This window comes from Rhipicephalus microplus, chromosome X (assembly GCF_043290135.1).
Source record: "Rhipicephalus microplus isolate Deutch F79 chromosome X, USDA_Rmic, whole genome shotgun sequence".
NCBI classification, from domain to species: Eukaryota; Metazoa; Arthropoda; class Arachnida; order Ixodida; family Ixodidae; genus Rhipicephalus; species Rhipicephalus microplus.
The window spans coordinates 37794847-37939025 of record NC_134710.1 but is presented as its reverse complement, the minus strand read 5'-3'; the positions used below and the strand labels follow the sequence as shown (position 1 = coordinate 37939025).

The window sequence follows — 144179 nt, the reverse complement described above, 5'->3', positions numbered from 1 at the left end:
GCGTGCTTACAGGAGGTTTTCAGAAGCCTAGAATGGAAACAGTTAGGGATAAGAGTTAATGGAGAGTACCTTAGTAACCTGCGCTTCACCGATGACATTGCATTGCTGAGTAACTCAGGGGACGAATTGCAACTCATGATTACGGAGTTAGACAAGGAGAGCAGAAAGGTGGGTCTTAAAATCAATCTGCAGTAAACGAAAGTAATGTACAACAACCTCGAAAAAGAGCAGCACTTCGAGATAGGTAATCGTGCACTTCAAGTTGTAAAAGACTATGTCTACTTAGGGCAGGTAATAACCGCGGAGCCGAACCACGAGATTGAAGTAACTAGAAGAATAAGAATGGGGTGGAGCACATTTGGCAAGCACTCTCAAATTATGACAGGTAGATTGACACTATCCCTCAAGAGGAAGGTATACAACAGCTGTATCTTGCCGGTACTTAGCTACGGAGCAGAAACCTGGAGACTTACAGAGAGGGTTCAGCTTAAATTAAGGACGACGCAGCGAGCAATGGAAAGAAAAATGGTAGGTGTAACATTAATAGACAAGAAGAGAGCAGAGTGGATTAGGGAACAAACGGGGGTTAAGGATATCATAGCTGATATCAAGAAGAAAAAATGTATATGGGCCGGGCATGTAGCGTGTAGACAGGATAACCGCTGGTCGTTAAGGGTAACTAACTGGATTCCCAGTGAAGGCAAGCGGGTTAGGGGAAGACAGAAGGTTAGGTGGGCAGATGAGATAAAGAAGTTCGCTGGTATAAATTGGCAGCAGCAATCACAGGACCAGGTTAACTGGCGGAACATGGGAGAGGCCTTTGTCCTGCAGTGGATGTAGTCAGGCTGATGATGATGATGATGATTCCTATCTCTCTGTATGCACCGCTCTCTCAATCATTAGAGTGATTCCACTGTACGCCGTACAAATTGGTGCACGTGTTGTGGGAGCAAAGCACAAGATGAAAAGGAGGTAGAAGAGAGATCGCGGTGATGATGGGTCATGCCACGCGGCATCACGGCGGCGCTCCGCCGTGAAACGTGAGGATTTACTTAGCGTAGGTGGCTCGTATCGATACTAGGAAATTGATTAAACTCGCATCGAAGTGCCATCGCCGACGTTTCAATGAGCATAGCCGGAACCCTGCACAAGTTTGCAGTGATGATAAATGTGTGGAATGCCTGGTATGATTGTGTTCTAGTAACAGCGCGACAACGGCAGGAAGAGACCGAAAAGGGAGACAGGAAATAACGTCGACTGTCAACTGAACTTATTGAAGGTGCTACGATTGCTTTTATACAGAGCGCAAAAACAGTGCTCATGTGCGACGACACATGTGTGACCATGAAGAAATACTCTTAACTGTAAAACGAATACTCTCTCTTTCTCAGAAAGGAGAAGTGATGGTGTACTGATGCATTGATGCTTGGCTTTCCTGATACAAAATGCTTCTATGATCTCTCTTTCATTCTTCGTTCTTGCTTTTTTTAGAAAACCATGTTTTATGGAACATAGGACTGCACTTACATTTTTTGCAGTGTACGGCCATAGCCATTTTTAACATTTAAAGCATGCTGTCCTGCTCGGTCATTGAAGCATTGCCCAGTTTGTCCTATGTTTACTTTTTCACATGAGAACGGTATCTTATAAACAACATTAGATTGGCATTCAGTAAACCTATTCTCCTGATGAATGGTGCAAGATTCATTACTGCTATTGCTGTTTAGTACACACACTTTTGAAAGCTTCCAAGGGGCTGAAAACAACAAGTTAATCAACTATTTGCTCGCTATTTTCTTTAAATTGTCAGATACCTTATGTAGGTACGGTATAGCATGCAAAGATCTTTGGTCAAGCTGTTTTTAATTTGGTCCTGTTTTGTTTAACTTTGCTTTCTGCAGGAGGGTTTCGCACACGGGCGTGATGATGCTGTTGGGATATCCAGCATCTCTTAATCTGGTTTGTTAGACTGACCTCACCCTTGTGCTGACAAGACTTCTGAAGGGCGGCCTGAATACACGTAGTGGCAATTCCTCTTTTTACTAATTTTCAATGCCCACTGTCAAAAGGAAGGACATTGTTAGCACTCCTGGGCTGATAGCACCAGCAAATATGAGCATTATCAGGAAAGAAAGGCGAACACCTAAAAACTCAATGCCTTTGTCTTTAGGCAATTCAAACGTGCATTTGAGCCCCCAGGAGTGCTCCTTGAAGACGTTCAGCACAGGTTCAGCTTGTCATTAAAACGAATTTGTCCAGTTTTTTCAACAAGCACAAGATAATCGTCAACATAACGATATACTCTGCGTACAGGTGCACATGCAAGGCTAGCAGAAATGCGTTTGTCAATAACAGATAAAAAGATGTGACAAAAAAGTGGGGCCAATGATGAACCTATACATATGCCGATGCATTGGATTAAGAAAGGTTACCCATTGTATTTGATAATAGTCGAATTCAGATAAAATTCTAAAGCGTAATAAGACTGTCAGAGTCTATACCTATAATGTTCTGAAAGTGCACCTCCTGTTTTTCAAAACATTTACTCACAGCAAAAATAAGCCCATCACATGAAACAGAGTAATAAAGATCCACAGTGTCTATTGAAAATCCCGCCACCGGGCAGATAATCCTTCATGTAGTTCCTGGACCGAATCAGAGGAGCTTCTTATGAGGAACGAATCTTAAAAAGTCATTTTTTCCAAGTGTCTTGAAGAAATTTTCCTACATGTTTTTGCCATATTTCTCTCCGAAACGATTACCCTGAAAGAATGCTCTGGCTTGTGCGTCTTGCAGGTGAAAAGGGGCTCTAAGTAACCTCTTTCGGGCTTGCTTACTAACTTTTTTTAGGTTGTCAAGGTTCAGGTCCTTCATTAGCTTCAATGCCTTCTTTTTATGCTGTTTAGAGTCAAAGTTGACGAGCTTGAAGTGTTTCTGAATAGCCATGGTCGCTTCTGATTCTAATAAAACTTGCGGAAGTACCACAAATTCGCCTTCTTTATTGACCTGTATCACTTTAAAATTGTTCTCTTTCATGTACATGGCTATCTTTTTCACGTGGAAAAGTAAACATAAGACAAACTAGGCAGTGCTTCAATGACCGAGACGAACAGCATGCTTTAAACGTTAAGAATGGCTATATGGTAGTCTCATGACCATACACTGCAAAGAATGTAAGTGCAGTGCTATGTTCCATAAAACGCGGTTTTTGAAAAAAAACTAAGAACGAAGATTGCAAGAAAGATCACATACAAGCATTTTTTTATCAGGAAGGCCACCGATCAATGCATCAGTGCACCATCACTTCTCCTTCCCGTGAGAGAGGGGGTATTCGTTTTATAGTTAAGAATATTTCTTCATGGTCACACATGGGTCGTCACGTGTGAGCACTGTTTCAGCACTCTATATAAAAGCAATCGTAGCACCTTCAATAAAATTCAGTACACAGTCAGCGCTCCTTCCTGCTTTTTTTTTTCTTTTCCTACAGTTGTTGCATGGTTACTACAATACAACCACGATGAACCAACTCGCCCGAATCAAGCTCTTGTTGCCGGGTAGGAGCACGGTCAAAACTAGTTTTGAAAGAACTGCGAAAGTAATGTTTCATACTCTTGTGTTCTATTACTGGCCTTCATGAAATATTTAAACTTGATAATACCACCAAAACATAGCTCACGCGTGCATTGCAGTCTGCTCATGAGGTGGGGGCATTCATTACCACGAAAGGCCTTAAAGGAGCCTTACAGCGAAATGTCAAACTCGACTTCTTTATGCTCTTTGACTGTGTGTGCTCTCTGGCCGATGATTAGTGGTGAGCGCTGCCTTTAAGATATTTTTTTCATTTGGTTTTAACGTAAGCCTGGGTGCTCATCTGATTTTGAAGCACTTCGAGACATCCTCGCTACTGCGACGTGGATAGGTGTCCCTCAGTAATCTTAAGCGAGTAAAGCGAATATTGTCGACGTCACCGACCAATTTGCAGGCCTCCCTCGATCTTTTGTCGGGCTGGTCTCAGGGTGGCTGCTGGCGCCAGCGGCGTTGTAAGTACCACCGCAATTTTTTGGGGGGAGGAGGGGGGAGCAACTGTTGTCAGTCTAGTGAATGCTTGGTAAGCGGGCGGGTCACGCGTCGTCTTATTGTAGACAACAGAAAAATTGGCAGGAAAACGTGCTTCCTGGGTCCCACTCTGATACCGCAGAACCCGTGCCATGTCAGTGTTTCTTGCGCGACGAGCCCCGATTCAAAAAGGGCGCTCTCAACGTCACCACGGACTGAGTGCGTGGAATTTCGTGCTCCACCGCGGTGGGGCGCTAGTTTTCTATAACTTAAGGCGCGCATTTTGATGAGAAGCTAAACTTCGCAATAAATAACGACGCTAGCGTTAATTATACAAGCCTAATGAAAGCGAACAGATAATGAAGCCGAGTTAGGTATAGGGGGCGTTAATTGAACTGTTTTAGGAGTATTGTAGTAAATACGATAGAGATGTGAAGAAATTAATGTGGATGAAAAGACCACATGCCTCCGGCAGGGACCAAGCCGGCAACTTTCGGGTCACTCATCCGAAGCTCTGCCAATTGAGCTGCGGCGGTGGTCGAGTTACACACTCATTGTCATGGCTACGAGTGGCACTGACTTACACTCCCAAGTTTGCATGCACATAAAGTATTAAGGGTAACTAACTGGATTGCCAGAGAAGGCAAGCGGGTTAGGGGGAGACAGAAGGTTAGGTGGGCAGATGAGATTAAGAAGTTTGCGGGTATAAATTGGCAGCAGCAGGCACAGGACCGGGTTAACTGGCGGAACATGGGAGAGGCCTTTGTCCTGCAGTGGACGTAGTCAGGCTGACGATGATGATGATGACGACGACGACGATGACGATGAAAGTATTCATTCATTTAGCATCGAGGTTTCTGACATTGAAAAGGGGTGGTTATAGAGAAGTGGTCCTTTCTATTTATACAATAATACCTTAAAATAAAATTGATGATTGATTTGTGGGGTTTAACGTCCCAAAACCACCATATGATTATGAGAGACGCCGTAGTGGAGGGGTCCGGAAATTTCGACCACCTGGGGTTCTTTAACGTGCGCCCAAATCTGAGCACACGGGCCTACAGCATTTCCGCCTCCATCGGAAATGCAGCCGCCGCAGCCCCTTAAAATAAAATTGCACAATATACACACATTATATTTACAATAGAACACAATACGCAAACCCATAATATGACAATGACGTTTAAAGAAAAGGAAAAAAACGAATCATAATAAATTAAGAAAATTAAGCAGTAAACAGTGGAATAACGCTATACACAATGTAAAAATAAACATAAATGTTACAACGTGGAAATGAAGAGTTATAACGCCACCATTAAAACAACCATGAGCAATTCGCTCTTCAATTTCAGCCGTTAGGGCGGAAGGGCACTTTCAATCGTAATGTAAATAAATTAAGCAATGCGTGAGCTCTACGTATTCCTTAATTCTTTAAAATGATACAGCCATCACGTCGGGTTAACTAAATAGTCGTTAGGCACCGTCCACTGAAGTCAATTTATGTAGCACTGTCCAGCACTATCATCCTCGCGAGCACAAGCGCTACATATTCAGCTTACGGCTTCTGGTGTTGCTGATACCCATGTTGCTGTTGGCATCATACGCAACTTTAAAATACTGGTTATGTAAAAAAGTATGTCACTGTTCAACGTATGTCTGCGTGTACAAACTTGTACATATCTCTAGCGTCATTTCTCAAGGTTTCGTTCAATAAAAAAACTACAACACAGTCACCTTCCCTCCCCATTCTTCACATAACATTGATTCCTTAAGTACGTGTGGTCTGCCGAATGTTTTCATTGAACCACTGAGTTCTTTTTATTTTTCTTAGTATACGACATCCATTCAACTGTTTAACTTCACGGTTATGTAGTCTTTAGCCCCCTTCAACGTTTCAGCAGTATATTGCAATCAATTCGTTTCCCGTATTTTTCAATGTAGTCATCGCGCATGTTCAAACCACGACACCGACTAAGATAGTAAAAAAAAAGCAACGTTATGATGCCTCTCGTTACGTTGCCTCTTGCTCTCGCTTATGGTACATCGCCTTTTATAGCTTCCACGATGTGCTCCTTTGCAACTCCTCATCAACACATGGTTTATGCGAAAAGCTTCTGTCTTCCTTCCCAATGTCACAAAGCAGACCTCGCCGGTGAGCACCTCACTACACCTGCTGATTTCCCAATGACCAACGCTGCTGTGGGAAAGAAATAAGAAATACTGAATGTCTTCCGCATTGATCCACGTCATCGCCATTGTACAGTGTAAGCATCGCCGAAAGGCTCCTCCAAGGAGGTCAAAGTAATATTTGCTGGAGTGGAGGAGGCGGCCCTCAGGTGAAGCCGCGCCCCGTCATCTTGCCATAGGCAGAAAGCGCGCCTTCTGCAACCCAAGCGGCTGTGGCCGCACAGATGTTCTACATGTTCGCTGGTGCTGTATAGCGTCCGGACGTTTATTGTAATAGATACATCGTGCCTTTCTTAAGGCTACATAGGTCAAGCGAAAAGGTTTGCTGCAATAATGTTTCAGTTGTAAGCATCATACTTTGAGCTTGATGAACACTGTGTGCCAGAACGCATGCATGTTGATAGCTGTAAACCTGTTTTCACATATCTCACGGTCATCCTTTTTTCCTAACGCGTTTCTTATGGACCCAAACGTTCGAAGCACTTCGGGGCGTGCTGTTGAACACTTATGTCATTAGATGGCGGGATGAGTGGTAGAGAAAATGCAGCGACCACATATGTTATAGACACTTGTAGAATTGTTACAACTGCAGACTGGACTGTTACCCGTAAAGGGTCCGGCTGAGCTAAACGCGTTTCTTGATTTGTGGGGTTTAACGTCCCAAAACCACCATATGATTAGGAGAGACGCCGTAGTGGAGGGCTCCGGAAATTTTGACCACCTGGGGTTCTTTAACGTGCACCCAAATCTGAGCACACGGGCCTCGACATTTCCGCCTCCATCGGAAATGCAGCCGCCGCAGCCAGGATTTGAACCCGCGACCTGCGGGTCAGCAGCCGAGTACCTTAGCCACTAGACCACCGCGGCGGGGCTAAACGCGTTTCTAAAACACCTGCAATGTCCACTGATACACATTGTTAGGCTTTCTTATACCACTGGAGTGGTAAGCGAGTGGGAAAATAACACACCGTTAACTATTCGTTGAAATTAAATACCCGTCTCCATCATTTAGTTTTTCATTACTGGCAGTGGTGTAGCCAAAACTTGCGTAGCCAAAATTTTTTTTTGGAAGGGAGGGAGCATTTTGTTGTGTTCTGGAGGGGCACCCCCTTGAAATTACCATTTTTTACTCTCTATACCATGGCAAAAACGATTCGGGGGGGGGGGGGGGACGGGGACGGTGGCTCGAGGGGAGGGGGTGGCGCATGGGCCCGATGTGCTAATCCCTGGCTACACCCCTGCTTTTTAGTTGTGGTAATTAGAAGCTTAACTCACTACCACGAGGGGAGCTAACATTGTTTGGGCAACAAACAAAAACCTTTCTTTTTTTACATTAGTGTCTTTTGTTATTTGAAGTGCAGCGAAAAAAAAAACAGCGTCTGAACTGTGCAATGTTTGTGTTGCAACTAACTGCAAAAAATATCTAATAAACGACCATAACCAAGGGATACTCGTGCCGTTCAACTTGAATATGTGAGAGTTGCATCGGCTACACAGCAGCTCTTACAAAAAAAACTTGATCTTTTTAAGGGGAGCTAAAACAGCCTCAGAAGAAAATTCTACAGCAGAGAAATCGTTGTGGACCAAAAGAGCAAGGCTTTACGTTCAAGCTAAATGGAAAGGAATCAAAAATAAAAAGCCCACTTCTGAGAGTAGGAGGGGGGGGGGGGGACTCACGGTAGCTTTCCCTCATACAAACATCTTCTTTTTCGATTAGTATATCCTTTTGAACGTGGGAAGCTTGGGACATCTACTTTTATATTTCACGCAAAGTGGTCGAAATCTACTTATGCATAAGATTCCGTCACATGAAGAATAAAATAAACAAGGAAATGAATGCCGAGAAAGTTTCGTCGGTGAGCACGACTGCAAGGAACACGCCTAAAGAAACAGAATAAGGTCGACTGTAATGTTGTTTGCCGTTTGACTTCTTATTCTTGGCAATTTACCACTTAATTATCTCCATAATTGTTTAAAAAACACGGCGGAAAAAAGCAGCGGGCGTGCTTTGGCTACCGTATCTTGCCTATGGAAAGATGGCCGCCACGGCTTCACTGCATCCCATTGGTATATAGGCAGCCTTCACTCCAGCAAGATTTATTTAAACCTCAATGGGCTCCACCTTCCAGCTGCTTTCTGGGTGGAGCGACCTGGCTGACCTAGCGGGCTAACGGGGTTTAACTCACTCACTCACTCTTTCACTCACTTGAGCTGAGGTGGGCCACTTCCGTCCACATTAGAAAATAGTGTGGTCATTTATGCGGAATTCATCTTCCTCATCTATGCAAAACCACCGTCGCTTTTGCTTCTTTTTCGGCACCACCTGGTAGCCTTGCAATGAAGCATTGACTCAACCATTGTATTTTAATATTATAAACCACATGAATGCTTTGTACCCGGGAAGAAAAAAAGCAGTTTAAAAGGGAGACCACTCCTTGTATGTTCAGGGAGAGCGGCATTAAAGCCCTCTTTAGGGCAACATGTAAAGCCGATTTGGAGCTGCGTGGTCACGAGGAGAATTCAGACATCGTGAAACTGTAATGCCAAACACGTGTTCCGGATATCACAGAATAAGCCTTTCCTTAGGCTGCTCGAGACGCTGACGAATGACAGCAGCAAGAACAAGAACAAAAGAAATGTTTGAAAGAAGGCTGTGAGCACGGAGTTTCTTGCGATGAAAACTTGTGCTTACGCGTCGCTTACACAACTCGCCAAGATGGGTATGCGAGGATACCTAGTTCTAAAAGAAATGTAATTTCTTAGTGCGCAGAACGTTTCGGAAAAGAAGTCAGATAGGACAGAGCCACTCTCTTCCATACTTAGTTCAATGTCCGTTGCCAATGCATTCTGCTCTGCATGCCCGTCATACGTACAGCGGTGGACACTGTTAGGGTGAACACGCGAGCGCGTGGCCGACGGCACTGTCAGCGCCCCGTTACGGTCATCACTGGAAACATTGCGCATGCGCAACACGCCTTCCGCAAAATAATTGTTCCACCGCACGCATGACGTCATGAATGCACTTGGTCATCGTCTGCTAGCCGCTTTTTTGTTCTCTAAGCCCATGAATTTTGCATTTTAAGATTTCTTTAAACATCTGTGCTTGAACAGAACAAGACAACAAAAACTTGTATATCTATGGGAGCGTGTCTATTCGTTCCCTTCAAAGTTCTTGTGCATGCAACGCCATATATTAAACAGCCAAACATCTTTTGCAGCCGCTCATTCTGTCACCAGATCATATTATGGCTAGGGTTTCTGATGATGAATGGCGCTCAATTGTCGATCTTTCCCTGGAAGGTTATTACCAGTGGTATATTGGCGCTTTAGTTAACAGGCCCCTGAAGACTGTGAACAGGATAATTCAAGCCTACAAGTATGAAGGTCGCATTCAGGATGCACCCCGCGCGCCCCGCCCTAAAGCTACCACAGACGATGAAGGCACCCTCATAGTTGCAGCTGCTGTTCGTAACGCTTTCTTGCCAGCCCCAGCAATACGCGAGGACTTGGATTTGGACGTTTCGGACACCACTGTTCGACGTCGCCTGCGTACTGCGGGCTGTCGCAGTCGCGTCGCAACGCAGAAGCAACTACTAACGGCGGCACACAAGGACGCACGATGGCAGTTCGCTGAGTTGCACGAGGCATGGACATCAGAAGAGTGGGGTCGCGTCATCTTTTCGGATGATTCGACGTTTTCGACGCAACAAGACGAAAGATTGCGTGTTTGGAGACTACCAGGCACACGGTGAGGCAAACTTCCTGCTTTGAAAAGCAATTGTTGGAGGCGGAAATGTTGTAGGCCCGTGTGCTGTTGCGAAGCGCGCCTCCGACGACGTTACGAAGGGCGCCTCGAAATCTCACCGCTGCAACCACTGTTTCGAAAGACGGCGACGCCAACACGGTCCCGAAGGCGTCACTGCTTCGAACTCCGCAGGGAAGGTCACCAGCCGTTTGGTAGCATAGGTTTCTCAGCTCGCGACTGCTTCTGCGCAGAGCTGATAGACGAGCGGACGAGACGACGGTGAGTTAAACAAGGTTTATGTACAGCATATATACAGAGGCGTTACAAATTCGGCACTGGGGCCGACAGAGACTCGAAGAGCCGAGCTCTCCTCTCTTACACATAGGTCTGCGCTCAAACGGGTCTGCTGCGACACACATGTCGGCTCTCCAACAGGTCTCCCCCTTGCGACGCGCCGCAGGGCACCGGGTCCAACCCAAATGTCCAACCAGAAGCGCCGCTGGTCGTCAGGTCAGACTCCTCCAATGGGGGTCGCCGCTGGGCCGCGTCATTCTTTCTCATCGAATCTGGAGAGGCTGCGCTGCAGGTGGCTGCACCCAAGGACGAGTCAGACCCCCAGACAGGAAGACGCCGGTTGTTTACTTGACGGCTCGCTTGCCGAGGTGATTCACTGCACGTGGGCGACAGAAAGGCGCCGTCGCCTGTTGACGCCATTGAGTTGTTTGCGTCAGGCGGACTTGCGGGCTGGCCTTGACACAGATTGCCTTTTTCAGAGGCACGGACGTTCGCTGTCGACTCGCAGGCATAACAGTGCTCAGAGTTGGGCGCACGTTAAAGAACCCCAGGTGGTTGAAATTTCCGGAGCCCTCCACTACGACGTCTCTCACATACATATGGTGGTTTTGGGACGTTAAACCCCACATATCAATCAATCAATCAATCAATCAATCAAAAGCGTTGTTTTAGTTAACGTCAAAATGCCACGCAGGAACGACCCAGACAACGTGCAAGGTGTTTCTGCCAGTGGGAGATCGAGTGTGAGCGTGTGGGGTGCTGTTTCAAGATATGGTTCAGGGCCCCTGCAACGTATACGTGGACACTTATCGTCGGAACAATACTGCAACATTTTGAACAATGTGCTGTTGCCATATGCGAGCAGTTCATTCCTAGACGGTGATTACCTGTTCCAACAGGACCGGTCGCCGTTACACACAGCGCGGGCGGTCAAGGAGTTCCAGGCGGAGCAGCACATGCAGCTACTGGAATGGCCTCCGAAAGGAGCGGACCTGAATGTGATAGAAAACGTGTGGGGCCGTCTGAAAGCTTCTTTGGCAAGGAAGCCCCTTTATTCCGCGACTTCGGACCAGTTGTGGGCGCAAGTCAGCAACGAGTGGGAAAGGCTAAAAGCCGATCAGGAATATATTCGATCACTTTACGACTCGTTACCGTCAAGAATAGCTGCAGTCGTTGCTGTAAGTGGTCACATAACTCGCTATTAGATTTGCTCATGTTTTTATATTTGTTCTCATGGTCTTGTTTAACTCGAATTGCAAACGTGCAATTTTCTTGAATAAAAATTTTAATAACTATCCCTCTTACACTCACTTTTTTTCGTCACGCGCCAATCTTCAATCCAGATGGACCTTGAAATGCAGAACGTATCAGCCCAGCGAACAAAAAATGCGGCTAGCAGACGACGAACAAGCGTATCCACGACGTGATGCACGCGGTGGAAAGAGTGTTTCGCTAAGGACATGCTGCGCATGTGCAATGTTTCCAACGATGGCTGTTACGTGGCGCTGATAGTGCCGTCGGCCACGCGCTCGCGTGTTCACCCTAACAGTGCTCACCACTGTACGTACATGAACCTACAGCAACAAATCTGAGAAGTTTTTGTACTGGCGCTTATGAATTGAGTAAACAGCAGATGCGTAAACAGGCAAGAAAAAAAAGCTTTCTTTTTAGACGTCTCGCGAGGCCAGCAGTCTTTTTCCCTGTATTAGTTTTATACGGGTAACTTACAAAATACCATGTTTATTTCGATTCAAATGACTTTAGTTTTCTTTCGTTCGATTTTTTAATATTGGATAATACCTCGCGTGTCATACCTGTTTTTTTTTCAAGTCTACGGCTACTTGTAACAACGTGACCAGCGACCGCCCGGCATAAACAGCTTAATCATAAAAATAAGGTTTGTTTCTCTCAAGTTCTTAGAGCATCGCCCACTCCCTGTCATTAGAACTATTCACTCGGTGATACAAAATTAGTAAGAGAAGTAAAATAAAACAGGCGTGAAGGTAGGGCGGGGGAAGCAGGTGCACACACAGCCGTATTTAAAAAAAAAGGCAGTTTTGTTTTTGTGCTTTTTCTGGAGTAAAAAAAACAACAACAATTGGGACGCTGTAATGGCTGTGCCCGTTGGATGCAAGTACAGCATATCTCGGTTGTTGTTATCTGCCCGAAGAAAATTGGATAAAATATGCTCCAAGTAGCAGCCCGGCGCTTTTTAGCTACAGTTCCCGGCCATTAAGGAGCGATGAAATGAAAACATTAGGCAGTAGCTGTATTCTCATTACGCATGCGCAAAGCTTTTATTGGTCATAATATTACCTTACTGTTAGCCGACCGAGAGTCTGTCCAAAAATTACAATAGGTAAAATGTACAGGCAGAGTCACACTTATCAATAGCGCCCTGCTGGCCATTTCAGCTATCGTTTTCGGCAGGAATATGCAAAGCCCGACGCAGCATTGATGCCTAACATAGTCATACTTCATGCTAGGTCATTCAAAGAAAGTGTATATTTAAGGGCTTGTTTTATTTCTTAGGCGGAGCAATAATAAAAACCAACAGACAGTTTCTAGCTCCTTGTGTTATATTTCAAGCATAAACGGAAGTGTGTAGCTATTCTGATGTAGCAGCTGCAGACAACAACAGTGTCCACAACCACGTACTTGCACCACCATGGACGTGAGGGATTCTGTCACCACATATTAAGTTTGTTCTTAATAACCGGATATAACATCTGCATTTTGTTTGGGTACTATCACTAGCTCGGCACTGTTAAACAAAAATGCGGAGAGAAATTGATTTCCAGAGGCAGGTTGGAGTAAACTTAAAAGGAAACTGGAGAAGATTTAGAATTTCACAAAACTTCAAGTTGAAAAAGGACCGACTTTATTGTCGATGCTGTCACCATTTTTTTTTCACGTTTATTACAGCAGGAGCTTTAGAATATGTGAAATGAAAGTTTGTCTTTCTCCTCCCCGTGAGCGAGCCGAAAGTGCGGGTGTTGGAAACGGACGTCGTCTTCGACTTCTCCGGCGGAGCCGTTCTGTACTCGGAGAAAGGTTCCGCCACTCACGAGGCACTTTTAGCTGAGCGTACCTTACGCTCAGCCGCGCACAGATGTAGCATCCCGAGACAGTGCGAGAAACAGTATTGATTTCGCGTTTCTTGACAAGCACGTCCTGTCGAGACGCGGTCAGCTTGGCTGCAAAACGACGGCAATACCAATGGAAGACGCTTAATTCACTCTTCGCTCAATCGACTTCGTAAGTGGAGCCAGAAATGCGTTCTACGTTCTGAGAGCTACGTGATCAACAGTCTTTCTTATCCTCAACTACAGCCTTCATGACAGACTCTTGACGTGCAGTTGGCAGAGCTAATCGAGGAGGTTATGCTTCAGCATTGCCGCTGTTGCAGATAACGCGGCATGCTAGGAGTGACGTCACTGATATCGCTCAGCGTCTCAAGAATCCCTGCAGCCACAGCCTCTGTTTTCTGCCAAAAACTGCTATTTGAAATCACTTCTGAGAACTCTCACATCACTTTTCGAATTCACCACGGCTTGCAAACATTTCTTACAAGCTACAAAGTCCTTTTTTGAAGTGTTTCAGCTTCTCTTTCAACGTAAATGATGCATGCCTCAAGGAACGATAAAGCAGAAAAAAAATTACAGCATATTCACGGGGTGAATTATGATGAGTGGGCGAAGCTCTTGAGAGGAAATCATCGGTAAAACCGTGACTGTTCAGTGAAAGTTTGCCCACTACATCTTTAAGAAAGACGTGAGAAACACTGTGTGTGTATATGTACGGCAGGGTCCTCGCGCCGTTGCCGTGACGCTTGGGCCTCTCGTTATCGAACGCTGGGATCTTGGCGGCGGCGTCGCGCAGCTTCACGGAGCGCTTCTGCCTCGCGGTCTTTCACATCGGGATTCTGTCTGCGAGCACGCGCTGCCGCCGCTCTGCGTCCTTATCCATCGGGCAACTCCGAGCGCGTGCCAACAGCGAACGGATTTTATTACAACGCTCCCCGCCATCTAGTAAACAATCGAAGAACTAAACTAGGGGTAGCCACGCCATCTAGTAAGCAATGCAAGAACTAAACTAGAGTTGGCTACATACATACGCCGAGGATGGACAGACCCACGCCTTAAGGAGCTTCGCCGCTAAAAAATAACCAACGGTATTGTTTTAGCCTCGCTGTAATGGGCTTCCGGTGGTACTGAAACCATACAATGCTTGTACTTGGTCTTCTATTGCGATAGTGATTATATGAACACTCTCAGTTGGATTTTGTCGCTGGCGTCCACGGCAGTGCCACTCACCGTATTTGTATACGTATCTATATATGTGAAAGACTCCGGCACGCAGAATCAAACGAGGGACCTTCGCGTCGTGAATGTGAGGCGTTAACTAGTGAGCCACCGAGGGGTATCTCCTTAGACATTCAAACGGCTAGTTATTTATATCTACCACTTACCGCTGTTGGTGGGCATCTCGGGGGGGGGGGGGGCTATTGTGTTTCCAGCATTATCAGCAAGATGGTGCAGTGAGTGCGTGGCGGCTCTCATCTCTTACGCGTACTTTGCAACGCGGAGAAGAGGGGAGTGGACGATCTCTCGCAAGCCCTTATCTCCCGGTGGGGAGGATCATACGTCTTGGCTGGCGTTGGGCTTGCACTGGAACGATTCTGTTGTAGTTGCGGGGCGCACAAAGGTCACTGCAATCGTTGCACAGCATTCGTTTGCGAAAAGGACACACTTTTCAGACACAGCGAAGTAACAACTGAGACGCTTATTCGTGTTCATCTGTATCTGTGAGTACGTTTCGTGCGTTATTTGTGCGTGAGAAACGTGGGGCACGTTTCGATCTGCTTGACATCCAGCACGTGACCTTCCAATTTGTTGCTATCGCGTTCATTGCTGGGCTTTCGCGGCAAAGCTGTGACTTTCATCTTACACTTGCCTCTGTTGAGGCAAGTGTAAGATGAAATTCACATAGATTACTTCAACGTACGTTGATTCACTTTATTGTTCACTGATTCATATTTCAGTCTCTTGGTTCACCGTACAAGGTGTCCCAGCTATCACGCAGCACAATTAAAAAAGAAGAGGAATTCCCCGGAACGAACCTTGTGCATAGTGTTCCATGTGCACAGGAGTGGCCACTACTAATTTTGTGTTAGTGAGATTTCCTTGATTAGTCATAATTATACTTGCTACTGCAAAAGTGATCATGTAATAGTAAAAGTGTGAATGAGGCATATGCAGGCATGATCAAATGACATCTAAGAGTACTGTTACCAACAACCTACTAATTGCGTGCTCTTTTTTTTTCGGCTTATAAAGAAGGCCACTAAATGTGAAAAATGACACGAGAATAGATAAAAGTAAGCGTCAGAAAGAAATACCCTTGAACAGGCTCATTTTGAGGAATACGGCATCAAGGAAAAACGCAGAAGGTAGAAAATAAATTTAAATATCAGCCACTTCCTAGCCGAATAAACGTGTGCCTTGGTTCTTTCAGAGCACAGTGCTGCAGCCGCATTATCAATTAGAAAAGTCGACTGTGAGTTATGGGTAATGATACTTGCGTACAATACAGTGGAGGCAGTCATTGCGAAAGTGTGACGTATGTCGTGAGCGCTCTTCCTGTACCCTTGTCAGAATCGCTGTCTTTGGCATTGGACACGAGGCAGCATGGCTACTTTGCAGTTAGCGTACTCGTGGGCTCTGCTTTGTTTAACGCGTGAGACAGCAGTCGCGTGTTATATTTCTCAGTTCGCGGGCTTTCTCTGTTAACCCGAAGAAATGAGCACGCAAACAGTACGTGTTTGAAATTAATACAGTTAAATAACATTTGAACACTCGGCTCATTGGCACAAGCTCGGCTCATTGACACAACCTTGTTCCTCCAATCCGACGACGTATCTAATCTTAGTATACTATAGCTCACGACGCGCTAGAAAAGCTACAAAAATGGAGTGAAGTGAATTCTCTTGTTATCAATGCTGCTAAAACAAAGGGCTGTTCCATTCAAACCAACTAATAAAAAATATATTCTAGCTTAGACTTACACCTCGTTGACAAAGAGATTGGGATTGTACAAGACGTTTAAATATTGGGGGTCACTTTCAGTGAAGACTTAAACTGGGATTCGCATGTGTATGATGTTGCCAAAAAGCTTGCCAAGGCATGTGGAGTGCTTTCGAAATTCCGAGATATAGTTAACTCCAAAAGTTAAACTCCTGATTTATAATGCTTTATTTCACTCGCACATCAATAACTGTACCCTCGTCTGGAGAAACACCACGCAAAAGAACAAATTAAAATTGATCAGGCTACAGAAGAAAGCAACACGACATAATGCAGGTGTTCCATACGATGCTCATACATCAATATTATTTACTACATATAACTTGCTCCAAGTAGAACAACTGTAGAATTTCAATCTCTTTGCTAAATACAAACATGGTTTGAAAAGTAAAACCAATTTTCTAACACTGTGTCAGCTCAAAGAGTCACCCGCAACACCTTACAACATAAGGAAAACAGACACCTGGCAAATACCGTTTTCGCGAACGAATTACGGTTTTAAAAGTCTTAAGTGTATCATGCCAAACTTTTTGAATCACCTAAACAACAAAGGCATTACGCCTGATACGCTGACAAACAAGCAGTGGAAAGAATAATTAATTAGCAACCCCAGAGAGTCTGGGAATTCGATCAATTAGTCTCGAGTTCATTTTCACTATGCATTACTTTGTAGTATCATATTCAATTTGATAATTCGTTTGAATAGAAGTGCATTTTTGCCTTTTCATATGCACATGTGCAAAAATGAACTGTTTCATGTATTTGTGTTTTCATTATGCATACTGTTTCAAGGTAGTGTTTCTTATATATATAAATTATGTTCGTTTGCATTCCTTCTCACTTTGTTCTCCCATATTATGCCGCATTCTTTCAGTGTTTGCGATTTTACATTATGTCTGCAGTTGAAGTTTGCTGCTAAATTTTATAACATTTTATTTGCTTGTGTTATGCATTCTTGTACTTTTTCTGTGTTACTTGCTTGTATTTTATTTCTTTTTACATCACCACGAGTCTGCGGCCAATCTGCTTAGGGTCAAGAATCCCGTCAAGCTGCTTTTTAGCAGCTTTTAATTCCTGTCCTGGCATCTTTTTCACTTTTTAATCTGATTTACATTTTGTTTTGTGTTGACCATTGCCATCGTATGAAAACATTGAATCACAGTACTTTAACATGATTGCTGAAAAGATTGCTAAGTAAACTGAAACTGAAACTAGTATTTTGATAATTAAGGGAGTAGTTGTCAACTTACAAATCTAGTTATGACTAATTAGTTAAACCCAACTAAAAATTAGTAGTAGTTCTTCCAGTGTACTGCGAACAGTATGCACTTAGCCTGTTTCGCGTAATGTCGTTCCTCATTTAAAAATCATGCTGCGTGATAGTTGTGACAACCTGTGTATTCAACGACAGAAAATAGCGCGAAGAAACGGGGCACAAGACGAGGACACACGGCACAGGCGCCTGTGCCGTGTGTCCTCGTCTTGTGTCCCCGTTTCTTTGCGCTATTTTCTGTCGTCACAATGCACCAACAAGCCCAAATTTCAACAGTGCTGTGTATTCACACCTCAGTCACTAGATTCACTTGACTCACACTCGTTCCTTGACTGATTCTTGATTTGCATTTGATGCCCTCTCAATTACGTCGGCTGAATTCTGATGTACATTGACTGTTTTGAGGAGGAGGAGGAGGAGGAGGGGGAGGAGGAGGAGGAGGAGGAGGAGGAGGAGGAGGAGGAGGAGGAGGAGGAGGAGGAGGAGGAGGAGGAGGAGGAGGAGGGGAGAAATGAAAGGCAGGGAGGTCAACCAGACGCACGTCCGGTTTGCTACCATGCACTGGGGGAAGGGGTGAGGGGATTAAAGGAGAAGATAGAGAGAGGTTTTGATGTATATGGATTAACTTTAAGTTCACTTTGGATTCACTTGATTTGTACTCCTGATAATTTGACATCATTGCAGCTGCAGTTTACGTCACAAGGATTTTGGTACCATACTTGTTCATGACAGTGCTGGAAGTCATATTAAAGACGATAGTTTTTCTTGGGGACCTTCGAGCAAACATTTTGGTCTGTCTGTCGGTCTGCACATTTGTCTCTTTGTCCAATCTTAACGACACCGGGTACTTGAAACAGCCGACCATATCCGCAGCGCCCACCAATGTTGCTCAAGAGTTAGTGTTCATACTTGTGCAATTGTCAATTAATAGGCAATTATTGCGCAAGTTTGGGCCACTATAACAACACGTATATATTCTTCATGTACATATTTTACTAGAAAAGGCATAGGTAAGTAATATTAAGGACCGTAGCGTTTATCATGCTGCTCTGACCATGCAACGCTTGCACAAAAAGGTGAGTGTTTCCAACGCTTTGCTAAGACGCGATGGTGGTGGCACCTACCCGTCGCCTTGCGTTTCTCACCTTATCACCTCTGAGACGAGCGCGCACACCCGTCTCAGAGCCACGCGCTTCGTTTTGCAAGAAGACTGCCAGGTGGCGCTCATGTCTCACGTGTGACGTGACTTGATACGCTCGTTTGCCTCTGCTGCACGCTCGAGGCACTCTAACACAGCGCCCTCAAAATACCAATCACCGATTTTCTTTCGTAGAATGTCAAATTAATTGTTCACTCTCTCCACACACAAGACTATCGTCTTTCGATGACATTTGCAGATTACATGCAGATACGAGGCCAATTTTTTTTAACTTATTAGACGTATAAGGCCTTTCCTTTCTAAATACAAACTAAGAAATCACATACGAGAGAGGAACAGCTAGCTTAGGGAAAAGCAACTGTTATAGTTGGCCGAATAAAGCAGCAGTACATCAAGGGCAACAGCTATCAGGCATAGCTGATTAAGCACCAGCGTGACATATCACCCACCACCTTTCCTGTCATATACATGATACAAGTGGGTTTCAGTGCCAAAAAAAGTCACAGTTTTGTCTCAAAGGCGAAGTAGTGAATGCGTTAGCATTAAGTTGGAATGTCACGTGAAGAATGGCAAGCAATTCAAAACGCGCCCCGCGTTTATCGCCCACAATTGACGCACGAAACGTTCTCTCGGGTTACAAATGAACGCGAATAAGTGTATCAGTTGCTTCTTCACTTTGTCTGAAAAGCGCGCCCTTTTCGCAAACAGAGGCTGTGCAGCGAGCGCAGTGACCTTTGTGTGCCCGGTAACTACAACGGAATAGTTCTGGTGAAAGCCCAAGGTGTACGACTTTCCCCACCGCGAGATAAGCACGCGCACACGTGAGCGTCTACCCCCCACCTCCACGGGGTAAAGTACGCATGGAAGATTAATGCATCTGCGTGCCTCGCCGCATCGGGACGAACGGTTGATGCACGCTCATCTCGCTGGTAATGCTGAAAACACGACAGTTCCACCGAGATTGCCATCGGCAGCGGTAAGTGGTAAATATAAATAGCTTGCCGTTTCAACATTTATGGAGGTGCTCTTTCGTGTCTCAGTGGCTAACGCCTCACATTCACAACAAAGAGATCGAACGTTCGACTCCCCGCGCCAGAGTGTTTTTCTGGTTTATTTTTCTTTCTTGCACTTACATATATATATATATATATATATATATATATATATATATATATATATATATGTGGTGACAGATCATGGTGTCCGGGTGAGCAGAGGGACAAACACCTCGATATGTATATATCAGCAGTTCAAAAAGATATCATCAGAGCGTATGGAAAAAATCGGCCATTTCGAAACAACATATCAAAGTCAGAACGAAGGGCACTCGATGAACTACGAAAAAACACTGGAATTACTATCAAACCGGCTGATAAAGGAGGCTGCATAGTAATTCTAAATACGTCGGACTACTTAAAGGAAGGGGAACGACAGCTATCAGACACAAAATTTTACAAAGAACTTCCAACGGACCCGACTCCCGAATTTGAAAGGGAGATAAAAGTAACCCTAAACAATCTCCGCCGGGACGAGAAAATTACCGGCAAAATGTTAAAAGCAATGTTACCGGCCCACTCTATTCCCGGTCGATTCTATTTGCTCCCCAAAATACACAAGGCAGGTAATCCGGGACGTCCGATAGTATCCAGTAACAGCACATCAACAGAAAATATATCAGAATTCATCAATTCCTTAATAAAAAACATCCCCCCAAATTTTCCCTATTACCTAAAGGACACAAACCACTTCATCTGCGAAACTTCAAGTCTCGACATCCCAGGCGGCAGTTTTCTGGTGACCATGGACGTCTGCTCACTGTACACCAACATACCCCACCATGACGGAATAGCAGCTATGGTTTCTGAATATGTAAAATCTGACTCATCAACTAGTGTAAATGGCGAGGTACTGTTTACACTTCTTGAACTTCTACTAAATTATAACCATTTTGAGTTCAACGGCAAGCATTTCCTTCAGGTCAGTGGCACTGCAATGGGCACGAAAATGGCCCCAAACTTCGCGAGCACCTTTATGGCTTCACTTGAAATTCCATTCATTGAGGGACGCACCTTGAAACCTTTCTACTACAGAAGATACTTAGACGATATTTTTATGATATGGAACCATGATGAGGGAAGTCTTTTCCGCTTCATAGAGGATTTTAACAAATGCCACCCGTCAATAAAATTCACGCACAAAATTTCCAAAACTAGCATTAACTTTTTCGACGTTACTGTCACGGTCGAAAATGACCGCTTGTCAACAAACCTTTACAAAAAGCCCACAGACCGTCAAATGTACCTACATTTCAACAGCAGCCACCCAAAGCATTGCAAAACGGGTATTCCATATTCTCAGGCCTACCGGTACCGAAGAATATGCACCGATATGCGGGAATTTGACAGACACGCGGAACATCTAAAGCATTCCTTATTGAAACAAAATTATCCGGAAGACATTATTGACGATGCCATACTACGTGCTCGCAACGTGAACAGGAATGATATAATTAAGGGACCAAACAAAGTACCTAAAACGACTTCCCAAACGAACCTTGTACTAACTTACTCCTCATCAGCGCCACGAATCAACAACATACTTTCCCGCCATTTCAACATAATCAGGCAAAGCAAACGACTAACTTCTATCTTCGCGAAGCCACCTCACGTGGTGTACCGCCGGGATAAAAATCTGAAGGACATTCTTGTCAGGGCAAAAACAAACACCCCCAAAATTCAATCAGGGTGCCATCCCTGCGGAAAATCTCGATGCAAGGTATGCCCACAGATGCTCACAACACGTGAATCCAAAGCGAACTTCTCGGATTTCAAATTCTGCATAACTGAAAGCCTTAATTGTGACTCCAGTAACGTAATATACATGCTACATTGCAACATCTGCGGACAAGAATATATCGGCCAAACAGACACGCCATTTCGGCTGCGGTTCAATAATCACCGGTACCACGCCACTTCACTGCCGAAGCTACCTTTATCTAGACATCTGCGCCTGCCAAACCACAGTTTTAAAAATATTAGCGTAACTCTTTTGCAGTCCGGTTTTTTAAACAGACGCGAGCGCGAACAGCGTGAGGCATATTTTATTTTCAAATTTCGTACATTAGTAGCCGGTATCAACGAGGACCCCGGAAAACTCAACTGCCTTCGAGAAGTAAGCCAGGAGAAAATTGGTGACAAAGATTGATAGATTGATAGCTGGAGACCATGCTTTTTTCTGACTGACTCGTACGTGTACACTGTCTTTTTTTTTCACATGCACATACAAAGTGTTTACGTTCACCTACCACTTCATGACCGTTGAAGGGAAACGGACGAAGATTAAAGGTAAATAGCCGACCGACCCATTAACGAGAAACCTTTCCTCTACACACACCGCCCGCCGCCCGCCGAACGACCAATTACGGGGAAACCCCTTTCTTTAGGCACGCCGTCCCGGACCCTCCCGGCACCGCGGCGACAATCTTGGGTGGCCCGACACACGCCAAGAACTGAACAGCACGTGATATGAACCGTAGGTGGATGTAGACGGACAGTTGGCTTCGTTCTCAGTGTTGACAGTGGTTCTTCCTCTTTTTTACTTTCTTTCTTTTCTTTCTTTTTTCGTCTTTTTTCTACTTTTTTTTTCCTTCTTCCAGTTCCCTCTCACTCTCGCAAACGTCTTTCAAGGCGAGAGGGACGCGGCAGCAAGGAAGTTTGGAAGCTCATGTCAGTATAACTCATCCCCTGATGAAGGGAGGTCCCCTCCCGAAACTGTTGGGAAATAAATATATTTATCCTTGTTGACAACGCTCCCGTTGTGCCATATAAAAATACCTTCACGAAGACTAACTGGCCCATTGAATTATTACTCCCACTATATATATATATATATATATATATATATATATATATATATATATATATATATATATATATATATATATATATATATATATATATATATATATATATATATATACACCAGATTCTTTGAACGTCATACGTCATTCACGCTGGACCCGACATATTGTATGCAAGAAGGAGACGGCGAAACTTTCACGGAAGCGTCTTTACTTAACGTTTTCAGCTGGTGGACCAGCCTTCGTCAGAGTAATGTGACGCAGGCTGGTACACCAGCTATATATATATATATATATATATATATATATATATATATATATATATATATATATATTATGAAGTCTTGGTAGTCTTGGCTGCGACAGCGTTTATTTGAGGAAAGACCTCGCAAAACGAACGGGCAGAGCCAGCACACAGACGATGACGATGATGATGACCCAGAGTGGCAATGAGGGCAAAGAGACAAGCGGATGATGGTGATTGTGATTATGCAGGGATGAGGACGATGTAAGTTACAAATGCCCACACTAATTCCCCCCCACTTGAAAGCGGACACCCTGGCCGCCGTAAGTCAAAGTGATGGGGAACGTCGCGTGAAAGGTTTCATGCGACAAACGTGGACAATCTCTGTGCTGCGGTAGCGGCGGTCTGTTGGGGCGACGAGTGGTGTCACACGATAATTAACCGGCGAAGTCTGTTCTAAAACAATGTATGGCCCGATGAAGCGTGGTTGGAATTTGTCACAGAGACCAGGAGTGCGAATAGGTGTCAAAAGCAGTACCTCGTCCCCAGGTTGAAAAGACACAACGCGGTGGGATTCGTCATAGATGATCTTCCGCTCGTGCTGTCTCGCTTCAGTATTGATGCGAGCCTGATGGCGAGACTGGGCCAGGCGGGAAATGTATTCTTCGCTAGAAGACTGACATGAATTCCCATGGCTGCTAAAGAAGGAGACGTCGAGAAAGGTAGTCGGGGTGCGTCCGTACACGAGGTAAAACGGTGAGTAGCAAGTTGTTCGCTGAACGGCGGTGTTGTAAGCGAATGTCAGGAATGGTAAAAGAGTGTCCCAGTTTTTGTGGTCGGGTTGGACGTAAACGGCTATCATGTCTGCAAGGGTTCGGTGAAATCTTTCTGTGAGACCATTTGTCTGAGGGTGGTAGCTTGAAGCTGTCTTGTGAGTAGTTCCAGATGCGCGCAGTACTTCATTTACAACTTGTGACAAGAACACTTTGCCGTGGTCACTAAGTAGTACACGAGGAGCCCCATGACGCAGTATTATTGCGTGAAGAATAAAGTCTGCAACTTCTACAGCTGAGCCTGTAATAACAGAGGAAGTCTCAGCGTAGCGTGTCAGGTGGTCCACGGCAGTCACTATCCATCGTTTGCCAGCAGATGTGACGGGGAGAGGCCCGTAAAGGTCAACACCTACAACCTCGAACGGCATTGAAGGGCACGGAAGTGGCTGTAGAGGTCCAGCAGGTGCCGACGTGGGGAGTTTACGACGCTGGCATGGGTAGCAGGAACCGACGTACCGAGCTACACTAGAAGAAAGGCCAGGCCAGTAATAACGACATCGAATGCGGTCAAGAGTTTTTTTAAAACCAAGATGACCAGCAGTCAAGTCGTCGTGGAAGGCTTCGAGCGCCTGAAGTCGAAGAGAGCGTGGCAGTACAGGAACCCAGCGCTGACCGTCAGGGTGGTAGACGTGGCGGTGGAGAACCCCATTGTCCAGCTTAAAGTGCAGGAGTTGACGACAGAGTCGCGCGTTTCGTGGATGAGAAACTCCCGAAAGGTGGTCCATGATGCGTCTGCAGTATGAATCGGACCGCTGGCGGGAGATAAATGTTGGCTCGTCGTCCGAAAAGGGTTGCGTTATTGATGCGAGCGTATGAACTTTGGTAGATGTGGCGGTTGAGTTCTCACCAACGCTCATATGGGTAGTTGGAAGCGGGCAACGAGATAAAGCATCGGCGTCTTGATGTTTTCTGCCTGACTTGTAAGTTATATCAAAGTCGTACTCCTGCAAGCGTAGTATCCACCGACCCAAGCGTCCGGACAAGTTCTTCAGTGTAGAAAGCCAGCATAAGGCATAGTGGTCCGTAACGATTGTTAAGTGACGCACGTGGAGATAGGGACGGAACTTCTATATATATATATATATATATATATATATATATATATATATATATATATATATATATATATATATATATATATATATATATATATATATATATATATATATATATATATATAACGCGTTCGAGCATCGAACGCGTTATTCGAAGGTCGTAGGTTCGATTCCTGCTCACGGCTGGTTATTTTTTCACCCACTTTTCTTTCTTCTTATTTACATCCCATTGAAAAACGAGCCCTTAGGTATACACTTTTTTCATATATATATATATATATATATATATATATATATATATATATATATATATATATATATATATATATATATATATATATATATATATATATATATATATATATTGTGATATATATTGTGACCGTTCTCCATCTCCTCCTGCATCGACTGCACCACGAAACATGCCCTCCGAGGAGAACAAGGAACGCGGTGACAGCAAGCACGAAGAAAGTGAGAATGAGGGCGGTGAAGGAAACTCGGCGGGAGAGAACACAGACGGCGAAGAGAGGAAGGAGTCCAGCGAGGGGAACCAGGAAGGTGATAAGGACGATGCAAGTAACAAATGCCCACAATAAATATATATATATATATATATATATATATATGGTGGGGTGATATTCAATGGATCCGGTGGAAAATGCAGTATAAAAAGAGGTCGACAAACGTGCGAAAAAACACTAGTTTTACTAACGTTTCGGCAGGTGGGCCTGCCTTCGTCGGAGTGAATGGAACGCGGTGAAGAAATATATATATATATATATATATATATATTGTGGGCATTATATATATATATATATATATATATATGTATATATATATATATATATAAGGTATGGGATATGGCACAACGGGAGCGTTGTCAACAAGGATAAATATATTTATTTCCCAACAGTTTCGGGAGGGGTCCTCCCTTCATCAGGGGATGAGTTGGCCCCTCCCTTCATCAGAGAGGGGTCCTCCCTGATGAAGGGAGGACCCCTCCCGAAACTGTTAGGAAATAAATATATTTATCCTTGTTGACAACGCTCCCGTTGTGCCATATCCCATACTTTCACAAAGACTAACTGGCCCATTGAATTATTACTCCCACTATATATATATATATATATATATATATATATATATATATATATATATATATATATATATATATATATATGCGGTGAGCTATGGTGGTCACCTACGTCGACACCGACGACGGCGACGAAATCCAGCCGAGAGTGTCCACATAATTGCTGACGCAATAAAATAAACGCGTGGGCAAACTACCCTTAAAAGCTTTTCGAAATTGTCTACACAAGATGGCTTCACCATTGTTTGTGTATTATTGTGGCAAAGTAGCCTTTCGGATGCGGTACCAGTGGCAGTGTGGGATGGAGAGTGGCCAAAACGGCAGATGATATCTTCTGCATCACCATTGCGCAGGCGATCTATCTATCTATCTATCTATCTATCTATCTATCTATCTATCTATCTATCTATCTATCTATCTATCTATCTATTTATCGACTGATCTATTTAGCCGGCTACTTCTGGGTGCTCTCGTGATCACCCCTCCAAACTTGAGGAGAACGAAAGTAGTATGGCAGCGTAAGATGGTTCAATGAATATGACTCACGCGTCATAACATGAATAATGTCACAGTTCTGTCGCGTAAGTCATCAAACCATTTCAGCCGGACGTGTGGCACATACCTGCGGGCTGGCATGGACCACAGGTGATGAACAGCTTATATCGACCATGAAATGGTGATAACAGCGATAACAATTTTTACTGCGTGAGCGTTAAGAAAAACTGACATCGGCAGTGATGACTTGACAACAATGCAAAGAATAAGTGTCAGAGGCCCATCAGGAATAAAACCACAATATTCTGCATGGCAATCAAGTGTTCTACCAAAGAGCCACACCAGTCTAGGAACGACTTTTCAAATAGAGCCTTATGCTCATGAAACGTCAATTGTGGTTCCACTGCTGGTCATTCAATTTTATAAACAATACATATGCACTCCTATGATACAGCCGTCTCATTGGGTTAACGTCAATTTCAGCTAGGCGGCATCCGCTGAAGTTCATTTATGTAGCAGTGTCGAGGGCTATCATACTCGCTAGCACCGGCACTTCATATCAACTGACCGCTTCTGGTATTGCCAGTATTCATGTTGTCATTGGCATTGTTACGCTACTGTAAAGAACTAGTTAAATGAAACATATGCGTCTGTTTAACGTAAGTCTGTGTGTGCATCTGCACTTATCTTTAGTCCCATTTCATTACGTTTCGCTATATAAAAAATTACAACACAGTCGCTCATAATCCACATTCTTCGCATAACATCGATTCCCAAGAAACGTGGGGTCTCCCGAATTTTCGCCCTTTGCTGAGCAAACGTAAGTGCTTTAATATGGGCACACTACAAGAAACACCGGCCACCTACAACATCCTGATAAATAATCCAGCCATGACTACTGGGCGAAAGGGAGAATGACAGTTTCTCAAAGCATAGAAGAAACCCTTGAGAAAAACAATGCCTCGATTTTGCTGCGTTGCATTGTATGCAGACGCAACACATGCCGCATTGTCCAATGCAAAAGCACAAATCACTTTTTTTTAATCCAGGGCATTTCTATGCTGACTCTATAATCTGTCCGTCCATCCATGGTCCCTTGGTGTCTTCACAGTCGCACCACTATAAAGAAATAAATGTACAAAACGGAATAAATTTTGTCGGTGGCACTGGGTTCCGAACCTAGGGAACTGAGCTCTGAAGGTGAATGTTTTACCTACTGGGCTCAACGAACACAATTTCAGAATGTACATATATCTGTACCACATAGATATTTTCTACCAGTGCTACAAAAATAAATAAATAAACAAATAAATAAATAAATAATAAATGTGAAGAGCGAGAACACCTCATACAAAGGCCTGGAAATATCTTGTTGGGGTCAAATACAAGATCTCCATAGGAAAATATGTAACTTCAACGCGGGAGACTGCACACTTAAGAAAAATTATGGTTTCGTGACAATTTTACGCTAAACGCACGTTTTAAGAGTCGAGGGATGCGCCTTCTACTCCAGATGCCGATTAACTCTACAGAAGGGAAAAATGTCGGGCCGATGTCGCCCTACTATAGCGTTCATGGGAAAGCCCCAATCATGAAGTTTAAACGCACAGGCCACCGTAACACAGGGAAGTTGTTAGTCAAGCAATACACTGGTTCATATATTACCAACAAAGAAGAGGATATTAGTGGGAAAATCCTGTTATTAAAGCATGCAGCGCAGGGCATCCTTCCGAGAGAGAGAGAAAAAAAAACCCATAAATGTGTCTTTCTCCTTCAGCTGTGGGAGCTTGAAAAGTGAAGAACAACGACGCTCTCTCAACTATGCAACACGGGAGTAAGAGAGCACGTGGATATAAGCAAGCAAAATATTAAATACCTGTGCTTCATCTCTCTTGACAAGCAGTTAGGCGACGAGAAGTAGCGCGTGTCGCGACGTGAACTTTTCAAATTGGCTTCTCCGCGTTGCACCAAAGAGCATGCGAAGCGCGCCTCTCTGGGCAGCTTGTAATCAATACTCAGGTGCCGCGACTGCTCTGCTTTTCCTGTGACATAGTTGACTCGTGCCTACAGCTTGACAGGTCTTAACGAAGCTTGTGAGTGCTTCGTACGGGCGCCCAGAATCTACAACATGCCACCCCGTATTGGTTGAGAATCCTGTTTTGAATTAATCACGAGATGTGGGTTTTTTTGTTAGTTTCATAACACATTCTCACACATTGCAGTTTACGTAACATGAACAAATTACACCTAGTGACACTGCATGAGAAGTAGCTCGTAACGAATATACCCAACTAATGTAACGCCAGGCTTTGGTGATTCCACATCGCCTCCTCTAAATAATAACACAAGAGCTAGTAAAAAGCCCACTTTCAGAACTACTCAATAAGAGAGTGCAGAAAAGCTCGCGCAATCGAGGCTGCGGTAATTAGGCATACTTGCATTGAAACTTGACAATATGCTCATTTCTACGCATCAGATAATGTGCAGTTTTAATGTTGTTTGCTATATATATTAACGGGCAAATATTCAGTGCTTATCACAGTAGATTGCGTGGAATAAATGTGCTCCTCCTTTCATTAAAAATTAATGGGCATCTTGTTCACGAAGAAGTTGCGGTCACTGGCCAAGTAACGAAAAAAACACACAGAGTGGAGACGTTTTGTAAACTTACGTGTTCATTGATCAAACTTAACCTGGCAAGAGCCACAAGTCACTTTTTGAGTGAAAGTATGGCGTATACAGAGCGGGTGTAGTTAGTAAGTAAAGATACACAAGCCCTACTGATTGTGTCATAAGTAGCTTGAATAAATCAATATTCCGGTAGTGGCATTTTCGTCGGATTCTTCTGCTTGGCTCTTACGCCAGCGTTTTACCAATCGCTGCGGTTGGTGGCTGTGCGAATTGGCGGGATCGGCGTTTGACGCATTCGAATTGTTGGGGGCGTATCTTTGGTTCTTATTTATTCATCTTGTAAACTTGCCGCTTTCATCAGTGTAACCGTAGCTGAAGTCTGCGCCCTGTATCACCAGGGTGTTTCTTGCTGTTCAGTCAATCTTTCACATTCACAGCCAATAAGGGCACTTGTTTGGGCAAGTTGGCGGTTATTCATTGTTACCTCATCCCAAGTGTTCGTCTTTTAAGCAGTGCGCAATAGGGTAACAACCGTAGCCAAAATCGGGCAACACGTGATTGCACCTCGAACTCAGAAATGCCATTTCGGATCGAAAGTGAGCCAAATATTGCACAAGTTTGAATCTAACTGAGCCAGATATATTAAACGAACGCTGCGTCATCAATCATGGCCAACACAACCAACATTGCCACATCTGCCTGTATCATATGTGTCCACGTTGCTTTGCTATCGTTCTCTCGTTCGACGGTTATTTTCCTCGGGCGAGTTGGCCCTTACTGAAGTCCATGGTGCTGTAAATCGCAAACATAACGAGTAAGAGGCCCGACTTTGCTACTTTTTTTGCCTATTCGTGCTTGTTTTCGATTTCTGCATTACAGCGTGACGTTTATCTTTCGCCGTATGACGGCATATTTGAAATAGAAGACAACTGAATTCAAGATGTTGGGCACCATCATCCCTTTATGAAGAGGTGATCTGAAATTGTGTGGCCTAAAACGAGCCTAGATAGTAGGAAGCATTTTTCAAGGCCTTCAATAGAAGCCAAAATCAAGCAAACGACACCTAGAGTCCAGAGTAGTGAAGCTTTCACGTGAAAGGGTCACTCGCTCTACAACTCTAGTCATGGCCATTACGCCCACGCGACCAAGTGCGGTGCCAACGGAAGCTCAAGTATGGAGTTGATTTTGTCACAAACTTTTGCTGTACTGTTTAGTTGCGGTGATTTCGACTTCTTTTACGAGTCAACTTAAGCCCAAACAAAACTTTCAAATCTATATAGGTCGTTTAATTTTTGCTCCATAAACTGTTTATAGTGGGCTATATAGGTTTTAACCCCAATATAGATTTGAGGTATTTCGGTGACTTTAGATTACAGGCCCGAAAGTGTTAGAGGAGGCTCGAACATATTGTCAGTAGAAAAACGTGTAGTTTTTCTCAGTTTCAGTTAAAATGGACTAGCTTAAGATGGAGTACACAAGCTGCGATTTTGTTGAATTTCTTGGGGTACCTGTTACTGAATATTTCGTGACCTAGAATCGTAATATTTAGCTCGTGACCTTTGGCTCGTGATCTTTAGTGCCTTCATCATTACGTTGTCATATTAGCAGATGCGTGTTGCCCGCGTCACGAAGTATGTGACAGTGGATGACTTGTGGCGAGCGGGGGGCACGAAATAGAATTTAGGTAACCACCGATCGCCCTTTCTTTTTGTATGTGTGCGCGCGCAGCAAACGAGAGTTTAATTCCGATTCACGATTGTTTCTTTTTTTTATATCCTGCCGATTTTGGCTTCCGTCTCTCGATTACTTACATATTGGTGAATGGGGGCAAGCATATTGCGTGAAGCAACAAGGTGGTCGAAAACCACGAGAGGAAATTATGAACGACAGCTAGAAAAGAGAGAAACACCAGTCTCAGCGCCTAGTATGCCTAAATATGAATTTCTCCTAAGGATTTCGAGAGATCGAAACACGTCCATAAAAAAATGCAAGCGTGCAAAAAAAATGCATAAAAAAATGCAAGCGTGAATTTTTGTGGTTCTTGTACAGATACGCCGTATTCGGGGGGAAAAGTTTCGCAAGTAAGGCAGAAAGTATTGGTGGCGCCACCTCGTTTGTCTTTGGCGAATCACCATGTCTTGGGGGACCGCTTGTCGGACGTCCGAAGAGCGATCAATAGAGGGGATCGTGTTTAAATGAGGAACGTCCGATTTCATTTAAATTGATGTCCCTGCGCTGAGATATTAACTGTTTGCTTCTATTTTGTTCAGCATCATTACTTCTTTATTGTAGAGAGCAAGAGTGTTATAAAATTACAGCTCTTCGCTGCCATGATGTATAAAGCTACCAGCCGTTTCATCCTCAACAGCACCTGAACATCACGAACTTATTTAAGAATTATTCAGGTGCTTTGTAAATGTCATTCGAAGAGAGCTACAATTTTACTTTCTTGTTAACTTGCTATTTTTATAATTCACTAGACATTTTCCGGAGCCGCATCATGGTCGATAAGCTTTGCCATAATACAAGACATTCGTTTTTTTCATTTGCCTAGAAATTGCAAATTGGAAAAAATTAGGAAGCGTGAAAAAAAACAGGAAAAGTTTGTAGAAAAGCCTCAGGCGCAGTCCGATTTCAAAGACAACGGCAGCTCCAGGAGAAGACGACGGGCAATAACGGCGCACGGTGCGCCGTCCGCGCAAGTAGCAACAGGTCCCCAATTTCGTCCGGGCAACGGCGCTCGCTCAGATATGTCTCCGAAAGTCAAAAGAAGACGTGAAAGGGAGCGTGGAGGAGGATACTGCGCCCAGGAGCGTCCGCGCGGCGCCCTTATGTCGACCACCGGTGCGCGCACTCTAGAAGCGCACGCGCAGACGGGAACATTAAAAGGGCAGATGAAAAAAGAGAAGGGCGAACAAGCAGAAAGGTGGCCGCCAACAGAAAGAAGAAAGGCAGCCGGGGAGAGGAGGGATGCGCACGGGGATGCCCGTCAGCGGCGGCGGCGCTGTGTCTGTCACACCGAGCGCGTGCCGCGGACGCCAGTCGGGCACGATGCGCGGCTGGGCTCTCGTGGCCGCAGTGCTGCTATCGGCCGCGGCGCTGCCCGAGGAAGATAGCCCGGCTACGCCGGACTACGTCGAGCTCGAGCTTGGCGGCGAGCCGGCCCGCAACCGGACCCGCTGGGACTCGCGCTTCGTGGACGCCGAGGGACGCTTCCTGGCCAAGATCATGGCCACCTTCATTCTGAGCAAAGACCTCACGCGCAGCTTCGACTACCGCATCGCCAAACCAGCGCTTGACATTGCCATCGCCAAGGTACACAGAGCACTCGGGGCCTCTATACCCTCAGACGGTGAAGCCCCTTCGGTCAGTCTTGACACCAACACCCCGTCTCTGGAGTTTGTCCAGATATCTTGTCCTGGTTTAGCAGAGGAAAAAAATTAACAGTGCTTGTTCATGTATAACTTATCTGCGAGTGCAATCTTTGTTTGTTAGTGCAATATAATAGTGCGTGAAGGCACCGTTTATTGCACTAACATACAAGGAGCTGTTCTGCCTGGGAACTGCTGAAATATGTTTCAGATGACAGAGGTTACGCTCTCAACAATATCAGCATTTATGTTAGCTGCATCGATGTTTTTATCCTTAACACTTATTGAGTTATATTTCATCCCAAAAGTGTGTTACAAGTCAGTATCGTCCTCACGTACTTGGGCACTGTACTTTTTCAATCCGTAGCCCCGACACTTCATCATTTGTTATGGCCTCGTGACATTGTCGCCAGACTTTATATCGGCTTTCGCTGCTGGCATCTCGTATTTTTCTTGTAACTGATTTATAGCTGTCTTGATGCTGGTAAAAACTTCTTTGGCATTCAGTAATACACATGATGTTGCCGGTAACTTTTTTTCAGCCCTTCAGAGCCATCACGAGATGTTTTAACTCAAGACGTTCTTCCACGAATCGGGTAGTACTGAGACACTGCTTATGTAACTGTGGTGCGGATAATGTTCGAAGGAGTTGTCACAGGAGAAAAGCTCTGTGTCAGTTTTACGTAGTTATGCAATTTTCGTTTACGTAATACACCTTACGTTTCATTCAAGTTCTAACATCACTTATTGCTGTGTTTCTGAACCTTTCCTACCTTCGCATGGCTTTGTTTTCGTTTTCCCTCTCTGGGGAAAAAAACTTGCACGCGATACCGACACCCAGTCACCAGCACATATGCATTATGTATGCACTATGTGACTGACTTATACTTCAGCCACATAATGCATACTGTTTATTGTATGAAGTTACTCGGGAACTTTAAATTGTGCATTACTACAATGCATTCGATAAAGTTGACAGTGGCTTGTGTAAGTGAAACTTGCGCATACCACTGCGTTCTGTGTAATGGGTGGCATCCTTCAAACCACGAGCACTTATGCGCGTGAAATGTTTTTGCGCCCACTACGTGATCTTGGTGGTATACACGCAGCAACGTGCGTGCCTTTTTCAATGGGTGGTCGTCTTCAAACCACGAAGTCAGTATGATAGTCCCTTGTTCAGGCGCCCTGTATAAATTTATGCTTGTACCAAGCAACATTACAGCGATATTGCCTGTTTTATTGTAAGCCCTGTATACAGCATGTATGTGTTTGTAAAGTATGAACGTTATTATTACTGCACTCTCACGGAGAGGAAGGTATTTTGTAAATATTTCAAAGCAGAGGCGGGTGGGAAAACACCTGCTTGATACGGAAACGGTCTGGGTTCGATCCTCGTTCAGACCGAGAAAGTTTTATTATTGATTTCATTTGCATCTTTCTCGGTTTTCCGGTCACGCACAAGATGATGATTTTTCGCTCACAACCAAAGACGCCGGAATTTCTGCAAAAAGGGCTCTTCAACGCTATCGCATTCAAAATTCCAGACTCCCTGTTACGCATTCACCTCGGGGGAGAAAGCTATACAGTGTTTCTATTTCAACACGCCCTTTCTATCACGTGAACACCGCTTCTTTCTTATTTTCTAGTCACGCGAACGCTGAAAAGACGAAAGGCACGTGATGCTCCAGGTGGCCGAGTAATGACCTGAGTTTTGTAGGAAGTGCCTCTTTTGAATGCGGAGCATTTCTTCTTAGTCGCACGATGTCCTGCTTCGGCGTCGGTGGAGGTGGCGTCCACACCCCCACTGTGCACGATCGTGTCTCGCGTGTCGTGCCGCATCCTAGCGTGTTGTGCAGAGACGCACATGCCCGAGTTTCGTGCTGGGCCAGGAAGGCACCTGAAAAACTCTCGCTCCCCTTCCCCCTCTCGTTTCGCAAGACGAACGCAGGCAGCGTCTGGTAGAAAAAAAAAATAATAAAAACACGACTGCTCGCGCTCCACAACCTTTGACTGGCCACCCTGTATATGTAGGCACTGGATCGAGAATTCAGTCAAGGGCGTCTTTGCTTGGCTAAGCTTGACGTTGAAGGCGACGCTTCTCCTTCATTCAATAAATAATAATAATAAAGACCAAATAACAATTAAGAATTCCCAAATCATACCCAATTATACAACACTCACACGATACCCCCCCCCCCCCACTCTGCGACGCTTTTACTCGAGTTCTCACCGTGAGAAGATGCTGGTGGATTTATGTGTTTTTTTTTTTTGCTCAACGTCACATTCGCAGAAGACATATATGTCTTTCACCTTCGAAAATGCAGGAACCACAAAACCTAAATGCTCGCAGAGAAGGTGTGGTAAGCGCGATCCACAGGTGTGTTGGCCGTGGCAGTGTTGTCACAATTATTTTGAAGTTGAACCAAGCTTTTAGTTAGAAGCTGCTAAAATGTGCAGCCGGCATTTAGCCATGTTTTGTTAGTTACATTAGATAGTAAAATTCGATGAGCTTTTACGTCTCAAAAGCACGATATCATTCTGAGAGACGCCGTAGTGGAAGGCACCGGACATTTTGGACCACCAGGGGTTCTTCAACATGCAAATTAATTCAAGTGCGTGGGCCTCAAGCATTTTTGCTTCCGTTGAAAATGCGGCTGTCACGGCAGGGGTTCCATTCCGCGACCTTCGAGCACCATTACCAGTGGTGGGTAGGACCGTAACAAGGACGAGGAGACGAGAACAAACGTTTCTTCCAAGCAAACGCCGTGGTGAGGGCTCTATAGGTGGGTGGCTTGATTCAACCTCAGTCTATGGCTACCTATCACAACCGTTCGATCAGGCTGCGCTGATTCTTAACTCGGATGCGGGTCTGACAGTCTGGCCTCCCACTGCCTTCGTATATTGCCGAATAACGTATATACGGTGCCAGGCTTACTTACGCGTCCTTATAGCATATGGCATGGAGTGTCACGTACATCACAGTACAGTACCTTGGAGCAATTAAGGAAGACATTTATTGTAAAATATTCAGGCTTTCTTGAACAATACATCAGTAAAACTTTGCTATAGTGGCTAGAAAAAAAATGTTGTATACTCCTGTCTCTAACGTCAAACATAATAGCAGCACACAATGGACCCACCACGGCGCAATTTTACACGCGTTTGCTCTGCCCGCTTATTACTGTGCTCTCACGTGAACTCCTTCGCGCGACTACTATTTCATAAATGGCCACTTTTTGGAAGCAAGTGTCACTGCGTTCCCTGTTCCACTCAGGAGTCGGCACGTGTAAAAGTAAAAAAAAAACCATTCGCGTTGTGAGTGCTTTAACAAGGCAACACCATTAGCGGGACGTACATGCCTAAAGGGAGATAAATTAGGCCTTGGATGGGACACCGGAAATAAATCCACAGGTTATGCACTCCCCTTATGAAAACAATATCTTCGGTTGCTATTTCTTCACCGACGAACCTAACCTAAACGCGTAAAGCATAAACTGTGGGTGTGGGATCTCATTATGTTCACACAATTTCGCAGTTTTCCAGTGGGTAAAAGGGATCATTATCTTGCATATTTAATTATTGTGCAAAATACACTTCTGACGCTTCATTTAGAATTTTATCAACCATACGCAGGGTTAAATGACTTCTTATTATCGTTGCTTAACAAAACGATCATGCAACGATGTTCGACATTAGTTGGCTGCATATCGTCTCTGGAAAACCTTCGACCTAGATGAAACCAACTGTATGCTCTTAGCACCCTCCTAAAAATTACATCAGAGTTTTTAATATTAATAATTATACTAGTTGTTGGTTGTGCTTCTTTTTCAAACCCAGTAATTATCAACTTTACAGTCATCATGTAAACCGAACGTTCGTCGAACACATCTTGAAACGCCTGCAATTATACACGGCGTGTTGCCTTTCGCGTAGCTCTTTATTGCGATAGCAATTATATGGACAGTCTTGAGCGAACATCACCTTTCCGGCCACGGTCATCTGCGTGCGCGCTTATCTCGTGAGCGAACAAGGGGGCGGGGAGGGGCAGCAGCGCTTATGGTTGCCGCGCTATCGCGGCAGCGATCAGCGCGCTCCTTGTGCCCCCACAGCAGGCGGGAGCTTGTACGGGCTGCGCTCTCAACACGAAAAAAACGATGCCAAGGGTGTACGTATGCCTGGAGCAACCGTGTACTCTTACACCAACGTTTTGTAGAGTTACGTGAGATCGGATCTGAATGAGTTGTCTGCCAGCCTCAATTTGTATAACATAGCAATTTGTCGCTATCGCAATCATCGCTTTGCCTTTTCAGGAAAACTGATTTTGTGCAGTCATTCCTGCCACAGTCGCGAACTGCGCTTCACAACATGCGCACGAGTATACATACATGGACACCGAGAAAGCTTCTTGAGACACAGCTAGGTATCCAGCGGCAATGCACATTTTGTGGGTTCTGTGCCGTTTGTCAAAAGTTTTTCGAGCCCCGCCGCGGTGGTCTAGTGGCTAAGGTACTCGGCTGCTGACCCGCTGGTCGCGGGATCGCATCCCGGCTGCGGCGGCTGCATTTCCGACGGAGGCGAAGATGTTGTAGGCCCGTGTGCTCAGATTTGGGTCCACGTTAAAGAACCCCAGGTGGTCGAAATTCCCGGAGCCCTCCACTATGGCGTCTCTCATAATCATATGGTGATTTTGGGACGTTCAACCTTACATATCAAATCATAAGTTTTTCACGTTCATCTGTACCTGTAAGTACGTTGCGTACTTCATTTATGCGTGAGAAACGCGGGGAGCGTTTCGATCTGCTTTCCATTCTTCGCGTAACCTTCCAATTTGTTGCTATCGCGTTTATTGCTTCGCCTTTGTGGCAAAGCTGTAACTTTATTTTTATTCTTTTCTACGCCTATAGAGGCAGTGCAAGTGGCTGGCCGCCTTTTTCGATTTGCAACTTGTTTTCTTTTACAACAGAAAATAACACCAAAAATATAGGTGGTGCATCTCAAATAGTTAGTGGTAATCATTGAAAATGCACCCCGGAAACCTCATATTAAGAGTATGGTACTGAAGTTAATTACTGAATGGAGTGTTGCTTAATCAATACTGATTGTTTGTACTTAGTGAGAATACAAGAAACTTGCGGCTCATTAAAAAGATTACAAACCACATACAATTGATATTATCCCAAAATGGCTGTCTTGTTTTATTTGTTTTCGCTTCTCATTTTCTTTTTCTTACCATAATTAAACAGCCGGTATCTTGACCTGGAACAAAAAAAAGCGCATTTGTGTGAAATGGTCTGCAGATCAGCGAAGTGCGTTTATTCATCGGTTGAAATTCTCAAAGAACTACAAGCCCCGCGCCGCGGTGGTCTAGTGGCTAAGGTACTCGGCTGCTGATCCGCAGGTCGCGGGATCGGATCCCGGCTGCAGCGGCTGCATTTTCGATGGAGGCGAAAATGTTGTAGGCCGGTGTGCTCAGATTTGGGTGCACGAAAAAGAAGCCCAGGTGGTCGAAATTTCCGGAGCCCTCCTCTACGTCGTATCTCATATTCATATGGTGGTTTTGGGACTCTAAACTCCACATATCTATTACAAATATATTTGTTTGACTGGTGTGTGGTGCATAAGCTTCACAATAACATCCCAAACTTTACAAAAACGTCACTTTAAGTTGAGGCCTTAGGTGGTCCAAGAAAGAATCGGGAGACAAGTACATACGAATGACAATCATAGCGACTTTGTTCACAGAAACTTCAATTGAAGTCATTTTTGAAGTGGAGAAAACATTTTTGAAGTTTAGTCCCTCAATTGCATTGTTTTGCTAAGGGGCCAATACAAACTAACTGAATTTGCTGCATTAGAAAGAGTGGCAGCTCATTAAGAACACATAACAATTCTAATGAAATATATGTCAATATATGCACCCAATAATGACTCGCGTTACACACACACACCCATATATATATATATATATATATATATATATATATATATATATATATATATATATATATATATATATATATATATATATATATATATATATATATATATATATATATATATATATATGAGATCTAACAGACAGTAATGCCAAGGAATGCACAGGGGAAGTTATTAGGACCAATGGAATGTAAATAAGAAGAAAGAAAAGTGGATGAAAAAATAACCAGCCCACGGCTGGTTATTTTTTCCCTTATATATATATATTGTGGCAAAGTGCATGTGGGTCAGGCAGCCCGATGTGTTAGTGAGCGCACTAAAGAACATGAGCGTTCCCTGCCGACTTATTGGCTACGATTTAGTTCAACAATGCAAGAAGTGCCATTGTCAAGCCTTTCTTAGACTGACCACTGTTTTAAAAAGGAACCGTGACACCACCATCCGGAAAATATGAGAACGTTTTTTTTCATTCAGTTGTTGGGTTAGGAGGGCATTAGTGTTCCTTCCTCACCCTTGTTTGGCACTGAATGTTTTCTTCTTAATGCGCTATCATGAGTGCACAGGTCTTTTTTAAGTTATGGTTAGTGGTTACTGCACATTGTGTATTCTACGCGTGTCTTTCCGGTTCTGCTTCATATAAAAAAAGTGGAGACACGCAATAAATGATGTCAGTTAAAAGTCGCGCTTTGTCCTGTCGTTCATTCTTGTGGTGTCGTCTCGCGCTAAAACAATAATCACCATAGATTCCCACCAATAAGTCCGCTAACACACTGTTTTTATGAAGTGAAAAATGCAAAAACGGTCACGCAACTCTCCTTCATCAAGAGCGAAGCACAACACTCTACTATAGTGTGTCCCAAGGCCCTATGGTCACTTCTGTTCAGCGACCTAATTGATGAAGCATTCAGTCAGCTTGCAACAACGCCGCCAGAGAACAGGAACAAAACAGAGAAGCGAAGATGATTGCGCGGCGCCACCTGACTGTCACCGTCTCTCTTTACCGTCTGTTTTGCTCCCTCAAGCCATCTTCTGCTATTTATTACAAATCAAACAGTCCAACAATCACTCATCAATACACTGCAGTAGTGTTGTATAGTGATTACGGTGTTGTGCTCTAAAGATTCCAGCCTAGATTCCTTCGTTACGGTGAGCGCATTAAACAAGACAGGGTGCAAAAGAAAAAAAAAGAGTACATGCACTTCGATTTAGGTTCAGGCTGGAAAAATTTTTAAGTGATCAAGAGTAATCCAACGCTCAGCATTTTGCCACGCTGTTCCGCTTTGCGACGTAAAACAACGAACAGATTATAAAATTTCTTCTTATACTATGAGCGCTGTTAAGAGGCTTTTCTCGATCCTTCAGCTAAGCTAGCTAATGGAAACAGTGCGGTATCTGTTCGCGGAGTTTGAATTGCGTTGATGTTGCGTACAAGAAACATATGACGCGCTCCATTCCCCGTTTCTGCCTGCGCTGTTCAAAAAAAAGAAGAAAAAGAAACCTCTAAAAGCGACCTAGTCACTGCACAGAGCAGTGAAAATTGGAGGCTCTAATTGAATACGAAGCGAAAACAATTAGGCTATCGAGAACAAGTGAGCTTGAAGCTTTTGTAAAGCAGCAGCCCAGTCATGTCCTCGACGGCTTCTACTGGGCAGAGCCACCTGACCAACCCTTCGATAGAAGAAGACGCTCGCCGTGATCATGATTATATACTGATGAATAGAAAAAAAAAATTGGCCACGTATCTGCATGTTTCACTGCAAATGTCGTCGAAAGACAAAAGTCTTGCGTGTGCAGAGAGTGAACAAAAACGTTTATCTGATGTTCTGTGCGAGAAAATCAGTGAATGGTATTCTGGAAGCGCTGCGTTAGACTGATTGATTGATTGATTGATTGATTGATTGATTGATTGATTGATTGATTGATTGATTGATTGATTGATTGATTGATACGTGCGGTTTACCGTCCCAAAACCACCATATGATTATGAGAGACGCCGTAGTGGAGGGCTCCGGAAATTTCGACCACCTGGGGTTCTTTAACGTGCACCCATATCTGAGCACATGGTCCTACAGCATTTCCGCCTCCATCGAAAATGCAGCCGCCGCAGCTGCGATTTGGTCCTGCGACCTGCGGGTCAGCAGCCGAGTACCTTAGCCACTAGTCCAACACGACGGGGCAGCGCTGCGTTAGAGAGTCTTGATCCGTGCCGCGAAGGCGAACGAGCGCATCCAGGCACGTTAGAGACGAGCGCCATCTGTCAGTTATCTTCGAAAAGGAAGGAAGGCGTAAGCACCCATGGAGAAAGATGCGCGCCTGTCTCGGAGGCGATAAGTTGTAGAACGCAAAGCGACGGGCAGGTGCCACCTCCGTGTCGTCTTAGCAAAGCTTTGGAAATACTTGCCTTTTTGAGCATCGCGTTGCACTGTCAGCGCAGCGTGATAAACGCTATGATCCTTAGAATTACTTATGTGTGCCTTTTCTAGTATAAAGTTACACATATAAAACATCGACGCGTTGCTATGGTACCTCAGATATGCACAATAATTGTTTTTATTTGACTATCGCATATTGGTGGGTGCTGCGGATGGGATTGGCCAATTGAGGAATCGTTTGATGCCGTTAGGAGTATTGTTACTGCAGACAAACAGACAAATGTACAGACAAAAAGACAGGCAGACAGACTAAAAATCTGGCGTCGAAGGTCCCCAAGAAAGACTATCGTCTTGAAGAAAGTGAGGTTGTGTCGTTCATTGGAGCGCCTTTATCATTTCACATCTATTACATGAAAGTTTACTGCTCATTTGATTTTGAGAGCTCGGAGGTATTCACTTCGTATTCGGGGCCATGTATTGATGGCATCAAAATGCAGAGATTTATGCACACGTTAAAGATTCTGCCTATGGATTTAGGCACACGTTAAAGAATCTCAGGGGATTGAAATTGTCCAGGTCTTCGCCACTGCGGTGAGCCTCCTAATCGCATTGTCGTCTTGGCACTCAAAACGCCAGCATTAGTTGATAACTATACATTTTTTTTTGAAAAGCAGCGCTTTACAAACAATGGCGACGAACATTACCACATAGGAGTAACTTAACGTTTTTTTTTTTTTTTAGCTATAGTTGGTATGATTCATCCTTCTAGGTAGCTCGAAACTTTACCAAGGGCAAAGACATAAAAGCGCGTGTGCCTTTTACAGCGAAAGCTGTCATTAGATCACAACGAGGGTTGCATACGCTGTAGTTGTCCGCCGCCGCCGGTGTCCGTAACCACTATCACACGAAATAAAAAAAACCTAGCAAATAAGAACATTTATTAATACAGCGAGATTCGAACCCAAGTCCCCTGTGTGCCAGCCCCGTATTCTACTGCAGAGCCATGCCGCTGCTTGAAACTCCGTTGCAAACTTCCCTTAGGCAGGCTTGATGCCAGCAAAGGAATCTCGTTCAGATGAGTAATAAAGCGTTTCAGAAAAGAGCAAATGAACAACGAGGTGTCACGAAATGCGAGTTGCGTAACGTGCGGGTCGTCCAATGCTCCAACTTATTACTAAGGCTTGTTCTTTCTTTTTCACCTATTCAAAAAATTTGCACTAAATTCCTTGCAAGTGTGTAGCAGATATCACGCTTCTCCGAAGAATGACGAAGGATAGCATAATGAATTTTGGCTTACTACACAAAACATATTATTTTTTATGGTGTAGTGGGTACCCTGCAAGTGCGCTTCTACCATTTGCCCAAACAGTGTTTAGAAAGGGCTCCGAAGGGCCACTCTTCCAGCTTTTGCTGTGTCTGTTCTGCGCGTTTCGCGCTGTCCTAGCGGTTTTATTTTCCTTCTTTTCTCATTTTCCCTCCTTCTTGATCTGTCCCCAGTAAAGTTTTTCGCTATTCAGAATAACGTGGAAGTAGATTGATCGGTCGATTCAGCCGGGATAATGCCTGACACGAAGCATTGCAGGAGAACAAAGGGCGTAGAAAAAAAAACACAGCAAGTGAGGAACCAAATTTATCTCGCATAATATATATTTCTGGTCGTAAAAAGGTGCCGCGCTATACGTTAAGCCGACTGGCTAGTTCTATAAAAGGTGTTGAAGAAGCAAGAAACAACAAAAACAATTAATAAAAACCAAGATGAAGACAATGAAGGCACTATTAGTGTGGTGTATTGCTTGTATTCGTGCTCGTGCTTGTCACGTTTTTTTTTTTTTTGTTTTCACTGCGCGCCTGATTTCTCGATCGGCTCCATGGCATTCGGACAGCCAACAGTCATAATGCTGATCTGAGTGACGAAAAGGCACTCTCTGAGGCGAAAGAATTGCCGATGATACATGGATAATAAAGTAGAGTTTTTTAATCAATATTATATTACACTTTCATTAGTGATCGTCCCAACGAAACAACTAAGCGTCCTGTTTACTCTCATCGACGGGAGCCCTTGTCTGTACGTCGTCATGCTACCTCGTTGTAATGATTTTGCCATATGAGCTTCAGAAGTATTACGATTATACGATTTCATGAGCCCTGCAGGTGAACTTCGGCACTTGTCGTACATTTTATTCCTCGTTAATTATGGTGCTTCGCTGGCATTCTGATGCGTTCCCACATGGCACTCAGGTTTGTTTCGTGGAGCACGGCCGCTTCACCGCGTAGCAACGGCGTGTAGCAAAGTGTTCGTAAGAACAAACCCATGGGTGAGTTCTTAGGGATGCATAACAGAAAACTTATTAGTTGAAGGCGCACAAAAGGAACAAAACATGGGCGAGCACGAAAGCTGTCCAATTTATATTTTTATTGAAAAACCACTTCTTATCTGGGCGCACAGTACCATGGTACAAGAATCCTAAATCACGCAAACCATTACACATTCTTCCTTAATTTTTTGCACATACACACGCATCCTTTGCAAATACGTACAATGAATGCGTTTTTGTGGTCTAGTGGCTAAGGTACTCGGCTGCTGACGCGCAGGTCGCGCGATCGAATCCTGGCAGCGGGGGCTGAGCACAGGGGCCTACAGCATTTTCGATAGAGGCGAAAATTCTGTAAGCCCATGTGCTCAAATTTGGGTCGCATATTAAAGAGCCCCGGGTGGCCAAAATTTCCGGAGCCCTCTACTGCGGCGTCCCTCATAATCATATCGAGTTTTTGGGTCGGTAAACACCCCACAAATATTTTAACATGTATGTGCAATGAAAGGTAGCTTAACGTACAAACAACGAATAATTACCAATATTCCCGTCATTTCAATTTTTTTTTGCCATAGTGATGTGCGCCTATATATGTTGCGGTCTTTTATAACAAAATGAAATTGAAAAACAGCTTTTGTATTTGGCAATGATTTGTTCATTTTCCCTGCATTAAATTTTGCACCATCCACTACGGTGAAGTAGTGGCTACGATGCTCGGCTGCTGCCCCAAGGGTTGCGTGTTCGATCCAGGTCGCGAGGCTTACATTTCGATAGAGGCGAAATGGTAGAGGACCGTGTACCAGGACCCTGGCCAGGGGGGGGGGCGCTTCGAAACAATGCTCCCCCCCCTCTGAATTTTTTTCGTGATGTATACACGACGCGAAATGACCATTTGCCTCCCCTCCCACAGCAAAAAACTTTCTGCATACAATTCTGCCGTGGACTACGCGATGTCAGTGCAAGTTAAAAAGCACGAGATGGTCACAATTTTCGCAGCCATTTACCACGGCATTCCTCGTAAATGTATCTTGTTTTGAGACGTAAAAGCCCGGCTAATATTACTATTAGCATCGGTGGAAATTCTATACCGCTTCCGCGATGATCTGTGATAATGTCAAAAGAAAAGCTCATCTTACAATGCCAAACAGCTTCTCTCGTCATCGCTGCAATGCCATAGGAGACACATGTGCACTATTGTAAAACATTCAACACAGACTGCTCAGTGGCACACAATGTATAGACGCTGCATGCTTGTGTCGTCATGGACAATGACTACGAACAAGTTGGGGTTCACCTTCTTGCTTCCGGCAGCTTGCTTACCGTCAGCATGGCTCCGGCTTGCATTCCCAATTTGACACTTTAACTACCTTCGGCAAGGACATAATTATCGGTCCGACATAGTGCTTTCAATTTATCACTAGCGACACCTAATTTGCTGTTTGATTTTTCCGCGACTGCATGCACCCCGGCCAATTAAAGTAAGGACAGGGGTGGCTGTTCTTGCAAGGCCCCTCGAAACATCATAGAAGGGAGGCAGTTTGGGCTAGTTGGTATGACATGACGATAGTTATAGCGCGAGAACTGAACTATGACAAAGTAGCGCTCGTGTCCTTCTTGTCTCTTTGTCGCCGTTCTGTTTTCACGCTATAACTATCGTCGAAACATCAACAGCGATAAGGCGACAGCCATGCATGGACCGACACTTGTCTCCGCACGAAGCACGTGGGCGTCGACGGAAAGGGTTGTCGTTCTCGCCGTCCACGTGGCCTCCTCCCAGGAGCGCTCAGAAGCTGAGCGGGAGTTTCGTCGTGCTCCCCGCGTGGAGCGCGAGTGGGGATCGGCTGCCCGCTTTTACGGCTGCCCGCTTTTACGGCATCTATCACGAGACGGGAGGTAAACGCTAAAACCATGCAGCCGAAATACCCCGTTAGCACTCCTGATCTTTGTAATCATTTATTTCCTTCCTGGCTTATCGGCTGAACTGTCACTCAAATGACGGCCCCTAGCATGATTCGAGGCAGACGCACCTTACGTATATTTTATATTATCGAGTCCGCCACGAAAAGACTTAGTGAATGTGGTGAGCGAATTCTTAACATAAATCAGGCTTGTGCAAGAGCCGGTCCGGAGCCTTTGGCAATGATCGGGTCCGCATGCATGGGCAAGGTACGCGACCGATCCTCGAACAAGTCACCGAGGCTCATGCAAGCAGAATGAGCGACCTCCTAAAAATAACGGGGCCCGAGCACGGTGGATCAGGAGAAATATGGCCGCCTTAAGCCGGGTCCCAGCGCTGCGCGCGGCCGCCCCCCGGCATCGGGATGAGCCAATATCCGTGGCGGCGACGGCAATCCTCGTGAGCCCCATTGCCGCTGTGCGGCTGATTTACGGTCGAGGTAATTGCTGGGGCCCTGAGGGGCCACCGTTTGATGCCCCCCGCGCAGGATCCGCGCAAGACGCTACACGACGGGACAATGGAGCTTGACCTAGAAGTTGCGATTACCGTGAAAGACTAACCCGCAGGGGCACTATATACAACTTTTCAATGACTGCGCATCCGCTCCGCGAGAGGTGAAACCCAATAAAACAACGAGTGTTCGTGTAAAAAAGTAACCGAAGCCCAATGTACAGAATCTTTCACTTCGCGTCCGACGAAATAGCACTACTATGCCGCGCGACTCATATCGAAGTAGAAGGTTTGTTTCTCAACCTCAGGGATGCGGGAGCAAGGCCAAAGACAGCAGCCTTGCACTTTTGAGCCCAATCAATCGCTTGCATTTGGACGCTACTTTAATCATTTAAAACTTCCCTCAGGCGTGGCGCTTAATTTTGTTGCCTGTTGAACTAAGATTAAAGTTGACGTTGAGCTCTAATGTTATCAGAACTTATGCTTGGCTTATCACAGGCGAAATTCACAAGCGCCTGTGTGTACTGCGCACTGATGGACTCACTGAAGATGCATATAAAATAACGGCGTTATTCTCACAAGTCCGCTTTGACATCGACGCGGATGCATAAAATAGTATTGTTTGCTTTATTATTCACCTGTGTGGTGTAAGTGTGGATATTGTGTAACTTGAAGATTTCGGAAAGATTGATATATTTTCAAACGACTCCCAACTGGCATTGCCACAAGCTATCTGGTATTCGGAAAAGTCTATAGTTTTTTATGTTTGATCATAATGTTTTTTTCACGTAAGCGTCAACAGGAATATATAATGTAGACAATATTAGACAAGGGCCTGGCTCCCTGGTCTTGCTCTGGCTGCCTTCGCGTCGCGTTTGCTTGAGTGAAAAACTCCTGCCGCGCTACGTCGGGCCTCACCGAGTTCTTCGCCGAGTTACCGAAGTCACAAGATCTCGCCGCTAACTCCCAAACTTAGTCCACCTCACCAGCTACTGAGACTGTGCGTGTTTCCCGCCTGAAGCCCTACGTCACGTTCACCGATCCGATGCAACGAGACGGTGCTTTTGCCGCCGGGAGTTATTGTTACGTACATTTTGGTACCAGTGTCGACTAGAGGACGCTTCTAGCCATAGAAGAGGTTGAAGTGTGTCGGGCTCAGAAACGATTGTGACGCACTTGCCTTAGGGCGTCTGCAACTTCATTATGCAACCCTACGCGTGTCAATATTAATGAGAACTAACACACAATCATGTCAACAAATATATAGGAGATGTTATTATAAGGGTAATGTGAAGAAATAAAAGTGGACAAAAGAGAATTTGCCACCAGCAGGAACCAAACCAGCGCGACCTTCAAATATAAGAACTTGTCATAACATCCCATACCACGGGATGCCAACAGGCAAGAAAGAGGGCTCCATACTTATAGTGGCAACAAGTGGAGCAGGTTCAAGCTCCCACGTTTGAACACACATATGCACCCTATATATTGGATGGTGGGATGACCGCCACCCTAGCTCAGAGGTACAGCATCGGACTAAAACTAGAAGGTGGCAGGTTTTCTTTTCGCCCACTTTTCTTTTTTTTTTCAACTTTAAATAACAGTTACTTCTAATAACATCCCCTATACTTTCCTTGGCATCACTGTCTGTTAGTTCTCAATAATAATGTGTCTAACAAAGAAAACAAGCCCTTAAAATTACACATCTTTCCTTCACTATGTAAGCAAGTGTCAGCGAAGTCTCCTGAAAACAATGTACAAAATCTGCTTGAATTATACGATGTTGTTCATGTCCACGCATCTAGATATTCATTCAGTCTAGATCGCGGTACAGAGCAACGGTTACAAGTGTCATGTGTTTATCGTGCTAGTATTAAGAAGAGCTCCTTTTCACGCGTATTGTGTGGCGTAGGATCCTAAGCAAGGGTTGCGACTTTGTGGCTGATCTGAGCCTGTATCATTGACGAACGAGTCGATGAAAATTAGTGCATCCCTTTGTAGTAGCTAAGGGTGTCAGCGTATGTTATACTTCTTCAAACGAAACGAAACTTTCGCTTAATCGGTTGTGACTCGGCACAACGTGGTCTTGCTGCATTGATGGCATCGGTAATTGCCAGCAATAAGTTCAGCGTTGAGGTGATAGTAGCAAGCTAAACATTCGAACTGTTGTGAAAAAAATAAAGTCAAGATTCATTAATTACATATTACAGTAATTAATGAAACCTGCGTGAGCACAAAGTGAAAAAATCAATTGTTCTCGGGCAAGAAAACCATCTCATTAACGTATCTTAACCTCAGCTGGATCATGGTCACTCTATTAGAAACACCCAATGTGAAAATGATTGATGCGAAGCACGTTATGAGTCACAGGTTTTGGTGGGGAGGGAGTTGGTGGCGAAAAAAAAAAAACTGGTGCGGGTGAAACCTCGAAGGTTCGCCGGTCACGTGCACGCTCTTTTTTTTTTTAAATAAGTGGTGCCCTCTCTCGGTTGTGGGCTCGTCAGCCATCGGCCATTTCTGATATGGAAATTATATATCTTTTCGAGGTGACTTGTCATTTCACGTTGCTACATTTTAGTTTTGGTGGTATACGAACGCATGACCGTCGCGGTTGCCTGTTGCATCTGAATTATTGCGCTGTTAAGCACTTATGCGGAGGCGGGAAAAAAGTAAGGAGGGGGCATCGTGCAATAAACAAAAAGAAGTAAAGAAAAAAAAGAAAGGAAAAGAAGGCAAGAAAGGAAGGAAGAAAAAAAGAAAGAAAGCAAGAAAAAGAAAGAAAGAAAGAAAGAAAGAAAGAAAGAAAGAAAGAAAGAAAGAAAGAAAGAAAGAAAGAAAGAAAGAAAGAAAGAAAGAAAGAAAGAAAGAAAGAAAGAAAGAAGAGCAGGGCAGGAACGCAGCGCCCGTCAAGCGTCGCTTCTCCCCCATTTTCCCGGAAACGAATGGGCTCCTGTATTTTTATTCTCACCAAATCCTTGATGTGTGATTTATCACTGGAACCTATAGTTCAGCATACTCACTCATGAGTACACTCCCTCACTCTCATTCATGCTCACTTAAAAATCAGGTGTGTGAGCGTGAGCGAGTACTCACGGGTGTGAGCAGGCGTGAGTATTAAAATTAGTGAATACTCATCAGTGGGAATAGCCGTGAGTATGAACGGGTGTGAGTGCCAATTAATGTGAGTATGCATCAGCACGAACACTAGTAAGTGCTAAGAGGTGCGAGTAGGCATGAATATGAACGTGAGTGAGGATCGATGAGTGTTATTAGGCGTGAGTACGAACGCCAGTGGGCCCTAATGAGCGTGGGAAAGCATGGGTAGGAACGCGATGGGGTACCAGCGAGCGTAAATAGGCGTCAGTGCGAATGTGAGTGAGTACTTACGAGTATGATTAGCCATGAGTACGAAAGTGAGTGAGTACTCATGAATATGAGCGGGCTTGAGTATATGAACGTGTTTTAGTATGTGAATGGACATGGGTGTGGGTGTTAGTGCGTAGCCATGAGTGTGACGGCGTAGTCAAGAGTGTAAATAGAGGCATGAACGTTAGCACCTGTGAATGTGAGAAGCGAATGCACACGGGAGTGAATATCTATTAGTACGAGTGAGCGTATGAACGTGAATGAGGTCTCTACGCGTGAGTATGACCATGGGTGCTTGTAAATGAAGTGTAAATGTGAGTGAATGCCCATGATTGATCGATATGTGAGGGTTAACGTCCCAAAACCACCATATGATTATGAGAGACGCCGTAGTGGAGGGCACCGGAAATTCCTACCACCTGGGGTTCTTTAGCGTGCACCCAAATCTGAGCACACGGGCCTACAACATTTTCGCCTCCATCGAAAATGCAGCCGCCACAGCCGGGATTCGATCCCGCGACCTGCGGGCCAGCAGCTATAGACCACCATGGTGGGGCAGTGAGTGCCCATTAATGTGAGTAGGCGTAAGTGTAAACGTGAATGAAGTGAGTACACGTGAGTATGACCATGGCTGCCTATGAGTTAAAATTGAGTAACTGAGGGTGATAATGAGTGACTGTCCATCAGTGGGAGTACACGCATTAACGTCGATGAGTTCCTGATGTGAATATGAACATAAGTACTTATGAGTGTACGTAGGGTGAGTACGAACCTTAGTGTCACCGCTAGGATGAGCAATCGCACATTTGGCGAGTGTTCCCCCTACCGGCGCCTTCGTCCTAACATCTGAAGGGGGAACCAGCCTGACGGACTTCACTGCAAACTACACGTATCTCACCTGCCGTAACAAGCAGGGAGTCGACAAAGCGTAGCGAAAAGGAGCACGCATGCCGCACACCGAGTTTGGGAATCTTCCCTAACAAGACTATTCGGGCCGGGGAAACCACACATGCTTACCTCAGATAGTTATTTCACCGACAGTTCGATAAACGGGAATCGCTGGGTGCCCGTGCCAGGCTCGCAGTCAAAGGAAGTGCCCTAGCACCTCCCTCCCCCCCCCTGTAAGTGGTGTTTTACCAAAAATAAGTGATGAAATAGTTTTTTTTTTAGAGAAGTCAAGGTATTGAGCACGTGTGCTCCTACCGATAATTCTAGGCTACGCCTGGTCCGTGCTACGCACTTCCTCAGTTTTACCTATTGGAGAGTCGAATTTCGGAGTCCAGTCGGACGTGACTGACATCCAGCGTGGGTGAGTGGTCGTGACCAAGCATGAGTGAAGGCCTGCGAGTGCGAATAAAAATGGGTACAGAGGAGATTGGGAATCGTTGAAGTTGAGTGGGCTGAGTGTGAGTGTGTGATTGAAGGAATTGAGTGGACTTTTGAACGCGAGTATCTGTGGACAGCTGTAACCTTTACTGATAACATTAGTGCATCTGAGTGTGAGGTGAACGCGAGTGAGTATGAGCGTCATTGAGTACCGGAGAGTGAGTAGTCGTGAGTTTGAACACGTGTCAGTAACTGTGAGGATGATTGACGCGAGTGGGTTCCGGCCGATGGTCAGTGTGAGTGGCGTAATTAAATTAAACAAGGGCCGGAAAACATGTGCTGAACGTGAGTGATTACCATGAGCGTGAAAAGATATGACAATGAACGTATGTAAAGTGCATGAGTTTGAAGTAGAGTGAGTGCCTGTGAGATGAATAGACTTCATAAAAAAGTGAGTGAGTAGACATGAGTGTGAACGTGAGTGTGCCCCTATGATTGTGAGTTGATGTATGAGCATGAGTGAATACCATCATGTGTGAGCACACGTGAGTATACAAACGCGAGTGAGCTCCTATGAGCGTGAGTAGATATGCTATTGGAAGTGAGTGAGTAGGTGCCAGTGCGAGTGAACGTGAGTGAGTACGTATGTGTGTGAGTACATATGAGTGTGAACGTGAGTGCAGCACGTATGTATCTGAGTAAACGTGAGTATGAGCGTGAGTACTAATGAGTGTTAGTAGGTGCGAGATTGAACGTGAGTGAGTATTAATGAGTGTAAGTAAATGAGAGTGAGTACTAATGAGCGTGAGTTACCGTGAGTGAGTGTGAGTATATGAGAGCATGAACGTGAGCGAGAACGTAAGGGTATGAGTACACGTGAGTAAGAGCGCGAGTGAGTAGCTCGGAGTGCGCGTACAGTGCATATGAGTATGAGCTTAAGTAAGTTCTTACGAATGTGAGTGCCGTGTCGAGAGTATGAACGAGAGTATGACCAAGCGTGAGTTCGAAGCCTAAAAAAAATTGGGGTGAGTGTGTATGAACGAGAATTCTCTCGCAGTACCGACCTATGCTATAACGGGCCTCATTAAGCCAGGTTTCAAAACAAACTCTGATATCCCGCTGAGAAAACAAAAAAACAAAGGCACTTTTTCTTGACGTTTCAACAGGCATCCTGGCCTTCAGCCAAATTTAGGCCAGCAGCTGGCCTCGTTCTTGATGGCGGCGCTTTCGCTGCAGGTCCGCAAGTTGTACCCGCACATTGCGTTCGAACTGATCGGCCGACGCGGCTACACATCGTGCATAAACAACTACGCGGGCAACTATGCGGCCGAAGAATACCTGGGCGGTGGTGTGGCGGCCTTCGTGGGTCCCGGCTGCTCAATGGCCGTGGACTCTGTGGGACGACTGGCCTCGCACTGGAACGTGCCGGTGTGCACGGCTGCCGGGGTTGGAGCGCAGTTCGAGGACCGAACCATTTACGGCACGCTGGTGCGCCTCGCGCTCACCATCAACGCGCTGCGGGACGCCTTCCTCCAGGTACGCTCAAGGCACGCTCAGCTATTTGACCATTTCAGCTTTATTATTTTTTTTTTTGTAGAGATAAGCTGCGAAAAGCAACCATAGCTTCGCGGCTTCGGCACGCAGCCTCAAAATGAGGTGCTTTGAGCGAGTTGCCGAGTACACTAGCATGTTCCTGCTTGCATGCTTCACGGCCTTGCAGCTGCAGTAAAATACCTCTTGAAAGAACGTCTGTCAAACGAAGCATTCGGTTATAGGAACTCTGTTTGAATCCCCCGCCGAAGCCCCATTGGACCCAATATTAACGCATTTAAGTTTTATGAAATACGTGCAGGACGCATTACACTTGAACGAACATATTACACCATTCAATGTTTTTTTACGTAATATTGATCAGACATTGTCTGAAAGGCTGGATACAGACAGCGCTTTGCGTTTTGTACACTGTCACCTGTGACCCTCGTGTTGAAGGCATGCGCCATTCTTTCTGCAGAATACATTGTAGCGACAGTCCTACCTCACGAAGAAGAATGGGAGGAGTAAAAAGATAGCCATTGTAGAGAAAGCACCGAGAATTTCCGCTATATGTGCACTGATGTGCATACAAAAAGAGAAGTCGTTAACTGCCCAGCAGAGTGCTGTGACGGAGAAGGCGTATGAGATCTATAGAAAACAGTGAGTCAATTCTTGACCGCTGCAGTCCTTATTACTCAAGTGAACCAAAAGATTAATACATTCTCCCAAGCATTCTAAATAAGCGGAAATTCACATTCAAATAGGCGGCACTGCGAATAGAAGGATTCCAGTTTAATTTCAACAACTAATGTTTCATTTTACTCCTGATAACATGTTGCACCATTGCTATTCCAGTTCAGCGAACTTTTTTCAGGTGTTCCTCGAGGTTCGCTCAAGTGAAGTTTCCATGTGTTATGTTCTGTACTTTGCGTGTAGATAAACGCAGAGAGAATAGTCTCTTTACGAACAGCCTGGAAACTCTATCGGTTATCTGCTCTTCATTAACTTTAACAATCAAACGTAGCATCTATCTGAGAGAGATGAGTGTACTGTATACAACAGAAGCAAATTGTTCCGCATAAAACTGTTGTGAATGAAATGACCTGACAGAATACTGTATAGATGGGCAGATGGATTATGAAGCTAACCTGCCCAGACCCTGGACAAACCGCGATAAAGTTGACGCTTACCGCGTGCGTGCAGGTGTTGCGCCATTTCGGCTGGCGGCATCTAGTGGTGCTATCGGACAGTTCACAGTCCTTCTTCCGGCAGCTGCGACGTGCTCTCGAAGGCCTGTTCGCCGACCCTGACACGGGAGTGCGTGCCGTCTTCCGTGACTTCGATTCTAGCCGCTCGTCCGTCAACTACACCTCGCTGCTGGTCGAAGGCCGCTCGTATGCGAGGGTCTTCCTGTTGGCTGGCGATGGAGAGGTACTTAGTACTCAATACTGTTCTGAACGCATAGTTCAAAAGGGAGCTCGCAGAAGCAAAAAATTAGACCATCTTAAAACAATTCACTGCGGCTGTAATGACTTAACATCGCTTTTGATAATAATCCTTCCACACTTATTTGATCAAGAGGTCTCCGTCAAATAAGCAGATGTCTCAGCCAAGCTTATAACGCCCGTACTCTCCAACTGCTGTTTTTTTTTTTTCAACCTTATTCATCATGATCAACTCTTTCCAGTTGAAACAGAATGATGACGGAAGGAACGCATGCCACTACGCCAACAGCGTTCGAATGTATAGCGCTGATCCTGCCTTAGTGTTTGTTCCTTCTTTTGTATTCTAAGTATTTGTTTCTGACAAACCAACAGACTATGCCACGGTTCTCCTGCATCAAGCAAGTTTCTCTGCAAACAAATCTAAGCCAGTTAAATAAACGGACGGAAATATGTCAGGTAGGCAAAGGGCGATATGTACGCACAAATTTGCCAAGCCTCCAAGCTTGCTCCGGTTACTAAAAGCCATAGAGTTCCCCAAAATTAACTAGAGGTCACTCTGGCGCTGCGATCGTTCAGCGACCATGGGAATGATGGGTAGTACACACATTTGCCTAGTATTCGTACTTGCGGGCGGCGAATCGTACTTACGGCTTCGTTTACTGCTGTGTTTCGGTTTTGTTTTGAAAGAAAAATGAAACCCTTTTGAACTTCGTGACCCAATTTGGAAAGGTAATTCGAGAAAATAGGGTGGTGAAGCGCAATCGCTGAACATTTGCTGAATTTTGTTTCGGGAGAAAACAACTTCAAGCCACACGAACACACACGGAGCCAGAAGTAGGCCACAAATACGAAGATTAGACAAATACGTGTACTACCCAATATTCCCATGCTCGCTGAAGCGCCGTGCGTTGCAGCTCCCATAGACACTAGCGCCAGAGTACCCTCTAGTAAGTATTGTGGGAAACTCTATGCTAAAAGCAACTAGGTCATATGACCATCGGTAAACGTATGGAAAGCATTCAAAGAGATTTACCTGAGACATCTGCACTGTCGCATGCATTGTTCGTGTTTTCTTTGAGTTTTCCCGTAAATGGTGTTCCTGCTGTCGCAATGTCAACAGGTAATTCGGCAGCTGCTGCTTGACGCACACGACCTGGGCATGCACGATGGTCACTTCGCCTTCCTCACGGCCGAACCGTACAAGAACGAGCGTTACTTTGGAGAGTTCTCTTGGTACAAGGAAGGGGACTCCAGGAACATGGTCAGTACTTCTACAATACTGTCAGTATGCTACGGTTGTTCATCATAACAAGGAATGCGTTTGATTCCATCGTCTATTGGTGGGAAGTTGAGAAAATTTTCTGCCGATACCTGATACCTTTTTTTTTAGATGCGAAGCGTCTTATGATCTAGCTCAATGCAGTGTGCGGCGAGACCACCCTACAGTGCATTTGCACCCCTCTCCCTCTTTCCTTGTCCCCCTCTCTCGCCTCGTAACGCCGACGCAGCCAGCATCTGCTCGTCTACGTTTGCTCCCCCTCTCTCTCCTCTAGGCATCCCTCCCAGTTGCGTCTACACCTCCATTGCGCATGTGCGTCCACTTCTCCTCTCCTACGCTCCCCCCACCCTCTTCTATTACCTCGCAACGCCGACGCAGGCAGCGTCTGCTAGTCAAGGCTCACTCGCCGCTTTCTGCCCTTTAGGTATCCCTCCACATGGCGCTTACACACCCATTGCGCATGCACGCCCACTCCTTTCCTACTCTCCGTCCTCTCTCATCTCGCAACACCTACACAGGCTGCGTCTTACAGCAACTTTCTCGATTAAAGAAAAACTGATTGCTCACGCTGCACAACCAGTCACTGGACACCCCGTATATATACCGGCACTGGATCTTGACCTCCAAGGTAGTGCCGGTGGGAGATTTCTTCTGTGCGTCGTTGAACAATAAAAATTCGCAGCCTGCGCGTTAACTAAGAGCAGAATGAGGGTCTCTGTGTCCAATCAGTCTCCTGTCTCCAATTGCCCATCAGTAGCGATTGGCATGCTCAAGCAGGGAAGACCGGTTCACCACTGCATGCTTAGCGCCTCCCCAGGTTACTCTCCTGCGAAACGCCACGATGAGCGCCAGCGTCAACACCACCGCCAGTGTAAGCGTTAGCGCCCGCTGCTTCGCATCTATACACATGGTACCCTTTTGGGGGAGATGGAGTAATGTTTTCCTTTTTTTGCCATAAATGGACGCAGGCGTGGCAGGACATGACCCCGCGTCTTTTCTTGTATTCGTATATTTTCCCTTTCATTGCCTTTACCGGCGACATCTTTCATAATTACACCCAGACTGGACTACTTTCAGCGGTTGAACTGATCTGTATGTGTCCGAAATGATGTGCACCTGAAAGACACGTGAGAGAAATTGAGTCGCTGTGAAGGTTCGCTGTGGTTCAGCTACTGAACGTTTAAGGCAAAGTGCATCGGTTCTTACGCCAACCACTGAACACTGAGCTATGTATATAGACGCCTAATAACCCTTGGTTCTTGGCACCGGTCCTTGTTGCGTACGCAGGAAGTCCGCAGGATGTACGAAGCTCTGATGATTTTGTCACTGAAGATCCCAACCAGTCCAGAGTACAAGCAATTTGTGCGACAGGTGGTGCGTAACTCGAGGAAAGAGTTCAACACCACAATAGAGGACTCCATCGTGAGTGAAACCATCGCAAGAGAGTGGGATGGTCCACCAGTTCAACGACATTCCCCGACACGAGTCGTGTTTTGCAGGTGAACGTGCTTATCGCGGGATTTTACGACTGTATCCAGCTGTATGCATGGGCGCTGAATGAGACGCTCGCCAACGGGGGAGACCCTATGGACGGCCGCGCACTTATCGACCTCATCATGAACAGCACGCGATACGGTAAGGAACAACTAGTACCTGAAAGGCCCGACGCTCTTCGACCGATAGAGAAGTGACAATCTCGAGTTTTCTGTAAAGACGCAGTGCGAAGGCCTCGCCCAAAGCGTCGGCTAATGCACTCGGTTTTATAATTCATTCGGACACTTGAGGTAACCTAAACAAGCAGCTGAGCCTCTTAAATGGATAAGAATTATGTCTTTCCTATTAGTCCTGGACCTTTCAAATTGGGCATATGGATCACAGGGCCAGGAGACATTATTAAATTCAAGTCCTTATGAGCTGAAAAACTTTCTCTAGTGACAGAAAAATAAATCATGTTAATACGACATTCTAGCATGTAGTTATTTGTCACATCGAGATAACACCGTCTCAATGTCCCACAATTTCGAGGAAGCTATGCCGTGGTTTTATGCAAAAGTTCTTTCCCAGATACTTAGCACTACTTTTGCTTCGAGCATGAAAAAAGCTAGATATTCAACACGCTGTGTATTTTATATTCACCACTTTCTTTCAAACCACTTGCATTTCCATTCAATCCGCGATAAGAAAGCCGTATGATAGGATACCTTCGCTCTTCCGTCAGCATTGCATGATTCTGTTTTGTGTTTGTGTTCCTGTGTGCGTGTGTTTGTGTGTTTGTGCGTGTTTCACTTATTAGTAAGTTTGCCGAGTATGGACAAAGTTATGGACAAAGTTAACTACTTACCGTTGCATTATGATGCAGGACTGACGGGCAAAATTCACTTCAATGCCAACGGAGACCGCATCGCTGAATACGCGCTGAAGGCTCTCGACCCTACCACACTCGAAATGCGGGTATGATGCGTTACGTTTTGAATGCACTAGCGTGCGCGAAGGGAACTCAGGATCAGTTTTTACTTTTTAAATGGTTTGCAGAAAAACAACAACATAGTACTGAGAAAAAACGTACTGCTCTGTATTCTGTAAAAAAAGCTGTAAAATGGCCTCTGGCAACTTCTCATTCTTCGTGCAATGTTATTGGGATAAAAAAACTGTTTTTCAAGACACAGAACTATACAGCAATTCAGCCCTAGAAAACCAGGGTACTGAGTTGCTCTATGGACAAGCACTCGCGTAGTAAAAAAAAAAAACATGTAGGAGTAGTTGTACAGGTTTCCCATATAAATCAGCACGATAAATACAAAAAAACGTAACAGCTTTGCCACAAAGGCATAGCAATGAACGCGATAGCAACAAATTAGAAGGTCATGTGAAGCATGGCAAGCAGATCGAAGCGTACCCCACATTTTGTACGCACAAATGACGCACGAAACGTACTCAGAGTTACAGATGAACACGAATAAGCGTCTCAGTTGTATTTTGAAAAAAATATACTTTCTTAGTGCGCAGGAAACGTTTCAGAAGGAAGATAGTGCAGAGAGATAGAACAGAGCGCGCACTTAAAACCAATTTTATTGTACAAATGGCGGGAATATATTTACGGTCAAAAGAGCGAATACATCACGCACAGAAGAAAGGGCAAACGATGGCGCATATATTCCCGTCATCTGTGCAATGAAATTGGTTGTAAGTTTGCTCTCTGTCCTATCTCTCTGCTCTATCTTCCTTCTGAAACGTTTCCTGCGCACTAAAGAAGCATATTTCTTTCAAAAATTCAAGACCAACCAGCCCAAGTAGCCATTTCTTTTTGTCGCAGTTGTTACTTCGCTGTGTCTGAAAAGCGCGCCCTTTCGCAAACCGAGACTGTGCAGCGAGTGCAGCGACCTTTGTAGGCCCGGTAACTACAACAGAATCGTTCCGGGGAAAGCCCAAGGTGTGCGATTCTCTCCACCACAAGATAAGCGTGCGCACGCGTGAGCGTCCACCCTCCCCCTCTCCACGGGGCAAAGTACGCGTTAGAGATGAGAGCGCGCCGCCACGTCGTGATGAACTGGTGACGCGCTCTCATTGCGCCATCTCGCTGGTAATGCTGAAAACACGATAGTTCCCCTGAGATGCCTATCACCAGCGGTAAGTGGCAGATATAAATAACTTGCGGTTTCAACGTTGAAGGAGGTGCTTCTTTATGGCTCGGTGGCTAACGCTTCACACTCACAAGCAAGAGGGCGGGCGTTAGATTTCGCGGACCGGAATTTTTTTCTAGATTATTTTTCTTTCTTGTGTTTTCATATATATAGATACGTGTACATATATGGTTAAGGACGCCGACGTCAACGCCGAAGCCATTGGCGAAATCCAGCCGAGAGTGTCCATACAGTTGCTATCGCAATAAATAAAACGTTGTTACGTGAAGCATACCTAGTGCATATTGTTTCCAGTATACTGTAGTAGTCACTGCTATTTTGTTCGTTAATGTGGCTTGGTTCATTGGTCCTAATTATGTTTTAACGTGACAAATACTAACCTAATTATTAAATTGTTCATAAAGCATATGTAGGCATATGTTCAAATGACATCTAACTGTGCTATTTTCTACAACGTACTGACTGCGTGCTCACTATTTTTTCGCTAATAAAGGAAACCCAAGAAATCTAAAAAATGACACATGGTTTGGCTGTAGAGTGCATCAGGAAGCAGCGCCTTCAAGCAGGATTGATCTCTGTGAAGTAGCAAATCAAGACTGCGCTCCCACATTTTGGGTGTGGTCAGGCGTTATTTTTCATACTTGGTGTGCCTTATCGGCCTTTAAAAATAAGGACGCAACTGGTACGTAAATGAAGATAGCCCAGTTAGATGCCACTTCAGCATGCCTACATATGCCTCACCAAGATTTTAATGATCACGGGATTGATTGATATGTGGGGTTTAACGTCCCAAAACCACTATATGATTATGAGAGACGCCGTTGTGGAGGGCTCCGGAAATTTAGATTAATGATCAGGGGAGTACTTGTTGCGTTGAAAGCATAAGTAGGGTTAATGACCTAAATCTCCTTAATGACAAAATAAGTAGGGGTTGGAAACAATATGCACCTGGTGTGCTGCGTATAGCGGGGTTCTTTTGTTAAATCGTGATGTGTGATATTTGGGACACCCTGCGTATGTCTGAAAGAAATTCTACTCTTCGATACCTGCAGATGACGAGCTAATATTATTTCAAACTTAACCGACTCCTACAGCTCTGATCAAACAAAATTTAAATAGCAGAAGCGAACTTGCCAGAATCCACTCTCAGATTCTTTGATTTTCGTCCAGTAAATTTATTCTGAAATATCAGTGTTGCCGGGATACAGCACAAAAGCTTCTACGCAAAAAAAGTAATCGTAAGTTTTAACATAAAACTTCTTATAAAAGTTCTCGATGTACCCCAATAATTCTTTGCATGATTGTTTGATTTGTGGGGTTTAACGTCCCAAAACCACCATTTGATTATGAGATACGCCGTAGTGGAGGGCTCCGGAAATTTTGACCACCTGGGGTTCTTTAACGTGCACCCAAATCTGAGTACACCGGCCTACAACATTTCCGCCTCCATCGGAAATGCAGCCGCCGCAGCCGGGAATCGAACCCGCGACCTGCGGGTCAATAATTGTTTGCATGTGAGCTTTATCTTAAAGTAATGAACTCATATTTAATTCTACATAGATGTCGTGCTCATCGGAACTAGGTTTCCGAGAATGTAACCATATCAAGTGAACTTTTCATGTCTTAATCAACGTTTTACAATACCATGGTAAATCTGTGCGCCTATTCCCCGAATTCCAGGATTAATTAAATTGATGTTTTCTTGCTGTTGTCAGAGTGCCATACTGTGCTTCATCAGTGACCTTGTGTGGCACTTTATTTATTTATTTATTATTTATTTATTTATTTATTCTTTTATTTATGTGGTTGTTATTAATCGAAGTGAATACGAACGAAGGTAGGTAGTTACCCGAAGTACTTATGCATGTAATATAATTCGCAATGTCTTAGGAACATTCAACATTGTTCATTGCTCTCGTTAATGTCGGATCCCGGCTGCGGCGGCTGTATTTCCGATGGAGGCGGAAATGTTGTAGGCCCGTGTGCTCAGATTTGGGTGCACGTTAAAGAACCCCAGGTGGTCGAAATTTCCGGAGCCCTCCACTACGGCGTCTCTCATAACCATATGGTGGTTTTGGGACGTTAAACCCCGCATATCAATCAATGCTCTTGTTAATGCTTCGTTTTCAATTCAAACATTCAGTTTGCACACGCTGAGGTTGTGTGTGTGTTGCCGATATTAATGAGCCAATGCCATGGTCGCAGCCCGTGGCTGTTTACCACGGGGCACGACAGGTGCTGGTGCCGGTAGAGAACGTGACCATCTACTGGCCGGGTCGGCGCACCGATGCACCGCAGGACGTGCCCGAGTGCGGTTTTCTTGGGGACGCCCCTCACTGCCAGAGAAAAGGTGCCACTTCTCTTCCTCCTAAGCACGCAGAATTAGTTGTCGTTAGCAGTGCTTATCGCTTCAATTTAACAATATACGTAGCGTAGAGTAGTAGAATGGAATAGAATACGTCGAATAGACTTGATCTAGCTAGATTCGTCCTCCCTTATTTTCCTCCCTGTGTGTAGGGCATGCGAACTGAACGTAGTGCAGTTAGCCTCCCTGCCGTCCCTGCGTCCCCTCATTGTCTTCTTGCTCGCAAGCCAGAAAAATTCATCTTGCGCTCTCTGAGGACTACTAACCTATGTAGACGTCTTTCACTTTTGCATCGTACCACCGCTGCATACGCGTCAGCGCATGTACCGACATTTTTCTCCTCCCTTTTCCTTCTATTTCTTCCCCCTATCTGATATTTATACTCCCCTTTCCCATTCCGAGCGTCGGGTAGCAAGCTGGGCATGTGCCCGGTTAACCTCCCTGCCTTCTCTCTTGTTGTTTTCGTTCCTTTCTCTTCTCCGTTTCATGAACTCCAAAGCCACGCAAACGCATATTCCATGCTGCATTCACTGTGCACAACGATGACTAGCATTAAAGGGAACACGTATTATGCCATCATTTATTATTATTATAAACCATAAAGGCTCGTACATTCATTCTGGTTGGTGAAGCAGTATACTTACAGGCAAAGAAGAACTCTCAGTGCACAAAACGCTGAAGGTCGTTGAGGAGGCGGCAGGTCATCTCGCCTCCTTCATTACCCTCAACGGTTCTATGTCAGCCACACATTTCTTATAAAGGTAAAAGGATGTTGAGAGTATTTGTTTTAATACTGGTTATCTTCAACAATAGACCATACTGAACTACGACCGAAGGAAGTGAATCGAATGGGACGAGTTGGATGGGGAAGGTAGCAATAGAGCGGAGCTGGTCTGACAAGAAAGGCCAGATGAGTCATAGACACGGTTGTAGTCATGTGAGGCTGTCGACCGACACTGAAGCGTGGCGCCACTTGTGGGTATTTGGATGGCGTGCGCAGAGTCGCCCACGCTGCTGATCGTGGTGACGCTGGTGACGCTGTTGAGTTTCTTTGGCATGGCCATAGTCGCCCTCCTGTTCTACCGGAGGGTGCAGCTGGAGACGCAACTAGCAAACTTCTGGTGGAGCATCAAGTGGGAGGACATCGCTTTTCCGGAGAGAAGCCGGAAGTCTGCTAGTAGCCTCGCCACCAACGACGAAGCCCTGTCCAAAGGCTCACCCGTGAGTTTCCATACTCATGACTGTGTTACGCGCATAAATCAGTGTCTTGCGTTCGTCGTCTTCTTTTGTGAAAAGAACGCATTGATGGAAGAAGACGTGACTGCCAAGAGCGTGACCTGGGTGTTGCTTTACGGGGTACGGGGGGGGGGGGGGGGTCTTTCAAACTTTTCTCTCCCAACGAATTTATATATTTTCTATGTGTATACATACGTAAATATTTATAAAAACAAGCACGAACATTCATAACTAAGAGTCACACCCCTCCCAGAAAAAAAAATCACTATGCCCTTGGTGTCGTTCCATGTCGTTCACATTTCTGAGCACCATACCACGAACAGTTTAGGACATGGGAGGTATGTGACATTCGCCACAAATGTGATTTAATTAGTTGGGATCAAACAGAACGCCACGAAGTGGACAAGAACAAAGTGAAGCATGCAGGACATATGCGGACGACAGGTTTAATTAAGTTCGAATAATTATTTACACCATGCCTCTAAACATTTCTCAGGTCATAGTGTAATACCGCGGACGGCGCCCACTTTGGCGTAAGTGAATGATTCCATTAAGGTTTAATCTATCTATCTATCTATCTATCTATCTATCTATCTATCTATCTATCTATCTATCTATCTATCTATCTATCTATCTATCTATCTATCTATCTATCTATCTATCTATTTATCTATCTATATATCTATATATCTATCTCTACTAAAAGTGACAAAGCGTACCAAAACCGAAGTGCAGAACGTCTCGTTGTTGCAATGTAAAATAGTCCTATCTATTTTATGTTCCAACCTTGGCGCAGAGATTTGGAGGTGCCTGTTCTAACCAAGGTTACTACGGTGATGTCCACGTTGGGATCTACAAGGTAAGGTCGTTTGCTTTACAGTCGTCGAACATCCCCAACTGAAGGGGCAACACAAAGGCTTCTATTCCAAGCACGGTGTAAGAAAAATTATTTTTCTTACACCGCGATTACAAGCTAGCTATGCTTCGGCAAGCAGCATTCAAACTAGAATATAAGAAACAAGAATCTGTGTCAGTTAAAAAAGCAACAAAAGATTTCTTATCGTGAGTACAAAAAACTATACAGAGGAAACTGCCTCGCTGGATGTTTTTACATTATTGTTTTTAGTCCACAACAGAAAGGGTAAATGAAGTGCGGCGTTGTTACTGCTCACTGTGCCCGAGCAGCATTCAGTATTTAAAAGAGAAAGATGTTCTCGGCAGAGAGCGCTTTAGGTTCTCTAAAGCGGCTCCCGTATTTTCGCAAGCTTTGAGTATTGTTTCTCCCACCGATAGCCGCCAGTTTGACAATGCGAAACTGTAATATTCGCCTTGGGCGGTGGCCGTGCAAAGTTAAATCCTATTCCTGCCTGCTTTTTTGCTCTCTTTCGCACTTTTTTTGTTTTCTTCTTCTTCGCCACGCATCTTTTAACGTATTATTGGCTGAAGGAGGAATGAGCAGCAAATGAAGAAAAAAAAACTACTCTGATTTTTGTTATTTTTCCCCGTGGCTTTTTGTTGAATCTTTTCATAGTCGACAAGCCGGAGAAAAGCAACAACATTACTCCCGAAAGCACGAAAGCGAAAATGTTAAGGGCACTCGCGTCAAACTGATAGCGTTTCTGCAAGGCCCATATGCTTTTGCGCGGCTGCAACATTTTAAAGAGCGGCTGTGTAAATGCACGCGTCAAGCGAATCTCGGAAAGCGAAGCCGGCTTTCAATGCGCTTCTACTTCTTTGTGACCTTCCAACGGAAGCGGCGAGCAGTGCACGCTTCCGCTTGCAGCTAAGCCTCGACTGGATGATCCGCTTGCTCGGTGCAGACCTTCTATGAACTAGACGGCGCTCGTTATTCGGGCCGGTGCATAGCGATCGAAGGACGCTTGTACGGGCGCCCCATTAGGCGCGTCTTCATTCACCGCTAATGTGCGCAGGCCATGTCGTTCGCTTTGCCGAAACGAGGACAGTCATCTCTGGGGTTAGGCATGCTTTTACGTCGCCTATTAAATCGCTTTCCGTTGAAAAGCACGAGTTTGAACAGCCCCAATGTTTCTTTTTCTTTTTTCTTATTTGAGGGGAGGGGGTTAAGAGGGGAACAGCCTGCAGCGGCTGTTTACGGACGCAAGCCAAGAACAAGAAACGATAACGATAGTCTTACCGGCAGGCGGCTCGCAGCAACTTGATACCAGCTGTCATATACGTCATCAGAAAAAAGCTGTGATCCAGCGTTAAGTGTAACTTGCTGTATAGCTGGCTCTTTAATGACAAAGTAAACGAGGTTAAGAAATGAGACTATTAAAGCTTGTTGTTGGAATAATTCGTAACGCGTCGTATTGTGAGTAATTTAGCGCAGCTTGGAAATCTCTTGAAACACTCCCACATTGGCACACGCTTCCACTCAACAAACTGCTGCGTGTCTTGTGTGTTTCTTGAGTGAAAGCGTGCGTGCATGTGTGAGTGATTTCCAAGCTGCGCTAAATTCACTTAGATTGTAATAAATGAGAGATTGTTTGGTTCCGCCAGATGTCGTAACACTGTGTGAAAGCACATTCGAGCAGCGCGCACAATGCCGAGCGTGATTCGGACCTCGAAGAAAGTACAACCGCGATAAGAACGCTGCCGAAATAGACGTGCACGAAACGTTGATCCCCATTGACCAAAGTGAACCCGTATGCACGGCCCGCAGAGCCAAGGAACACCTGGCATAAGCATCGGCCGCGACCAATATTCCCACTGAGTGCAGCTGAAGCCTCGCGTTCTTTCGTGATTGATTGATTGATATGTGGGGTTTAACGTCCCAAAACCACCATATTATTATGAGAGACGCCGTGTTGGAGGGCTTCGGAAACTGCGACCACCTGGGGTTCAATAACTTGCACCCAAATATGAGCACTTGAGCCTACAGCATTTTCGCCTCCATCAAAAATACAGCTGCCGCCACAGCCGGGACTCCATTCCGTGACCCGCGGGTCAGCAGCCGAGCATCTCAGTCACTAGACCACCACGGCGGGGCTCGCGTTCTTTCCTGACACCCGAGAAATATCGATATAGGTATAGGCTATGAGTGGTTTAATAATCCCCAAATTAACGTAAATTGGAGTAAAAAATGCACTGTCATATTTATCAGTCTGGTGCCTTTTGATGATAGGGGTGAAATGTTTCTCGATGATTGCCTAAGGCAAGACATTTGTACGTTATTTTTACATACATAAGTTCCTTGTTGTTGGCAAAGTTCAAAGTGCCCTCACAGCTCCACATATTATTATTATTATTATTATTATTATTATTATTATTATTATTAGTAGTAGTAGTAGTAGTAGTAGTAGTTGTTGTTGTTGTTGTTGTTGTTGTTGTAGTCTTGCGAAAAAATGTGCTTGAACAAGGAATTCCGAATTTAAGCATGACTATATTTAGCGGGTGGGAGAGAGAGAGGGGGGAAGCAAGAAGAGGAAAGGCAGGGGCGGGTGGGAGGTGATTGAAAAACGACTTGACTCACATAAGCGGGAATGACTCTCCTACAGGTTAGCGCGTATTGCATCTAATCTTTTGCGCAGGGCATGACCGTGGCAGTGAAGACCATTCGCATCACCAAGTTCGCGGCCAATCGAACCATCCTCCTGGAACTGAAACAGGTGACGTCAATTTTCAACGATGAAAAACACGTGTGGCCTTTTTTTTAGCACCACTTTCTTTCAACCACTCAAGTTGTTGCTTTTTTTTGTTAGTCTGTACTAGCCAGTGAAGCGTTCAGCTTGCAGCACGGAAAGGTAAACGCGTTTACTGCATCAGCGTTCTCACAACATGGAGTGAAATGCAATTGCCCATCTTCACCCGGTGCTGCACTTTTTGGGGGGCCGTCACCGCACAACAGGCGCCAGATGTTGCTTTGCCTCAGCTTGCTTATTTCTTAAGTGGTTCACGAAACAGGCTTCTACAAGTATACGGCGGGAGATTCTTCCCATGTGGGGGCCACCCAAGCACGCGTGTACGCAGATGAGGGACGTGACCCACGAGAACCTGGTTCGGCTGGTGGGCCTCACCACCGAGGACCCGAACGTGGGGCTCGTCATGGAGTACTGCCCCCGAGGGAGCCTCAGGGTGAGAGCCCTTTTGGCACGCTCGCCTTACGCACGAATTCACGCGCAGCCAATGAACGAAGGCTCCGAAAAATTCGAGGTGAATGACCCGAGTTCGCCGCGAAATATGACGCCGTGGCTATTGCACGGTGCCGCAGTAGATTCTGTGCGAAATTCACATGTCTGTATGACATCATAGTGTATAAAGCAGTGCCAAAAGATGAAGACACGAGATGGAGAAGTACATAGGCACGGCGCTCAACTATAACAACTGTCGAGTTTATAGTGCACAGAGGAATAAACACATATAGTCCGACTGCGCACGCATAATCACATGGAATATACTGGCCACTTTTTTGGGGCAGGCTAAATTAAAAATCATCAAGGTAGATAGATGGGGCGAAAATTCAGAGAATATGGTTGTTCCTAATGTGAAAAGCTTCAATAATTTCACGTGATCTTCAATTATTCATGAAGATATATGTGTTTATCATTGCGAATTAAGCCTTCTCCAAAAAAAATGACACGTATCTGTAATGTGATGATACGTGCGCAGGCGGCCTACATGTGTTTATTCCTTTCTGCACAATAAACTCGACATTTCTTAGTTGAGCGCCGTGACTGTGTACTCACCGATCTCGTGTGTTCGTCTTTTTCGCGCTGCTTTATACTATGAAGGTAAACCAGCTAGCCCAGTTTTGCACGCTATTGATGGCACTTAATGCACTTCTCGCGCATGACATTTACGTGCATCCAGAGCAGTAATATCGGGTAACAGTGCCACGACGGCGAAGGTTGCCAAATTATCACAAATGTCTCGACCTTTCCTCGAGCTCGAATGAAGTTCGATATCTTCACTCAGCTTCATCCACTGATGTTGAGGGACTATCGATGCCCAGCGTGACCTGTTCTCTGCTTCATTATTGAGGCTGAGGTGGCAAGATATGTACACGTCTTTGGGATTATTAAGGCGAAAGTCTCCGATGCGTCAAGGAGCGGGGAATCGGACCGTCGGCGGCGGCCGTCCCGCGGCGTCGGGTACGATTGACGCAAAGAATCATCACGTGATGACGCCATGACCGTATGACGTCATTGTGTCGTCTCACATTGCACTATTTTTCGGCGTCGTCAAGACGTCACAGATTTTGATGCTACGTCGTGTGACGTGGAGCCGACACGATGCCGTTGTAGCGCCCTCTTCTGGGCGGCAACACCAGAGAACACACGACCTCAAGAGAATAATGTAGAGACGGCGCTTGGCAGTGGCACGTGAACCCATGGTTCGCATTCCCTGCTCCTTTTTAATACATCGATGACTGTGAAGAAAAAGAAGAAGAAGGCTTTCGAGCCATCTTACGTGAATGCATGTACGAGAGGCCCTTTGAGTTCTTTGAGGCCACGTCGTAAATTTCAGTCTCAATCTACTCGTGCGCCACATCTGTTCATGAAGACCAGCGCCAGCATGACGCGTGAATAGAAGAATGCACAAGATACAACCGCTGTCTAACGACTTGATGAGTGCTTAATGAAAAGCATAAAATATTTAAATAGAAGGGGAGACAGTTAGGTTGAACAAGCCAAAAAAAAGAGTCAAGAAAAAAAGTTCTTATATGCCATGAAAGATTACAATCCCGCATATTGCAAAAACAACGCTTCGGTGTCGGTAAGAGCAATCGATGGATAGCTCGTGCCATCAATTGATTGTTCGTTATTTCAAGCGCTTCTGCTTTTCGTTTTGCGTTGTTTCAAACGATTCCACGATTCCTCGGGTGCACTGGTACGCCTCAAGCGCGCAGCCACACTGCCGGCAATGGCGCGAAAGTTGGGATGAAGGCGTATGTTTTAGACAGTTAGCATGCTCTCTTAAAGCGGTCTTTCAGACACCACTCTGTTTTATCACTATATGCCCCACCGCACGATAAAAGGATGGGGTATACACCACCTCGCTGGTTGTGAACTCCATCTCTGAAAGGTATACGCCTTTGTCGCACCTTTCCCTTCACTGCCACTACGGTGGTCGCGCACCTGTGCAAAACAAAATACTCCTACATCGTGATGAGGTACAGAGACCAGCGCACCCGAGAAATCGTATACACGTGTTTGAAGCAACTGAAATCAAAGACGAGTGAGCGAGCCATCCATTCATTGTTCGCACCGTCGCGGAAGTGTTGTTCTTGCTACCTATACAAGATTTTATGATTTCATGACAGACAATCACCTTTTCTTTTTTTCGAAGAGGGATTTCTTTAGCTGTGTTTCTTCTCTTTTCGTTTAAATATTTCATGCTTTTCCTTAATACTTTCAGTTGTTACACAGCGCTTGCGTCGCACACATTCTCCCCGTCCTTTGTCTTGTTTTCACTGGCCGTAATGAGTAGGCGTATATTCCTACTCGCCCAGTTGGCCACCTTGCTACAAGTATCGCTACTTATTTGTGTTTCTAGCACAATAAAATACCGATTTTAACTGAGTTATTGTTATAAATAAATCTTGTTCGAGAGTTGAACGCGCACACAAGAAGTAAATCCCACAAAAGAGCTCACTGAACGACTGCAAAACATGGTATGCGGGATTTAACGGCCCGAATCCACCATATGATTATCAGAGACGTCGTAGTGGAGGGTTCTAGAAATTTCGACCACCTGGGGTTCTTTAACGTGCACCCAAATCTGAGCACACGGGCCTGCAGCATTTTCGCCTCTTTCGAAAATGCAGCCACCGCAGACGAGATTCGATCCCGCGACCTGCGTGTCAGCAGCCGAGTACATTAGCCACTAGACCACTGCGGCAGGGGCGACTGCGAAACAGCGTGAAAAAAAGGAGGCACGAAAAGAAATGAACCTGACCAAGCGCTCCTTTTTTTTTCTGTGTCATCATTTTTCGTGCTGTTTAGCAGTCACGAAGCCGTATACCAACAATCTCAGTACCATATTGTTTTAATAGCAGTTCACTACTTGAGCCTTGTGACATGAAACTGGGCGTTGTGCTGTTATAAAAATATTTTTGTCATTTTACGTTTTCATAGTTTCGCATTTGTGGTTTCTCAGCTTTTCATGAGAAAGGAGGTGGGATAGATGCGCGTGCTTTCACTTTATGTATATTGAAGGAACGCAGAGCAAAATAAACTGTTGAAGTAGCGCTCGTCTTCGTCCGTCTTGTTTGTTTGTCTGCCTGTCGTCTGTCTGTTTGTTTGTTTGTTTGGTTTGGTTTGGTTTGGTTGCTTCGCTATGGCACATACCTACTCTGGAGGATTGACCAAGACTGCGCATCGCAACATTCCGACGTTAACTTGAAAAATACTCACTTACCAATTATTAAAATCATTAGATAACGAAAATAGCTTATATATAAACGAATTTCTATGTGAAGGAGACCGGCGAGTTGTAGAATTCTGACCCGAACCTTCAAAAATCGATTAAAAAGGTAAAAGAAGAAGTTAAAACTAAGTTGACTTCGTCTTGCTTGTGGGGTTCTATTATGTTTTCGCTCTGAATTCATTAATAACGATCGCCGACAAACTATCTCAATATACTGTTCTTCTGGTGAACACAGTCTGTCGCGATTTAGTTTATACGCAAGGCGTTGGAAAGTGTCTGGCATTCAAAACCCACGCCCAACCGTAAACGCTTATCAACAGATAAAGTTTTGCAATGTGAGAACAAAAAGCATGTTCGTTTCCATGTTTGCCAGTACCATTGATGGTCGATTGATATGTGGGGTTTAACGTCCCAAAACCACCATATCATTCATTATGAGAGACGCCGTAGTGGAGGGCTCCGGAAATTTCGACCACCTGGGGTTCATTAACGGGCACCCAAATCTGAGCACACGGGCCTACAACATTTCTGCCTTCATCGGAAATGCAGCGGCCGCAGCCGAGATTTGATCCCGCAAACTGCGGGTCAGCAGCCGAGTTCCTTAGCCACTAAACCACCGTGGCGGGGCATTTTTTGTCAGTACCTGCTTTTACTTGTTGTAGTGTATACAAGGAGGCGACAGAAAACTTCAAGCACGCTTAAGCTTGAGCACGATAGTGTAATCGAGCCCCGTTCATATCGCCTCACTAATATGTGATTAAAGCAGTTGAAAGTTTGTCGTCGTCGCTTTTTTTTTTGGTGTACTGTATTTTCCACGCAATCCTTCCTTTTTGATCATATCGCCTTCTCACTTGCTGGCGTTGGCTTTTTTTTTTCGGTGGCAACCAACCCTGCAGCGAAGAAAAAGTCACAGCTTCACCGCAAAGGCGAAGCAATGAACGCGATAGCGAAAAATTGGAAGGTCACGCGCAGAATGGCAAGTAGATCGAAACATGTTAGTGACGCACAAATGACGCACGAAACGTACTTATCGTTACAGATGAATGCGAATAAGCATCTCAGTTGTTATTTCGCTGTGTCTGAAAAGCACGCCCTTTTCGCAAACGGAGACTGTGCAACAATTGCTGTGACCTCGGTGCGCCCGGTAACTACAACATAATGGTACCAGTGAAAGCCCAAGGCCAGCCAAGACTTACGATTGTCTAACACCGCGAGATGAGCGCACGCGTGAACGTCCACCCTGCCCCCTCACCATGGGGCAAAGTACGCGTGGGAGAAGAGAGCGTGCGCCGACGCGTCGTGACGATGTGGTGACGCACGCCCATTGCGCCATCTTGCTGGTAATGCTGAAAACGCAATAGCTCCCTCCCGAGATGCCCGTCACCAGCGGTAAGTGGTAGATATAAATAGCTTACCGTTGAACGTTGAAGGAGGTGCTCCTTCGTGGCTCAGTCGCTAAGGCGTCGCACTCACAATTCAGGGGTCTCACGTTCGATTCCGCGCACCTGAGTCCTTCATGGGTTATTTTAATTTTTTGCGTTTTCATATATATATATATATACATATATATATATATATATATACATATATATATATATATATATATATATATATATATATATATATATATATATATATATATATATATATATATATATATATATATATATATATGCGTATGCATATACGATGCGTGACGGCGACGTCGACACCAGAGACAAATTCCAGCTGGGAGTGTCCATATAATTGGTATCGCAATAAAAGCTCAATGATCTCTCCCGTGCAAGTACAGTTGCAAAGTGCCCAGTGCGCCATAATTCATCATTTCGCGTGACAACGGAGTACCCACCACAATTATTTGCCCCACCGCGGTGGTCTAGTGGCTAAGGTACTCGGCTGCTGATCCGCAGGTCGCGGGATCGAATCCCGGCTGCATTTCAGATGGGGGCGAAAATGCTGTAGCGCCGTGTGCTCAGACTCGGGCGCACATTAAAGAACCCCAGGTGGTTGAAATTTCCGGAGCCCTCCACTACGGCATCTCTCATAACCATATGATAGTTTTGGGACGTTAAACCCCACATATCAATCAACCACTACAAGGTTTTAAAAGCAGCAGAAAAAGACGATGCACAAGACGAAATTTGACCCAGGTCAAGCGCTGAACCAGCAACAAGTCGCTAGTTCAGCGCTTGTCCTGTGTGTTGCTATAGTTCAGCGCTTGTCCTGTGTTTTCCTTCGCGCTGCGTTTTAAATTGTGAAGTTCACCCAACTCGCCCAGTATTGTAAGCTGTTCAGAAACCTCGTGAAGGCAACAACGTTTGCGCAGAGGTAGCAGACTATAGTGCAGACATTACCGATGGCACTAAATATGCGTGGGCTCGAAGGCATTTGATACGTGGCCACGCCGGCCTCAGTTTGTGAGGGTCGAAGTGAAAGAACACTCCTGTGCTTAGATTTAGGTGCGGCTCAGAGATCCCCATGTTGCCGAAATCAGTCCGGAGCCCCACACTTTAGTGTTCCTCAAAATCATATATGATTGTTTTCGTACGTAGAACCCCCACAGTAATTATTTATATACCTGTTTATGGGGCTGGGGAGCGAATGAAGTGGATGAGCGTAAAGATACAGAAACAATATCTAATATACAGGGTGTTCCACATAACTTGAGCCAAGAATTTGAAAATAAAAGATACTTCAGTGGCGAATTGAACCAAACTACTTGCACTAGCCTTTAGGTACTCAGGCTATTTTTTATTTCTCCCCATACTAATAAGTTATTAATTATTAACTGCCAATATTTCAATAATTGGCTGGAAACCCAAAATATGAACACTGAGATGTAGAGCTCTTTCAGAAACCACTGACTAAGTTGTTTCCTGTACAATACGTGTAGCGCTGTTATTTTTTCCGGCTTATTTTCACATTTCGCGGGCTTTCTTTACAACGCGGAAAAAATAACAGTGCTAAACGTATCGTACAGAAAACAATTTAGTCGGTGGTTTCTGAAAGTGCTCTACATCTCAGTGTTGATATTTGAAGTTTCCAGTCCATAATTAAAAAATAGGTATTTAAGAATTAGTAATTAATTTGTATGAGAAGAAATAAAAAAATAGCTTGAGTAGCTACAGGCTAGTGCAAGTATAGTATGCGTTTGGTTCAATTCGCCTCCTAAGTGCCTTTCACTTTCAAATTCTTGGCTCAAATTATGTGAGACACCCTGTAATCGTATTATATATGAAACATTCGCCCTTTACGGTACACTAACGGGACATCGCATAAAGTTGAATAAAGCTTGGAAAGGAATTTCGTACGCCGTTTCAGTTGAATTCCTCGGAGTTTTACTGCCTTTTTTTTTCTTCCATACGAGCACGCTTCAGATCTTGGACAATCCTACTCTTTTTGTTCATTGTGTTTTCATCAAGGCACGAAAACCTTCGGAGCACTAATTGTGCTAGCGCGTGCGCAAATAAGCGCTCACTTAACGCATGGCACGACGCACAATCTTTCTCTTCGACCTACTGACGAGACACGTGTGCCGCTCAAGTCGACGACTTGGGCCTGTGCAGGTGATGCACTTTCTCCAAGCAAGCTTTCTCTTGACACACAAAACGACACTGTGTGAATAAGCGCACCGTGCAAGCTGAAAACGTCATTTAAAATTTAATTGTAAAATCTAATTTCACAAAGCGAACCCGGGTGCCATTCAACGGGCTGGCCCAGTTTGCCCATCGCAAAGAGGACGAACTGTTCCCGTTTCCTTTCTTCTATTCTCTCTCTTTATGCTTTTTAGTAGTCTTATTACCGGCGTTTTAAAGTGTTCTTTGTTCATGTCGGAGTGCCATCGTAAGACAGTGCCTGTTTCAGGGTCAATTAAGCTGATTGCTCTTAGAACAAAAAACATTTGAGCGCATTCAAGACAGAATGCGGGTGCCCTAAGAGAATGCGGGAAAGGGAAACAAATGTTGGAGTCGCGCATGGCAAGGACACTGTACAAGGCTTTATCGTGCACGTATAGTTAATAGGATAAGAAAAGAAGCCGTCCGGAGGACTCATGTGAAGTCCTCTTTTCTCTCGACTGCTCTGAGTGGTTCGCGGCTGCGCTACATACGAAAAACTGCCCTCTTATATACGTATAAAGATTATGTATATGATCAGGACGGTGAATGAGATACCTACAGATCAGCCGAAAGGTGACTTCATTACTCATACCGAGATAGAGACGTCATCTACTCAAGCCGGGAGCTCTGTTCACGCCTCTGCTTTGCTGAGAGCGTCTTCGTCAAGCGTCGTGGTGAAATAGGAAAGGGCGGAAGCCATAAAATTTGCAGTTCCTTCGCTCAAACACGAGCCCCTTGAGCATAGAGGCCTATTTTACGCACTGTTTCGCGTATTGCCCTTCTCCAGCGTCTGTGCTCAATACAAACAATTTATCTAAGAGTGCAACAGCCTCCTTTATGAGGGACGGAGTAAACTTGGCGTTTCCGCAACATCAAGCGCTTCTTTATTTTTAACTAGTTTAGGCCAGTGGCAACTCACTACAGCTGCTGTAGGCGTAACTATTACGAAAGCCTCCACAATGTGACTCGTGTCATGCTTGTTTCAGAAACAGCGTCCTTGAATTTGTTATCCTTTCAATGGCGGCACAGCACCACGACCATACAGGATATAGAGAGAGCTCAGAAGCGATAAATTGCCTATGTATGGTTGCGTTTGCTTGTAGCAACATAACGTATTGCCAAAGTACAGCATTGTACTTTGTAGCTTCAGCGCATCGCTCACGGAAGTGTAATAATTTGCCTTTTGTAGTCATCTCTGTTTACGTCAATAATGGTCGTCATAACACTTTCTAAATAAACTATTTGTATCAAAGTGGCACAAATTTACGCTAATAGCGAATACAGACGCGAGAGAGAAGTGGAAGGACGCAGAGAAGTCAGGCAATGAAAGGAAAGGTCGAGCGCCCGACCTTTCTGCTTTTCCTTAGCTCTTTCTCGTGTCTTTTTTCTCTAGTTTGCGCTAATATGCATTGCATCTCTTTGGTGTCGACCAACTAGCTCAGTAACCAGCCTCAATTTATTCGAGCTGCGATCTCTTTAACACCTGTATATTTTCGTCATTGAGGGCATTCGGCACTTGTTTTTTTTTTCTGCAAAGTATCCGTAGGCTACATGCGCAAGTGTATTGCACCAACTGTTCCTCATTTAGCAGCAAGCGGAAACTTTGAATGCTAATGAAGAGGCACATTTTTGATGACAGACAATTTTGTTTCTACAAATGATCTAAGCACGGCAAGAAACTGTAGACTGCAAATATTTGCCCACAGATGGGGCCTCATCTGAGATGTACACTCGACATTCTTCGTACCACTATTAATCTGTTTGTGGCAATATGTAAGAAACTGACGGAAACTCTTCTCAGATTTTTCCACGTTCTTACATTTATTTCGCACGCGCCGGTGCAGGATCTCCTGGAAAACGAGTCACTCAAGCTGGACTGGACATTCAGGTACTCCATCATCAACGACATTGTCGAGGTGAGTTGAATGAACGGAAAGGCGTGAACTGTGAAGCGATTGCAAGTGCCTCCGAGTACGGTGGGACCATCTGTTTTTCTTGAACCTTTATCCAATCGCGCTCCATCGCATACATTATTCGTCCGTAATCAATTGTCGTGACAAAATGTGAAGCATTTTGCATTTGCCGCTTAGCTAGAACATTATCTCGCGTGTTTTTGCTCAATGGAGTGTGTACTTGTACCACACTAATTCCCTTGAAATCGAGTCCGTATCTTTTGAGCCAATTTATCTGATGCTATACGGGTCAGCCTGCCACCTACTCTACTCTCTTCTTGTTTTCAGCATAATTTGCCGGTTTTATTGCGCATAGTAATTGTTATTTCATAATTTTGAAGTTTACTTTGGCGCACATGTGTGTCTGCTTTCTTTAAATATGCCATAGCTACCAGTGCCTAAAAATAATTTTTTTGCGCCCCCAGCCCTTCACAGCATCAGTTTAGTTTCAATTTTGCGCACTATTTCAATAAACAGTGCAATAAAAAAATCCTGCGATAATCTTAGTTGATCACGTGATCAGGATAACACTCAAGCACGATGTGATTTACATGTGGACAGACGATCACTTGTAGCCATTGCTTTTTATGGTATGTTTACGTAAAACTGGGAATTAAAGCTATCTCTTGACGAGCTATACTTTTCCTCAGAAGGAAAGCAGCTGCCCTATATTTATATAGGCATTCTAAAGAATCATTAAACGAAATGCTCGGAAAACTAAACGATAATCCACCGACACGTTCGAACAATCGAATCGGAGAAAAGCAGGGGCCTCGACTGATTGCTGCATCGTGATGGTGGCAGCCGGCTCTAAGACAGACCGTCAATAGGCACAGTTTGGCGATGATGCGCGGCGGTAACTTGACGAGAGCCGCGATTCGTGGCGCGCAGGGCATGAGCTTCCTGCACGGTGGCTTCATCGGCTTCCACGGCCGCCTGAAGTCCACCGCCTGCCTCATCGACGCCCGATTTGTGGTGAAAATCTCAAACTTTGGCCTGCGAGAGCTTCGGAAGCAGGTGACGCCGCCCGAAATCGAGAACCCTCGTACGTATGCATGTCGACCATCTGGTCTTTTTTTTTTTTCATCCCGTGAACGCTGGTCGCCCCTCTGGCTCTCTGCATATTGTTGACGTTTCTTTTAAAAATATATATACTGAAGTTTTAAACGTCCCAGATCTGAATTAGTATACGTTACTAATTCAGATTGACATAAATTAATTTGTCAAACTTAGAGGATACTTGAGTTTCGTTTTCAAGGTGGAATGCGATAGCATCATTGGGCCCTTTGCGCATTGCCTTCCACCATGCCGCAAGGAAAGGAATATTTGTGCCCGCCAGATTGACCGCTTCAAACTATCTTAGAATGTCTACGGGATCTACAGTTGCTAAGTGCCCGCTATGTTATCATTCTTCCTTTTGCTCCTTCTCTCCTTTTCTATAACTTTCCTTCCCTCCTCCTTTTCACCACTGCATGGTAGCCTACCGGGGCTCAGCCCTGGTTAACCTACCCGCCTTTCTCCTTATTCTTTCTTTCTTTGTCTCTTCTTTTTGCTAATTGACAAAGTACCAACTACTCGTCCGTAAGAATCCCTGTGCACTTGCGTAGGTGCACGTTTTGTAACGGGTGGACAGTTTCATACCACCCACTCGTTGCGCAATTCACTTGTTTATACGCCTGGTGTGTGGTGTGATTCTAGGATTCTGTCACGCAATATGACATGAGCCGAGACTCCTTCTACTGAAGACACTCATGTGGTGTTGTTGTTTTCTTCTTTACAAAAGAAGGTTCAAGCGATGACGTGCCGTTCACGTGGCAAACGGGTGGTGAATATCTCCTTGCCTCGCCAATAGCCAGGGTTTGATTCTCACTTTATTTTATTTGCATCTTTTTTTTTATTTTGCGGTCACGGAAACGGTGATGATTTTTCGCTCACTACCAATCACGCCGATGGCGACGTCTGCGAAACAAGCTCCTTAACGTTGTCACGTTAGTATAAATCACTTCTGCATTTAAGCTAAGTTCCGTGCGCCTGTGCCCACGCAAAGCCAATTTTTGAGATGCATTTGTTTGTGAAGCTGCGTGATGAGAGGAGCAAACAGTACAATCGTGCACCGCACGAGACAACGACGTAAACTGAGTCACAATTACGTACCAACGAAGCATACTGACGAGTAATTCACACAATTACCTCACAATTACCCGTGATATAGTTGAGCATGTGCGGTCGCCAGACACACGAGCCTGGCGGCCTCTGGAAAGTTGTCTCTCGAACACTTTTCAATGAAATGTCACGAGCAATATTAACTGTATTATCTGCAGGCGTGGCGATACGCTGAAGGCATTCGCAATGGCCTACAGTATATGAAGGCTTGTGCGAACGAACAACCAAGGTGATTAATCTCACATGACATCAGAAGTTTGTGTGCCTATCAGGCGGATGTCTCGTGCCGAGAGTTACTGCAGGCGGATTTTACTCGAAACGCAGACAGTCGCTTATCCGTACACTAGATACAAAATCAGTCTCATTCGTCCTGAGATGTTTCCCAGGGTTTGCGACAGGTAAGCGTTCTGTTGGTAAGCGTTAACTTAACGATATTTTGCATCCTTAACAAGACCAGATCCAAACAAGTATACTGAATCTCTCTTAGACGCATCAACATGCCTAAGTGGGCAGTTTTCCATTTGTATCCTAAATTTCTGTGTCATCATCATAGCAGTTTTACAAACTGTAGAAAAGTTTCACAGCCGCAGGTGGCGTGATTTTTGTTTTCATGTGCAAAGGCGTTTTTATGTTGACCTTTCATTTGCCCAAAACAGTTCATTGCGAAAAGTTTCAAATTACGCATGTGTTGGTATTCGTTGTGTTCATTTTGCTTCATCAAACTTCAGTAGTTAGACAGCAGTTATATTGTGTCCTTCTGTTCATGTGCTCCGTCTTGCTCGCACTGGTTCTTTTTTTTTTTACAAGATGCATCAGTTGCGACTCACTTACCTCTCTATCTTATTGCAAAAATTATCAAAATTTTGGTACACGCGCTTGCTCTGGGGATGTGCTGTCAAGTTAGCGCATTACAGATGCCAAAAACCGAACGTCCTGACATTTCAGTCTCTTTACATCTTTTTTTTTTACGCACTTAGAGGGCCGCATTTTTTTCTTTTAAACGCAGTTAGGTTTCGACACACTTTATGAACGACGGTCTTTGCCCAGTGCGCCTCCAGGCAAGGGAGTGTTAATGGTAAGACTAAAGCTTCCTGTCAACTGTTTTCCTTGATCAGGAAGAGCGTGACCACCTCCTTGCGAAAGATCTTTACGCTCTAAAGCACTCAATCCTCCGCCCCCCTTCGCTATCACATTTTCTTTCCTGTATTAGCCTTTGCGTAGTTCAGCTCCTCTGGGCTTTGAATCCTTCTGTTCTTTCTGTACTTTTTCCCCCCTATAGATACGAGGCCCGTTAATGGATCCGCGGTGTCTTTATTCTGCCGTCGTTGCCACGTGGACCTTGGTATATGTTTACTAAGCGGCTGAAGAAATGGTTTGTGAAAAGCAGAGCAACGCATGCCTTTCAAAACATCGCCCATCGGAGTCGCGGCTACGGCAGATTTGTCTCTGTCCATTTGGGCGACGTGGATTTGCCGTTCAGTTCCTGTTAGACCGGCTTAGTGTAATGGACGGGAGCTATTTCTCAATAACCTTGGAAACTGCTTCGAGGGTGGCCCACATGAAAGTGGGAAAACCGGGAAAAGCGGAAGTTGGCTGAAGAGTGGCCCGAGCGGCGGCGTGTAGTATAGCATTGGTTTAAGCCGTTAATGACAGGTGGTAACTTCATTTGGCTCCCCCTCACCTACCTGCACTGGCGCTCCTTCGCCCCATCCAGACCACGGCATTTGGTGACTTTCTCACCAGGGATAGGGAACATCGTTTCAGAAGCATCGTGCGCTATTACTCATGTTGAACACTATAATAACCAATCTCGTTAAGATCGGATTCAATGGTATTTTTGTCATTATAAGATTGAAATATGCGATACATTACCCAGCTGTCTGCGAAAATCCTGATGGAAAATCAAATGTAAATTATTAATGTAGTGCAAGAAATGTGATGGACCTGGAATAATAGGGGCTGGTACTTTATGCGCCAAAACCCCGATATTACTAACAGACTACGCCGCATATAGTGGGGGACTGCGGAATAATTTTGGCCACTCGGGTTTCCTCTACGTGCCCTTAAATCTATGTATCTAAGCCCAGGGGCTTCTTTGTATTGATATGTGGCCGCCGTGTGCGGGAATCGAACCCACGCCCTCGAGGTTATCAACGCATTGCCTTACGCGCTAAACTACCTCGTCGTGTGGGGCCGAGAACACGGGACTGCGGTCGGGTAATTGACCGACTTAGTCGATGTTGTTCCGTCTATGTCATATAACGTCATACTAGAGAAAGGAAGGGGAAATCGAGGGTTTGGAACAGATGCGACAGCTGACTTTCTTGTTGTTGTTGTTCTAATTTCTGAGTGAGTGCACATGTACAGGTGAGAAGGTGCGTTATTTCACGAGAACCTAAGGTAATTAAAACGGTACATGGCAAATACAAGGCAACAAAACTAGGTTGAATTACGGCTACACCCCTGCCCGCGAAGCCATTGCCGCGCATCCTGCAGTTAAAGGTAGCACTGTATACACTAATTTACGGACGGGTTTCAGTGCCACCATATTGGATGGTTAACCTTTGTTTTTTGTGACTTTAACAACTAAACAAACAGTGTTAAGGGTAGACTCATACACGTGAAAATAGTTGGGTCAGCGCATACTATGTTTCATGGTCTATAAGACCATGAAAGTTCATGTAACAATATACCAAAGCATGAAAACCAGCCCAAGAATAGTCAATCCGTCATATAGCTGCAGAAGGCTTACAAGCTGCGTTTTCATCCAATCCCAGCGTATCCGAGCTGTTCTGAACTGATTTGACTGCATGATTTGCTTGTGGCGTGCCGAAAACACGGCTTTCTGGTGGCCCTATTTACTGCGAAGTGATTGGAAGGCCAAAATTGACTTTTTTTCGCCCGCAGACTATATTACCAACATACTCAAATGGCTGGGAGCGTTGTTTGGATCTAAGAACCGGACAGAGCCATATACCGGAAGCTCGTGCTTGAGCGTTAACGAATGGAGACTTTTCATTAAAAGTAGTTAGTGTTTGCTGAACAAGAGTCAAAGAGGGATCCACCATGCAGACTCTTGTAGAATAATTAAATCGTTAAGCACATTTGAACGGTGAAAATTCACGAACCTCGGAGCACAGTATTGAATGATTTGTATCTAATATGCCGTGACAAAATAGTGTAGTCTGTGCTTCAACGTTCGGGAATGTTTTAACGTTTTCTTAAATGTTTTGACAATTTTCTTGGTTTTACTAGACAGTGACGATGTGTTATTGGACCCTTGCGTTCAACAAACACTATTCTTCGCAAAAAAAAAAAAGGCTTCATTCAATAATGCTGCCACAAGAGCTTCCGGAGTAACGCTCGATCCGGTTTCTAGCTAACGCTCTCAGATATCATGCCCGCTGGCAATATGTCCCATACGGACAGGCGTAAAGAGCTCTGATGCTTTGCAAGGGTTGATGCTTGGGCAAGTTGGGGGGGGGGGGGGGGGGGATACATTTTCAGAAAGTATGAACAACGCATAGAACGATTAGGAAAGAATGACACAACGGAGGCAAATATCGCCGACTTTCAACTAGTTTTTTTTTTTATTTCGACAGGTACTGCCTATATACAGTGCAAGAAAAAAGGTGCGAGACCAAAAAAAAAAATAAGAAAAGGAAACAGGAAAGGTTGTACGTACATGTGGGGCAAGAGTCGCTTGATCATTTCACTTACTTCGAGCGTATCACCACATGTGCCCCAAACCTCAGCTATGTAATCAATTTCTTGATTTAAAAGCGCAATATATGGTGTGCTAACAGACTTATCACCCAGATTATGTAACATATCTGCTTCGGTAACTTAAGAAGTCAGTGCTGTTAACGTTTTTTTTAAACGAAGCTTTGCATTAAACCATGTTGCTGTCGGAAAAAAAAAAGTTACTTTTATCAGAGACATGGAACGATTGGTTACCTTATTAAACGTTGTTTTATCAAACTTTGTTCATTTATATTCAATGGTGCTCAATTTGCTGGGTTTCCGAAAAATAATTAGAAAATTTTGATGCATAAAGGGATCTTTAAAAACTAAGTTTTTCTGGTTTTATTATTGAATGCACTTGCGATGCACAGACAGTTTTTTTTTTTTTTTGAAAATGGCAATCTCCTCTTTCAGCAAACCGTCATCAGGGAGTACATCTTGGTGAGCTACATCGAAGCACTAGTCGCATTTATAGGTAATCACTAGGTGTAAACAATTAGCGTGCATCCCCCCTTCTATAACAAATAAAAATAAAACAGACAAATCTGGCAAGCGCGCCTTCTCGGAAAGCATCCTTTTCATTGAAACTGTGAGAAACACTTGATTATCTGTTTACCTCGGATGCCGATAGCGACAAATTAATTTACTCGCTTGGTCAGTAACAATGGTGCGGAATACAATCGGCTTGTTACCCATGTTTTATGACAAGAACCGAGATTAAAGTGCACCGGCATCCGTCGCTTTGCGTCGTCAGTGACGTGGTGGCAGCCAAATGCACTCGCTGTACAGCATCGTGCAGTGTGCGTGACAGAGGTGATCGACGTGGTGCGCAGGGAGCCTTCTGTGGACAGCCCCCGAGCACTTGCGCGAGGAGATTCCTGGCGGCTCGGTCAAGGGAGACGTCTACAGCTTCGCCATCATTCTTCAGGAGATCCTCACCCGCTCGGGGCCCTTCGAGAACTTGGAGAAGTATTCAAAGCACTTCCTACCTCCGGAAGGTATCTGCGCCGCAGTCTCGCGTTTATACGAATACACATTGTGAGTAGAAGTATAATGCATGCAAGTATGGACACAGAATTCTTGCTGTCTATGTAGTTGCGCCCTCCTATGTCCATGCCTTACTTTAGTCCACGACGAATCCGTACCCACTGCGTCAACTTTCTGTCGTTCTGTGCACGATGCGCCGTAAGGCGGATTCATGCCGCCCCTGCTGTCGTATGCTATGTGAAAGAGTTCAAATTCTGTTGTCATGCTCGAAGCGAGAGACAAAAAACCCGGCCGAGTATATAAAAAAAGTAAGAAACAACTAATCTTATATAACGTCTCCGTTTAGCCTGCGGTGCGATTACAACGCAATCAGCTTCACTTTCACTGTATATCGTTTCCGTAACAAGGAATCGACGCATGATGAAGTAATGAAGAAAGCAGTCTTCTGGTATTATAGTTATTGTAAGCATGGTTTACACAACCTACAAAAGATAGTTGCTGTTACAAACAAATCGAGTTCGCCACGGCGCAAGCGTTGAGCCGTACAAGCTAGGCGTGATGTTCCGGATGAGGCAGGGGCTTACGAGAAGGTGGACCGCTCTCTTGCACGGGAAATGAATGTACAGCGTCTGCGTCTCCAGAAATCAGCTTTTGGCGACAGAGTGGGCCGAGAAATTTTATAAGGTGGCATGTTGACCGCGAGAATGCAAGTCGCAGATTGAAGATGGAGAGACCGAACCTATCTTGTGTACAGAGTCGGCGTGGAGGCACAGCCGACATGCCGGCTGAGAAATAGGTTCAATTCTTCAGCTCTCTCGGAGATTCTCGTGCAAGCGATCGTCTGCCAAAGTAAAATATTGGAATATGGAGCGCAGTGGTTCAGCATGTGTGTGGAACCTCTCAGCGGGGATAACACGTCATCTGCCGTTCAGAGCTTGTGTATTACTTATCGGAGCGATACATCGGTAGAATAAGAGTAAATATATACGAAACAGCGTAACTGAATTGATAAAATAGTAATCGTGGAAGGAGCACCTTGTCATTGATCTGTCTACCCGTGCTCTGCAACCGCCTATACGGATATGTCGACAACTATACACACGCGCTGACTTGACAAACACAAAATGTGCCCATATTACCCGTTCTCAAAACGGGACAAAATGCCCACGCCTTTTTCTAGAGCAGTCTGCAGCTGTCGTGAGCATGAGCACCATGAGCCCAGTAGGGCGCCAATTTGGTGTATACACGAATTTGTACTTTTTGTACTTTACAGATACACACTATATAGCACCCCTCTTTCTTTCCCCCCCTCTCTCTCTCTAATACCGCTTCGAGATCCTGCAGTTTAAACACGGTGTTATTGGACAGCCAGCGACACGGACGAGTTTCAGAGCAAAGAAAACGGCGAAAGTGCAGATGTATTACATCCGGTGACGCGACTCTCAAGTCCCTGCTGCTGCTTGATCTCTCCAAGCTTGCTACTCGGATGCTCGGACTTCCGGTAGATCGACGCCCTTCCGTTCTGCTATGCCGGAAAATAGCATTGAAAGTGCTCGGGATTTGATCCCACGTTGCGTTACTTCAGGCCGGTCTTCTATGGACACTTTCGTTGCGTTCTGACTTACACAAGCAAAATGAATGTGCGAAAGGCATTGCCGATGACCATCCCAGTTTTTACTCCAAACGATGCCGTTCCTCGTGTGCGTCTTTAAATCTTGCACTGAATTTGCATCAATCTTATGAATGAAACCTAAGACGTTGCTATGTATAAGATAACGCATCATAGGTGCCTGCCCCTGACATAAGCCTACGTTTTTTTACACAAGCACAAGGGGCAACCAAAGTTACTTACAGCAGTACAATTAATATTATTAGATATCGACAATCTTTGTCACCATACTGAGTTGCCGCTAAGAAAATCTTCGTGTGCATGGTTGCGTAAGACGCACCATTTGCTTTCGTTGTATGGTGTCTATGATGTCGCCATTGCGTGATGAAATACATGTTCAGGGCCTCGCTGATCAGAAAGTTGACACAGTGCCTATAACTTTTGGTAGTTAATGAAAAAATTGAAATAAAACGAAGGTACCGTGTTGTGAGCGATCAGTGCCCAATCCGCAATAATACTGCAGCTCTTTATTGGAAAAGAAACTTGACTGTGCGAAATACCCGTAGAAGTACGATTAGCGTGTTCTTAATGTGCGTCTAATTACAATGTATACTTATAAAATAAGGCCATCCGTTTTATTTTCTGCAATTACGACTGGCCTTTCCGCCCCTCCTTCTATCTTGACGCTAGGTCTACAACACCTGTCTGAGCGATGTTGCTGTGTATTCTTGTAAATACTCCACGCTACTGAGCAACTCATTGCATCGCTGAGTAACTCAGGGGACGAATTGTGATTCATGATTACTGAATTAGACAAGGAGAGCAGAGAGGTAGATCTTAAGATTAATCTGCTGGAAACGAAAGGAATGTACAACAACCTCGGAAAAGAATAGTGCTTCGAGATTATTAGCAGCGCACTTGAAGTTGTAACAGAGTACGTCTATATATATACTAAAGACAGCTAGTAACCGCGGAGCCGAACCATCAGATTGAAGTACCTAGAAGAATAAGAATAGAATGGAGCACATTCGGCACGCATTCTCAAATCATGAATGATAGATTGCCACTATCCCTCAATGAAGAAGGTACATAACCGCTGCATCTTACCTGTACTTACCTACAGAGTGGAAACCTAGATCATTACAAAGATGGTTCAGCTTAAATTGAGGACGACGCAGCGAGCAATGAAAAAAAAAGATAGGTGTAACCATAAGGAACAAGAAGAGAGCACAGTGGATCAGAAAACAAACCGGGGTAAAGGATATCATAGTTGAAATCAAGAAGATGAAATGGACATAGGGTGGGCGAGTAGCACGTAGACAGGATAACCACTGGTCAATAAGGGTAACTGACTGGATTCCCAGAGAAGGCAAGCGGTTTAGGGAGAGGCAGAAGGTTAGATGGGCAGATAAGATCAAGAAGTTTGCTGGTATAAATTGGCAGCAGCAAGCACAAGACCGGGTTGACTCGCGGCACACGGGAGTGTCCTTTGTACTGCAGCAGTAGTAGTCAGGCTGATGATGATAACCATGAACTCTCTTCCAATCTACTGAAACTTACTAGCAATAGCCTTAAACTCCACCTCACACCATTCTAATCACGTATACTAAACTATTTATTTAAATTCAGCGTATTTGAAACATAAGCCTTCTCTTCCTAGCCATGACTTCCAAGACTTGGTTTCTTGGTTTATCTAATCTACGTCAAATAAATCACGAGGTTTTGTGGTTTTGTAAAGCAAAACACGGGCTGTGAGGGACGCTCACCGTTTCTTTTTTCAATTGATGAATAGGAGAGGTTGCGCCTTTATGGTGGCACCCGACTACTCCTTCTCGCTGCAAACGAAATATACAATACTAAATAATGAATAAAAAGGACGCAAAATCTCTCACATGTGTAACACAAAGGAGGAGAGGAAGGACAGGGAGGTTAGCCAGTTCTCAGACCGGCTGGCTGCCCTGTGCTGGGGAAGAGGATAAGGGTAGTAAAAGATAACAGAGACGTGTATTTTGCTTGCCTGTACTTGTTCTCAAATATTTGTTACTCATAGGCTGTTGATTTGTATTGTGTCAGCGCCACAGTCAAATCCAACAGCAAACGTGTCAGAAATATTCGAGCACAAGTTAGGGCAAGCAAGATAAGTTCACAAGTACACGTACAAATCGAGGTGTTCTGTATGGCTTGACGTACACAAAAAACACAAAAGACAAATAATTACGCATAGCGTGACACACGGGGGCGTCAATAAGGGAGGGAGGGAGGTTCAAACCACTCCCCCTGCAGTTTTTCAGTTTTGCTGGCGTATATACACACGCACACATACAAACGCAACGACGAACATACATAAAGAATAATTGAACCCCCCACTCCCCCACCCGCTCCTGAAAAAAAAAATCTGCGACAACATCACAACAATATATTATTCTTAATATAGCTTTATAATAAGAATAATGATGCGCATATTGTTTCTAGAAAAAATTGTACTTTAACATTTGTATAACATACTTGTTTCCTGGAGAAGCTTTTTTTAAGGCGACGAGCCCCCTTTTTTGGAGGCCCGCTGTTGGCCATGGACCAAGTATTTTCTTGACAGTGAATGCTCTTTCTCCTGAAAACAGCAAATTTGCCCGTAAGGCGTTTCGTGGTGAGTCGTATGTCGGACACTAGAAGTACACGCTGCACATTGTCGTTATGAGCGACAAGATCATCGAAGTGCACGCTTTATCCTGTCTAAAAAGTGTCGTGGCAACACTGTGTCAAGTCTAAGGTGGCGCACTCACGTTTCGATCTTTTTTTTTTTTCATTTTGCCTCACATATGAAGGAATTCATAGCTTTATAAAACGGTGTACTTAATGTAAATATAAAGTTTTAGATAATAAATCAAACCATTTATTTTTGGCGAGACGTCATGATACCTGTCTCAGGAGCACAGATTGCATTGCGTGAAAGTGTAATTGCCCATTTCCTTAGTCATTCTACACTAATTGTATACCCTATTCGCTGCCGCGTCCACTGTTGCAGCGTTACCAAGAGTGTTGCAGGGACCCGGTATACCCCACGTGGTTCATCACACATTCTTTTGCTTCTTCTGTCAGTGCCATAGAATCATATAGAGTTTAGATAATTATTTTCATTGCTCTGTAGTCACAGTGACTCACGAATAGCACAAAAAGATTACCCGCATTTGTGTATCTCTTACTCATGCATATATACTGCAAGCAGTTGTGCCGCAGTGGAAGGTGTCATTTGAGAAATTTCCAATCTTTGCTCGATCGCCAAGTCTAGTACGACAAAAGCTGAGGAAAATGAATTCGCATAACCCGAACCTACAGGTAGGTTAACCGGGTAGAAGAAACAATTCGCTATCCTGCACACGGACAGGGAAAGAAGGGTTGAAAAGAGGATATAGAGACTAGAGATAAAACAAATAAAAAAAGAATACACGTACCGGTGTGTAGTACGTGAGCAGAATGTTGGGCTTTGGATACACCAACGTCATTTGCTTTCCCAAAATATGCAAAAATCTAAAACTCCCTTTCATCTCGCTCGCTATCTAACATAGAGCTGCACACGAGTGGCGTTTACTTATACAAAAGGTACACATCCGTGAGTGCAGATGGCTGTTGGCGCTACGGCGTTTTTCGTCGCGGGTGCAACAGATTCATCTCACATACGTACTCCGGCGCGTCACAGTGTAGAAGAATGACGAGTCTCTCTCTCTTTCTAATCTTTCTATTCTTTCTAGTCAGTCCCGTATCATGACAGCTCTTAGAAAACTCCGAAACGTCGGAGGGAGATTTTCGCGGTAAAATTGGTTGTAGTGAGCGAGCCTGTAGTAAGGAGGCGCTTGTTGGTGGAAATGCGTGTTCTAACGTGTGCAGAGATCCTGTTTCGAGTGAAGCTGGGCTCGCGGCCACCGTTCCGACCTGACGTCACTCCCGCCGACTGCCCGCGCGAGCTGCTGTCACTCATGAAACTCTGCTGGAATGAGAGCCCCGCGCTGCGTCCTTCGTTTGCCATACTCAAGCAGCTGATGCGCAAGTATACCAGGCGAGTGCCCCTTTATTCACCAGCTGTGTGCCTCCACAGCAACTCGATGATCTTCACCTTAGATGACCGCCATATTTTTTGTGCGAACTCAAGCAGCCACTTCCTCAATGTTCTTTGTCATATTAATATCATCATCATCATCATCATCATCGTCATCATCATCAGCCTGACTACGTCCACTGCAGGACAAAGGCCTCTCCCACGTTCCGCGTAGTTAACTCGGTCCTGTGCTTGCTGCTGCCAATTTATACCCGCAAACTTCTTGATCTCATCTGCCCCCCTAACCTTGTGTCTCCCCCTAACCAACTTGCCTTCTCTGGGAATCCAGTTGGTTCCCCTAATGACCAGCGGTTATCCTGTCTACGCGCTACATGCCCGGCCCATGTCCATTTCTTCATCTTGATTTCAACTATGATGTCCTTAACCCCCGGTTGTTCCCTAATCCACTCTTCTCTCTTCTTATCTCTTAAGGTTACGCCTACCATTTTTCTTTCCATTGCTCGCTGCATCGTCCTCAATTTAAGCTGAACCCTCTTTGTAAGTCTCCAGGTTTCTGCTTCGTAGCTAAGTACCGGCAAGATACAGCTGTTATATACCTTCCTCTTGAGGGATAGTGGCAATCTACCTGTCATAATTTGAGAGTGCTTGCCAAATGTGTTCCACTCCATTCTTATTCTTCTAGTTACTTTAATCTCGTGGTTCTGCTCCGTGGTTATTACCTGCCCTAAGTAGACAAGCCTTTTACAATTTGAAGTGTAGTATTACCGATCTTGAAGCGCAGCTCTCTTCCGAGGTTGTTGTGCATTACTTTCGTTTTCTGTAGATTAATTTTCAGACCCACCTTTCTGCTCTCCTTGTCTAACTCCGTAATCATGAGTTGCAATTCGTCCCCTGAGTTACTCAGAAATGCAATGTCATCGGCGAAGCGCAGGTTACTAAGGTACTCTCCATTAACTCTTACCCCTAACTGTTCCCATTCTAGGCCTCTGAAAACCTCCTGTAAGCACGCGGTAAATAGCATTGGGGAGATATAATGAGTTGGTGTATATGTCTAACTTAAGGAAGCACATAGAGTAACTCAATTTCGATAGGGATGACGGTGCCATCTCAGAGCTGTACGGCGTTTTGCGCGTCACGAATGTCGATGAGTGCAGGCATTGAGTGCTGCTCCAATCAGACTTCTGTAAAACTGTGGCTTCCATGGTATTCTCAGTGGTAGCAGACTGTTGATCTGGAAGGTACCACTGTGAAGATCGGACATCGCTTTGTGCGCATCTGAGCGTCGTGTGAAAGGCGGAGGTGCGAATGAGATTAACTATGTGTTGATTCCAACAGGACCCATATTATCTGCTGCATTTATTTACCTTATCGTGAGCTTCCGGGTTTCTGTACATGTGTTTAGCGTAGTGTTCACTGCAACTAAGCTCATTTACCCAGTCTTTGTCACAATCACCGCCTGCCACCTCTTTCTTGAAGGTGGCAAAGTGGAATGTCGCCTGCAGAGACAATGCTATAAGATCCCCCCGTCTATACTGCGTCGAGGATCGCATTTTCTCCGTTACTTCCTTTTTGACCTCCCGTGTAAAGCATCTCAAAAAACGATACAAATCCAGCTTATACATCTCTCCTAAAACAAATACTGCCACGCAAATTCTTCGCTTCTTCGCCTGCGCTTAACTTGTCTCGCAACCTGGGTCCATATCACGGTTTCATTTCCAGCTGGCATCCCGTCTCAAAATCACTGCTCTAAATAAAGTCCGCCGTCTCTTCCAATAATAATAATAATAATAATAATAATAATAATAATAATAATAATAATAATAATAATAATAATAATAATAATAATAATAATAATACGTTAAAAATTATGAAAATAATGTTTTAGACCACAACCGTAATATGGAATCGATTTCATTCGCCATAAGTTTTCATTTTCTTGTATTCTGTTTTACTTATCATTTCTGGGTGGTGATGCTGTTGTTTTTTTAAATAAATTATAAAATTTCACTTTTGTGTGTAATCAATCTCTGCGCAGTAGTGAGTTGTCCTGAGCAATATTATTGGTGCATAGCAGCAGAAACTATGCCGAAGAAAGCAATTATCTTGCTAACACCGTATTCAAGCTCGGGTTCAGACATCCTTTGACGTTCGTCCTACAGCGGGGCTGATATATGTTTCCTTGCCAAGACTTGCCGGACCGTAAACAGCTTTACCCGCACACGATGTCAAAATGAATCCGCAGGGACTATGTCCTATCAGAGACCACGGCAACACAATCCTACGTCTTCGCTGGTTTTTTGACTTCCACCTGTTTTTCTTTAATTTTAAATGACGCCTCAAGGTTCTTTTTTTCTGATAACTCAATCACTTATTCTTATTTCTCTCGCTTTCATTAAAACGTTGGAACGTTACTCTCCTCGGTCTACTCTACTTTGTGACGCTCCAAAAACACTTCGCTATACTTTGCTTGGTTTAAACCGTAAACCATAACCTGTATCATATTAACTAAAGATGAGACACAAAAGTCAATGTGTTCTTATTCTTAGTGTACATGCACGAGAAAACAAAGCCACCATTTTGAACCTGCGTGTTCGCCGATTCAAAATGTTCGCACTGGGGGGAAAAGAGCCCTAATAAGAAAGCGCGTTTAAGTAAAAAGAAGGGCTGTGCCTTGAATTCAGCGAAATGAAGAGCAGCACTAATACTGACACGTAAAACGGGATATGTGGTTCGTGTGATTTATCAGGCCGCTAGCCAATATCGTCTTTCGCCGATATTGCAATTTCTTTCAATGTTGTGCAAGCGAGTGTAAGACAAAGTTTAATGGAAAGAATCTGGGCAGTGGGCTTTCTCTCTCTTTGTTTTGCGCAGACGACGTAGTTGCCTACGCTGTGAACGCCCTTCATTCAATCGCACGCCACCCACACGTACCTCTTTAAGAAACTAACTTGCACGATCCGTGGATGGCCGTCTTTGTTTCAGGTGTTTGTCATGCTCTTTAAATGAAAGTTGACTGACGGGTCTCTGTTGTAGCTTGGCCTTGTATACAGCATTCAGTCCAACACTTGTTTGAATAAAAGATAGAGCGACGAACTTAATGAAAACGAAGATGGCTGACGTGAGAAGAGCTGTACCGTTTATTATTCTATATGTGGACTTCACGGCGAATGACGAAAACCGGATTTGAAGACGAAGAAATTTGCCAGAAAGACGAGGAGGAAACAAGCCCGCATATGTTTACGCTCTACAACGTTCCCGTCATACAGGACTGGTGTCGGGGCTTAAAATTTCACGCCATTTATACAAGACCTACAACAAAAAAGAAAGAAATAGGCAGAGGTACAAGTCCTTCCACTAGTTTTTTTTTTTTTTTTTGCTATCCCGTCGAACGTCGAATTTAGGTAAAGAGCCCCAGGTGGTCGAAATTTCCAGCGTCCTCCACTACGGCGTCTCTGGTGGTTTTGGGACGTTAAATTCCACACATAAATCAATCAACGTCTAATTTAGGCAAACTGGCATCTTTCGATTAGCCCATTTCCAACTCCTATATTGACAACATCGCTTACACATTGATACGCATCGCAATATTACTGCTCCAAGTAGCAGATTTTTTGTGACGTTTGCTTCCTCTTACTAACGTTACGCTTGCAAAGAAGCCAGCTTTACAATAAACATTGATTGTGTACATTGAGGAAAAATTTATTGAAGTACTGCTCCTATTGGCCTCGAGATCTTGTAGCGGCGCTCACTGGCGTGTGACGTCAGTTTGTGGACTCCGCTCTGAACCGAGCTGCAGCAGTCGCTGCTCCTGTGCACGGATCGTCTGCTACGGGTGGGAACTTTGTCGAACGAACAGTTTCGCGAGGGTCAACTAACGCCTATGACAATTATTTTCGAGTGGAATTTATGAATTTGCTTCAGTTTCAGCCTGATTGACAGGGCCAAGAAACCTCCCATATGGCCGATAAGCACGACGATGCCACTGACCGCATTGCTGGTCAGAAGGTGAAATTATGTGTGAGTGTTCTCGTTCTTAGTCTGTAGTTTCCACCGTGCGATACTAACTAGTTCGGGTGTTTTGAAATTTCAATGAGCGCGCCTTTCTCCAGCATCTACAAGCATGTAGATACAGCAAGCGAAGCGTCGCGGTGTCTCATTGATGGCGCGGTGGTGTATACGACGCAGGCCACGTTGTTGAATGTGCGCAGCCGGTGCCGTCAATGGAGATCACATCACTGTCGCGGCTCTATAGTGAACGCAGATATACACTGATGGGTCCGTCTCGTCCAGCAGCTCATCAGGTGCCGCTGTAATTCCGGCTGCAGCAATGACAATCAAGTTTAAGTTGTCGCATATGACTACATCTACGGCATCAGAGCTTGCTGCTATAAGGGCTGCTTTACAATATCTCGTTCAAGAACGTCCAGGAAAATGGGTCATATTCTGTGATTCGAAGGCAGTGCTTCAGAGTTTGCAGTCTGCCATGCGTAGGAGGAGTCGTGACCAATTGGTACAAGAAATAAGACATTGCCATCATGAAGCTCTAGCACGAGGGCATGATATTATATATCAATGGCTGCCTGGACATATCGGTATTACCGGAAATCAATTAGCCGACGATGCAGCCCGCTCAGCCCATGAAGGAACCCGTGTAGTCCCGATTCCTCTATCAAGGAATTATGCAGCAAGACAACTTTACCTGCTGGCTCGAGATCTCACACGCACGTTCTGGTCGTCTACCAGCTTCCAAAGGTGTCAATTTTATGAACTGGATCATTCGCTCAAGCTAAAGCTACCATCACAACTTTCCCGCTCCGATGCGACACTGTTATGCCGCCTTTGGTTGGGTGTTGCATTTACAAAGGTGTACTCCTTTCGCATTGATATGGCAGACACTCCTACATGCGACTACTGTGGAGCTGAAGAGACCATCGAACACGTCCTGTGCAGCTGCGCTTGCTACGACACACAGCGATGCCAGCTCCGGATGGTTTTGAATCAACTTGACCCCGGACCATTTTGTGTGCAGAAGATACTAGGACCTTGGGCATCTGCCTCAGTTGCGCAGAAAGCAACTAAAGCACTGCTAATTTACCTAAAGTCAACAAACCTGAGCGACCGCCTGTAGACTGTGTGTGCTCCCCGAGTGTGCTCATGATTGTGTGTACCTTCTCATCTCTCCGCAACCTCTTTTCTCCCCTTTATTCCTTCCCCAATGCAGGGTAGCAAACCGGATGTGCGTCTGGTTAACCTCCCTGCCTTTCCTTGCATCTTTATCTCTCTCTCTCTATCTCTATAGTGCTGAAAACACGGGGACTTGCGAACCGGCCACACAACGTCCTCGCGGCGATTGAGTGCTGTGCAATGGTGAAGTACTGCTCTGTGCCTCAGTGAGCTTCGTCCGCCCGTTAAAAGGACGTTAACTTTCACAACAATCCTGAAAAAGAAGGGCACACCTGCCCTTTTCCTTTGGATATTTTTTTTCTGCAGTGCAATGATAGTGAAAGTGAACATGATGGTATGTGGGATAATCGCTGATTTCTGCCACTCTAGCATTCGCAACCAACTCATGAGATAATTACAGCAGAGTAGCTTGTTGCTTCGGCAGTCAATCGACCGTTCATGACATCTACCAGAAACGCAAAGTAGCATCAAATTACCAAACTTGAGTTAATCATGCTTAGATTACAGTTATGGACGTCGGCAGGACGCAAGCCCGTCTTGAATCGCAGTAAGAAAAATCTTCAGGGGTAGGTGCTGGTGTGACTCAGGAAGGGGGAAAGTTCCACCTTAATACACCCCCTGGCCGATGCAAATGATTGCAGTTTGCCCAATAAAGTTTGTTCAATGAGAGTGACATCATGAATTATCTTATGTTATACCGCATAAGTCCGTCGCTCAGGTATCAGATTATAACAAATAGTTATGGCTGATTTTATATGCCACGCACAGGGCCACAAAGATTGAGTGACAGCCTTTAGTGAATGTGCACTAAGCAGCGGCAGCAGGTTTTGCGTATGAAGTTATGGTACGCAGTGTGCTAGGCACACGCTTGTCTTCATCAGAAAGTTACTTATAAATATACATGCTGTACGTACACCAAATATACAAAGCTGAAGGCTCAGATGTTCGACGCCACTCAGCTGCGCTCACGAGGCGCGCTTACTCGAGGTGATTCGGAGGCCGCGTCGTCGGCTCCCTGTCTAGGGACCTTCGACCTTCGTCTAGGGACCTTCGTATTTCGGGACGGCTCCTCACCTGGTGTAAGCCACCTAGGCCTGTAGCTTGCGTGTAATGACTGGCTGAAGTACTGGCGAGGCGCTGAAACACGGTTGAAAGCTTACTGAAAAGTGGGGGGGGGGGGGGGGGCAGGGCAGGTATAGCAAAAGTCACTGTCAGCGAAGTGCTTGCTGCACATGGTCGATGAAGACGTGGGGCACTTTCTCTCTCCGAATTTGACTATCCACTTCTTCCTCAGCTTCGGGTTCTTAGGATAGTAGGACAGTTGTGAAAGCTAACGCCCTTTTCACAGGTTGGTGATCATATAGAGGCATAGAGCAGTACTAGTACTACACCGTTGCACGCCCCGCCGCGGTGGTCTAGTGGCTAAGGTACTCGGCTGCTGACCTGCAGGTCGCGGGATCGAATCCCGGCTGCGGCGGCTGCATTTCCGATGGAGGCGGAAATGTTGTAGGCCCGTGTGCTCAGATTTGGGTGCACGTTAAAGAACCCCAGGTGGTCGAAATTCCCGGAGCCCTCCACTACGGCGTCTCTCATAATCATATGATGGTTTTGGGACGTTAAACCCCACATATCAATTAATACTACACCGTTGCGCAGCACTCACCGTGGACACAAAGGGCCGCAGTTTTAAGAAACAAAGCACTGTGCTCCTAAAATAAGCGTTAAAAGCGGACACCCATGGCTGTTCGCACAGTGTCGATGGCCACAACAGACAAGATAATCACTTGAACTGCGTCTTTGCTGAGTTTTACCACGACGGTGGTTTCTATATGGCGCCGCGCCTCGAAAGCGCGCGAATCCTCGAACTGACGTCATACAAGCACGATTCACAGCGCCGCCATCAGTCGCACACCAGGCCAATAAAGTTAACCCCTTGCTAACTTCGTAGGCGTGTATGTTCGCAAGTAATAAAACTTAAGTATATCCTCAGAGAAATTACAAAACCGCTTTGATCACTTTCACGACGTCCTGGTGGTTCAGCTTTGCGATATAGTCAGAAATCAGGAACCAAAATTAAACGACATACAAGTTGTTAATTTCCCGATTTACAACTTGTATGTTGTTGCACCAAACGAAAAGCTTGTTAAGGACCACCCAATGAATTCTGTGTTGAAAGTGCTAGGAAGGTGCTATTGCGCCATTTCGAACAGCTGTGCATTTCAAAATACAGATTACATAGCCGAGTTATTACGAGTAATTTCTCACCAGGGTAGTAGATGATCTGTCGTGTTAGTAAACTGAGTACTGCAGTAAGGCATATATGCACACATTCATGGCGCGAAAACAAATGGCACCATGCGTTGTCTCATCGTGCAGGCAGATGGGTAGCAGCAACCTGCTGGACAATCTTCTGCAACGCATGGAGCAGTACGCCAACAATTTGGAGCAGCTGGTCGAGGAGAAGACGGCCGCGCTGGTCGAGGAGAAGCGCAAGAGCGACGAGCTGCTCTACGAGGTGCTGCCACGCTCGGTGGCCGAGCAGCTCAAGCGCGGCGAGTACGTGCAGCCGGAGGCATTCGAGTGCGCTACCATCTGCTTCAGCGACATCGTCGGCTTCACGGCCATCTGCGCGCACAGCACGCCCATTGAGGTGGTGGACCTGCTCAACGACCTGTACTCCTGCTTCGACGCCATCATCATCAACTACGACGTATTCAAGGTGGAGACCATCGGAGACGCCTACATGGTGGTGTCCGGCCTGCCTGTACGCAACGGCAAAGAGCACGCACGAGAGATCGGCCGCATGACGCTGTCGCTTCTTACGGCCATCTCGGGCTTCCGCATCCGGCACCAGCCGTCCAACAAGCTACGTCTGCGCATCGGCGTCCACTCGGGCCCCTGTGCGGCCGGCGTGGTGGGCCTAAAGAGACCCCGCTACTGCCTCTTCGGCGACTCGGTCAACACTGCCTCCCGTATGGAGAGCTGCGGCGAGGCCATGAAGATCCACATCACTCGCGAAACCAAGCGCCTGCTCGACACCTTCGGCACCTTCCGACACCGACTGCGTGGAGACATCTACGTCAAGGTGCGCCACTTTTTTAACCAGTGCTTAGAATATAGTACGTGATTTCACGCAAACACTGAGAACAGTGTTGACAATCGTGTAACGGCGATGTGAACGGCACGCTTGTGTACTATACATTAACTCAGTTTCCATCGAACTATGCTCTATAGGCTACACGATATTTCTTTACAAATGCTGTGTGGGTTTCAGTACCCGTATATGTTCCTCTAGAGCTGTTGGTCTCTCAAAGATACAAAAGTTGAACAAATGCACAGCTGCAGCTTTGAAGGCCAACAAGGTTTCACCGTGCGTTTTACTGCAGTACAGTTTTTTTTCTTTGCTTTCTTGGAACGCAGCGAAACAATACTTTCAACAATACCTTGATTTGGACAAATTAGTCCATCACTTGAGGATACTTGAACAGCGCAAACGACGAAGACGAAACACATACAAAACTATAGGACCAATAGAACCAATAGCACCAATAAGACTGCCGATAACAGCGCCAGTTCTATTCTGTGTTTCGTCTGCGTCGTTCGCGATTTTCAAGTGTCCTCTAATATAGTACTTGCCAATATCAAAGTCTCATGATGGATAACTTCAAGCCGACAAAGAGAAGCGCTGCTTCATTGCCGTACTATTGTTTTTCATCGCAGGGTAAAGGCATGATGCGCACCTATTTCCTGGAAGCAGAGGACCCTCCTTTCTCGCCGGACATAGGCTTGCAGGGAACATTCTTCACAAACGAGCACCTGATGCGCCAGCTTTGAAAGGGACCAACTTGCATCGAGTCGCTACGTACCGGCACCAATCGTCCGCATCGTTTTTCACCATGCGTTGTCGCACCTATCTACTAAGCGGCATAAGAACGACCTCACAAAGAATCGAATCGTTTACGCAAGTGGCAGTATCGACTTGGCTGGTTGTCAGAGCCCGCAACGAACGTGGTTCAGCCACGACTGTTCATTGGAGAAGAGGCACGCGACGGGGATCTTTGCGAACCACGCCTCACTTTCTGCTTTTTCGATTGTACCTAACCTGTTGTACGCATAGGCACTCGTCCACGGCTTCCTGATTTTGTCTACAACTCGACCGAACATTCAGTGCGATTCGATGCCAACTAAATCAAGCTAGACATTGTGCTTTATTAGTTCAAAAGCTATACAGTGCGAGTATAATGCTTGGTCAACTCACTATAGGCAAATACAAAGAAAGAGAGGCTAAATTGAAGATTGAAAGGAGGAGTAACAATGATACAAACAGAAATGTCGCCCAAGATGGCGTTTCGACAAAGGAGTTTTGTCTTCATCAGGGCAGCGACTGATGACGAAACAACTGATGCCGCAATGAAGACAAGCCCCACTATTGGCTGCAGGGACGTTCGTTTTTTTTTTGCCATAGTTTAGAAATAGGAAAATGTTCACTACTCAAGCATAGACGTTGTCACTTCTCTCAAGACAAGCCACCATCATGGGAAATCGTAATGTCCTTATGATCACGTTCTTTCGAACGTATGCCTACAAACACTGCACATCACTTGACATTGTTTCTGTATTTTTTTTCTGTTTTTGTGCATGTACATGCACACGATGGCGTTAATGTTATCTTTACACCTGCCAACAAGCTAGGTAAGATATGTCCGTCCGTGCAGAAAAATACTAAGTAGGTGGCTGATAAAAAGCGCACTGACATTTGTTTCGTTTAAGCGCCGCAACAAATTCGCAGACTGCCGTATTGGTGTTGCCTGTAAGGTCCCCTTAGGCTGCGATGGGCCGCTGTGTTAATCAGTGACTAGAGAGGTTGTTAAATGGAGTATGACCATCTAATCTCTCTCTACTTCGTCGAGAGCGCCACTGCATGCCAGAATCCGACGAATGAGTTTTGTCATACATGTACACGAAGCAGAAGTGCGTCTAATGGTTGAGGCCTGCTGGCCTATCGATAGTGCACGAGTGAGCCAGCTTTTGGTTCACACACATAAAGAAGAAATGGAATTCCTGTGTGATTATTTCTCGCATGGACAGCTCGCGTGATCCAGGTCGCCAGATGGCGCTACCATACGTGCGTGCGTGCAAATAAGTTTTAGTGCTGACTTTTCCGCCGCAGTGTGTCCTTTCTGGTGATAATTGACGTCTGTGTTCCCCTTGTTTTTTTTTTGTTTTTTTTTGTCCATGTTTGCATTCCTTGCCATTTTTTTAAAGAATCCTTACCGACTGTGTCAGATTTGGGTTATTTTAATGCCTGAGTGCTACTTATAAATGCCGCGTTTCAGTTCGCCTTTTTAAAACAACTTGTGGTGGGTTCCTGTACTGAATGCTTATGGTGCAGTTTTTCGTCCAATGGCCAGATTGTTTCCACCCTGTAAAAAAACAGAGAAAGATATAAGATGCGACTCATTCAAAAAAAAAATGTGGTCCTTGTAGGAGGCCACAAAACGAAATCATGCATTCTTCTCAGAAACTGAGCTCTCTGGTCCAGAAAACATACGTCCTGGCTAGCCGACTAAACTCGGGACCAATACCGTTCGGGCATGGTCGTTGTACCATTTAATGCTAAGCAAGAATTCGGAAGGTGGCAACGTAAGGTCAACTTATTCAATAACTAGAGGCACGTGGAAAACAACTACGACGCCTCATCTCTGGGTAAATCCGTGACAAGAAGGAAGTTTGATGAAAGACAAAAATATTGCCTGTTTAAGAGTAACGAAATCCTATTCTAACAAAACTACTTTCCCCTTGCGGATTTCCACATAATTTATTGGCTTGAAAGAGACAAAACACCACTTGTACTAAACAGAATAAATTTAGGAACACTTGCAGTAGAAAGTCAGCAGATGAGTGGCGACACCTGTGAAATAAATTTGTCGCTCGAGTGGTTGTCTGTACACAAAAAGCAACAATATGCGCTATTTGTGCGTAAAACCCCCACTACGATTCGCGCTGGGCTGCAAGAAATCTGTAATAATAGCCCACTACATGTCAGAAGTACAGTGCTACTGTCTGGATTTATTGTTCCATCGCATGCATGCCTAATTGAGGACCAGTCTTGCAGAACTGACACATATAGAGCAGTGTCGCTTTTTGTCACACGGACAACCTCTCGAAGTCACATGTTCTATAACAGTTCATGCGGATAGCTGACGTTCGTGTCTATTTTATGTCGTTACAATCATGTTGATGCTTGTATCGTGATCCGCCTCAACTTAATGTACGCTGATCTGCCATTAGGATGAAGTGTAATCAATGTTATCGTCAATACGTGCTACCTCCAGCTGCATGTGTTTCGTGGCAACCTTCCCTTTATATCTTTGTCTGCACTCGCATAAGCATCTACTCGTTGCCGCAGCGCACGTCATGATTTTGTTGGGCAGACTGCAGCTTCGAGCAAAGGGCAGGCTCCAGGTTGTTCGTCGTCTTGGTGTGCCCCACTTGCGAAGCTTTACGGTACTGGTCGATCCTACTGGTCGAGAACTTGTGACGCGTGATTGATGGCAGCCTTCCCAACAACTGCTTATTTTGCGTCGGCCCCATCTGTGTGGAACAATCCTTGCTCGGTGGCTTTCAATCTAGTCATGCCAAAAACAGTGTCGTTGCCGGCGAACATGTTATGTGCACTTTCCTGCTCCCAATGCACGCGCACTTGTCGCTGTTTTGTGCTCCATCAGCTTTGATACTGACAGTCACGCATGATTTATACGAGCGTGACCGACACCGCAGTGTTGTCATCTTACGTGCTGTCGTGGTCTCGTGTGCAACCCTCCTTCAGTCATGATTGTACAAGCACATTTCTGTCAATAATTCGAGCAAATAAAATGCACCAATACGTGTCCTGTTGTCGCACGAGCGCAATCGGATCTGCGTGCGCAGAAACAAGGTGGTAAGTGCGGCTCTGGGCGTACACGCCACGCGCCGTGAACATTACCGCGCGGCGAAATGGGTAATACGCGGGCGGCCTGGATGTGCAATGTGCGGAGCATACACGCGGTTCATTCCCCGTGAACGCCCGTCGTCTCATATTGTGAGCGACGTTTCCCAGTAAATAATCTATAACACCGTGGCAGACATTGACTCTACGTCGTAAATGAGCGCTTCGGCCTATATCTGCAGGGTCGACTCGATCCTCACTGTGGGTCGTCAAAGCAGTATACGAGAGACCGCAGGACTCGCGCCGCGTTGAGCAACGACACACGAATTGTGCAAGTATACGCTGAGCAGATGTCTGCGTCAAGCCGAGTAGCGGACCAATACGAGCGAAGAAAGCGCGAAGCAGTCAGGGGCCGTGCGCCTCATTAGCGCTCATGCCTCGTCTCACTTCGCTGCGAGCCCACTTCGCCGACGAAATTAATCCTCCGAGGCCTCGTTTTCTATAACTTTTGCGCAAATGAAGCGAGGCATTCGGTCTCAATGCAAGCCGTCTATACCTATACCGAACGCATACAAGAACACGAACGTATCGTTCGTAATCGAGCAAGTTAAATCCGCGCCCTCCGTTGCTGCGCCTATTCTGGCCCCACTGCAGCTATTAGTATTGTGATGTCCTAACACACACAAACACACACGCACACACACACACACACACACACACACATATATATATATATATATATATATATATATATATATATATATATATATATATATATATATATATATATATATACATATATATATATATATATATATATATATATATATATATATATATATATATATATATCGCCACACCGCGGTGGTCGGTGGTCTAGTGGCTAAGGTACTCGGCTGCTGACCCGCAGGTCGCGGGTTCAAGTCCCGGCTGCGGCGGCTGCATTTCCGATGGAGGCGGAAATGTTGTGGGCCCGTGTACTCAGATTTGGGTGCACGTTAAAGAACCCCAGGTGGTCGAAATTTCCGGAGCCCTCCACTACGGCGTCTCTCATAATCATATGGGGGTTTGGGGACGTTAAACCCCACATATCAATCAATCAATATATATATATATATATATATATATATATATATATATATATATATATATATATATATATATATATATATATATATATCACATGCATGTGTGTGTGTGTGTGTGAGAGAGAGAGAGAGAGAAGATGACGTGCAGCTAGCAGCATGGGTCAGTGCACCAAGGTAAATATTCTATGCGAGAAACCAGTTCATCACCGCCAGCAGTGTGAGGGTTCGTCATTCTCGGGTGGCACCTAGCCATGGACAGCAACAGACAGACGAGCGCGTGGCCGATAACATGCCATCCGCACTGCATCAGCAGTCATGTATAACTGGCCGCCCTTTGTGGCGTTTCGTTTTATTTTCCGTCCTTTCGAAGTGGTGGCCTTTTTTTGGCTATTTCTAGGGATTTCACACGTAATTCATCCTTCGCTGTTCTTTCACTTTATAAATGCATGCTCGGGCATATGACTAAATGAAAGACGCCAATCTAAAGAGACGAACAAGGCACCACATCAAATAGATTTGCGTGTAGAAAAGAAATGCAGGAACGCGTTGCCAAGAACAAGTAAAGAAGCCGTGAAATGAAGACTTCCAGTAACGTATATTTTGAATTAGCTGTGGAATAATCATGCAGAAAGATGTGCTTGCTGAACAGCCAATATTATTTTGGATTCATCGTTCACTGATTTGCCAAATTGAGAGCCATTGCCAGTTCATGTTGTTATTTGGGAAGCTGCGTGACAATACGTTGCCACCAGCCCCGTTTGCAACCACGCTGAGCAGTCTGCTCGTCGGGTGGATTTGAAAAGGAGCCAAAACTGTGGGTATAAACAGCACCTAAAGCAGCCATGCCACCACTTTAGCGCCATATCGGTTGCCAAACAAAAAAGCGATATCATAAATATTTATTGTTCAATAGTAAATAATGCAATTTTGAATTAGCAAAAGCGGAGAGTAACGAGAACAATATTGTCCCCTTTACTTCGTCTACAAGCCACAGGGAAACTGCAAATCAATTAATAAACTATCATAATTTCAGTGCGGCTGCGTACAGTTTGTCTACAATAGACTGTTTCACTGTTTACAAACACAGACCATTGATGACTTCTGGTTTCATTCGCCGACGTGCCGAAATAGTAAAGGTAAAGGTGGGCAAGAAGAGCGTTAGAAGATAGCCCGCTAATTTTCTACACTTTCCTTCCATCACTTGGCAAAATATATTCAAACTAATGTTCTTTTTAGCTACATAAAAACTTCGTGAAATCACCTTGAACATCACGCACGTTTTTTTTTTTTTATCTAAGAAACTAATAAGAGACTTTCGTTACTATGGAAGAAACGTGAAAACGAGCTTTCAGTTTCCACGTTACGAGTTGGTAAATGAAATTACCGCAAGTTTTTTTTTTTTTTGTGGGGGGAAGAGGGGAGGGGGGCCCAATGTTTGCGATCTTGAAACCATCAACCATCTATAGAAATAGTAATAGGATGAAATGAATTGTTCGCTGAACAATCATGAATTATAGATATACTTCTTGCCAAAGTAATGTTTGACTAACAACTCAATAGGGATGTTAAATGCTGAAGCTGTTTTCTTTATTGAAGCCGTAGAGTGAAATTGGTACAGTGTTACCATATTATCAGTCCAGCTTCAACTAGATAAATCTGATGGAAGACGCTCGACTGCTGGCCCGAAGGTAGCGGGATCGAATCTCGGCCGCGGCGGCCTCATTTTTGACTGAGGCAAAATTCCTGAGGCTTGTGTACATAAAAGTACACGGGCCTAAACTGCGCCCTAAATTGACACTTTTAGCAGCACGTTAAAGATTACCATGGTAGAAATTTCCGGAACCCTCCACTACGGCGTCCCGCGTAATCATATTGCGGTTTCAATACGCTAAACTCAAGCAATTATTATTATTAATAAATTTATTTATTTATTTGAATGTACTGCAGCCCTAATGCGGGGCTATAGCAGAAGTGGATGAGTTATACAAAACTAATACAAAGAGAGCAACAACAATAAAACTCAAATACAAAAGAAAACATCACTATGGTATTGTAAACACTATCTTTGCCTATTTTCTAAATGGGCAATAGCGGCATCAATGAAATTTCGTTAAGATGGTGAACGAATACTGCCCGGTAGGGAATTCCAGAGGTCTATAATAGGTGGGAAAAAAGTAAATTTGAATGTGTTAGTACGAGCAAATAGAAGCTTTATGTTCAAGATGTGGGAGATGCGGGTGCGAGATTCTTCCATAAATGCGATGTAGTTACCACCAAAGATGCCAGGAGAGGAGTTGATCACTGTATATAATAGTTTTAAAGATTGGATGCAATAACGAGAATGTATTGGTACAATGTTCAGTGACTGTAGAGCCTGTGTTGACCGAAGACGAACAGTACAGCTTCATTTTGTAGCAGATATTTGGATATTTCATTTATGCACAGTGTTTCGGCACTACAATATGGCGTCAGCAGTGTGCTAGCGCCAGAAGTTTCCTAACATGTGCACAGAACACCTATACTATATATCTGTGCGTCTCGCTCCGTCTATGCAGTCGCACAGCGCGTTGCGTGCGTCTATGCGCACTGTATAGCCCGCTGTCGAGAGGACACACACATGCGTCAAAATGACAGAAATGCCTGGATACAATAGTTATTCGTTAAGGCTTACTTGCTATTTTATTTGCCAATTATAAAAAGTGCTAGTTAGTGCGCTGTTATAGAACATTAAAATAGCCAGAAAGTAGCCACAGAGCTAACCTGAAACTTTCGATGTCAGGCAGGGTCGTAAGGTCAGCTCATTTGCCGCAAAGTAGGCGCTAACGGCAACCCTGGCGTCAAGAGCAGGACCCTATAGAATACCAGACGAACTGTGCCTTGCGTAGAAGGCTGGGAAAACACCCACTTACGCAAGTGGTTCATAACCTCTCATAACCTCTCGAAGGGTAAGGTTTACGCTCACCCTGCAGGCGTTCACCAATTATATGAACAATAAATGATCTTGATTGAAATTGAGCTTAGTTACCACATGGCGAAAGAGAACGCTTACAAAATAAACTCTGACCTATATATACGACAGACGAGGTCACATGCAATCCGTTCTTTTCGCCGCAAGACGATGCGTCAATGAGCCAATCAAGATCAATTCATCATCGTCATCATCATCATCACCACCACCACCATCATCATCATCACTCTGACTACGTCTACTGCAGAACGAAGGCCTCTCCCATGTTCCACCAGTCAACTCGGTGCTGTGCTTGCTGCTGCCATTGTGTACCCGTAAACTTCTTAATCTCATCTGCCGACCGAACTTTCTGTCTCCCCCTAACACGCTTGCCTTCTCTGGGAATCCAGTTAGTTACCCTTAACGACCAGTGGTTATCCTGTCTACACGCTACATGCTCGGCCCATGTCCATTTCCTCTTCTTGATTTCAACTATGATATCCTTAACACCGGTTTATTTCCTAATCCACTCTGCTCTCTTCTTGTCTCTTAAAGTTACACCTACCAGTTTCCTTTGCACTGTTCGCTGCGTCGTCCTCAATTTAAGCTGAACCCTCTTAGTAAGCCTCCAGGTCTCTGCTCCGTAGCTAAGTACAAGCTGTTATATACCTTCCTCTTGAGGGATAGTGGTAATTCACCTGTCATGATTTGAGAGTGCTTGCCAAATGTGCTCCATCCCATTCTTATTCTTCTAGTTACTTCAATCTCATGGTTTGGCGCTGCGGTCATTACCTGTCCTAAGTAGACGTAGTCTTTTATAATTTCAATTGCGCTACTACCTATCTCGAAGCCGTGTTCTCCTCCGAGGTTGTTTTTTATTGCTTTCGTTCTCGGCTGATTGATTTTAAGACCTACCTTTCTGCTCACATTGTTTAATTCAGTAATCATGAGTTGTAACTCATTCCCTGAGTTACTCAGCAATTCAATGTCATCCGCGAAGCGCAGGTTACTAAAGTGCTCTCAATTAACTCTTATCCTTAACCCTTGTCATTCTAGGCCTCTGAAAACTTCCTGTATGCGCGCTGTAAACAGCAGTGGGGAGATTGTATCCTCCTACCTTACACCCTTCTTGATTGGTATTTCGTCGCTTTCTTTATGGAGCACTATGGTAGCAGTTTATCCCCTGTAGATTTCTTCCAGGATGTTTATATATGCTTCATGAACACTCTCATTCGCAGCGTCTGCATGACTGCTGATATTTTTACTGAATCAAACGCCTTCTCGTAATCTATGAAGGCTATGTATAGTGGTTGGTTATACTCTGAGCATTTCTCTATTACCTGATTGATAGTATGAATGTGGTCAATTGTTAAGTAGCCTGTTCGAAATCCTGCTTGTTCCTTTGATTGATTGAATTTTAATGTTTTCTTTACTCTGTTAGCAATTACCTTTGTAAATAGCTTGTACACTACAGAGAGCAAGCTGATCGGCCTGTAATTCTTCGAGTCCTTGTCATCTTTTTTCTTATGTATTAGGATGATGTTAGCATTCTTCCAAGACTCTGTACTCTTCCCGTCAGGAGACACCTCGTAAACAGGATGGCCAGTTTTTCCAACACAATCTGTCCTCCATCTTTCAGCAGATCTGATGTTACCTGATCTTCACCAGCAGCTTTGCCTCTTTGCATGCTCTCTAAGGCTTTTCTGACTTCTTCTATCATTACTGGTGGGGTGACATGTAGGTTACTGCTCGTTCTTGTAGTAAGGTCATGGTTGTCCTGGCTACTATACAGATCTCTGTAAAACTCCTCCGCTATTTAACTAACATATTCATAGTGATAGTTATCTTGCCTTCCTTGTTCAAACCAGTGTAAATAATTGAACTCCGCAAGCATGCATGTGCTACTAGCTTCAACAGTGACCACACAAAGTTTTGTCGAAGATGTCATACTAATAACAATTATTTGCACTCATCGGGGATCGCCAGTAACCAGATATACAGCGCGTTACCCAATAACGCGAACTATACGTGGTCCATAAACTTCTTATTTTATTGAATGGCTGTGAAACGTAGATAGTAGAAAAATTACTGGGGCATTTCCAGAGACAGCACGTTTAGATTTGGGAACAAACCTTCAGAGAATGAGAAAGATGGGAACATCACATCATTCCAGCGGGCAGAATACAGGCTTGTTTCATCAGGTGACACGACCTCATTGCAGTGCCATTTTCCTTGATCCGATCAGCCGTCGATTCCACGCCTTGACCTTATATATTATTGCAACAGCATCCCAGTGTTAACCACCCAGAATAATCAACAGCTGTAAAGTTGCACGACTGATTTGGCACTGCTTTTGGAATGCTTGTTAGTAGTGGTGAACTGGGTGAGGCCCTATACGTGCGTGATTGCAACGATCTTAGGAAAGCAGTCGTGTATATCTTGTGTGGATGTTTGATCCGATGGAACAGGAACTCTATAAGCATGACGCATCACTTGTAGTAGCTGCATGTGCGGCTATTATGACAAATGGTGGCATGAGTCATCATACATAAAAACAATGGCTAACGTATTTCCTATAATTATAAAAGAGTGTATAAGAGAGTCTTACGTGAAAGTATGCTGATGCTTGTAAGAATGCACTGTAGAAAAGACTTTTTATATGAAATGGTACCAAAGATGACCAACATAAAACGCCTCGTTCAAAAGTTAATGTCCACAATGTGTGCCATCACAGATATCGTTCGCATAAACATAAGTTCAACATAAGCTTTCATTTTTTGATGCCTTGGAACGGTGCCATTAGTACATTAAATACCACCGAGGAAAGCACTGGGCCTTTCGGTACTTTTATCATTTGCTTGTAGGGGTGTAAAAACCGATTCTAAAATAAGAATTTTTTTTGATAAGCAATACGCAAACACATGTTACCGCTTATTGCGGTATGAGAAAATTCAACCGATCTATCTAAAGAGCGTTTCTACGGTATCATGTGTTTTAGAGATGTCTATATTTGTCTTTAAGTATGTCTAAAGAAAGGGGTGGGGGGCGCATTGGTTATGGCGTTGTGCCAGGTATTATTTATTTATTTTTATTTATTTATACATACTGCAGCCCAACTCAGGGCTATCACAGGAATGGGACGTTATATAATACTAGGCAACAGAGAAAAAGTACAAACAAATTATACAAATTGTGAAGCAAGTACACTCGTAACAAAGCAAAAGTAAAAATTAAGTTAATTACGCGTCAGTAAGATATTCATCGACAGCAACTATGAAGTCGGTTAGTGGTAAGGGGCGAATGCTACCAGGCAGAGAATTCCACAGTTGTATTGCACGCGGAAAAAAACTGTATTTAAAGGTATTAGTATGAGCAAAGAAAGATGTTACTTCAAAGCGTGGGAACTGCGGGTACAACTATCATCAGTAAATGTGATGAGGTTACCATGACCAAGGCCGGAGGAGGAGTTAATTATTCCGTATAAAAATTTTAAAGCTTCGTTTTAGTATCGCGAGAGTTGTGATGGGATGTTTAATGATTGAAGGACTGTGGTCGGTGAAAAGTTGCGGCTATAGTTATGAAAAATGAAACGGATAGAGTTTCGCTTAATGTTATCTAGCAAGCTTATTTCACAGTGTTTGTAAGGGAACCAAACTACGGATGCATATTCGAGAACAGGGCGAATGAGTGATTTATATAAAATTAGTTTAGTATCTCGAGGGGCGGTATAAATGCGGCATTGAGCGCTTCATATTGAGTAATCATCACTGAACACCATTTGATAGCGAACTAAAATAGATGGGCCGTTAAGAAAAACAATAGATCAATCCCAATCAGAGTATTTAACTTCATCTGACGTCAATGCAGGCAGCCTTATAAGTGTACTCTTGCTTATTAAGTAACACTGTAATTTCCGCAAGTCGATTCCGGTGATATCCATGCCTTTTTCTACCAAAGAAGTCAGAAGTCTAAAAGAACATTAGGTAATTCCTAATCTTCCGGAAGAAATAATAGTCTGAAGGAAATTTCCACTCTGTGACTTATTTCACTTCATCGATGATCAATAAACCACAAAGTGATTAGTGGTCTAATCAAGAAAAATAAAAGGTTTAGGTCATTTGGTACAGCATCGGACACGTTGTTCGATCGCAGCCTTTACTATACAAGCCCTCTGCTAGTACGGCGTTCCTCATAATCATATCGTAGTTTTGAGACATGAAACCCCGCATATTATGATGGGACGCGTTATTCGAATGTTGTAGGTTCGCTCCATACTAGCGGAAAGCTGATTTTTTTATACACGTTCATTTCCGAGTTTCCACTAATGTAATATTTACTATGCTCAACTGAAAATATACATACAAGTGTAATGTCCCCAGGTCCCCTATAACTTTCTTATCCTCACTGTATGTTACTTTCATCATGCAGGCATATGAAGACCTAGGATTCCACGCAATTTTCTTTAATTTTATGCCACTCTCTCTATAGATATTTTATTATACACAATAATTAACAAATACTACCTGGCTTAAAAAGACGCTCAAAAACGCACGTATACACTAAAGCAATACAAGTAGCACAACGTGCTGTCTTGGTGACTCTACCTATTTCTGGAGCAAAAATATGACTGGATCGCTGAAGGAATTCGCGCGGATTCGCGCAGCTCGATTGTCTCGAAGATGTAATCATCGGACAGCGTTGACCTGCTGAAGGGAGCAGCCTGACTGAACGGAAGCATCTTTGTAAGTAAGCATGGAATTGTGTCACGATAAACAAGAAAAAAAAGGAAGAAGCGACTCATAGTTTGATGCCTTCTAGATGGCGATATAGCTTCATAATGCTGGCAATATCTCAGAATTGTTGCCCCTGCAGTGTCTGTGCATTCGTGCGTGCGTGCAAGTGTGTGTGTGTGTGTGTGTGTGTGTGTGTGTGTGTGTGTGTGTGTGTGTGTGTGTGTGTGTGTGTGTGTGTGTGTGTGTGTGTGTGTGTGTGTGTGTGTGTGTGTGTGTGTGTGTGTGTGTGTGTGTGTGTGTGTGTGTGTGTGTGTGTGTGTGTGTGTGTGTGTGTTCGTACGCGCGCTCCTCTTCCACTCTTTTCACTCTCTCGCTCCCCTTTTGTCACTTTCTGACTGGACTCTGCCGGAGACAGGTCATGACCCTTTCTCGATGGCTATAGTCACTTTACAAGGTTGGTCGACAACGCCTCGTTCTTTGTGATATACACGTGAATTTGCGTACTGATCGGCTGTGAGTGCCCTCCCCTCGCGATCTGTTCACTTAGCTTTCTTGTCTTATGCATTAGTAGCGGGTGTGTGCGCTACTTATTTAGCTTGATTGGTTTGAAACGAGCGTTTGGGCATGCTGTTTATACAAGCTTCACAAGCTATAATATGCATCCATAAAGCTGTTCCTCGTCGACCATGGACAGTGTTTACAAGCGCAACCTAAATCATGAAGATCTGAACACATATTAAGGCGTTGACTATCACCGCTGTTTCTTGGTCGCCCCTATTTAGCAGTGTTTCTTGGTCGCCTGCGCCCACGTGATATGAATGTTTCAGCCGAAATCAAAATACACGCTGAAGAGGAATGCAAAAGCGGTTTCATGCAGCGAAGTAACTGTCGGTCCGCGCTATGCTACAGGCAGCTTTTCAGAGAGGGCGAGGGGATACATGATCAGAACCACGAAATGTGCGTCCTCACGCAACTCAAGTGGCATAAGGAAAAGGGGGACAAAAGAGGCAGAATATGTTACGAACCTGCCAGTAAATGACGCTATGGGCCTTGATAGAGCGGCTTTTATATTCCAGTCAAGTTCTTTCCCATTAACGCGTCAGACTTCAGTACCGCCTTCGTAAGTTATCGACTGGAATGAAACCAATTGAATATAACCCGTACATCCACAGCGTTGAAAGGAGTCGTGTGCTACCAGCATTCAGAGCGTTCCTGTACTTCAGTCTCCCAGAAGAGCGAGCATCCAAGCCCTTTCCTCCATTCCTACAGATATGGGCGCCCACCCCGTGGCAGCCGCATTCCACAATTTCCTTCTCGTGTTTCTCACGCTTCATCGCTAATACACACCGATGCTACGCCCGACTTATGGCATCAGCTGGAAGACACTCTTGCGCTGTATACTAGAAAAAGGGGAAACGCTATCGCCATTATTTTACCTCCCTCCCCTTTTTTTTCTTTAAGAGTAAAATATTAGAGGAAGCAACTGCAGTGATTTACATATCACACTGTGCGAAAGGTGTACAAGTGCATTTCCCATTTTGCGTTGTAGGGGTCTGCCTTAGAAGATAAGCACCACTTATCGTCAGGGGTGGTGCCAGTGGAGGATAAGGGGGGCGGGGTTGAGTTACCCGAAACTTCTTTGCCGCCCCTTCCCCCCCCCCCCGTCAAGAGCAAGCATAGGCAAAACTCAACGCATATTCTTCCAGCCTCCCTGCCCCCTGAAAGAACTCACTTGTCATGGATGCCCCCCTCCCCCCCCCCCAGCAAAAAAATTCTGGCATCGTAAAAGGATCAGTTCCCCACTCGTGCCTTGCAAGTATGACACTTGGCTTACCCCAGACCACATTGAAATTTGAAATCTGATTAACTTTCATACAACTTCCCTACAAACCCGCTCGAGGTTCTCTCTCTCTCGCTATATATATATATATATATATATATATATATATATATATATATATATATATATATATATATATATATATATATATGTGTGTGTGTGTGTGTGTGTGTGTGTGTGTGTGTGTGTGTGTGTGTGTGTGTGTGTGTGTGTGTGTGTGTGTGTGTGTAAGTTAAGAATTGTATACTTAAAGGCTCGTTTTTCCGTATTTTGACACAATATTAATGAGATATAACAGACAATAATGCCAAGCAAAGTATAGGGGAAGTTATTAGACCGAATTTTAATGTAAATGTGAAGAAAGAAAAATGGGTGAAAATATAACTTGCCGTGAGCAGGAACCGAACCTGTGATGTTCGAATAACGCGTTCGATGCTCTAGTACTGAGCTACCACGGCCGCTATCCCCCCAGCCATTTGATTGGGTTTATATGTGAACTTTAAACGTGGGAGTGTCAGTCAGCGCCACCTGTAGCCATGGAGGCGAGTGTTGCACACTCTTTATGAGCCTGTTTGGCGTCACGTAGCACGTGATCTTATTACGAGCTGGCAGCTGAGCAATAGTCCCTCGTATACACCCTAACGGCACCAAGTCTGCCAGTACGAGACCCTCGTTAATGAATAAGAGAAAGAAGTGGACACTTAAGGGCTCATTTTTCCTTGATTTCACACAATAATAATGACATCTAACAGATAATAATGCCAAGTAATGTATATATAAAGTTATTAGACCGAATTGTAAATGTGAAGAGAGGAAAGGGGGTGAAATGATAAATTGCCGTGAGCAGGACCCGAAGCTGCGATATATATATATATATATATATATATATATATATATATATATATATATATATATATATATATATATATATATATATATATATATATATATATATATATATATATATATATATATATATATATATATATATATATATACAATGAGATCTAACAGACAGTAAGGCCAAGGAATGCACAGGGGAAGTTAATAGAACTAATGGAATGTAAATAAGAAAAAAAGTGGGTGAAAAAATAACCAGCCGTGAGCAGGAATCGAACCTACGACCTTCGAAAAACGCGTTCGATGCGTTATTCGAAAGTCGTAGGTTCTATTCCTGCTCACGGCTGGTTATTTCTTCACCCACTTTTCTTTCTTATTTACATTCCATTGGTTCTAATAACTTCCCCTGTACATTCCTTGGCATCAACTGTCTGTTAGATCTCATTACTATTGTGTCAAAACACGTAAAAACGAGTCCTTAGGTATACACTTTTTCCCCTTATATATATATATATATATATATATATATATATATATATATATATATATATATATATATATATATATATATATATATATATATATATATATATAAAATAAAGGTTGTCTTTACTGCTACATCACAAGTGTTGGAGTGTGCTCTACGATCTTCCGTCCTCTCCCAGCCCGATTTGCCTCCTGGAGCTGCGCTCAGGTCGTCGTTTGTACCAGGTGTCCGGTAACATGCCTCAGGACGAGCCAACCGGCGCTTCAGCGTCTACCTCCACGGCCCCGGCTACCACGGCCTATCCATCGTGGATTATCACCGCGCACCAGCGTGAGCCGCCCACGTTCGCCGGACTTCGAGGTGAAGATGTGGAAGATTGGTTGGACCAGTTCAATCGAGCGAGTTCCACTAACAACTGGGATGATCCTACCAAGCTTCGCCGTGTTTCTTTCTACCTCACGGGCGTAGCGAAAACATGGTTTTTCAATCATGAAACGGACATTACGGACTGGACGCGTTTCAAGCAACAGCTTCGCCAAATTTTCGGCACCCCGGCGGTTCGTTCGGCTCTCGCGAAGAGGACACTGGATTCTCGCAAGCAACAATGCGGTGAGTCCTACACATCGTACATAGAGGATGTGCTTGCTCTCTGTCAACGTTTCAGCACGTCCATGTCTGAATCAGAGAGAGTTCGTCATCTACTAAAAAGGATAGGCACGGTCGCGTTCAATGCCTTGGTCATTCAGAACCCGACTACGGTCGCTGACGTTGTTGCCACGTGCCAACGCCTGGAAGAACTTGAATCCCAACGGTTACCGCCGGACAGCTCTGAAACCACTACCACGACTGATGCCTCATTGCGTGCCATGATCCGGGCGCTTATACGGGAAGAGCTACAATCTTTCGGCCTCTCAATGACACCGAGTCCACCTCCCCCCTCCAACAATGTTTTGCGGGATGTTATCAAAGAGGAGTTGGCGTCCATGACCAGGCCAGCGTTTGTAGACACTCCAGTACCTCGACTCCAACCGACGTACGCACAAGTCCTCGCTGGCTCACCACCCGTGGTACAACCGATGCCCGCACACTCGACGCATGTCCCGCTGGCTTCGTTAACTCCGAGTGTGACTAGCCAGCCCTTTCACCCACCGTGTCGGCCGCATCATCCAATCTGTTATTACTGCGGCTATCGGGGCCACATTGCACGCGTCTGTCGGAAGCGTCAGCAGGACGAGCGTCGTGGACTCGACACCTACGGACGGGATGATGGGACAAGCTGGTACGCTTTCCAACGTCGTCCTTATGATCCGCCGCTACGCCGCTCACCGTCTCCAACTGCGACATCTGAGCCAACAAGTTCCTACCGCTCTACTAGACGCCGCTCACCCTCACCCCTCCGCCGTTCCACGTCTCCATTGCGACCTGTCTCGCAATTCACCAACCAACGCCCGGAAAACTAACCTCTGCAGCTTTTGGAGGAAAAGCTGCATCGAACGAAAAGACAGAAATTCCTCCAGTGCGTCCATATAATACGATAGCTGTTTTAATAGAAGGTGTGTACGTGGACGCTTTAATAGACACTGGTGCCTCTTTGTCTGTGATTGATCGTTCTTTGTGCTCACGTCTACGAAAAGTCACCACCCCTTATGATGGACCTACACTGCACGCTGCTCAAGCGGACGCCATTAGACCTGCCGCTATGTGCACCGCTCGTGTTTTCATCGCTGGTATTCTTCATTTTGTACAATTTGCTGTGCTGAATTCGTGTGCCCACCAGATTATATTAGGCTGGGATTTTCTGTCTACGGCGAACGCTTCCATCTGCTGTAAAGAAAGTGTTGTTCATATGATGGAAACTGACTATGCCCTGTATGCGGATGACAAGCCCGTTCGCTTGCTCGCTGCTGAAGAGACCGAGCTACCACCTGGTCATCAGCGGATATTTGCCATCACTTCTAATGTGATCGACTCTGGTGACGTGTTTGTCCAACCATCTGCACGCTGTCTCGCAAGAGGTATAGCCTTTGCTTCAGGTCTAGCGCGATTCCACAATGGCTCCGGACTTCTCTACGCTACAAACCAGACTTCTGAGAAAATTCTCATTCCTAAAGGCACCACAATGGCTTGCGTTTCTGAATCTCAACCTGTCTCTGTTGTCTCTCTTATGCTAGCGCGTTCTGACCTTCCTTCTATTGGACGTTCATCAAGCGTTTCTGTTCTTGCTGCGACTATTAGTCCAGAACTGACCTCTTCACAGACAGATGAGTTGCTTGCCTTGCTACAAAAGCATAGGAGATTGTTTGATGCCCATTCCTCATCTTTGGGACAGACGTCCATTATTAGGCATCGTATCCAGACCGATGGCACTTCCATCGTACGCCATCGACCATATCGCGTCTCTTCATCCGAGCGTGAAATCATTGAACAAAATGTAGCCGATATGCTGCAACGGAACATTATACGTCCCTCCGCGAGTCCTTGGTCATCCCCTGTTGTTTTAGTAAGGAAAAAAGATGGCTCCGTGCGGTTTTGCGTGGACTACAGAGCACTTAATAAGATTACCCACAAGGATGTTTACCCCAAGCCGCGCATAGACGATGCTTTGGATTCACTGCAAGGTGCTGAGTACTTTTCAAGCCTATACCTGCGTTCAGGTTACTGGCAAATACCCATGCACGAGGATGACAAAGAAAAGACAGCGTTTTCAACACCAGATGGGCTGTATGAATTCAACGTCATGCCATTTGGCCTTTGCAATGCTCCAGCAACATTCGAGCGGATGATCGACACAGTTTTACGAGGCTTGAAGTGGAAGACTTGCTTGTGCTATTTAGACGATATCGTTATTTTCTCGTCAACCTTCCCTCAGCACTTGCAACGACTGGACGAAGTTCTTACGTGCCTTGCAAACGCAGGCCTTCAGCTGAACACCAAGAAGTGCCGTTTTGCGAGCAAGACGATTAAAGTGTTAGGCCACATCGTAAGCAAGGACGGTATTTGTCCCGATCCTGACAAGATTTCCGCTGTCCAACACTTCCCGCGTCCTGAAAAAGCCAAAGATTTGCGCAGTTTCCTCGGCCTCGCTTCTTATTTTTGCCGATTCATTCGAGACTTCACCTCAATAGCTTCACCATTGCACAAGTTGCTCGGATCAGGCGTCGCCTTTGTGTGGTCTCCTGAATGTGAAGCGGCGTTTGCCCAACTGAAGTGTGCACTCACATCCGAACCAGTCCTCTGCCATTTCGACGAAACCGCGCCAACGCTCCTGCATACAGACGCTAGTGGTCGAGGCATTGGTGGAATTCTTCTACAGCGAGACAAATCTTCACGTGAGAAAGTCGTCGCATACGCGAGCCGTGCACTGACCCCTGCTGAAAAGAATTATACCATCACCGAACAGGAGTGCCTAGCGGTCGTATGGTCGATACAAAAGTTTCGACCTTATCTCCACGGCCGCCACTTTACTGTGGTTACGGACCATCACGCCTTGTGCTGGCTCTCGACAATCAAGAACTTGTCCGGCCGCCTTGGTCGCTGGATTCTTCGCTTACAAGAATACGACTTCACTATCACATACAAGTCGGGAAACAAGCATCAAGACGCCGACGCCCTTTCGCGTTGCCCGCTCTCTTCGGAGCCGCTTAACAAACCCGCCACTGCTGCACACGAGAAGCTTTCGGCCGTCTCTTCCCTACATGTTTCGTCATTAACTACTTTGGACCCAACTTCTCCAAGTGAGTGTGGTTTGTTCTTATCTCACCAACGTGCTGACCCTTACTGTCGCCGCATCATGGACCGTCTTGACGGGACTTGCCGGCCCCCTAACGCCCGTCTTCGCCGACAGCTGACGCAATTCAAGCTCAACAACCACGTCCTGTACCGTCATATCTACCACCCTGATGGTCAACGCTGGGTGCCCGTTCTACCTCGCTCTCTTCGGGCTCAAGTCCTCAAGACATATCACGACGACATGTCTGCTGGACACATGGGCTTCCAGAAAACGTATGACCGCATAAGATGTCACTACTACTGGCCGGGCTTGTCCACCTGTGTCGCGAAGTACGTTGCCTCATGCGCCCTTTGTCAGCATCGCAAGCTACCTACGTCAACTCGAAGTGGACAATTACAACCACTCCCGTGTCCCCTGCAACCATTCGAGGTAGTTGGCATTGACCTGAATGGTCCGCTTCCTATGACTGTCACAGGCAATCGATGGATAGTTACAGCTGTCGACCACCTTACCCGCTACGCCGAAACAACTCCCGTGCCTTCTGCATCAGCTTCGGAAGTGGCCGACTTCATCCTTCGAGCAATAATCCTTCGACACGGAGCTCCTCGTGTAATCCTGAGCGACCGTGGAAGAGTATTTCTTTCAGCACTCGTCGAAGAAGTGCTCAAGGCAGCCGGCACTACGCACAAAACAAGCTCCAGTTACCATCCTCAGACGAACGGCCTGACTGAGCGCTTCCATCGTACACTGTCAGACATGATCGCGATGTATATCGAACCCGACCACAGAAACTGGGACACCATTTTGCCATTTGTCACTTTTGCGTATAATACCTCTGTACAGCGCACAACCGGTTACTCGCCGTTCTACCTCGTCCACGGTCGCTTCCCCTCTTCTTTCCTCGATGTTTCGTTCTTCTCTGCGCCTGTCAAACCATGTTCATCTTCAAGTGAAGAATACGTGTCTCGTCTACTTCATTGCCGCCAGCTGGCTCGCGTCAACACTGAAGCCAAGCAACAGGATCGCAAGCTTGAATATGATGCCTCCCATCGTGCCGTGTCTTTCAGCCCTGGCGACGAAGTCCTCCTTCTTACACCCATTCGCACTCCCGGACTGTGCGAGAAGTTTCAATTACGTTTTATTGGCCCCTACACTGTCTTGGAGCAAACGTCTCCTGTGAATTATCGCGTGGCACCCGTTCTTCTTCCGACGGACCGCCGCTACAGGGCAGCAGAAATAGTCCACGTATCCCGCATGAAGCCTTTCATACGGCGTTCATCTTCGCTTTAAAATGCGGCCAAGAACTGCGGTCAGGATGACCGCTTTCACGTGGGGGGGGGGGGAGTTAGTGTAGGCATTCATTAAGCACATCATCTATCTTTACAAATATTCATCATCATGAGTGGTCGTCATCTTCTTCTGCTGTGGGGACTTGGCTTGTCTGAGTTCTGTGCCTTGGGCGTGGTCGCTTCATCTTGTCTTCCGGGCCTAATAAAGGTTGCCTTTACTGCTACATCACAATATATATATATATATATATATATATATATATATATATATATATATATATATATATATATATATATATATATATATTGTAGCGAAGCCTGCGAATTCTGAAATGGGTTGAACTCTTGAGTACCTCCTAGTGGGGCTACCCAACAAGGACGCCGCTTGCACTGAGAGCCCGTGCTTGGCCGCCGTGACTGTCGCCATTGTATATTCTTGCTGGTTGCCGGCTAATAAACGCCTTAACAAATTGGTGGAGAGTGCTGCGATCCCCGTCTATGCCTTTGGAGCTACGATCACGTACCCTGCCATCTACCATGTCCCGCGACGCTTCTCAGCAAACGCCTCCTCCAATGCCACCCCCTTGTCCCGGTGTACCCAGAATCCGCGATCCACCCATCTTCACTGGCGCTGATGGCACAGACGTGGAGGACTGGCTCGCCATTTACGAGCGCGTGAGCGTCACCAACAAATGGGACGAGGACGGCAAGCTGACCAACTTGGTATTCTACCTTACGGGTGTTGCCAGTTTGGGGTACAACAACCACGCGTCCGATTTTGCCACCTGGTCTGATTTTAAGACCACAATCATCAACGTCTTCGGCCGCCCTGCTGTTCGCAAGCTGCAAGCCGAGCAGCGCTTACGTGAACGTGCTTAGGAGGCTGGTGAGTCATTCACCAGCTATATTGAAGACGTCCTGGACCTATGCAACATCACCTATGGACCTATGCAATCACACCATGTCCGAGTCTGACAAGATCCGAAACATCATAAAAGGCATTGACGATGATGCCTTCACGATGCTGCTCGCCAAAAACCCCGGCACAGTGGCTGAGGTCATCACACTGTGCCAGAGCTACGAGGAGCTCCGCCAGCAGCGTTCGATGACCCGACGCTCCCCACCACAAGCTGCAACGCTTGCTGGCTTGCAGGCCAGTTGTGACCAAGTGGCGTTGATGGCAGAACTGAAGTCCTTTATCCGTGAGGAAATCGCGCGTCAGTTCTCCCTCCTGCCCTTTTCCCACCAACCTGCTGTTCAACAATCGGCTACTACCCTTCTCCCTCCCATCCGTCGAGTGATTGAACAGGAAATACCAGAGGTAATGCCTGCGTACCACCCCCCACAGCCTCCGGCTCCTGCGCCCCTGAGTTACGCCCAAGTGGTCGCCAGGCCGCCCCAAGTCGTTCCAGCACCCGCCCCTCTGACCTACGCCGAAGCTGCCGCTCGACCTCCGTCCTTCGCAGCGGGTATGCCCGCTACCTATGTTGACGTAACCCCTCAGCCTCAGTCCACCATGCAGCCACCGTTCCGTCCATCGGCCCTTGCGACATGGGTGAGACCTACCCCGGTGAACAGATGGCGCACACCCGACAACTGGCCCATCTGCTTTGCCTGCGGTTACGCCAGTCACGTGGCCCGTTATTGCCATCGCGTACAGCCGGCTCCAATTTCTTCACCTGTAGCTGGCCAACTCAGCCGTCCTTATCGCGAAGAACCGCCGTCTATCCCACCTCGGTATCGCCCAGGTCCATCTCGAAGATCGCCGTCTCCACGACGTCGTTCCCTGTCCCCCATGCGGCCAAGTGCGGCTGCTCATGAGCGGGAAAACTAGTCGTCGCAGTCCCCGGGGCAAGGACTGCAACGCTATCGCAATGTGAAAGCCCTCAGAGCAGCCCCTCGAATGCCATTGACGTACTTGTGGACGGTGTTTGTGCATCGGCTCTTATTGACACTGGAGTTGCCGTATCAGTTATGGACGAAAAACTCTGCCGCTTACTTCGAAAAGTGACGACGCCACTTTCTGGGTTGTCCCTCCGTACTGCAAGTTTGCATCGTATTCATCCTACAGCAGGGTGCACAGCTCGCGTTGTCATTCAGGACATTCTGTATGTCGCCCAGTTCATCATCATTCCGGCATGCTTTCATGACGTCATCCTGGGATGGGACTTTCTCTCCCGCCATGACGCCGTCATCCATTGTGCCGCCGCCGAAATTGAGCTCTCACCCTTCTCGCATTTGACGCCAGAAGACAGTCCCTCGACAGTGAGCAAGATTTTAACGAAAGACGATACAAGAGTGCCTCCAAACTCGACGACGGCTGTGTCTGTCTACTGCGCCGGTCTCTCCGACACCATTGCAGTCGTTTCACCATCTGACCACACTTGCAGCAGGAAAGGGTTGCTAGTACCTTTCGCAACCGTGTAGGTCAACCAGGGCAACGCTGTTATTTTTTGTAACCAACCCGTCCCCGTACACTGTTACCTTGCTTCGAGGGGAATGTCTCGGCAGAGTGGAACCAGTCGACGACGCACAAGTCCTGGACGTACCCGATGACACGCGCTGTCCCAGGTGGCGTACCATCAATGCTGTTTCCACTTCTGATTCACCATCTGCTGATGTATTTAGCCCCTCCATCGCTGACAACCTTACGGCCGTACAGCGTTCCCAACTTCTGGGCCTGTTGCAAGAATATAGTTCTTCTTTCGATGTCGGGCGAAGTTCTCTCGGTCGCACGTCCGTTGTTACGCATCGCATCGACACTGATGCCAATCCACCTTTACGGCAACGTCCATATTGCGTGTCGCCTGCTGAACGTCGAGTAATTAATTATCAGGTTGACGATATGCTCCAACGCGACGTTATTCGGCCCTCGGACAGTCTATGGGCGTCTCCTGTTCTTGTTGTGAAGAAAGACGGTTCTGTGCGGTTCTGTGTGGACTACAGACGGCTCAATAAGATCACTCGCAAGGATGTTTATCCACTGCCACGCATCGATAACGCGATTTACAGCCTTCATGGAGCCAATTTTTTTCTTTTCTCTCGATCTGCGCTCGGGGTACTGGCAAGTACCCCTGGCTGACGACGCTCGACCAAAGACCGCCTTCGTCACGCCAGATGGCTTGTACGAGTTCAACGTCATGCCGTTTGGCCTATGTAATGCACCTGCGACCTTTGAGGGCATGATGGACACCGTTCTGCGCAACTTGAAATGGTACACGTGCTTGTGTTACCTCGACGATGTCATTGTCTTTGCTCCGGATTTCTCCACGCATCTCCAACGTCTGAAAGAAGTTTTCGAACGTGTGAGCAATGCCGGCTTGCAACTAAATCTGAAAAAGTGCCTCTTTGCAGCACGACAACTCACCATACTGGGGTACGTCGTGTCCAAAGGCGGCATTCTTCCTGATCCTGCCAAGCTTCGGGCCGTGGCCGAATTCCTTAAACCTGCATCTGTCAAAGAACTGCGTAGTTTCGTGGGCCTGTGCTCATACTTTCGACACTTCATACAAAACTTTGCCATGATCATATCACCGCTGACGAAGCTCCTTGGAAGTAACGGGCCCCTCAATTCGTGGTCATCCGAGTGCGACGACGCGTTCGCGAAGCTCCGCCATTTGTTGACGCATTCCCATTCCACGCCACTACGACTTTGCAGCCCCAACGGAGGTGCACACGAACGCCAGCGGTGTAGGCCTCGGTGCTGTCCTGGCGCAGCGAAAACCCGGATTCCCTGAATATGTCGTAGCATATGCAAGCCGTACGCTCACGAGAGCCGAGACAAACTACACTGTCACGGAGAAAGAGTGCCTGGCGATCGTCTGGGCCCTTACAAAGTTTCGACCTTATTTGTATGCTCACCCATTAGATGTCGTCACCGAACATCATGCCCTATGCTGGCTTTCATCATTGAAGGATCCCTCAGGCCGTCTCGCTTGTTGGGCTCTTCGCTTACAAGACTACGACGTCCGTGTGCTGTACCGCAACGGACGCCAGCATGCTGACGCTGATGCCCTGTCCAACACCACCTAGACTATTCACAAGGCCCGTTCATACCCCTCTCTCCAGATGGCATACGTCACGCTAGTTGTCCGATGTTATGACCGGCACAGCAAGGAGGTAGCTTGCAAGGGACGCTCATCGGCGTAACGGTCAAACGCTGTCCGCGTCCTGCAGGAACGCGGGAGGCGTCTGTGTGTGCCGCAGGAAATGCACATCAGCGTCGCTGGGACACACAGTCGGCGTCTAGCGCGTGCACGGACGGCTATAAAAGGAGCGTGTTGGGAGTGCGCTGTGCTCTCTCTCTGGACTTCACTGGCCCGCTCGTCTCGAGTGCGCTCTGGGCCCTTGTGATGGAAAGGCGCGTCTGTATGCTCTCGTTGCAATGTACTTCTCTTGCAAATATGTAAATTAAACGCATCTTCTACTTGTTAGTGAGACGCGTCGCAAGAGTCGTCCTTCGCCGGATCCTGGGTGGCAGCCTCAACCCCTCCCCGGACATATCACCGACTGTCCAGTGGCCGAGGACTCGTCGCTCAGGTGGTGGTGTTGGTCACCCCGCGCACTTTTTTACCCCGAACGGTGGACAAGCCACGACAGGTTTTCCTTTCATCGCTACCTGCTTCGCTGGTTAGACTGCGTTAGGCTTGGTGCTGCATCGCACTGCTCTGAGTCTTCGTCCGTTCCCACGTGTCCTATTTTATTGGTGTTGTATTTGTGAGTATGTGATTACACATCAATCAGTGCGACATGGGACGTTGTTGTGTTCCCGGGTGCCGCGGCAATTATGACAGTGGTCCCAAAGTGCGTTTTTTTTTGCATTCCCTAAGGATGAAGCTCGGAAGAAGTCTTGGATAAAAGCCATTCCGCGAAAGGATTTCACACCAAGCATACACTCCAAGGTGAGAAACTGCTGAAGTTTGTTGTCTTACCGGCTCTATCGCATTACTGGCGTTCTGGCTCTGTTACTGTGGAACGGAGCGAGTATCGTGAGTGGTGATGGTAGTTTTGTCGCGCTTCAGGTAGGGCAGTGCGGTAAAATAGAACAGAAACACTCAGGCTTGTGTCAAAGTTCCCATTAGCCCGTTTCGTATGAAAGTAATGAAGTCACTGTTATCCTTGGCGCAGGTCTGTGAACTCCACTTCCTCGAGGCTGACTTCATCACAAAGCTATCACATTTCGACGCAGCGTCGGGACGGACATTGACAGTCGACAGCAAGAGGGTGCGCCTAGTGTCAGATGCTATACCATCGGTGTTTCCGAACTGTCCGTCCTACCTGAGCACGAATCGCAATCGTCGAGAATCTCCTGTCTCGAAACGAGCTCGAATGGAAGACGAGGCCTTGAGCAAAGTGATTAAGGACTCTATATGCGCAAAAAAAAGCGAAGAGGAGAGAAATGCTGTGTCCTCTTTCGAACACTTAAGAGGCAAGCTTTCTGCTGTATGCAGTAATGATTTCTGGACTATCAAGGCCAACGATCGTTGTGTGATGTTTTTCCACATCTAAGATAATCCTTCACCGCACGTGAGGTTTTCCGTCACTGTGCTTGCTGATCTCTCATTTGCAGTCTCAGCAGGTATGATCAAGCTGGTTTCATTACCTTGCGGAGGCGCAGTTCCAGACGCAGTGCGCGACATCCGGACGTTGTCCTCACTGCTCCAGCAGCTGGAAAACCACATGACTGAGACGCCTGAAGTTGCAAGTCCATCGAAAACAGCGTCAGTGTTGCAGCATATCGGTTCCTTATTGAATGAACTGTCCCAAGACAGTGACACGACCGAAGAACACAGTGCGTTGTTTTGTTTGCTAAATGAGCAAATAGCTCTCGCACTCGCTGCCCCCATTCGTCGCTACAGTGCTGAAACATTAGTGTTTTATAGCATCCTGCACTCCATATCTCCGCACGCCTATAACTTTGCCGGATCAGCGTCGACGTTGACTTTACCCCATCCTTCAACGCTGCGCCGCGTTTGTTCCAAGTATGGAGGCGATCCACTGAAGGAGCAAAACGAAGCGAACTTCCTCTCCTACATTTGAGAAAGAGTGAAGTGCATGCAGCCGCACGAAAAGACGGTGACGCTAATGGTTGATGAAATTCATATCAAGCCATACTTCGATTACAAAGGGGGCAGCATAGTTGGATCTGCAGCCAATTCTCAAGAGGCAGCCACAACCGCTCATGTTTTCATGCGTCAGTCGCTCTTGTCATCAAACAAAGATGTGCTTCACATTCTTCCTGTTGCTAAAATGACCGCCGAAATTCTACATGAGTTCTGCAAGAAAGTAATTTTAGAAGTGGAATCTATGGGCCTCAGGGTCATTGCTGTAATAACCGACAACAATTCCCTCAACCGGAAAATGATGTCGTTTTTCTCCGAGAAACAGGAAGTAAGCACTGTATATCCTCATCCAGCTGACAACAATCGGCCTCTGTTTTATGTCGTAGACCCTGTGCACATACTGAAATGCATCAGGAACAACTGGATGAATCAAAAAAACAAAGGAATATGCGTTTACTTTCCTGAAGTGAACCTGTCATGAATATTGCCCGACGGGCCACCCAGAATGAAAGCAGCATCATTTGAAGCCATACGGCAGCTGTATGCACTGGAGCAGACATCACTTTTCAAGCTTGGCTACAAGCTAAATTCCAAGGCAATCAATCTAACACCTATGGAGAGACAAAATGTAAAGTTGGTGTTAAATGTCATTAATTCGTTTGTATCAAACGCACTTGAGACGCGTGGCGATGCCCTTGAAACCACATGTGCCAGTTCAACAGCTCTCTTCATAAACATCATATCAACGTGGTGGAAAATCGTCGACGTGAAGACCCCTTCGAAAGGTCGCCGACTGAACGACACCCTTCAAAATCCAGTGAATTCTATGGTGGATCAACAGCTGGTTTTCCTTAGTGGCATGGTAGACTGGCTGGATGCTTGGAGCAGCGTCAACATGAGCCGTGGCTGCTTGACAAGGGAAACACATTCTGCGTTGAGACTCACTTGCTACTCCCTTATTGAGCTGTCGCTGTGCTGTTTAGAAGAACTGAAGTTCAAGTATGTCGTGCTGGGAAAATTTCGAACTGACACTCTTGAAGATCGCTTCGGTCGCTACCGTCAGCTTGCTGGTGCACAATATCATGTTTCCGTGAGGCAGCTTCTGGAGTCTGAAAAGAAAATTCGTCTGCAAAAGCTGCTGATGCTTCCGCAGCCAGACATCAGCAGCGAAAGTGACACAGAAGTATCGCAACATAACTTCTCTGTTCACATCTCAAATGATGAAATTTCCAACCCAAAGCATGACATGGAGGTCGTTGCTTATATCGCTGGATATTGTGCTCATTCAGCTTTGAAGAAGCTATCATGCGCATTTTGCAGCAGCGTGCTCGTCCTGGAGAGCAGGAAAATAGATGTGGAAGGTAACACAATGATTGACAACTTCTCAAGAAGAAGCTTAAAGTTTCCGCAGCCATGTACTGTGCACATGGTGCTGGTGACAACGCTTGTTGTCGAAAAGCTCACCAAGGGAGAAAATGCAAAGGCGTTCCTCGCGTCGAACAACCAACGTGGCATTGTAAGCTCCATTACCACATCACTGCTAGGAGATGTTGAGCTAGAGACTTGTGAAAATGGCCATACCTCTGAGACTATCGTGCGGCATGTAGTGCGTGTTGCAACAAATGTCGCTCTGAACAACTTTTGTAGACTTCGAAATGACACCATCCAAAGCACCGCACAAAAAAAGGCAGCTGACAGAAAAATTAAAACCTTGAACAAGAAATGAGATAGGATGGTTTTAGCCTTTCGTCCTAATAAAACCACTTCTACAAATGCATTTCTGACTATTACAGTTTGATCACTAAAGTGTAAAGGCAGGCGTAAACAAATGCAGACCGCGCAGGAACAAAAAAAGAACAAAAAAAGAAACACCGGCTTTCAATAAGTGCCCACAGCAGATATAACGAGAACGAGTGGCGACGACGGCCTGGGTGCAGGTGGGCAACTAGCGTGACGTCACGCTCTCCCTGGAGGGGCCTTGTCAATAGTCTAGGTGGTGTTGCCCTGTCACGCTCCCCTCTACCTCAAGACGGTGTGCCCTGCTCAGTAACCTCAATTGCTGTATCTGCCATCGATGTTGACATCCTCGCTACCGAACAGCGAAAGGATAATTGGATCGCCCCACTGATCAACTTGATCTCTGATCCATCCGCAACACCATCCACGCTTGCCTTGCGTCGTCGAGCTCACCATTTTGCCATCCGTGACGGCCTCCTACACCGACGCAATTACGACTCCGATGGCCGGCAGTGGTTACTCGTCATACCCCGCAATCTGCGGTTGGAGATATGTGAATCTTTCCATTCTGATCCGCAATGTGCGCACTCTGGGGTATCCAAAACTTACCACCGCATTCGACAACGCCACTTCTGGCGCGGTATGTACCGCTACGTGCAGCAGTTCGTTCGCTCTTGCCTCACTTGCCAACGCCTTAAACCGTCAGCACACATGTCGCACGCCGGTCTGCAACCGTTATCTTGCCCTGACCGTCCCTGTGGGCGCGTAGGTATCGATTTGTATGGACCACTCCCTCTGACGTCGACTGGTAACCGCTGGGCCATCGTTGCCGTTGACCATTTAACGCGATACGCCGAAACCACCACTCTCCCTGCGGCTACTGCGCGCGATGTTGCGTCCTTCCTGCTGCATCGATTCATACTGCGCCACGGACCACCCCAAGAGCTTCTCAGCGATCGAGGCCATGTCTTCTTGTCGGAAGTCGTCGAAGCCATTCTGACGGAGTGCCATTCTGTCCACCGCAAAACTACTACTTACCACCCGCAGACGAATGGCCTCACCGAACGCTTTAACCGCACCCTCGGCGACATGCTTTCTATGTACGTCGCTGCCAACCACACTAATTGGGATAATATACTGCCCTTCGTCACCTACGCCTACAACACCGCCCCTAAGAGCACGACCAGTTTTTCACCTTTCTGCTTGCTGTACGGAAGGCACCCGTCGCACACAATAAACACGATACTCCCGTACACGCCGGATCCATCTGAGTGTACACCTATTCCCGAGACAGCCAGGCTTGCTGAAAAGTGTCGCGAGCTTGCCAAGACTTTTACGACGCAAGAGCAAGAGCGGCAGAAGAGTATTCGTGATGGCTCCACCACTTCTGAGCCCACGTTCCTTCCTGGTGCGCTTGTACGGCTCTCGATCCCGACCTCTGTAGCTGGCCTCTCTTCCAAACTACTTCCCAAATACGAAGGCCCCTACCGTGTCATCGAGCGCACCTCACCCGACAACTATCTGATCGAACCCGTTGAACAATCTTCGGACATGCGCCGCCGTGGGCGCGACATCGTCAACGTGGAGCGCCTGAAAGCTTATTATGACCCGCCCATAGTAACCAGCTGTTAGGTCGCCAGGCGGCTCCCTCTTCGACCCCGGGGAAATTGCAGCGAAGCCTGCGAACTCTGAAATGGGTTGAACTCTTTAGTACCTCCTAGTGGGGCTACCCAACAAGGACGCCGCTCGCGCTGGGAGCCCGTGCTTGGCCTTGGCCGTGACTGTCGCCATTGTATATTCTAGCTGGTTGCCTGCGAATAAACTCCTTATATATATATATATATATATATATATATATATATATATATATATAAGGGAAAGAAGTGTATACCTAAGGGCTCGTTTTTCCGTGTTTTAACACAATATTAATGAGATATAACAGACAGTAATGCCAGGGAATGTACAGGGGAAGTTATTAGAACCAATGGAATGTAAATAAGAAGAAAGAAGAAAGAAAAGTGGATGAAAAAATTACCAACTGTGAGCAGGAATCGAACCTACGACCTTCGAATTACGCGTTCGATGCTCTAACCACTGAGCTATCACAGCGGCCCTCCCTCCATCCACTTTTTTGGGTTTATCTGTGAATTTAGAAGTAGGAGCGACAGTCAGCGCCATCTATAAACCAAACAACGAGTGTGAAAACACTCTTATGCGCATGTTTGGCGTCACGTAGCACGTGAACTTATTATGAGCGGGCAGCTGACTGATTGTCCCTCTTATACAACCTAAACACACCAAGTCTGCCAGTACGAGACCCTCGTTCAATGAAATAAGGGAAAGAAGTGTATACCTAAGGGCTCGTTTTTCCGTGTTTTAACACAATATTAATGAGATATAACAGACAGTAATGCCAAGGAATGTACAGGGGAAGTTATTAGAACCAATGGAATGTAAATAAGAAGAAAGAAGAAAAAAAAGTGGATGAAAAAATTACCAACTGTGAGCAGGAATCGAACCTACGACCTTCGAATTACGCGTTCGATGCTCTAACCACTGAGCTATCACAGCGGCCCTCCCTCCATCCACTTTTTTGGGTTTATCTGTGAATTTAGAAGTAGGAGCGACAGTCAGCGCCATCTATAAGCCAAACAACGAGTGTGAAAACACTCTTATGCGCATGTTTGGCGTCACGTAGCACGTGAACTTATTATGAGCGGGCAGCTGACTAATTGTCCCTCTTATACAACCTAAACACACCAAGTCTGCCAGTACGAGACCCTCGTTCAATGAAATAAGGGAAAGAAGTGTATACCTAAGGGCTCGTTTTTCCGTGTTTTAACACAATATTAATGAGATATAACAGACAGTAATGCCAAGGAATGTACAGGGGAAGTTATTAGAACCAATGGAATGTAAATAAGAAGAAAGAAGAAAGAAAAGTGGATGAAAAAATTACCAACTGTGAGCAGGAATCGAACCTACGACCTTCGAATTACGCGTTCGATGCTCTAACCACTGAGCTATCACAGCGGCCCTCCCTCCATCCACTTTTTTGGGTTTATCTGTGAATTTAGAAGTAGGAGCGACAGTCAGCGCCATCTATAAGCCAAACAACGAGTGTGAAAACACTCTTATGCGCATGTTTGGCGTCACGTAGCACGTGAACTTATTATGAGCGGGCAGCTGACTGATTGTCCCTCTTATACAACCTAAACACACCAAGTCTGCCAGTACGAGACCCTCGTTCAATGAAATAAGGGAAAGAAGTGTATACCTAAGGGCTCGTTTTTCCGTGTTTTAACACAATATTAATGAGATATAACAGACAGTAATGCCAAGGAATGTACAGGGGAAGTTATTAGAACCAATGGAATGTAAATAAGAAGAAAGAAGAAAAAAAAGTGGATGAAAAAATTACCAACTGTGAGCAGGAATCGAACCTACGACCTTCGAATTACGCGTTCGATGCTCTAACCACTGAGCTATCACAGCGGCCCTCCCTCCATCCACTTTTTTGGGTTTATCTGTGAATTTAGAAGTAGGAGCGACAGTCAGCGCCATCTATAAGCCAAACAACGAGTGTGAAAACACTCTTATGCGCATGTTTGGCGTCACGTAGCACGTGAACTTATTATGAGCGGGCAGCTGACTAATTGTCCCTCTTATACAACCTAAACACACCAAGTCTGCCAGTACGAGACCCTCGTTCAATGAAATAAGGGAAAGAAGTGTATACCTAAGGGCTCGTTTTTCCGTGTTTTAACACAATATTAATGAGATATAACAGACAGTAATGCCAAGGAATGTACAGGGGAAGTTATTAGAACCAATGGAATGTAAATAATAAGAAAGAAGAAAGAAAAGTGGATGAAAAAATTACCAACTGTGAGCAGGAATCGAACCTACGACCTTCGAATTACGCGTTCGATGCTCTAACCACTGAGCTATCACAGCAGCCCTCCCTCCATCCACTTTTTTGGGTTTATCTGTGAATTTAGAAGTAGGAGCGACAGTCAGCGCCATCTATAAGCCAAACAACGAGTGTGAAAACACTCTTATGCGCATGTTTGGCGTCACGTAGCACGTGAACTTATTATGAGCGGGCAGCTGACTAATCGTCCCTCTTATACAACCTAAACACACCAAGTCTGCCAGTACGAGACCCTCGTTCAATGAAATAAGGGAAAGAAGTGTATACCTAAGGGCTCGTTTTTCCGTGTTTTAACACAATATTAATGAGATATAACAGACAGTAATGCCAAGGAATGTACAGGGGAAGTTATTAGAACCAATGGAATGTAAATAAGAAGAAAGAAGAAAGAAAAGTGGATGAAAAAATTACCAACTGTGAGCAGGAATCGAACCTACGACCTTCGAATTACGCGTTCGATGCTCTAACCACTGAGCTATCACAGCGGCCCTCCCTCCATCCACTTTTTTGGGTTTATCTGTGAATTTAGAAGTAGGAGCGACAGTCAGCGCCATCTATAAGCCAAACAACGAGTGTGAAAACACTCTTATGCGCATGTTTGGCGTCACGTAGCACGTGAACTTATTATGAGCGGGCAGCTGACTAATTGTCCCTCTTATACAACCTAAACACACCAAGTCTGCCAGTACGAGACCCTCGTTCAATGAAATAAGGGAAAGAAGTGTATACCTAAGGGCTCGTTTTTCCGTGTTTTAACACAATAATAATGAGATATAACAGACAGTAATGCCAAGGAATGTACAGGGGAAGTTATTAGAACCAATGGAATGTAAATAAGAAGAAAGAAGAAAGAAAAGTGGATGAAAAAATTACCAACTGTGAGCAGGAATCGAACCTACGACCTTCGAATTACGCGTTCGATGCTCTAACCACTGAGCTATCACAGCGGCCCTCCCTCCATCCACTTTTTTGGGTTTATCTGTGAATTTAGAGGTAGGAGCGACAGTCAGCGCCATCTATAAGCCAAACAACGAGTGTGAAAACACTCTTATGCGCATGTTTGGCGTCACGTAGTACGTGAACTTATTATGAGCGGGCAGCTGACTAATTGTCCCTCTTATACAACCTAAACACACCAAGTCTGCCAGTACGAGACCCTCGTTCAATGAAATAAGGGAAAGAAGTGTATACCTAAGGGCTCGTTTTTCCGTGTTTTAACACAATATTAATGAGATATAACAGACAGTAATGCCAAGGAATGTACAGGGGAAGTTATTAGAACCAATGGAATGTAAATAAGAAGAAAGACTTCTTCTAAATTCACAGATAAACCCAAAAAAGTGGATGGAGGGAGGGCCGCTGAGATAGCTCAGTGGTTAGAGCATCGAACGCGTAATTCGAAGGTCGTAGGTTCGATTCCTGTTCACAGTTGGTAATTTTTTCATCCACTTTTCTTTCTTCTTTCTTCTTATTTACATTCCATTGGTTCTAATAACTTCCCCTGTACATTCCTTGGCATTACTGTCTGTTATATCTCATTAATATATATATATATATATATATATATATATATATATATATATATATATATATATATATATATATATAACGCTGTGTTGGTGGCAACAGACGTTAGCGAAGAAGTGAAAGGCAGCTGTGGCTGAGTAAACAGTCCTCCACTTCGAGTCCCTGTCTATCGTTTCCTCTCTCGACAGACTGGTGGACGTTCTGAGTACTGTACTGCAACGTCTTATGCCTGCTGGTCCTGAACCAGAAGCAACCACCGCCAGTGCATCAGGGTCTGCTGATATCCATCGAATCAGCCGCCGCCTTCAAGGACAACCACCCCAGTACAGCCCCTTGGCAAGTTCTGTGAGGACAATGTTCGCCACATCCGCAACTCAAACCGAGCATGACCCATTCGCTAGCGTACCCTGTGTCATCAACACGCCTCGCACACCCAACCCATTCCATGGTGATGCCGGTGAGGATGTCGTAGACTGGCTAGACCATTTCGACCGGGTCGCTGCCATCAACGACTGGGAAAATCGCCGTAAGTTCGAGAACGTGTAAGCATAATATTGACAACGTTTGACCTTCATCTTCTTCATCTGTATATAATCATCATCACGAAAAACGTTGTCTTCGTTCGAAGCGTTGATCAGGCGATTCGGCCTAATAAACGCTGTCGCGACTCCAACGCTGCTACTGTGGAGGCTGCTTCGATCCCCAAGTCCTCTCCGACGTCACGTTCCCCTTGAGCTTCGTTCGGGTCGCCGCTTGCTTCCCCCGTCCGCGGTCATGGCTCAAGAACCGCTGCCCGGACCACCCAGCATCCCTGTCCAACAAACCATTCCTGCGTGGATTGTCAACGCTCGGCAGCGCGACCCACCCATCTTCTGTGGTCTTCCACGCGACGACGTCGAGGTATGGCTAAAAGAATACGACATGATCAGTGTACAACCAATAATATGAGCCTCAAAAACTTAGTCACGTCGCCTTCTATCTGTCCGATGTCGCGAAAGCGTGGTTTTTAACCACGAAAGCACTTTCCTGAATTGGCCTACTTTTGCTCAACAAGTCCGTAGGATTTTTGGGAAACCGAACATCCATTCCGAAGTGTCGAAACGAAAGCTCGATGGGCGTGCCCAACATCCCGGGGAGACGTACACTTCGTACATTGAAGACATCCTTGCCCTTTGCCACCGCGTGAACTCGGCGATGACAGAAACTGATCGTGTTCGACACATCATCAAAGGGATAGGCCATGTCGCGTTTAACGCTCTGGCTGTTAAAAACCCCACCACCGTTGAGGACGTCATCACAACATGTCAGCATCTTGATGAACTCCAAGCCATTCAATTGCACCCAGACTACCCAGACGCTAGTGACAGCCGGCCTTTCTCGGATGCGGATTTGCGCGCGTTGATTCGCACTCTGATTCGCGAAGAACTTCAAGCGCAAGGGTTGTCATGTGCACCCATATTCATATTCAGTTTGCCGTGCTGGCTTCTTGTGCTTTTATGCTTATTTTAGGATGAGACTTTCTTTCTGATGCTGCTGCTTCCATCTCTTGTCGACAACGACTCATACATATGCGAGAGACAGATGATATTTCCCCGAAATCATCACGTGGCCGGCTACGAACAGCCAATGACTTCCTTGTGCCACCTAACCACGAGCACCTTATCACGGTTATGTCTGACTTCATTGACCACGGTGACGTTCTAGTCAGTCCATCAGCCCATTGTCTATCCAGAGGGATTGCACTTTCATCGAGTCTTGTCCGCTTCTCCAATGGCACCGCATTTCTCGCAGTACTGAATATCACCAATGAGCTGATTCTTCTGACCAAGGGCACTGTTGTAGTTTCCAGCGTGGACACACAACCTATCTCTGTAGTGGCTTCGGATACCAGTCTGGTGGAATCACGTTCAATACCAACAGATGCTCCAGTTACTACGGCTCTCGTCAATGCCATCAGCACAGATCTCACTCACCCGCAAGCAGACGAACTACTGGCGTTGTTGTCTAAGCATAAATTTTCTTTCGACGTACATACCACTGCTCTAAGCCAGATTTCTGCGGTGGCTCATTGCATACACACGGACGGAACTTCTATTGTCCGTCGTCGACCATACCGTGTTTCTTCCAGCGAACGCGAGATCATCCACAAACACGTTGCTGATATGCTCAAGCAAAACATCATCCGCCCCTCCTCAAGCCCTTGGTCGTCACCTGTCGTTCTCGTAAGAAAAAAGGACGGTTCGGTGCGATTCTGCATTGACTACCGCGCACTAAACAAAGTAACCAGAAAAGACGTATATCCCTTGCCTCGCATTGATGATGCCTTAGATTCCTTACAAGTAGCGGAATATTTTTCGAGCCTTGACGTGCGCTCTGGTTATTGGCAAATTCCAATTCACGAGGATGACAAGGAAAAAACTGCCTTTGCCACACCCGACGGACTTTACGAATTTAACGCCATGCCTTTCGGCCTCTGCAATGCGCCTGCAACGTTTGAACGACTGATAGACACTGTATTGCGGGGCCTTAAGTGGAAAACATGCTTATGTTACTTTGACGACATCGTCATATTTTCTTCAACATTCGAACAGCACTTGCAGCACCTAGATGAAGTTCTGACGTGTCTCGCAGCTGCTGGCCTTCAGCTCAACACCAAGAAGTGCCACTTTGCTAGCAAAAGTATAAAGTACTCGGACATCTCGTCAGCAAAGATGGAATCCAGCCTGATCCCGACAAGATTACCGCCGTTCTTCACTTCGCGGTGCCTCAACGCGTCAAAGAGCTCCGAAGCTTTCTTGGCCTTGCGTCGTACTTCCGGCGCTTTATATGAGACTTCGCCACCATTGCTGCGCCACTTGTGGGGATCTGAGGCGCGCCTGCGACCATTTTGCGGGCATTCCGCCACACGGCCACACCCTTTCGCTTTCCTGCTCTGTTAACACCACGTGGCGATAGATGGCGCCACGTGCGGGCACGGCGCGCGCCGAGGGAGCGGTCTCTTCTTCGTGGGTCGGCGCCGGGTAAGCACGTGTTTTCCTTCGTCCGCGTCCCCTTTGGGAATCGTGGACGGTAGCCTGCCTGGGGTGCCTTGGGCACCTCGGCAGGCGTGTTTACTTGAGTGCTAGCTTCGGAGCGTACGCTAAGCCCAGAGCGGTGCCTAGTGCTTGAAGTGGTCGTACCACAACGAGCCGCACTTGCGTTAGGCCTATGCGTACGAGGTTTGCCCTAACAGTTGCGACCAGGCCCATTGGCCATCGTGAGAGTGCGCAGCATAGCCGCGAGGGACCTTTTCCCGACCGGCGTGTCAAAGCTCGCCATTGCCAGCTGCGACGTGCTCGCGGTTTTCCCCTTATTGTGAACGTCCGCGTGCGGGTGCCTTTGCTACCCGCGTCCCGGGAGCGGACGTTGTACTGTTGTTCGGGGTGCCACCAGAGGCAATAAAGTGTTGTGTATTTTTACATTAGAACACTGTCTGATTGCCGCGCCGCGCTAAACGCCTTATCAGTTGAGCGCGCGCGGAGCGGTGCGCTACACGCGAGTGAACGGAGTAGCGGCCCTGTGGCTCGCTAAGCGTGAACCCGCGGTGATCCTCCGCTGCAGTTAATAGCGGGGTCACTATACACTTCACCAACTCCTTTCTTCGGGAGCGTCATACATATGGTCGGACGAATGTCAAATGGCTTTTGACACCTTGAAACGTGCCTTCACGTCTGAGCCAGTGCTTTGTCATTTCGATAACGCCGCACCCACTCTCCTCCATACTGATGCCAGCGGACACGGACTCGGCGCTGTACTTTTGCAACGAACAAAGCGTTATGACGAACGTGTGATCGCATACGCAAGTCGCACCCTCACAGCAGCAGAGAAAACTACACCACCACCGAGCAGGAGTGTCTCGCCGTTGTCTGGTCCATTCAGAAGTTTCGACCATATCTTCAAGGGCGCCACTTTACCGTCGTCACCGACCACCACGCTTTGTGCTGGCTGTCGACGTTGAAGAATTTGTCTGGACGTCTCGGTCGCTGGATACTTCGTCTCCAAAAATACGAGTTTGACGTTATCTACAAATCCGGTAAGAAACACAACAATGCCGATGCCCTTAGCCACTGTCCTTTACAAGCCTCATCAGGCACTCCTGGCCTGTCGCTAACTGTGAGAGAACCCATCAAAGTGTCTCCGTCAGTTCATTCACTCGCCGCTGTCGATTTTTTTTCTACTTTCGGGAACGAGACGTTTGCATCCCACCAACGCAGCGACACTTCCTGCCGCTCTCTAATGCAGCGCCTTCAAGTCTCCTCTCGTCCTCCCAACGCCCGCGCCCATCGACAGCTGCGAAACTTCAAGACTGAAAACTCAATCCTTTACCGCTTTGTCTTCCACCCCGAAGGACAGCACTGGGTTCCTGTTGCTCCTCGTTCCCTAAGAGCGCAGATTTTGGAGGTGTTTCACGATGACCCCAAGGCTGGTCATCTCGGTTTTTAAAAAACCTATGAACGCATCCGCAGTCGTTTTGCCTGGCCTGGCCTTTCCAACTGTGTAGTGCGATATGTTGCGTCATGCTCGCTATGCCAACGCCGCAAGCGACCCACTTTCTCCCCGGCCGGTCTTCTACAACCTCTTCCGTGTCCTGACGCTCCCTTCGATGTCATTGGCATTTACCTCTACGGACCACTACCAATATCCCCTAGCGGCAAGCGCTGGATTGTCACAGCAGTTGACCACTTAACAAGATACGCCGAAACAGCTGCACTTCCTTCAGGATCAGCAGAGGACATTGCCACATTTTTTCTGGAGGCAATCTTTCTAAGACATGGTGCACCACGCATCTTATTGAGCGATCGCGGCAACTACTCGAACAAGTCCTCCACGCATGTAATACGATTCATAAGACGACATCCAGCTACCATCCCCAGACTAACGGCCTCACAGAGCGCTTCCATCGAACTTTGACCGACATGATATCTATGTATATCAACGCCGACCGCACCAACTGGGATACCATCCTGTCATTCGTGACTTTTGCCTGCAATACCACTACGCAGCGCACCACGGGCTATTCCCCATTCTTTCTCGTCTATGGCCGTCAACCAACATCTCCGCTCAACATCTCCTTTTTTGACGTCCCTGTGAACTCATCATCGTCATCGAGGGAGCACTTAATCTCTCGCCTGGCCGATTGTCGCTGACGCGCCCACCTCAATACACAGACATGCCAACAAGAGCGGAAGACTCGCTACGATGGCGTCCACCGCGTAGTTCACTTCAATACTGGAGACGAAGTACTGTTGTGAGCCCCAACGCGGGTTCCCGGCCTGTGTGGTAAGTTTCACTCACGTTTCATCGGCCCCTACGCTATAGTCGAGCAGACGTCTCCTGTTAACTATCGAGTGACCCCTGTTGTCATGCCTTCCGACGGCCGCTTTCGTGGTACGGAGGTTGTTCACGTGTCGCGCTAAAAAACATTTGTGCGCCGTACACCACCGTCATAAACAGAGGCCTAATTGGCCACTTCCGCGCGAGGGGGAAATTAGTGTAAGCACAATATTGACAACGTTTGACATTCATCTTCTTCATCTGTATATAATCATCATCACGAAAAACGTCGTCTTCGTTTGAAGGGTTGATCAGGCGATTCGGCCTAATAAACGCCGTCAAGACTCCAATGCTGCTACTGTCTTACAATATCTCCCTCTTAGACGCGGCAAGAGTGTGGTATGAGAACCATGAAACTGCATTCACAAGTTGGCAGGAATTCCATCAGCAGCTTGGGGAGGTGTTCAGTAACCGCGAACGGAAAGAGAGAGGGGAGCAGGCACTTTCTTCGCGGTTTCAAATGCCGAACGAGAGCGTCACCATGTTTATCGAAGAGATTTCGCGATTTTTTCGACGGGCTGACCCCCACGTGCCAGAAGACAAGAAGGCGCACCTGCTAATGCGAGGCGTAAGGAGCAACTTTTCGCGGGCCTTGTGCGCAACCCTCCTACGACTGTGTCGGAGTTCATACGTGAGGCTACAATTATGGAGCGCGTGCTTCGGCAGCGGTTGTCGCAGTATGAGCGTCAGATGGCCATGTCCGCTGCGTGCTCGCTTGTACCAGGAGGTGATAACAGGGAGGTCCTCACAGAACTCATACGGCAAGTTGTACGCGAAGAACTTCAGAAATTTCATGCAGCGTCCCCTCTCAGTAGCGCTGCTATTACGGACGCCGTTCGTAACGAAATCAGGCACTTCATTCACTCCTCGCCACCATAGCAAGTCGAACCTCCCACGCTTTCCTACTCGGATGCCCTACGCGTCTCTACGCCGTCGACGGCACATTTTGCTCATCCACCTGCTGGAACCCCAGACGCTTTCCAAGTCCAGCCCATCGCCTGCCTTCTCAGGCCGATTTTCGTCCTGGCCCGCGGAAGTCCACCGTCTGGCGTGCACCCGACAATCGTCCTTTGCGCTACCATTGTGGCGAAGTTGGACACATGTACCGCGACTGTTACTACCGACGAATAGGCCTACGCGGATTCCACCCAGATGCTCGTTGTCCACGCTATGGTGAGCGCCCACAGGAAATTGCGGATTACTTGGAAGGTAGTCATCACGCCCCTGTGCCGCCGCGACGACAGTCACGGTCACCATCACCCCGTCCGTCCGCATCAACGCACGGCGCCCGACCCGCCTTTGGGTCCCCTGGTGTCAGTGGCGCAAGCCCACGCCGGGGAAACTGAAAACGGTGACCTCCAGAAGTGAGGCCGCTGTCACGCGAACCGACAAATACCCTCCGCCGCTGCCTTACGACGTGCCGTTAAAGCCTGTCTCTGAAACCGCCAACAGAACGTCCGCTGCCATTACTGTTTCGGTCGACTGTTATCCGGTAACTGCGCTTGTCGACACGGGAGCCGATTACTCGGTGATGGGTGCTTCATTGGCCACCCGTCTACACAAGGTGCTGACAACGTGGGACGGCCCTCAACTAATCACCACTGGAGGACACCTCGTATCCCCTATAGAAACGTGCACCGCCAGGCTTGGGATTTGTGCGTCGGCTTTTGAACCGTCATTCCTTGTACTGCCCAATTGTTCTCAGCTGGTCATTTTGGGCATAGATTGTCTGCAAGAGTATGGAGCGATAATTAATCTGTGTGATTTGTTCGTCAGTTTTGCTAACTGTGTTTCTCCAGATTCCGACATCGAGAACGAAAATCGTGGTGTGACCTTACGCGTAGTCGATGATTGCGTCACGTTGCCACCTCGAAGTAGTATCTTCGTGCTTGTTGAGTGTCCGCGGGAGCAGTAGATTACGGGCATCGCCGAAAGTAACCTGACGTTATTGCTTGATCGGGAAGTCACCATTGCTCGAAGTCTCGTTCAACTCCGAAATGGCTGGACTACGGTTTTAGTTACGAACTTCAGTGGCGAACACAGGCATTTTGCGAAACGCACAACCATAGCTTACTTGGAGGCATTGGATTATTTGGACGCCTTTCCTTTGATTACGACGATATCGACTGAGAATAGCTGCGATATTGACGTGAGTAGTCGCCTCAACGTCAATCGCCAGTTAGAAGAACCTAAGAGGGCAAGGCTCCTCAGTCTCCTCTCATCCTTTAAAGACTGTTTTGCTACTACTTCGAAAGTCCGGCAGGCTCATCTAATGAAGCACATAATTATCACTGAGCCCAGCGTCCAACCCATGCGCCAACATGCTTACCGCGTGTCGCAAAAGGAGCAGAATGCTATCCGTCATCAAGTGAAACAAATGCCGACGACGACATAACTCAACCATCGACTAGTCCTTGGGCATCACCAGTTGTTCTGGTTAAAAAGAAAGATGGTTCATTACGATTCTGCGTCGACTACCACAAACTGAACAAGATAACGAAAAAAAAGACGTATATCCTCTTCCTCGTATTTATAACTCCTTGGATCGCCTGTGACATGCCCGTTACTTCTCTTCCATGGATCTCCGTAGCGGATATTGGCAGATTGAAGTAGATGAATGGGACCGAGAAGAAACAGAGTTTATTACACCTGACGGTCTCTATGAATTTAAAGGTCTCCCTTTTGGCCTGTGCTTCGCTCCAGCCACATTCCAACGAATGATGGACACAGTTTTATGTGACTTGAAGTGACACTCTTGTTTAGTGTATTTAGACGACGTAGTCGTTTTTTCTACGACTGTTTAACAGCTCATTGAGCGGCTTGAGGTGGTTCTTCTGGCTATTCGCACTGCAGGCCTCTCTCTGAAACCGGAAAAGTGTTATTTTGGATATGAGGAACTGAAATTCTTTGGCCCCTTTATCGGCAGCAGTGGTGTTCGCCCCGATCCTGAGAAGGCTATAGCAGTTGCTTTGTTCCCGATACCGAGAACAAAGCATGGTATATGCCACTTTCTGGGACTTTGTGCTTATTACCGCCGCTTCATGCCGAACTTTTCGAAAATCGCCGACCCTCTACAACAACTCGTCAAGGACGACGTCGCCTTTGTCTGGGGCCCCAAACAATCCGACGCTTTCCGCGACTTTCAACAACGCCTACAAACGCCACCGATCCTTGGTCACTTCGACACCGAAGCAGACACAGAAGTCCACACTGACGCTAGCAACCTTGGCCTTGGAGCTATTCTCGTGCAATATCAAGATGGCGTGGAACGCGTCATCGCCTACGCTAGCCACACGTTGTTATCTGCGGAAAAGAACTACTCGACGACTGAAAAAGAATGTCTGGCGGTTGTATGGGCCATAACAATATTCAGGCCCTATATTTGTACGGACGCCCCTTCCGAATCGTCAGTGACCACCACTCTCTCTGCTGGCTAGCGAATCTGAAAGATCCTTCAGGCCGTCTCGCAAGATGGAGTCTTCGGTAACAAGAATTCGATATAACGATGGTTTACAAGTCTGACCAGAAACACACTGACGCTGACTGTGTTTCCCGCGCACCCGTCTAGGTCACTGCAGAAGACAAGGATGAAGACTTCAGCTGCCTTGCTATTCTCGCATCATTAAACATGGCTGAGCAGCAACGTGAAGACTTAGAATTACAACCACTGATCGAATACCTTGAGGGACGTCGCCCACAATACCAACGTAAGTTCGCGTGTGATTTGTCATCTTTCTGTCTACGCCAAGACATCCTCTACAAGCGCAACCTTCATTCAACAGAAACTGTTTACCTCCTCGTCGTTCCTGCTGCTCTCCGCGATGATATTTTGCGTGCTTGTCACGACGAGCAATCGTCAGGGCATCTTGGCTTCACGCGTACTCTGGTGCGGATCAAGGACAAATACAACTGGCGGAAACTTACGAAAATCATACGGCAGTATGTCAAGACATGCACAGCCTGTCAGCGCCGCAAAATCCAACGACTGAACCGGCCGGTATGCTTTAGCCTTTGCGACCCCCTCACGCACCTTTTGAAAAGGTCGGGATGGATTTATTCGGCCCATTTCCGAAGTCTACGGCTGGTGTCCGCTGGATTGTGGTTGCCACCGACTACTTGACCAGATACTGCGAAACAGAAGTCGCCCAGCGAGCAACTGCTTCCGAGGTGGCTGAATTTTTCATCAAAAACACCGTTCTTCGCCACGGTGCTCCCGCTGTCAGCATCACAGATCGTGGTACTGCTTTTACGACACAGTTGCTTCGAGAGATCCTGTTGCTGAGCGGCACGACGCACCGAACAGCAACTGCGTACCACTCGCAGACTAACGGTTTAACCGAATGCCTGAACAAAACGATTGCAGATATGCTTTCGATGTATGTCGCCAAGGATCAGAAGAATTGGGATGAAATCCTCCCGTATATAACATTTGCCTACAATACGGCTCTGCAGGAAACCACCAGCTTTGCTCCTTTTCGTCTGGTTTACGACCGCGACGTCACCACAATGCTTGACACCATGCTGCAACCAACTCTGCCGGACACGATTACCCCGGACCCAGATGTATTTGTTTAGCATGCCGAAGACGCCCAGCAGCTGGCGCGCTTTCGCATTTTATCGCGGCAAAATCAAGATGCTCGCCAGTACAACACCCACCACAGAGCAGTAATATACGAACCCGGTGACCTAGTCTGGGTTTAGACTCCTATACGTCAACGTGGATGCTCAGAAAAATTGTTATGTCGGTACTTCGGACCCTACCAAGTTCTTCATCGCCTCGGCGAAGTGAAATACGAAGTTGTCCCAGCAGACACGTCACACCGTTCTCGTAGACCACGCTCCTCGGACGTGGTTCACGTCTCCATGATGAAGCCTTACTATTCGCGTTGACTGCAAGTCAAGAACTTTGCGATGTCGCAATAGCCTTCAAGACCATTGTGCATTTATTTCTTACTTCTTCATTTTTCATCTAGTCCTTTTTCTTTTCAATGGACACAGACATTTATGACTACCTTTCGTTGTTTTTTGGAGCAGTGGCATTCATGCAATGCTTCTTTTTTTTTTCTTTGGGGAGAGGGTAATGCCACGCTGTGTTGGTGGCAGAAGACGAGAGCGAAGAAGTGAATGGCAGCTGTGGCAGAGTAAACAGTCCTCCACTTCGAGTCCCTGTCTATCGTTTCCTCTGGTGACTATATATATATGTATATATATATATGTATATATATATATATATATATATATATATATATATATATATATATATATATATATATATATATATATATATTTATATATATATATATATACTTGAGGGCTTGTTTTTCTGTGTTTGACACAATATTAATGAGATTTAACAAACAATAATGCCAAGGAAAGTATAGCAGAAGCCATCAGACCATATCGTAATGTAAATGTGAATAAAGAAAAGCGGATGGAAAGATAGCTTGCGGTGGGCAAGAACCGAACCTGTGGCCTTCGAATCATATTTATTTATTTATTTATTTATTTATTTATTGTGTCAGCGCTGACATGTACATCTTCATCTGTATGACCAAACCATTGTAGTGATCATCATCGTATGTCATGAGGGCTGGGCTTCTTTGGCTCGTGCGTCTGGATTGGAAACTATAACCTGGTTACTGCCGCTCCGGACGTGGTCTCATAAGTGGTGGAGCGTGCTTTGGTTCCCACATCCTCCTGCTCTACCCGTCATCCCTGGAGCTCCGGTGGGGTCGACGGCTGTCTCCTCAAGCAACAGCGATGGCAGAACCCAACGCGTCCACTGGTGCAACCGCTCCTTCTCAGCCACTTAGGCTTCACAACACCGTGAGTAACTCTCACCGAGACCCTCCGGTATTTTCTGACCTTCGCGGCGAAGACGTCGAAGAATGGCTGGACAGTTATGATCGAACCAGTGTTTGTAATTATTGGGACGAGGCGCACAAACTGCGCTACGTTCCTTTTTACCTCAATGGCGTCGCTAAAACCTGGTATTACAACCACGAGAGCGACTTCTCTAATTGGTCGGCCTTCACGGGGCATCTCCGTCAGGTATTTGGCACGTCTACAGGATGCTCTGCAGTAGCGAAACAGAATCTCGCAACCCGAATCCAGGGGGACGACGAATCATGTACGTCCTACATTGAAGATGTTCTGGCTCTCTGCGCCGAACACAAAATGACATGACGGAGGCCGATCGCATCCGACACCTACTGAAAGGTATCAACTCTCTGGCCTTCGATCCTCTCGAGATCCAGAATCCAACTACCGTCAACTACCGTCATCACCACATATGAACGCCTGGACGCCCTTCATTCCATGCGCCTTCCACACGCCTCCTGCGACTCTCGCTTTACCGGAGAGCATGAATTGCGAGCCCTTATCCGCACAATTATCAGAGAGGAACTTCACGGCCTTATTCCAGGCAACCAAACTATTGCGTCTGTCCGCACACCTCCTCCCAACCTGCGTTAGATAATCAAGGGCGAACTGGCATCAATGACAAGCGCTGCCCATGCCCCGTCTCCTGTGCGCTTTCGGGTCCCTTCGTACGCAGAAGTTGCATCACGAGACCCTGCACCCGTTCCAACCGTGACTGCGGATGTCGGATGCGACCATTTGGCTGCGATGACAACGCAAGTGCCAAGGCCACCACACTATTCTACATGGCGTCCTCCACGCCCCATTTGCTTCTACTGTGACATAAGGGGTCATATATCCTGTTTCTGCCGCGGCCGTCAGCAGGATGAACGACGTGGTTATCCAGCTTACGAAAGAGACTTTGCCCCGAGACCAGATGAATACGATCGCGCACCGTATCTGTCCACCTCCCGTCGGTCGCCCTCCCCTACACGGTCTCAAGCTGGGCCTCATCGTTCTCGTTCATCTCGCCGCCGTTCTCCGTCACTGTTTCGACGTACGTCATCACCCCTGCGTCCCGCGCCAATCTCTCTGGACTCCGAAAACTAGAAGGTGCAGTTTTTGGAGGGGAAACTGCTTGTTGTCGGAATGTTACAATTCCTCCGTCTCGTCCAGCTAATTTACTGCATGTTTGTGTGGAAGGTGTTTTTTTGACGCCCTTATAGACACTGGAGCCGCCATTTCGGTAATTGATCATGAATTGTGTTTTCGCCTGCGTAAAGAGCAAACTCTTTATGCCGGTCCCATGTTATGCGGCGCTAATGACGGCCCGATTTGCCCGACCGGATTGTGTACTGCTGGTGTTCTCATCGATGGAATCCGTCATTCCGTCATCACATGCAATTGGCTGTGCTGTCTTCGTGCGCTCATCAGATACATTTAGGCTGGGACTTCTCATCAGCTGCGTCTGCTGTAATTTCGTGTGGTCGGCCCCTCATTTGTATTACGGACACTGAACTTTCTTCTGCTGCCGACCTTTCGTCTCCCAACCTTGTGGCAGCTGCGGATTTCCTCATGCCTTCCGGAGAAGAACGTGTCCTTACGATCAAGTCACGAGACATTCTAGATGGTGACGCTGTGGTTGTTCCTTGCCAGCGCTGCATTTTTCGAGGGATCACCATCGCATCTTGTTTAGTGCGGTTCTCATGGGGTTATGCAAAATTAACCGCCTGTAACACGACGCTAGAACCATTTCTGCCAGAGGGGACCACTGTTGCCAGCATTACCAAAGAAGCCCCAGTTTGTGTCGTCACTCGTTCATCTGCTTTGTCATTCTCAAAGTGTATGCCAGCGGAAGATTCATCTCCTGCTCTCAAGGCCACTCTGTGTGAACATCTCAACCCAACGCAAGCTGATTCCTTGTTAGCGTTATTAATGAAGCACAAAATTTGCTTTGACGTTTCTTCCCAAGGTCTGGATCAAACAACAGTGGCCGCCCATCGTATCGACACCGACGGATTCCGTGTCATTCGCCGCCGCCCTTACCATGTGTCGGCTTCTGAACGCAAGCTTATAGAAGAACAAGTGAACGACATGCGCACGTGCAACGACATCAGGCCTTCAACAAGCGCATGGTCTACTGTCATACAAGTAAAAAAAGATAGCTCGGTACGGTTTTGCATTGATTACAGATCACTCAACAAAATTACTCGTAAATACGTATACCCAATGCCTTGCATTGACGACGCTCTTGATACTTTACAAGGTGCCGAGTACTTTTCAAGTCTCGACTTGCGCTCTGGTTATGGGCAGATTCTGATGCACGAGTCTGATAAAGAGTAAACGGCGTTTGCTAGGCCAGATGGGCTCTTTGAATTCAATGTTATGCCTTTTGGCCTATGCAACGCCCCAGCCACATTCGAACGAATGATAGACTCGGTACTGCGGAGATTAAAATGGAAGACCTGCCTTTGCTACCTGAACGACATTTTCATCTTTTCGTCCAGCTTCTCACAGCACATAGAACGACTAGACAAAGTTCTCACGTGTTTAGCTAAGGCCGGTCTCCAGTTCAACACTAAGAAGTGTCGATTTGCCAGTCACAGCATCAAGGTATTAGGTCACGTCGTCCGTAAACATGGCGTTGAGCCCGATCCCGACAAGGTTGCCACGGTACTGCACTTCCCTACACCAACCACACCCAAAGACTTCCACAGCTTCCTTGGCTCGGCATCGTATTTCCGCCGCTTTGTACGTGATTTCGCTACTATTGCGGCTCCTCTACACAAACTTCTGACCACGAGCGCACCCTTTGTCTGGTTGGATGACTGTGAAGCCGCTTTTCACACCCTAAAGCGATGCCTCACATCACGGCCAGTGCTTCGCCATTTCGACCCTGCAGCACCTACTCTGCTACACACTGACGCAAGTGGACTTGGCATCGGTGCTGTCCTTCTGTTGTCCAAAGAGTCGTGGCCTACGCGAGCCGTACTCTTTCACCTGCTGAGCGAAATTACAGCATCACTGAGCAAAAATGTCTCACCATCGTGTGGTCCGTACAAAAGTTTCGCCCTTAATTATACGGCCAGTATTTCACAAGAGTGACTGACCATCATGATCTCTGTTGGTTATCGTCTCACAATAATTCGTCGAGACGTTTTGGCCGTTGGGTACTACGATTGCAAGAGTATGACTACAACGGCACATACAGGTCGGGTCGACAGCACCAAGATGCCGACGCTTTGTCACGTTGCCTGCTCTCGCAAAGCGCCTAAGTGTCACCTTCCATCTGTTCGTCACCGCCCGTCAAAGTGACCAAGCAGACAGCCGCTGGTTCCAAAGAGTTCTTTGCTTCGGCGGACCTTCTTTCGTCTACAGATTTCGCCTCGCTCCAACATGCCGATACCTACTGCCACACAATCGTCGATCGGCTCACTGGCTTATCGCGTGCCGCCTAAGACGACAACTTGCCCGTTTCAAGGTTCAAGATGGAACATTATGTCGGCAAA

The 144179-nt window shown here is 45.9% G+C and overlaps 1 protein-coding gene and 7 non-coding genes across 8 annotated transcripts; 1 reads left to right on the top strand and 7 right to left on the bottom strand.

The window, feature by feature from the left end:
• The first annotated feature begins 31992 nt into the window (after nucleotides 1-31992).
• On the top strand, nucleotides 31993-96266 carry LOC119176615 (atrial natriuretic peptide receptor 1). Its single transcript, XM_037427975.2, has 18 exons — nucleotides 31993-32325; nucleotides 51338-51637; nucleotides 52838-53065; nucleotides 54200-54340; nucleotides 55646-55780; nucleotides 55858-55993; nucleotides 56718-56809; nucleotides 60205-60349; nucleotides 61365-61585; nucleotides 62397-62459; nucleotides 65152-65229; nucleotides 65591-65695; nucleotides 74451-74522; nucleotides 75450-75603; nucleotides 81299-81463; nucleotides 86944-87116; nucleotides 94677-95381; nucleotides 96017-96266. The coding sequence occupies exons 1-18, from the start codon at nucleotides 31993-31995 to the stop codon at nucleotides 96128-96130; spliced, it is 3360 nt and encodes a 1119-aa protein (XP_037283872.2). The 3' UTR covers nucleotides 96131-96266.
• Nucleotides 96267-126013: 29747 nt separating this feature from the next.
• TRNAT-CGU (transfer RNA threonine (anticodon CGU)) lies at nucleotides 126014-126086 on the bottom strand. Its single transcript has one exon. It is a non-coding gene; the product is annotated as a tRNA-Thr (tRNA).
• A 389-nt stretch (nucleotides 126087-126475) lies between these two features.
• TRNAT-CGU (transfer RNA threonine (anticodon CGU)) lies at nucleotides 126476-126548 on the bottom strand. Its single transcript has one exon. It is a non-coding gene; the product is annotated as a tRNA-Thr (tRNA).
• Nucleotides 126549-126937: 389 nt separating this feature from the next.
• On the bottom strand, nucleotides 126938-127010 carry TRNAT-CGU (transfer RNA threonine (anticodon CGU)). Its single transcript has one exon. It is a non-coding gene; the product is annotated as a tRNA-Thr (tRNA).
• A 389-nt stretch (nucleotides 127011-127399) lies between these two features.
• On the bottom strand, nucleotides 127400-127472 carry TRNAT-CGU (transfer RNA threonine (anticodon CGU)). Its single transcript has one exon. It is a non-coding gene; the product is annotated as a tRNA-Thr (tRNA).
• A 389-nt stretch (nucleotides 127473-127861) lies between these two features.
• Nucleotides 127862-127934, bottom strand: TRNAT-CGU (transfer RNA threonine (anticodon CGU)). Its single transcript has one exon. It is a non-coding gene; the product is annotated as a tRNA-Thr (tRNA).
• Nucleotides 127935-128323: 389 nt separating this feature from the next.
• Nucleotides 128324-128396, bottom strand: TRNAT-CGU (transfer RNA threonine (anticodon CGU)). The gene has a single exon. It is a non-coding gene; the product is annotated as a tRNA-Thr (tRNA).
• Nucleotides 128397-128785: 389 nt separating this feature from the next.
• TRNAT-CGU (transfer RNA threonine (anticodon CGU)) lies at nucleotides 128786-128858 on the bottom strand. The gene has a single exon. It is a non-coding gene; the product is annotated as a tRNA-Thr (tRNA).
• Nucleotides 128859-144179: the final 15321 nt, after the last annotated feature.

Bases quoted from the DNA above. Each gene is read 5' to 3' on its own strand.
- LOC119176615 (XM_037427975.2), top strand. From the start codon at position 31,993: ATGCCCGTCAGCGGCGGCGGCGCTGTGTCTGTCACACCGAGCGCGTGC. The intron at 54,341-55,645 runs GTCAGTACTTCT...TTGCGTACGCAG, and splicing joins AAGGGGACTCCAGGAACATG to GAAGTCCGCAGGATGTACGA. The intron at 65,696-74,450 runs GTGAGAGCCCTT...GCGCCGGTGCAG, and splicing joins GCCCCCGAGGGAGCCTCAGG to GATCTCCTGGAAAACGAGTC.